At 47.6% G+C, this 123,257-nt stretch overlaps 1 protein-coding gene and 1 pseudogene across 5 annotated transcripts; both read left to right on the top strand.

Moving 5' to 3' along the window:
* The first annotated feature begins 37,256 nt into the window (after nt 1–37,256).
* LOC115308201 (la-related protein 1B) lies at nt 37,257–123,004 on the top strand. 5 transcript variants are annotated; one of them, XM_042289859.1, is made up of 19 exons: nt 37,257–37,829; nt 71,547–71,626; nt 78,844–78,903; nt 86,551–86,631; nt 90,772–90,955; nt 92,122–92,184; nt 93,850–93,996; nt 97,442–97,656; nt 101,155–101,244; nt 104,763–104,943; nt 107,843–108,021; nt 108,138–108,247; nt 110,512–110,752; nt 111,933–112,318; nt 113,387–113,571; nt 113,936–114,080; nt 115,733–115,842; nt 116,152–116,282; nt 119,559–123,004. In XM_042289859.1, exons 1-19 carry the CDS (start codon nt 37,334–37,336, stop codon nt 119,688–119,690), a joined length of 3,216 nt encoding a protein of 1,071 aa, XP_042145793.1. In that variant the 5' UTR covers nt 37,257–37,333; the 3' UTR covers nt 119,691–123,004. The 5 variants fall into 5 exon arrangements, with proteins under 5 accessions (XP_042145793.1, XP_042145791.1, XP_042145795.1 ...); XM_042289857.1 differs by having other exon boundaries at nt 78,841–78,903; XM_042289858.1 differs by having other exon boundaries at nt 37,258–37,829; nt 78,841–78,903; nt 111,936–112,318.
* LOC115326079 lies at nt 121,588–123,004 on the top strand (annotated as a pseudogene).
* Nucleotides 123,005–123,257: the final 253 nt, after the last annotated feature.

Below are 123,257 nucleotides of genomic sequence, written 5' to 3'. Positions count from 1 at the left end.
TGGGTCGCCCCTCGTATTGCTTAAATGCTTGCTCAATGATCTGTTTACCTCTTGCATCTAACTTAAACTTACATTGGTGTATTTCTTTTTGGCATAGCTTTGTTCCTGTTTATTATTTGTTTGCCCTCTCCTTTTTGGGCTTTAAATGGCCTGTAGTATCCTCTAAAACAAAAATTTCAACTTATTTCTTAAGATCTGACGACAATGATGATTGGAGGCCGTATGGCACAAGAGCCACGGTGTCCATACTGCACCAAACAACTCAATTTATGGCAATCAATTTAACTAGCATTTCATGGTGAAATAAAAGTACAAAGGCCGAAGAGACACGAACAAGACTCTTCGCAAAATTAGAGGACTAAAGCACAAATGAAAAACATAAAAATAAAAAATAATGCAAAAAAGAAAAGATGTTTTTCAAAAACATCTTTGAAAAAGATGTTTTTGCATAAAGTTAATGGCATTAGAACTAACAAACAGATGTTCACTCAATACAAGTGCAGGGTTAAAAAAAAAAAATTTGGTAAATAACTTGGTCAATACTTCAGCACTGCCTGAGTGTTGTTTCTTTGTGTGGATCTGTTTTAATGGTGTGTCGTCCGTTGTGTGCCGTGAAGTATTAGCTGGTAATTAAGGAAGTCTTTTTAGAATGCTCCTTCCCCAGTCCAGAAGACTTCATATGTTGTTGAACAAATACTTCTTTACAGAACAGAGCATACGCTCGTTGCATTTTCTACGCACCTACTTTCTCATAAAGCTCCTGATAAAGCCAATCGCTGAAATCTATGGAGGCTACGAGGCTGCAAACATGTTTAGGCCTAAAACTTCAGTGTGTGCTGGGACGCCGAGCACGACGTTTCACATGGTTACGTCATGCTCAATGCCACGGTGCAGACGGTCTGCTTTTAGGTCTAGTGATATTTTCAGCCTCGTCATTAGCTGTGCTCTCCCCGTTGAATGCAGTGATCAGCCCTCCCGAGCGCTTTGCGGGAAAACAGACAGACCGTAAGTGTCGGAACTTCTGCCGAGAGTCCGAGAAAAGGGAGTGCAAGCTTTTGTTTCGCGACTTCCATTCGCACTTTTGAACGACCACGGGGGACGCCGTTTTACTCAATCAGAGCACCGCCCTCGTCTGCCACCTTGTTAAGCCGAAAAGCAGACAATAATTCTCAAGAAATATACAAACAACACAACATGGAAAAAAAAAAGACTGACAATCATTGGCGCTGATGTCTGTCAGTTTTCTTTTACTCTGTCCGTGTCGTTGCACTGTTGTACTTTTAACAATGAAAGAACTCGCCGAATTCTCAACACAAGGATTCCCAGATCACCACCGTCCCAAACCTACACAAAGGCAAGTTGCGATGCTGGTCAAGATAATGTTGCACGCAAAGAGGACACATGCTTTTGCTTTGAAGTTGAAGTGGAGTCTGTTAAGCCTGCAATTCCACGCAGGCCCAACAGACTCCTGCGTGGAATTGCAGCATCTGACAATTACTGTGGCACTAGAAACGTCCCTTTTCATGCCCCTAGTAACTATCTGTTTTTGGATAATGAGCACAAGCTTACCGTGTTAGAAATTGTCAGGATTTTATTATACAGGCACGCAACATTTTCAATTACAATTGCATTTTGCATCACGGTCAACATGTATGTCAAATAGAGAAAAGCAGACAAGTTTATTCTGTCGAAACGCCTGCTACGAAGGGCCCTAAAAGTAGTTCACCCGAAGCGTGCGAGGTCACAACCATGTAGCTGGAAAGCGTGAACAATGTCAGAGCGCACAACTTGAAATTAAGACACACGCTAGGCAGCACAGCATGCCACCCAACTCAAACTGATCAGGTATTCACCCACCCATTCATCCAGTGGAAATTAAGAAACAGCCCGAACAGAAGATCGCTGGACTCACCTGCGTGACGGACAACGCCGCCGTCGACAAGTTTCGGCCAGTAGCGTGGAAGGACACGAGACGCGAAGCACGCAGGCATTTAAGTAAAGACGCCATCATGGGTAGAGGGTCGTTGCAGACGTTATGGAAAGAGGGAGAGAAGGAAGAAGAAAAAAACGGCGTCTTCACAAGATCTGGAGGGACCAAGACGAAGAAAAAAAACAAAAGCAAGCGTTGTTGGGGCTTGCCAAGGATGAGGCATTGTCTACTCACTACAAAAAGTATGTCCTCTCACAAGACTTGTGACCAACAGATGAAAATCTGTGCTGAAGGATATCAGGTTCGTGTGTTGGGGCACTTTTAATTTAAAAATAGACAGCCCAATGTCTGACCCTAACCAAAATTCACGGCACAGACAGCCCCCGCCAGCAACGCCACTATACCCCGTGCAGCCGTAAGCTGACAGTGCTGTGGGAGCTAAGCACACGTAAGACCAATCAGCCGCCTCCCTTCCTTCACCTGACCCCGCCCTCTGCCCGTGAATACGGACAGGAGTGTGATTATGCGGCAAGAGACAGACGTATGACTAGTCCAACACACTGCACTCTCAGTTTAGGGAAGAACAGAGTATGGATCCTCTCAGCAGGCAAACCTTCACAGATGCTTGCTTGTATGAACTGAATCCCCCCCTCAACAACAACGCTCATCAACAGCAGAAAGCCTTCACACAACACCCGTTTTAGGGTGGTGTCAGCCTTTGTAAGGGCATGTGCCACCTCCAGCTAAGCTCCCAGCTAAATAGCACTGTTGCCGACATTCATAGCTATAGACACTTTAAACACGTGCCAGATTGAGCCGCCACTGCTAACCTTCTTGTATTACCGAGATGCCGGGCCACTAAGGAGGGCGTTGACAAGCCTCTAGAAAGGCATATGCTGGGGAGAAGGAAGCAGTAGCACCTAAAGTGGCAACAACCTGTCCTGCTGCGGCAACGATGAACTGAAGCAAACGGAGCAAGAGGAAACAAAAACTGTAGGTTGGTTATGGCGGCGCCCGTGCACAGCTGCGCGAAAGTGTCTATAGGTACCTGAGGCAGCCTGTACATTACAGCTTTTTTTTTCCTTTGGCCCCCTTTATCGTAATTGATAGAAATAAAGTTATCACAATTATTATCATTATTAGTATTATCCTTATTTTGATTCTCAAAGTGTCGCTTGCATCATAGAAATGAGAGACCCCCAGCAATAATAGCAACTACTTTCCACTGCTCGCTGCTTGTGTCCTTGCAAGAACGGACGGCGGCACGTCTGCTTTCGCAACTCAATAAAGAAGGAAGCACGATGGGGTAAACTTTCAGCACCAGTCGCATATTGCAAATAGACGCTACTACACGCTGGATGCATTTCAGCTAAGTACAGAAATGGCAGTCTGCCATGTTGGCCATTCATTGGGAAGTATAGGAGACAAATGAGAAGACGCCATTGGCCAAAAGCATGCTGGACGTGTTCTAGGGCGTCTTCACAAATTCAATAGTGGCCAACCAGAAGCCGGAAATAATACTTTGGCGGTGGTCACAAAAAATTTAATTAATAAGCGCGTCGGAGTAACTCTCGGTGACTGAAAATGGGGTGCACGTGATGTTTGAATCGCAGTCATCCAAGATCAGGGTGCAACAGTGCAACTAGCGGAACGATCGACATAATCTGTACGCGAGACACTGAGGGCCATGAATCTATCGTCTGAGCGGTCACACTCAGTCCGAGTGAAACAGAGTTCGAGCAGCGCATTCGTTTCTTAAGTCTTTCTGCACAATCATGATCGAAACAACACGTGCACCCTGTTTTCAACCATCAAGGGTTACTACATTTAACTCTTACGCACTTATTGAAACCAAATGCCTATGATTAAAACTGTTTCTCGCTACCACTGCTAGGGAATTCTTTTCGGCTTCTGGTTTGTCAAGGGAGCATGTCAAGCCCTCTTTCTGCGTCTGGTGCACACACTGGCTCTGCCCGCGCCTCCCATTGACCAGACTCTCCCTATACACGGCTCTAGTCCAGGCGGCCTCTGGTATCGCAGTGCAGTCGGTCCGCCAAACACGACAGCCGCTGTAGCCTCTCACAGCTTAAAGGGGCACTCCGGCCGTTTTTTTAGCTACCCAAACAAACAGTATTTTCTGACTACCCGGACTTCAGTCTTAACAGTAGGCTATTTATTTTCTCGGAATTCAAAATAACAATTCAGAAAACCGTAAATGAAGATGATGCTGAAACCGACATTCAAATTTCTGCACGCTCTCCAGTGGTGTGACGTCACAAATGGTACAAATTTTCAGGTCAAGCAGGTAGTCTGAAACAGAGTATGTCGAGTTTTTTACGTGCTTCTCAGCGAATCAGCTATCAAGCATTCTTTTCCCACCATAAAACGTCTTGTAATCAGTTGGGAATATGGCTTACTGCAACTTTGTACCATTTCTGTCGTCACACTTCAATGTTGCCAGTAGGGGCTCCCGGTTTGAGAAACACTATGGAAACGAAATTAGAAAATTCAATAACTTTGCAAAATGTTTTTCATTTCACATGATACTTGGGGAACTGGTACAGCCGTGTCTATTGGTGCGTTGAAACAATTTTGAGGCAAATCCGAGGCCATGAAAAAATCACCTATGTGTTTAAGAAACGCGGGACATGGCGGGCCCCGAGCATCTTAATACTGCTTCGCAGCCAATGGGATTGTGACACTAGCCTATAAGAGCACCGAGTAATGAATCATGGAGCTAAGAACATGGACATGAGCCCCGCCCAGCGTTTTTTTAGCTGTCAGGGACGTCACGACGCTAAAGAAGAGTTTGGGCATGTACGAAGGCTGCCTAATCACTGGTGGATTGAAGCGCCACTTTTTTTGCTTGCTGCAGCTGCCCTTGGGGTTGCTTTTGCCAAGAAATGCAGCAGTGTAAAAATAAGGTGGCACTTCGATCGGATGGTAACCAGATCACTGCCGGTGACAAACATTTTGGGAGGGAGGGGGTTGCATCTTGTTGGCAGTTTTGTCAATCGACTTGATCTAGCAGGGTTTTTACTAGCAGAAGCCAAACTTCACAGTGTGCTGCAAACACTATGCAAGGAGGCAGTAAGGCAGTAAGAACTTGAAAGGGACCTAGCTTCGGCAAGACATACCAGAATGATTCAGATAACACATACCGTAGCTCTGCAGGAGACAAACTTTCGTTATTGTTGCCGCTCATTTACTGATACTAATTATGCGTGATTCGTGTCAATTTCCCCTGTAGTGGGGTCAAGAGCCTGTCAAGCCGTCTAACGCAGCATTTTCTCACTCCCCAACTTTATTTTGTGACCGGATTATAAAGCTTTTTTACTATTACTATTATGCAGTTTATGAAACACTGTGCGTGTGATGTAAGCAAAGCCGATCGTATCCCTTAGCCTAACTGAGAACCAGTACTAGACCTCAGGTTATTATGATGTCCATATTTTGTGTCAAAGCAACTAAGCTCTGGCATTCATGCCCGCTAACCTAAACTCCGAACGACCAAAAACAAAAGAGGTATAAGAAAAAACAACTAACGTGAATGAAAGGGAGAGCAGAAAAAACGGGGTATTAGGGGAGAGAGGAACATTACCAGCCCATTCATTCACTGGCCTTTACCTAGCACCCCGGCGTTGCTCGCGAACGAACCACCGGAAGACTACTTGTGACCAACATATCCCCAGAGAGACATATTTTACACCTTAAGGACAAACCCGTACTCTGACAAGTCGGGATGGTGCCAGAAACCGCGTGTGATGCAAACTTGACTTGGACCACGTCACGCGGACGAGGGCAACAGTACGCCGGCTTACCTTTTCTTTCGGGGCTTTCTCGGCTTTGAGCTTACGGACGACGTCGCCCTGCTGTTTGATCAACTCGGCAACGTTTTCTTTGGCGACAGTAGCCATCGTTTCAATCGAACATATGCGACTCGCAGCAGAAACGTGCAAATTAGCGTGTCTGGCGCGCCGACACCGATGAACCAGTTTTGGACTTGGAGGCCACGGAGGCTGACATTAACGGGGTTGCCCGGCGCGTTCCGCGAATTGCGTCAATAAAAGTGGGTGGGAGTGGCAAATGACCAACGATGCAAATGACGGACTCCCTGTTTTCTGCTGAAAATATTTGAAGAAATAAACAATATGTATAATGCCTGGGCAATATTGTGCCGCGGTTACAATTATGGGTTAATTATACCGGTGAATTGACTGATCAAAATTTATTTAAAAAATAAAAAAAAAACGTATTCGGGCCACTTCCGGCCGCCATGATAGGGATCCGAGAACACTTTCGGTTCTGGTTTTGTTTGCAGTAGGGAGGCTCTAGTGAGGGTGGGCGCAACTCAAAACCTGGAGAGCGTTTGCAATTTAATGGCGGCGCCCACTGATCTCAATGACAATTGCTGGATCGCACTTGCCGCTCCCGCAAGTGAAGCCACCGGGCCTCACTCGCTTGGGATACGATTTGCCGTTTTTGCTAGCCTTTGCTGCGGTTTTCCAGCGTGCTGACGACACGTTTTCTACTCGTTCGTCGTCATTCGCCGAAGAAGTTTTTTGAAGACTCTGTGTATTGTTGAGACTTGCCGTTGTGAACACGTGGAAAAGTTTACGAAAGTGCAGTGTCGCAGGAAAAAGGCACAACGCGTCGAAAGGAAGGGCTGGCGGCGTGTTCAAAGCATCCTTGGCACGCCGAAGTGCCGTGTCTCTGTGCCTTCGCGCGCTTGGATACCGACCAAGAACCGACGCCGTGTGAATGTGTTTAGCGAGTGCAATGTGCGTGAAGCCGTATCAAAAGGTATGACTCGTCGAAAACGTGTCGCCGGTGTCGCGGCGTGATCAAAGCTTCCTTGGCACGCCGAGTGATGCATCTTTGTGCCTTCGCACGCTTGGATACCGGTCAAGAATTGACGCCGCGCCAAAGTTCTGAACGTGTGTCGCGCGTAGAAGCCTTTAGATCATTTATATATATTGGCCACGGAGTTCTGGATCGTCCAGCTGTTCCGGTGAGTTGCTATCAATAAAATGGGGAGATCTGTACGTATTAACCATGGCTATGTCCCAAATCTACTCTAATAGATTCCGTGGGAGCACGAATAGGGCAACGTTGTGGAGCCAGGGGGGTTTTCGAAAGCAAAAGTACAAGACGGCGAGAATGAAAATTTTTGAAGCGCGGCCGATATGGTCGTGTGCAATCTGTTGACCAATTACAATTAGGCGAGCCGCGCTCAAACGTCAAGTGCAATTAAGTAGGTTGATAATAAGCCAGCACTGATCAGTGATGAGGAGCTGTTGTGCACGGTATTGTGTAAATCGTCTAAGGACGAAAAAAAGACGTACCTTCTCCCCATCTTCCGTCGCTAGTGGACGCTGGATTAAGCTCGTTCCTAAACCGCGAGAGGAAAAGACGCTGATCCAGAGGCACGAACAGCTTCACGCACATTGCACTCGCTGAACACATACACACGGCGTCGGTTCTTGGTCGGTATCCAAGCGTGCGAAGGCACAGAGACACGGCACTTCGGCGTGCCAAGGAAGCTTTGAACACGCCGCCAGCCCTTCCTTTCGACGCGTTGTGCCTTTTTCCTGCGACACTGCACTTTCGTAAAATTTTCCACGTGTTCACAACGGCAAGTCTCAACAATACACAGAGTCTTCAAAAAACTTCTTCGGCGAATGACGACGAACGAGTAGAAAACGTGTCGTCAGCACGCTGGAAAACCGCAGCAAAGGCTAGCAAAAACGGCAAATCGTATCCCAAGCGAGTGAAGCCCGGTGGCTTCACTGGCGCTGCAGCGAACAAGCGGGGAAGCGCGATCAGTGGCGGCGCCCGAGGGACAGGATTCGAGAAAGGATATGCGCCAGTGTTGCCTGCACGAGAGCAAGCGCCCGCTCTGTTGCAACTCTGTTGCTCCATGCGCCTTTCCTCCTCTCGCCTCCCATTGCAAGCAACGAGCGCCTTGGCGCAGCCTCTTTCGCTTCCTTCTCGCTCCGAGAATTGCAAACGTCGAGCGGAGAAAGCAGGGTTGCCAGACAAGCAGCAACGTCCAAGATGGCGGAATTTACCATTTTTCGCGTTAAAAAAATACTTAACCTATCGCAACAAAACTGGTGGCTATGGAAAAGTAATCATTTATACTTTGCGTATAATATTCAAGCACCTTAATGGGCTTTTAAGACCTGAGTTAGGAAAGAAAACGACCCTTTGCCCCATAGACTCCCAGCAAAATTTAGCAATTAAATGGCGTCCATGTCGCGTGATCGCCGATCTAGCAGTTGCACCCACCCTCACTTGAGCCTCCCTAGTTTGCAGTCAACATCACAGCGATGTTTCGCGTGTTCCGCAAATAAATCAGTCTTCTGTTATGTTTCCGCGTCCACTGGCTTGTTGAAGTGCTGTAATGCATTGCAATTGACTGGGCAACTTTTGTGTGGCAGATATCCGCGAAATAAAAGGTGCAGCGAGCCCTGGCCGTCAAGCGCGAATGATCGCAAATCAAAGATGCACACATCCGACTCTTTCGGACGGCGAAGATTCCTGATCGAACAAATCAGACTTGAGTTGTTATGCAAAAACAGATCGATTGAAACATGAAGTAATATTCGCCAAATGTATATATATGTATATATACCGGGTGTTCATTTTTAATTCGAACAGATTTATTTTAAAAAATCCGTAAAAGATGCACTGATACGGTTTGTGCAGGTGAGTTATGCGGCCAGGGGGACATATTATAGGGGGCTAATCGTAACGATCAGTTGGACAATTCATTAAAAATCGTTAATTAACTTTTTAATTAATGAAAATAGACATATGGTTCCAATTAGAAACTTGCACAGCGTCACCAAATCAGTCATTTTCATAAAGACTTTGAGCGCGTGAGAAGCGTAGTAGTGCACTAAAGTTACGACTCGTGGAGCAGGTACAAAGCTGGGGCTAGATAAGAGACGGAAAAATCGTGCGGGGCGCCTTACCGCAACCGCTAACTTTGTACCTGCTCCACGAGTGGTAACTTTAGTGCACTACTACGCTTCCAACGCGCTCAAAGTCTTTCTGAAAATGACTGATTCGGTGCTTTTCGATGACTCTGAGCAAGTTTCTAATTGGAACCATATGTCTATTTTCATTAATTAAAAAGTTAATTATCGAATTTTAGTTAATTAGCCAACTGATCGTTACGATTAGCCCCCTATAATATGTCCCCCTGGCTGTATAACTCACCTCCACAAGCAGCATAAGTGTAACTTTCATGCTTTTTTTTTTAATAAATCTGTTCGAATTAAAAATAATAAACGCTAGAGGCTCAGCTGGCGCTAGTGTCTACGGGACTTCAGGTTGCAAATTGAAGCAGACAGCAAGCCGTCTATTTTTACAGTCATAATATGTATTCCTATGGGAGAGCGTACGTGATATTTTTCTTTTCGCCAGGGAATAATAGCAATCAGCGTAGTTTCTTTACTCGTAACGGGTACTATATAGCTTTATTCACATTATAAAAGTTAAAACTGAGCGATGTTTAAGTTAGCAAAAATTAAGGCCCTGGTCTATGTTGTACAGCATGATATGTCAATACAAGCTATCAATTCAAGCAAAAAAACATCAAAGACGCTTACGATTCTCTGTAACGACGGATTGGAGCGCAGCTCTTGAGGAAGAGGAGGTGGGGTACGGGGGGAAGGGTATGCGCATCCTCCTTCCCCGCTAAATTTAGCGGAAATATTGGCAATGTTAGATCCGCTGACGTCATACGTCACGTGACGTCCCGTGTTTCCCATAATGGCACATGTGGCGTCACGACGGTAACGTTCTGACGTTACCCTCGTGAGCCTCACGGGGATAACCCACCCAAGGGTTACCCTCTCGGGGGTAACCCTCACGGGGGCTACCCCCGTGATGGTTTATCTCGGGAGGGTTACCCCCGTGAGGGTAATCCTCGTGAGTGTAACCCTCGTGAGGGTTACCCCCGTGAGGGTAACCCCCGTGAGGATTACCCACGGGAGCGTAACCCCCGTGAGGATTACCCCGTAAAGGTTACCCACGTGGGCGTAAATCCCGTAAGGGTTACCCCCGTAAAGGTTACCCTCAGGGGGGTGAGGGTTACCCTCGTTAGGATAACCCTCGTGAGGGTTACCCCCGTAAGGGTTGCCCTCTCCCCCGTGAAGGTAACCCTCATGAGGGTTACCTTCACGAGGGTTACCCTCGTGGGAGTAACCCTCACGAGGGTTAGCCTCCTCACTCCCATGAGAATAATGTGACCCCCGTGAGGGTAACCCTCGTGAGGAACCCTCACGGGGGTTAATCTCACGATGGTAACCCTTACGAGGGTCATCCTCACAAGGGTAACCCCCGTGAGGGTTACTCTCGTGAGGATAACTAGGGGTGTCGCGAACCTTTGTCGAACCAGATTTTTTAGTCGAACTTTCGGGGTTCGACTGGGTCGAACCGGTTCGACGAACCTTCGAACGTTTCATCAGATTCGACCGGTTCGACTTTGTGGACAGTGGGGCCAGACCTTGATACAAGCATGCCTAGGTTTGGAATTTTTTTTTTTTATGCAAAGGGTTATTTTATATTGTGAACAGCTGCAATTAAAAGAAACTCATTCTAATCAATGAAGAAGTTAATAACTTAATTTTTAGTATTGTATTCACTGAAATAGCCAATCAGCGCTGCACTTAATTTATCTCTTAGCCATTATCATCCAATCCGAAGCCAACTGGCCAGCCTGTCGCGCATGCGCACACGAGTCGAACCTCAATAGAAGGTACGTCGAACTTTCAACTCAAATTTCGAAAAAGTCGAACCTGGTCGAACTCGAACCGCGGCCGGTTCACGACACCCCTAAGGATAACCCTCCTGAGGGTTTCCCTCGTAAGGGCTCCCTCATGCGGATAAACCTCGTGAGTGTTTCCCTCGTAAGGGTAATCCTCGTGAAAAGAAAAATTAAAAAGTGTGTATATTCAAGCCATAATAGCATTCAGATGATGGAAACACAGTTTCTTACTAATGCACGGTTTGTTACTAATCCAGTATGTGTTCTTCGTTCCATAACTACATGCTTCGTTCTTGTTGTCTGTCTTAATTGTTTAATTTGGCATATATTAGCATCATTTTGGTGTTTTGACAAACTTATTCACTCTGCGTGATGCGGTTTGTAACGCCAACACGTTTTCCACAAATTAAAAAAAACGCTTTAACTAACGCATATTTTTGTACATCCGATTGTAAAGCGTCCCATACGTTTTTATTCTGTCACAACACTAAGCAGAATTTGCTCTTATAATCGAGCGCGAAGAGAAAACCATGGAGAATAGAAGGCTAGGAGAGGGCATGACGTCGGCCGCGTAGCCTCCACAAGCCATGCTCCCTTGACGCCTCGCCTCTTACTCATTTTCCCCCTTACTCTCCTCACTTACCACGCCAACGTGACCACATCCCGTGACCGTAGCTAGCCATCGTCTTGCTATGGTGTACTAGAATACACCACAGTCTAGACTTCGATCTCATAGAACCTACCGGACGGGGCGCGCGCAAGCCTGCAAGGAGTCCTTCTACAATCAACCATCCATCTCACACGTGACATGTCACGCACACCAATCGCCAGTCAGATCTGCGGTCACGCTGGGCACAAAATCGTTTAAACTTTTTATGACTAGGCTTCACCAATATTGCAACGTGCCTCCTCCTAGTACTTCTAACCTCCTTGGAGAAAACACATTTGTGTTTTCCTTACCGGAAGTCAAATCTAGACCGCTTGCTGTCTGCTTCAAAATGCAACAGCACACTAGCGCCAGCTGAACCTCTAGCGTTTATTGTAATAACTCCATCATATATATAAAGGGTGTCACAAAAAAAAATTACAATTTTTTTTATTGCAAAAATAAACTATACTTTGTTTCAGCTTCGGTCCAGACGCAGCCGATGCTCCAAGCGCGAGCATGTGGCCCAGAACAGTGCTTGCACTGCACGAGCGCGCGTGCTTGGCAGGGATGCTGAAAGCCCGGAGCTCGCGCTTGTAGCTTTGGCTGCGTCTGGACCGAAGCTGAAACGCGCCGAACGTTCATTCTTTGCCCAAAGGTAGCGCTAGAGGTCACAACCAGATGCCAAAGTATCAATGTATCAGTATGGTGCCTGGAACGCGTCACGCGCGTCACCGACTGGTGTGTTTACCGCCTCCAAAAAAAGTGGTCCCTCGATTTCCGCTTAATGACGTCAAAGAAGTCTCATGCTGTCGCCGATTGCAATCCTGGCGGCGTCTCAACAGTTGTGCTGTGTACGCAGACGCCTGTTCTGCTGTAGGTCGCTCTCCACTGTGACAGTCCAGGGAAGTTAAAGCAGCCGGAAGTTGGGACGCCTGGGACGCCGTGACGACAGCAACACTCGCGTTCGCTCGTGCTTTTCGCCAGCATTTCTACGGCCAACCGCCAGGATCGCGACAGGCACTTTTGGTATATGGGCGGGATAGGACGCTAAACACACTAGTCGAAGACGCGCTCTAGGCACCGTAGTATCAGCCCGATCCGAACCTCCACAGGATACCTCATTCAAAAGTTATAAGTGATTTTCTGAAATTTCCAATGGGAAAATGGCAGCTGACGGAGTTTTCGAACACAGGTGGCTCTATGCCACCAGAAACCGAAAACGGGCAAAAATGGGCTCCATTTTCGCAGCAAAAAAACGGGGTTTCTTTTTTATCCAAATCGTTTATATATATACCCCAAGTCACTAGGCTCCACTAGTGCCACTAAATAAGCTACGCTTCAGAGTAACGACACTTGGCCATATTGTGGCTTAAGGTCATGGTTGCCTGTTATCTGAAGCTTTATCTGAAATTACAGAAAACGCTTTTCCGCCCTCAACAAATGATTAAACAGTTTGCTACAGAGAGAATCAATATCACATTAGCTTCCTAACACCGAATCTAATGCTGAGGAAGTCACACTTTTGAATCATGACGATCGGCAGTTGCGTCTGCTCTGCACAAGCCCCAAAATGGCGGCGCCCATAGCAATGTCGGGGAACGGAGTGCCGATACTCTAAGCGCAGCTTAGGGTGCCTTCATGTGCGCTTTGCTTAGGGTGGAGACATCTGGCCATTTTGTCTCACACTTTTATTTTTATTTTTTGTTAGGAAGCGCGTGAAAGAACGTGTCCCTGCACGCGCTCGTGGCGCTGACTGTGCTACGGCGACATTTTGTTTTCGTCGATTTCTTTGTATTTTACTCGTGAGCGCGTGCTGTCGGCATCGGGTACTACAAAGGGTGGCATCACCCTAAACAGAAGGACATTGAGGCACCCTAGCACAGCTCATTTAGTGGCTCTAGGCTCCACCTAAAATGGACCGTAAAAATCGACGCCTGGACGTAGCAATCTAAACTTTTCGTCAAAGGTGTATTTCATAGGTTTTTTTTTTTTTCTTGTAAAATTACAAAAAGTAGCTCTCTTTGCGTAAAAAAAGAAAAAAAAAAATAGGGCCAAGAAACTTGCCAGGGTCTACGGCGGGCGGCGGCGCAGACGACCCAGTCGAGTAGCAGGGTGCGTTTGGCGTTCGTATTGATAGATGGCGCTACCTCCTTATCGCGACCAGAGCTCTGATCGCGACGGCTCGCGATGAACATAATCTTTTTGAAATTTACCTTTGGCTAAAAAAATAATGCGAACCATAAAAGCAAAACTTAAAGTTAAAAAAAAAAAAAACGTTTCTGCATAACGACGGCGCTTTTGCTGCCAACGGATTTCGCCTGCGTGTCGTCTGATTTCTTTCGCTGGTCGGCTACACGCACTGATCTCTGGCTACACGGCTACACCTTCGGACTCTGCTCCCAAAGCCATCTGTCAAATCGAACGACAAATACAGCCCACCCCGCCTTTCGACTTGGTCGTCTGCGTCGCCTTCCGCCGTTGACCCAGGCGACTTTTTTCGCCTTATTTTTAACAGAAACGGAGCTACGCTTTGTGATTTTACAAGAAAAAAACCGACCTGTGAAATACACCTTTGACGAAAAGTTTAGATTGCTACGTGGAGGCTTTGATTTTAACGGCCCATTTTAGATCGAGCCTGGTGACTTTGGGGTGTTTCACGAGAGGTAGACAAATTCAATATAGCGAAAACTACGCATCGCACACAAAAAAAAAAGTTTGGGTTGTTTTGGTTCTAGGCCACTGGCCTATTTAGGAAAATTATGAAAGTTGGAATGATTAAGTTGTTAATTATTTTCACGTAATTAAAATTTTTAAATATTGAGTTTAAGTGCATGGTTTCAATTAGAATCTCGCTGAGCATCATCGAAAAACACTAAATCAACGAATTGCAGAACGATAGAAGGCACGCGCGGTATTTTAAGGCTTTCTGAAAAATCGCACATCTTTGACAGTTTTTGTAAGTTTCGGTTTGCAATCGGAGCGCTTCTCGGTCTTCTCGGCCCCGAAGGCACCGCGCCCCGTGGAGAAATAGTGCAACCTGCCCCTGCTGCGCTGTCCTCGCGCAACGCAGCAGAACTCCAGCGGCGCCACCTCGCGGGCGCCCTCCTGTGACGTAGCTGGTAGGATGCGGGCAGATGACACGCTATGCCGAAGCACGGAGTGTATGTTACTTCGCATCTATGCCAATTAAAAGCGGTTTATTTATTAAAGAAACGCATATAACGCTTTTGTGAGTGATCTTTCTAATGAATAACAGCGTCTCCAAGTTGCATTTTATATTAGAAACACTTTAAAATATTCAAAAACAGGCCTGGAGCTTCACAGTACAGTTTGCGTGGGGCTATTCACAGCCTCTCTGATTCTTGTTTTTTTGTTTTTGTTTTTCGGATCTGTGGAGGCTGCCGTAGAAAAAGGTTTTGCAGTCACCAGAGCAAATGACGTGCCGTCTTCTTAGCTGTGCAGGCGCCCACAGGTGTGTTGCAACACTTGTTTTAGCTACATTGAGCTTGCCAATACCGACGCTTCTATCCAAGTGTGACTCGACAGTTGCTACCGAGCAAATGCTTGTCAGCTTCTGACGCTTAGCTCCTCCCGAATCGAATACGTGGCCAAGAAGTTTGTCACATCGCGACTTCTGCTCGAAAAGTAAGGCATAAATTTTCATAGATTCTTAGATTGTCGGCCATGGCCGGGCAAATTCAAGCGATTGATTAATTTGTTCTATCCTATTTTTACTAATAATTGTTCACAAATTTAAAATCGATCACTGAGGAACGCATCACGCATTATGCGCATTTGGGTCCGCAAAAATTAAACACAAACGGCAGTAATTCACGTCAGATGTATTCTTCATTTCTTGTGACGCTGAAGTGTCGCCGACTTACTAGATTTAAGTCTATTCGGTACGAGCCAAATAACAAAAGTGTTCCATGTTATTTTCCGGCGAAGAGACAATATACACGCGCGTTTTCTCATTGGAAAACCACTGGAGCACCCCAAAAGTAGACTGGTTGCTGCCAGAGTTTGGTTAGTGAGTCGGTGGGTGTGGCGACGAAGGCGCCGGACAGGAGAAAAGTGAAGGAAAGGAAGGAGAGCGCCGAAGGAGCGAGAGAGAAAGTAGGAGCAAAGAGGAGACGAACGCCATTTTGACGCAACGCTGTCGGCACGGAACACTGGTGAGGCTACGCGTCGTCTACTACGGGCTTATTTCTGTTTCGCCTGAATCAAAGTTTGCGAGAAATAGCGCTATATCATTTTCTTGCCAGAGTCTGCTAAATAAAAAGAAAGAACCGAAATTAGGATGTCGATTCCATGCATTCCACCGGGCGAATGAATGAAAATGGCGGCCCTCCCCGCCCAGCTGGGAGCAGCCGAGAGTTCACGCGCACGCGCTCACGCCTCTCGCTCTGCGCCGCGGGCTGATTGGCTCACCCGGAAGTAGGGTGACCACCCGTCCCGCGACTCGCGGGACTGTCCCGCATTGATGGCTCGAGTCCCGCGTCCCGCAAGAAATTTTCGAATCTTCAAAATGTCCCGCATTTCATACTGTCGTAAAATTCACTCTGCAGCTCATGGCGCTGCCGAACAACGGGGCACGGGAAAGCGCGGAGGTCACTGGTAATCGTGTGAATCGCATGGGTACGCCATTTTCTATCCAAGCACTGCGGGAAGCGACCGTTGTTCTTGCAGTAGAACCGACGCGCTTGCTCTGTTGCGCCTCTCCCCTTGGTGGCAAAATATTGTAAGAAAAATTGCTCGCCAAAATTTTAAATATAAGATACTGTAATTAGTTTCATATCGCTGTGTCACAGCAAAAGGTTTGCCGTGGATTTATTTTTTTATTTTTTCGTGAAGAGAGCCACACAAGGGAAAAAGCCTGCAACTCATAAGGGTCAAAAAAGAACATAGTGTTAAAAATTAGTGTACACTCTAAAAAAAGCCCGTGCGTCTACTTTCACGCACAACACTCGGTGGGCCAATCACCGTGAGTTACGGAGGCAGCTCAGCGAATGACGATGTTGAAACATGTTTAGACCAAAGAAAACGCAGTCTGAGCTAGTTGTGACATTACGTATTGCAAGCGCGACGTTTTGCATTACTTAATAGACAGTTTTAGTATAGCGTTGCTGGATCTTACGTACGCAATACGCAATAGTATAGCGTACGCTAAAAATGACCTGCTCGGACCGAATTTAGTTGTGCGTTACGTTTTCGAGTGAACACCGCGCATGATCTTGGTTAAATTTGCTAGAGCCGTAGAATTCCGCGTGCTTATAGCGCAACCATGCTCCTGGAAAGAAGTATTGAAAAAAAAAGAAGTGTCCAATCATTTTATTTCAGATTAAACCAAGCCACAGCTGCCTCGTCAAGCGCGCTTTTCTGCGGGGTACCGAGGCTACGAGTACGAGTGCGTAGCCAAATTCGATCACTGAGCCTCCGTCACTCGTCTCGTGGAAACGGCACCTTTTATCAATGCTATCGCGGAATGAAATTCCGCGATAGCACTGACCGATTCCCTCTAGACTAGATGGCGCAAGCTACCGCCCATTGTGTGCGTAGAGACGATGCGGTTGCCACGGAGACGCGCCTGCTTAAAGTGGGGCAGTTCGTCGGGGCCCGCTGGACCAGCGTTGGTCTGCGCTGGACTGTAAACACCATCGTTCGGGCGCTTTTCGGCGCAACGTAGCGGCCGACGAACGTCGGTCTGCGCCGGCGCGCGTCGCGTTCGTCGACGTTGGAGTATAAACAGCCCTTTTTAGCGTTGAGCAGATCGCAGCGTCGACGCACATTCCGAGCGGCGAACATTTTCACTGTGCACTCCTTTAGCTACACGGCGATCTGATTCGACCGCGGTAGGTCCCAGAAAGAATCGCCGAGCTGAACACCACGCAATTTCACGGAACACAGAAGTTCGAAAACACCACGTCGCCCTTGCTGCGCCAGTCGAGGCAACCGCCATCTTGAAACTGGCGCTCTCGTTGGGCCAGAGATCTCTCGAGAGCATCCCGCAAGGCCCGCTAGCCCGCAACGCAAAATCCCCAGCGTTGCGTGCGTACGCAATACGCAAGCCTTTTTATTGCGTTTTGCGCATGCGCACTCACGACCCGCAATTTCCTTGCGTACGCAAAGCTATAGCGTACGGTCCACTAAAACTGTCTAATGTCAAAACTCATACTGCGTTTTTCAGTCTAAACATATGTTTCGGTGTCGTCATTCGCTGAGATGCCTCCGCGGTGATTGTGGCTGGACCTTTTGCAGAAACATCGGTTCGAGAGTAAATGGTTCCAGTACCCTCTCTCTCTTCCTTCTGGCCGAGCAGAGAGGGAAGATGGCTTCGTTGTGTCGACTTCGGGGCGGGAGATTACGCACGATGGGGACAAAGGCGAGTTCGGGCAGCTCGGGGGAGCCGTATCTAGGTCACAGCGCTCAATGGGTGAACAGGATGTAGCTGACGTTTTGGGAGTGGAACGGGTGGGAGAGGCCTTGCGCGCACGTTGTTTTCTCGCCACTTAGCCTCGACCCCAGCCGCGTATCTAGGTGGCAGCACATATTCGCCAAGAGGAAAGTAGACGCACGGGCTTTTTTTAGGGTATAGGCTTCTTGCATTGACGTCACATCGCACACTTTTGAACACCAAGTAAGAGGAGGAGAGGGAAGCTGCTTTTGTAAGAATTTTGAGTGACGGGTTAATCTTCTATAATCTTCTGGGGGGAGAATAGCGACGCCTGTACAAATCCGGGAGACACAAAGGAGGATCCTGATAAGAGGGGAGCCCCTTCTTCCCCTCTTCTTTGGAGGGCAACGGAAGTGACGTCCTGTGCAAGGAGCCTATAGACCTTTTCTGCTAGTGCGCCGCCATCTTGAATTGACGTCACTTCCAGTATGGGCGAAAACATTGTTTTGCGTTTGCCACGCCAATAGAAGGCATTTAGGATATAAGCGTAACCGTCACACTTTCTCCTTTTGCCTCCCCTTTATTTTTTTTACTATTTGCAGGTTGAAACGTTGGATTATTTTTAAATCGCCCATACCGGATACGCCTTTTAGGTGACTGGGGACGAGAGTACACAGGACCGTTTTACTGAAAGAGGGCGAGAGAGAAAAGGGGAAAGGGCTACCGGCGCGTTCCCCCTTTCTGATTGTGTAGAAAGAGTGAAAGTCCCGGATGAGAGGCTTCGCCAGTGTTGGGTGTCTGCTGTGCCCGAACTTCGGTCGCGCTTTCTTTTCGGTTTTAAACTCGCAAACTTAGTTAGAGCCAGAGGCTTCGATGGCAACAGTCCCCCGGTCATCGGGACACCATTGCTCGGTCATAGGGTGCACGAATAAAAACAAAGCATAGAATACTGTCCGAGGACATATGTAGCTTGCAAGGAATCCGGCAAGGCGAGAGCGGCTGCTATGTCTTTGAGCTCCATCGCTTTCCACATGACCCCTGTCTCCGGCGGCAGTGGATTGCGTCCGTTAACCGAAAAGGCGTTTCCTCAACGCCATTAGCGAGTTTTCGTAGATCGTTTTCGCCGTCCCGCAAGTCCCTCCGCAACCCCACAGCGGGAACTCCACAGTCAAGGCTATCGGCGCGCAGGCGCAGTGGCAACTTCTTCGTTGCGGAAAGCTTAGCGGAGGGGGCAACGCGGTCTACGAAAACTCCCTATTCTCTCGACTTCGCTCGGAACATTCCGTGAATGGAGCGCGCACCAAACGCTGTACCGCCGATGAACATGGGGCACGCTCGCAATGTGCGTGCGAGTTTTCTCATGATACTGATGTTTCAGCTCGTAAAATTTTGTAACTGAATTTATATTAATAGTGATAATTTGCAGTGGTGACTGACTCGATTTTATCATCTACAACACTTAGTTGAAGGCTCATTTCCGCCCCCGGGTGAGGCTGGAAATTGTTGAAAACGTATTTCTATTGCTTTTTTTTTTGTCTTTTTTTTTAATCGCGATCTTCTGCGCGATACCAGGGAGCCGGCAAAAGCGTCCTTGGAGTGCCGCTGGTGGGTTGTTTCCGTTGACTAAGGCGCTTTGAGGCGCTTGATAGTCGCTGCAGGGAACGTCTCGTGTGTTGCGATCTGCGTTTTCGAGCCCAGTGTGCACGTTTCTTTGTTTGAGTCATGGCAACCGCCAGTGTGGCGACGGGGGGAACAGCGGCAGCGAACGTGCCAGCTATAGAAATTGGAGGTGAGTACCCAAAAAATTGCATCAAATAGTAAGATAATTCGTGGCTGCTTCGAGGCTTTCTGCGTTTCGATAAAAGTACATCTGGAGCGTCTTCGTCGTTCATTCGCAAGGAAATATAAGAACAGGGACACGAAGATAAAAACAGCAGAGCAAGACGTTATGTAGCAGCTCCGGGTGTTTACAAAGTTAAATGAGTTTCCCGTTTCGTGTATAACTTGTTGATTACAACTAAAAGCGGCTACGTTGAAATAGGCCCATTGCAAGCAAAAATGCATAAATGGTTCATCATTTCCAGTCATGCGGAAAGCAATGGAGCTTAAAAACATTCCAGCCGTACTTGCCTTGCCGGATTCCAGGCAAGCTACATAGGTCCTCGGACAGTATTCGACGCTTTCTGCCGTTATTCGTGCACCCTATCACCCAGCAATGTTGTCCCGATGACCGGGGGACTGTCGCCATCGAAGACCATGACTCTAATTAAGTTTGGGAGTTTGAAACGTAGAAAAAAGCGCGAACGAAGTTGGTGCACCGCAGATGCCCAACACCGGCTAGGCCTCTCATCCGGGACTTCCACTCTTTCTACACAATCAGAAAGGAGGAAAGCGCCGGTAGCCCTTTCCCCTTTTCTCTCTCGCTCTCAAAATGGCGCTACTCACGATAAAACGGTCTATAGACCTTTTTCACAAGGGCGCCGCCATCTTGAATTGTCGTCACTTCCAGTATGGGCGAAAACATTGTTTTGCCGTCACCACGCTAATTGAAATCATTTAGGACAAAAACGTAACCGTCACACAATCTTGTATTGCCTCCCCTCTATTTTTTTACTATTTGCAGGTTGAAACGTTCTGATATTTTTTCGTCGCCCATACAGGATATGCCTACTTGGCGGTCGGGGGCGAGAGTAAGCGGAAAAGGTCTATTCGCGTCTCCAGCTCGACGCTCGCCCTCCCGCGGCGGAAACGGGAAGCGCCCTAGTGAGGGTCCCCCGATTCTCCTGCTCAGCGGGCACGGCGGAACTGCGCGCGATCATGGCTCGCGAAATGTCATTTCCGAATGCAAACAACAGTATTCACTGTTCAAACGTAGTGCTGCAGCCGGTATGGGATTGTACCTTACCAAAGAGTTTTAGTATTGCACATATAAGCAAACGCAAGCGGTGTGCGTCTGCGTTAGAGTTGCGTGCCCGACGTTGTGCGTGCGCCTCATCGCCATGCGCTATCCAAGACCGCGATTTTGGGCACCGCGCACGCTCAGTGTGGAACGCGCAAAGCTTACGCAAACGCACAGCGCTTGCGTTCGATCGTATATGTAATATTAAAACTCCCTAATGTTTCACCGAAACGTGCTGCAGTGAACGCGTGCAAGCAGGTAGGCGTTCCTTCGAACTGGAAGGGCTGAGATTGGCAAAATGACGGAGCGTAAAAATGAAAGTAACTAAATGTTATAAATAAACTAATATTTAATTCTTTTTGTTTTTTTACTTTTGGGCATTTGGTTTGGAAGAATATTGGCGGCGATTTTGGTCGTTTCGCCGATTGTCCAAGCCGTGACTTTGATAGCAGAATATACTTTACCCCCAATTAATGTAATTTTACAAAATTTCACACATTAGCTCGTTTTCATTGATTTTAGAGTAATTTTATTTTATTACTTGGTTATTAAAAAATGCTGCGATTGGCACCAGTGATGATAATTAGCACACAGTTGATTGCCATATCTGTTCGCGCGTTTGAAATTAAATCATAAACAACAAATTATATTAGAGCTTAAAATACGTATTAAAATATCTTAATATTAATATTATATATTATTAATACAAATTGCGGCAACGTATGCCCCCAATTAACGCCAAGATCACAGAAATACGCAATTTAACCACAATAGTCTTTCCAGAAAAGTATAATTTAGTGCATATGAAAAACTCTGACATCGTTATCAAGATAGACAAACTGTCAAACACTGGATGTGGCATAAAGTCCTATGCGGCACGTGTTGCTATAAAACACACACACACACACACTTCAGTTGTCTGACTCGGATTCCGTCTCTGGGTTGTTGCAGTGAGAACAGCATTTATTAATTTATACTTTTAGTGGACATATTGTAAAAATTTGAATTATTTTCTTATTCTTGTGCTGGAAATAATGGCAAACTAATTAATCATCTAAATACCCAAAAACCCATTAAATGGCCCGCAGTTCATTATTTTTCATGATAATTATCTGAGCGACAAAATGCATCGAGGACACGCAAATATCATCACTGATTCTCTGAATAATTACAACAATGACAAATATCAGCCTGGATCTTAAGTTATGAAAGAATCCGAAATCAAAACCTATATCGAGAAATTAAATCCAAAATAAAGGTTAGTTTCGGTTTCGCTCCAGAATTAAAACGCGCATCCTAGCGCAAATATTGCGCTAAACTTCATTCTTGTTTTCAGGGTAAAGAGCTGACCTGCGCTCATAACACCCTAGCTTCCTCGTATTACCAGAAATAATTTGTGTCGCTCAGTGAAGCCAGCACACTAGACAGGCTCAACAGCGGCACGCATCTCCGACCCTCACTATAACCGCCATTTTGGAAAATGAGTGGCGCCACCTATAGTTAGTTGGAGTCGCGAATACACCAACTCAACTCTCCTACGTCACGCCGCGGTGGTGGCGCGCCGGACGCACTTCCGGTCTGGGGCGGTGGGCAGAAGTCGCCGTGCGAGACATGCATTCCTGTGTTCGTTTGGAAGAAACGAGACAAAAAACCTGCCTTCTCGTCAAAATGCTGCGATGGGGGCTTTACCAAGAGAGTCTGGAAAGGTTTGAAGATCAGTTTTCATGTGTTTCTGCCCCCTCCGTTCGTCCGAGAACGTGGATAGCAGCCGTGAAAAGAGCAAACCAGAAGCTGTCGAACTACGATTGCGTGTGCGGGCCACAATTTGTGGTCACCAGATGTATTTGCTTTGTTCCAACATGGACGAGAGAAAACCCCCAAGTTGTCCGGAACACCCACGGATTCAGTGCGTCTTCAAATTCACACGGCCGCCTGATCGTTCGAACTTTCGTCTGCTCTTTCAAAATTGTCTGCTTTTTGTCGTCTGCTCGTTCAAACAAAAGCGGCCCGTAGACCAAACTTTGACCCGGTGATTGCAATAAGAAGTAATTGCAGGCCTCAAAATACTTAAGTAGGCTTGGTGTAAACAGTAGATACAAGATGTTAATTATTGGTACCGGTGGCCATCACCTACTTGTTACGCTTGGTCTGTTTCCGCTTCCGATTTTCAGTATTGACGTCGATCATCGCCGCTACCTTTTACACTTTTGCGGCACGAGCGACGTCGCGACGGAAAATAGCTACAAGAATCTCATCATGGTTTTGGCGTCCATTCTGCAGCGTTCATGCGAATGAATCCCCGCATTACGGAAAGTTCAGCGGCGTAACGAGCCTTGATAATTTCGCTCAGGCGATTGAAGTGGTAAGACATTGCGATGAGGACGTAGAATCGACAACCACAACGCGAAAAAGAGTATGCAGACTCACACAGACGCCGACAACGTGACATTCGAATGGTTTGTTGACGCGGGACGCGGTGCTTCTTGCCCGTACTCCATTGCGCGTGCGTTCGAACTGTCGTCTGCTCTTTCAAATTTGGCTGCTTTTTGTCGTCAGTTCGTTCAAACAACAGCGGCCCGTAAACCAAACGTGGGCCCGGTACTTGCGATAAGAACTAAGTGCAGGCCTCAAAACACTTTTGAAGGTTGGTTGGGGTAAGTCGGCTAAGTGTAAACAGATACAAGAAGATGTGGATCATTGTTACCAGTGGCCATCACCGACTTGTAATGCCCGATTCTACTTGCGGTTTTCAGTATCGATGTCCACCATCTCAGCTACGGTCCACGCTTTTGCAGTCCGAGCGACGTCGCGACTGTAAATAGCGAGCAGAATCTCGACGTGGGAGTCAGGCTTTAGCGCTCATTCTGCGGCGTCCACGTGAAATGAATCGCCGCACGTCGCATTATTCACGCAGAGTTTTGCCTCGATAGTTTTGCTGAAGCCGCTCAAGTAGTCAGACATTGTTAGGAGGACGTAGAATCAACAATTCCAACGCGAAAAAGAGCACGGGGACTCCCACCGACGCCTACAACAACGCAATTCAATGGTTTGTTTATGGGCGACGGCGGGCTTCTTGCCCACCATCCACCGCGCATGCGCGGCGCCGGTGGCGTCCGCTAGGGGCGCTCCGGTTTGTTTGTAAACATGAGTTGGTGTATAGCACCACGTTGGGAAAAAGTAAGCGTTGACAGGAAACAATAGCCAGAAAAAGATTTACGCTTTCTTATTTCCACTTGATGCATTGAGTTCCGCTTCAGTTCATTTTTATGTTTTCAATTTCGACACATTTAATAACACATTTGGAATAAAAAAAAGTATATCACTGGGAGTAAAAAATAGTTGAGCTGAATAGACTACTTCCATAAAGCCCTGCATGCAACACGGCGCGCATTGCACTCTGGGAACTAGTTGGCCAGGGAGGAGAGTGCCATGTTTTCGGTTTCGATCGACACGACGACAAGAGGTTACACACCGAGCATGGACTATTAACGGCCGTTATCTCATGTTTTCTGGCCCCGAGAGCGTCATTGGTGGTCTCTAAACTAACCTAGATGGTCAGACCTCGAAGCTTTAGAACAAGCCCGAGACGTATAGCTTGTCTTAAGACATGCTTGTTGTATTTTTATACTTAGCCATTCTGTTAGCATTTCGAGGTATGTGGACGATCCAGTGCTGGGAGTGCTGGGAGTGGGAGCTCGGGAATCTTGCTTGTGTACGAATCAACAAGCTGTAGACACCAATAAGTATGCATACATCGAGCTCGCGCCTTTACATTAGTGATGTTGATCAGGAAGTTTGTTTCGTGCGTCCATAGACGAAATATAACTTTTTGCAATTATCGATTTTCTTAATACGCCTGTGTACGCGTGGTAAAACTCGGAGGTGCCATTGAATTATAACACACTTCTTATCTATTATCTGTACTGACCCGCAGCATTGCACGAAGCGAAGCTTTCCCCACCCATTTGCATTTTACTAATATTCAACGTCGCGTATGCGCGTAAAGTTATCCTGCAATCGTATAGGCACATTCGCGCATACAAACCGTTTTAAGAAAGCAAAAGTTGAGCACTTGTGTGAAAAATGTCGCATTATTCGCCAGAAGTACGCCGGACGGGCATGAACCCCTATGCGGTGCGCCAAACAAACGAAATTATTCAAAGTGCATTTGACGGTTGCTAATGTCCATAATATGTGTTATGTGTTTGCTTTCTTCCTGCCTGAGTATGCCGAGATAATTTCAGACACACCGTTCAGGCACAGATCTTCGGCGTCAGTAAAAGCTCGTCCAAAAAGGCTTAGCGAGGAGTAGGGGACGCTTGTTAAGGCCTCCGTCGTAGCTAGCCGAGGCTCAGCGTTTGCGAAAACTTAATCTTCTATCAGCATAAAACATGACTGGGGGATATGCGATGACACGAGGACGACATCATAGTAACTTTGGTGCAATAGTGAGGTCGAATTTATTGCGTGTCCTTAAAAGTTCATGCGTCAACGCTGGGCTCAACTTTGAAACTCCTGTGAGGATGCGGCTTGCTTTTCGCCCAATGAAGTAACAAGAAGCGGACGTTTGGCAAACAAAATACGTGTAATGCTCCAGGTGACCGAATTTCACTTGTAGTTCACTGGTACTAGACGGGATTATTGAAATTGGACTCAAAGATGAGGTGACTAAGCCACGTCTTACTACGTTTGCATACGCACTCATAATATCCGGTGTTTCGGGAACCAAGGAAAGTGCCCCGGCCTTCGTTTTGTATCGCTCGAGAATGAGTGTATTGTACATTCGGAAAAAAAGTCAGATAATCGAAAACGCAAGCAGCACGTTCGGTCGCGGCGTGATAGCATGAGATGAATCTGCTCAGTCGAAACCGAAACTGAGTGGCCAACTAGTTCCCAGAGTGCACTGCGTGGTATTTCGCCGCATTGGGGCGCGTCGGTTTTGGAAACAGTCCATTGCTGAGCATGCAATGCAATTAGAAGGTGTATAGACAGCACAGGATAATAAATGTGCAAAAAGTAAGGGCGCAAACGAGCTGGTGTACATTGCACATGGTTGAAAAAACCCCGAGACTGCGGGTAAACGACACAACACTAAAAAGTCTCTATAGAGACTTTTTAGTGTTGTGTCGTTTACCCGCAGTCTCGGGGTTTTTTCAACCATAATAAATGTGCTAACAGAGCCTCGGTTCGTGGCGTGCGTGTTGATAAATTTCCTCAAACAACCCCCCCACCCCCCCCCCCCCCCCCCCCCCCCCCTGCCCCGCTATCCCGCATTTCACTTGCAGGAAGGTGGTCACTCTACTCGGGAGGGGACGTGTTACACAGCGGCGAGAATAAATAGGGAATTGTAGTAGACCGTTTCCGCAGCCCGCTAAGCACCCGGATAGCGCTCCGTAATCCGCCACAAGAACTTGAACTACGCGGAGAAGGCTGGCGGCGCGCATGCGCAGCTGCGGCGTTTTCTTCGGGGATAACGTAGCGGAGGAGAAAAACGATCTACTACAACTCCCCAATATCTATCTATCTATCTATCTATCTATCTATCTATCTATAGCGTTATGTTACCTATCCTTTTAATCATACAGATAAAAGGGGGGGGGGGGGAAGGGGGTGAGATTGCGCAGCGTACAAGCTGCGCTGGAATCGTGATATGGATGGATGAGGTACGCCACGTGACGTCACAGTGTCAAATGATGTCATTGGGTCACGTGGCGTCAGAGTATTACGGTGTCACGCTGCGTCACGTGACGCCAATCTCACGTGCGTCCCTTAACCCTTTGATGCCCAAAACTTTATACTTGAAATTCTGGAGATCTAGAAATCCTGAGGTGGTTTTACAGCACACGTATACAGAACAACAGGAATGTTGGTCTCAGAAAAGATAACTCTTTTCGTTCTTGTGTTTTCGAAATTTCGATTGTGAGCAACATTGGGCATTTGCAGAATTGTTTGGCGTTCAATGGCTGAAAGCAGTTACGACCTCGGAGAAGGCTTAGGTGCACTTCGCATTTTACACAGTAGACACACCTGTAACTGGACTTGCAATATTGGCGCCTGTTTCCCTCCTCATAGTTTCGAGACTAGTGGTGCACGCCATCATACCTCACATTCCCTGTCAGCTTTGGCTCAAAATGACAAGTGATCTGTTTTGAAGAGTCAGTTGGATTCTTCACTGCTAAGCACAGATAATCTCGCCCTTGCGACAGAGGGCGCTAAATTTCTTGAAACGGACAGAATAAAATCATTCTTGAGTCTACCCAATATTGCTCCTGAGCAAAATTGGCTATCAACGTGGTAACATCATGGTGTCACACCATAACAGGCATGTAGCCAGCGTCTGAATTGTGTTGTCGCCAGTCTTTCCTCAGTGTTCCGTCGTTTTGGCGCTTTTAGGGTGTAATGAAATGACGGAACTAGGCCAGCCATTTTGTCTAAGGGACACCCACAATCCCTGTTTACAATGGCTCATGAACGCCACCAACGGGCGGCTCTGACCCCACGCGGCGCGGCGCTACCGGCTGTCGGCGCTGCGAAGTCGCTCATATTTCAACTGGTCAGAAAACTTATTTCATCCGTGGTTGCAGCTGGAAGGTAATGTCGAAGAGCTGGGTGGATAATGAACATATATAAAAACCAGCGCTTTACCACCGGAACACCTGTATATATATAAGCAATTTCGAGGCGCTGTTATTCATTAGAAATATAACTCACATATCGCCATACACGTTTCTCTAATATATAAACCGTTTCTAAAAGGGCATAGATGCGAACTCACATAGCCACTCCGTGATATTACATAGCGCGTCGTCTGCTCGCACCCTGCCCGCTCCGTCACGGGAGAACGCCCGCGAGGTGGCGCCACCAAAACTTCTCGTCGCCAATTTTTCTTCTTTTATTGGTATGCATTGTTTTCGGGAGTAATCTTGGTGCATCTGTTATTATCGGAAATGGCGCGAATATTGGATGAAGTCAATTGACTTCAGAGTTGACAAAGCACCATTTTGTGATACAAATAACATTAAAGTCGGGAGTTGTACCGTCCTCGGAAAGAAGTACATACTCAGGGAGTGTACTTGAAGTAAAGTACCACTAGTCTAAATCTGCTTGAAATAGTACATTAAGGAAAATGTACCTAAAGTACTTCCCACCACTGTTTGAAGTACATTGTTGGGAAGTTGACGCAAACCATTCCATACCAATGCAGCTTGATTTTTGTGTGTGTGTGCGTGTGTGTGAAAAAGTTTTATATTTTCTTTTTCATGATTTGCTTGACATTAGTTTCTTTGCCATTTGTTTTTCCTTTCGCCTACTGATTTTCTTGCCGTGTGACATTGCGTACTGAGGAACAAAGTGAAAGATAGGAAGTAGGCAACAGTCCCATTTGCGCAAAGCACTTTTTTTTTTTTTTACTAATTATCAGCCTGCTATAAATATTTGGTGCTTGATGATGATTTGATTTAAATATAAAACGAATGCACATAAAAACATCAGATGGTAGGCATACAGTGAATATAAAAAAAAATATCTTGGGGAACATTTGTGCGGGACAGGTTTGGTCTAAATCATCATCCAAAAGCCGGTGTGATTTAAATCAGGTGTCTGCACTTTGTGACTGAGGGGCCACATTACGTATCTGTCGCAGTTTCGAGGGCCGGCAGAAACTAGTAATTATTAACGAGAGAAAAAAAAAACAACTAAAAGAACAATAGCAACAACTAAATAAATAAAAAAAAAACGTAGAGAAACATTTAAACGAAGACCAGCCTAAGGTGGATAATATATATATATATATATATATATATATATATATATATATAATGGGATTGAGTGAAGATTGACAAGTGCAGCCGTAGTAATATTGAGAACGAAGAGGGGAGAAGGTGATCATTGAATTTATTGCATTAAAGTTAGGGAAAGGGAAAGGGAAAGAGAGCTGGCGAAAAATTGGGCCAGGAGCGGGGATTGAACCCGCAACCTTCGCCTGACCGGGGCGACGCCTTAACCGATTGGACCATCCTGGCCACTGGTTTCGGCGGACTCAATTTCTGACCAGCTCTCTGTGTGCTATTTAGTTTCGAATTCGCTTAACTGGGTAGACGACAACCGTTGCTGATTTAAGGCCCGCGCTATTTCCGACATGCGGCAGTGACGTGGCACGTCATCTCAGCTTGCAAATGTCGGAAAGGGCCCGTCTTCCAGGATATCTAGGGAACCACTCCTCCCCATAGGGACAGGCTGCACCGTATATATAATGGGATTGAGTGAAGATTGACAAGTGCAGCCGTAGTAATATTGAGAACGAAGAGGGGAGAAGGTGATCATTGAATTTATTGCATTAAAGTTAGGGAAAGGGAAAGGGAAAGAGAGCTGGCGAAAAATTGGGCCAGGAGCGGGGATTGAACCCGCAACCTTCGCCTGACCGGGGCGACGCCTTAACCGATTGGACCATCCTGGCCACTGGTTTCGGCGGACTCAATTTCTGACCAGCTCTCTGTGTGCTATTTAGTTTCGAATTCGCTTAACTGGGTAGACGACAACCGTTGCTGATTTAAGGCCCGCGCTATTTCCGACATGCGGCAGTGACGTGGCACGTCATCTCAGCTTGCAAATGTCGGAAAGGGCCCGTCTTCCAGGATATCTAGGGAACCACTCCTCCCCATAGGGACAGGCTGCACCGTATATATAATGGGATTGAGTGAAGATTGACAAGTGCAGCCGTAGTAATATTGAGAACGAAGAGGGGAGAAGGTGATCATTGAATTTATTGCATTAAAGTTAGGGAAAGGGAAAGGGAAAGAGAGCTGGCGAAAAATTGGGCCAGGAGCGGGGATTGAACCCGCAACCTTCGCCTGACCGGGGCGACGCCTTAACCGATTGGACCATCCTGGCCACTGGTTTCGGCGGACTCAATTTCTGACCAGCTCTCTGTGTGCTATTTAGTTTCGAATTCGCTTAACTGGGTAGACGACAACCGTTGCTGATTTAAGGCCCGCGCTATTTCCGACATGCGGCAGTGACGTGGCACGTCATCTCAGCTTGCAAATGTCGGAAAGGGCCCGTCTTCCAGGATATCTAGGGAACCACTCCTCCCCATAGGGACAGGCTGCACCGTATATATAATGGGATTGAGTGAAGATTGACAAGTGCAGCCGTAGTAATATTGAGAACGAAGAGGGGAGAAGGTGATCATTGAATTTATTGCATTAAAGTTAGGGAAAGGGAAAGGGAAAGAGAGCTGGCGAAAAATTGGGCCAGGAGCGGGGATTGAACCCGCAACCTTCGCCTGACCGGGGCGACGCCTTAACCGATTGGACCATCCTGGCCACTGGTTTCGGCGGACTCAATTTCTGACCAGCTCTCTGTGTGCTATTTAGTTTCGAATTCGCTTAACTGGGTAGACGACAACCGTTGCTGATTTAAGGCCCGCGCTATTTCCGACATGCGGCAGTGACGTGGCACGTCATCTCAGCTTGCAAATGTCGGAAAGGGCCCGTCTTCCAGGATATCTAGGGAACCACTCCTCCCCATAGGGACAGGCTGCACCGTATATATAATGGGATTGAGTGAAGATTGACAAGTGCAGCCGTAGTAATATTGAGAACGAAGAGGGGAGAAGGTGATCATTGAATTTATTGCATTAAAGTTAGGGAAAGGGAAAGGGAAAGAGACATTTGCAAGCTGAGATGACGTGCCACGTCACTGCCGCATGTCGGAAATAGCGCGGGCCTTAAATCAGCAACGGTTGTCGTCTACCCAGTTAAGCGAATTCGAAACTAAATAGCACACAGAGAGCTGGTCAGAAATTGAGTCCGCCGAAACCAGTGGCCAGGATGGTCCAATCGGTTAAGGCGTCGCCCCGGTCAGGCGAAGGTTGCGGGTTCAATCCCCGCTCCTGGCCCAATTTTTCGCCAGCTCTCTTTCCCTTTCCCTTTCCCTAACTTTAATGCAATAAATTCAATGATCACCTTCTCCCCTCTTCGTTCTCAATATTACTACGGCTGCACTTGTCAATCTTCACTCAATCCCATTATATATACGGTGCAGCCTGTCCCTATGGGGAGGAGTGGTTCCCTAGATATCCTGGAAGACGGGCCCTTTCCGACATTTGCAAGCTGAGATGACGTGCCACGTCACTGCCGCATGTCGGAAATAGCGCGGGCCTTAAATCAGCAACGGTTGTCGTCTACCCAGTTAAGCGAATTCGAAACTAAATAGCACACAGAGAGCTGGTCAGAAATTGAGTCCGCCGAAACCAGTGGCCAGGATGGTCCAATCGGTTAAGGCGTCGCCCCGGTCAGGCGAAGGTTGCGGGTTCAATCCCCGCTCCTGGCCCAATTTTTCGCCAGCTCTCTTTCCCTTTCCCTTTCCCTAACTTTAATGCAATAAATTCAATGATCACCTTCTCCCCTCTTCGTTCTCAATATTACTACGGCTGCACTTGTCAATCTTCACTCAATCCCATTATATATACGGTGCAGCCTGTCCCTATGGGGAGGAGTGGTTCCCTAGATATCCTGGAAGACGGGCCCTTTCCGACATTTGCAAGCTGAGATGACGTGCCACGTCACTGCCGCATGTCGGAAATAGCGCGGGCCTTAAATCAGCAACGGTTGTCGTCTACCCAGTTAAGCGAATTCGAAACTAAATAGCACACAGAGAGCTGGTCAGAAATTGAGTCCGCCGAAACCAGTGGCCAGGATGGTCCAATCGGTTAAGGCGTCGCCCCGGTCAGGCGAAGGTTGCGGGTTCAATCCCCGCTCCTGGCCCAATTTTTCGCCAGCTCTCTTTCCCTTTCCCTTTCCCTAACTTTAATGCAATAAATTCAATGATCACCTTCTCCCCTCTTCGTTCTCAATATTACTACGGCTGCACTTGTCAATCTTCACTCAATCCCATTATATATACGGTGCAGCCTGTCCCTATGGGGAGGAGTGGTTCCCTAGATATCCTGGAAGACGGGCCCTTTCCGACATTTGCAAGCTGAGATGACGTGCCACGTCACTGCCGCATGTCGGAAATAGCGCGGGCCTTAAATCAGCAACGGTTGTCGTCTACCCAGTTAAGCGAATTCGAAACTAAATAGCACACAGAGAGCTGGTCAGAAATTGAGTCCGCCGAAACCAGTGGCCAGGATGGTCCAATCGGTTAAGGCGTCGCCCCGGTCAGGCGAAGGTTGCGGGTTCAATCCCCGCTCCTGGCCCAATTTTTCGCCAGCTCTCTTTCCCTTTCCCTTTCCCTAACTTTAATGCAATAAATTCAATGATCACCTTCTCCCCTCTTCGTTCTCAATATTACTACGGCTGCACTTGTCAATCTTCACTCAATCCCATTATATATACGGTGCAGCCTGTCCCTATGGGGAGGAGTGGTTCCCTAGATATCCTGGAAGACGGGCCCTTTCCGACATTTGCAAGCTGAGATGACGTGCCACGTCACTGCCGCATGTCGGAAATAGCGCGGGCCTTAAATCAGCAACGGTTGTCGTCTACCCAGTTAAGCGAATTCGAAACTAAATAGCACACAGAGAGCTGGTCAGAAATTGAGTCCGCCGAAACCAGTGGCCAGGATGGTCCAATCGGTTAAGGCGTCGCCCCGGTCAGGCGAAGGTTGCGGGTTCAATCCCCGCTCCTGGCCCAATTTTTCGCCAGCTCTCTTTCCCTTTCCCTTTCCCTAACTTTAATGCAATAAATTCAATGATCACCTTCTCCCCTCTTCGTTCTCAATATTACTACGGCTGCACTTGTCAATCTTCACTCAATCCCATTATATATACGGTGCAGCCTGTCCCTATGGGGAGGAGTGGTTCCCTAGATATCCTGGAAGACGGGCCCTTTCCGACATTTGCAAGCTGAGATGACGTGCCACGTCACTGCCGCATGTCGGAAATAGCGCGGGCCTTAAATCAGCAACGGTTGTCGTCTACCCAGTTAAGCGAATTCGAAACTAAATAGCACACAGAGAGCTGGTCAGAAATTGAGTCCGCCGAAACCAGTGGCCAGGATGGTCCAATCGGTTAAGGCGTCGCCCCGGTCAGGCGAAGGTTGCGGGTTCAATCCCCGCTCCTGGCCCAATTTTTCGCCAGCTCTCTTTCCCTTTCCCTTTCCCTAACTTTAATGCAATAAATTCAATGATCACCTTCTCCCCTCTTCGTTCTCAATATTACTACGGCTGCACTTGTCAATCTTCACTCAATCCCATTATATATACGGTGCAGCCTGTCCCTATGGGGAGGAGTGGTTCCCTAGATATCCTGGAAGACGGGCCCTTTCCGACATTTGCAAGCTGAGATGACGTGCCACGTCACTGCCGCATGTCGGAAATAGCGCGGGCCTTAAATCAGCAACGGTTGTCGTCTACCCAGTTAAGCGAATTCGAAACTAAATAGCACACAGAGAGCTGGTCAGAAATTGAGTCCGCCGAAACCAGTGGCCAGGATGGTCCAATCGGTTAAGGCGTCGCCCCGGTCAGGCGAAGGTTGCGGGTTCAATCCCCGCTCCTGGCCCAATTTTTCGCCAGCTCTCTTTCCCTTTCCCTTTCCCTAACTTTAATGCAATAAATTCAATGATCACCTTCTCCCCTCTTCGTTCTCAATATTACTACGGCTGCACTTGTCAATCTTCACTCAATCCCATTATATATACGGTGCAGCCTGTCCCTATGGGGAGGAGTGGTTCCCTAGATATCCTGGAAGACGGGCCCTTTCCGACATTTGCAAGCTGAGATGACGTGCCACGTCACTGCCGCATGTCGGAAATAGCGCGGGCCTTAAATCAGCAACGGTTGTCGTCTACCCAGTTAAGCGAATTCGAAACTAAATAGCACACAGAGAGCTGGTCAGAAATTGAGTCCGCCGAAACCAGTGGCCAGGATGGTCCAATCGGTTAAGGCGTCGCCCCGGTCAGGCGAAGGTTGCGGGTTCAATCCCCGCTCCTGGCCCAATTTTTCGCCAGCTCTCTTTCCCTTTCCCTTTCCCTAACTTTAATGCAATAAATTCAATGATCACCTTCTCCCCTCTTCGTTCTCAATATTACTACGGCTGCACTTGTCAATCTTCACTCAATCCCATTATATATACGGTGCAGCCTGTCCCTATGGGGAGGAGTGGTTCCCTAGATATCCTGGAAGACGGGCCCTTTCCGACATTTGCAAGCTGAGATGACGTGCCACGTCACTGCCGCATGTCGGAAATAGCGCGGGCCTTAAATCAGCAACGGTTGTCGTCTACCCAGTTAAGCGAATTCGAAACTAAATAGCACACAGAGAGCTGGTCAGAAATTGAGTCCGCCGAAACCAGTGGCCAGGATGGTCCAATCGGTTAAGGCGTCGCCCCGGTCAGGCGAAGGTTGCGGGTTCAATCCCCGCTCCTGGCCCAATTTTTCGCCAGCTCTCTTTCCCTTTCCCTTTCCCTAACTTTAATGCAATAAATTCAATGATCACCTTCTCCCCTCTTCGTTCTCAATATTACTACGGCTGCACTTGTCAATCTTCACTCAATCCCATTATATATACGGTGCAGCCTGTCCCTATGGGGAGGAGTGGTTCCCTAGATATCCTGGAAGACGGGCCCTTTCCGACATTTGCAAGCTGAGATGACGTGCCACGTCACTGCCGCATGTCGGAAATAGCGCGGGCCTTAAATCAGCAACGGTTGTCGTCTACCCAGTTAAGCGAATTCGAAACTAAATAGCACACAGAGAGCTGGTCAGAAATTGAGTCCGCCGAAACCAGTGGCCAGGATGGTCCAATCGGTTAAGGCGTCGCCCCGGTCAGGCGAAGGTTGCGGGTTCAATCCCCGCTCCTGGCCCAATTTTTCGCCAGCTCTCTTTCCCTTTCCCTTTCCCTAACTTTAATGCAATAAATTCAATGATCACCTTCTCCCCTCTTCGTTCTCAATATTACTACGGCTGCACTTGTCAATCTTCACTCAATCCCATTATATATACGGTGCAGCCTGTCCCTATGGGGAGGAGTGGTTCCCTAGATATCCTGGAAGACGGGCCCTTTCCGACATTTGCAAGCTGAGATGACGTGCCACGTCACTGCCGCATGTCGGAAATAGCGCGGGCCTTAAATCAGCAACGGTTGTCGTCTACCCAGTTAAGCGAATTCGAAACTAAATAGCACACAGAGAGCTGGTCAGAAATTGAGTCCGCCGAAACCAGTGGCCAGGATGGTCCAATCGGTTAAGGCGTCGCCCCGGTCAGGCGAAGGTTGCGGGTTCAATCCCCGCTCCTGGCCCAATTTTTCGCCAGCTCTCTTTCCCTTTCCCTTTCCCTAACTTTAATGCAATAAATTCAATGATCACCTTCTCCCCTCTTCGTTCTCTATATATATATATATATATATATATATATATATACTGTATATTTCACCTTGAAATTCAATATTTCTGTTGAATTATATTATTTATTTATTGACACGACAGTTGTGGCCAAGGAAATTCCCGAGGCATAAATCCAAGCGCATGGGAATTTAGCACATTTGTGCAATGTAAAGGACTAAGAAGAATGATAACCCTGATAATATGCAGTAGTTGTGACCGAGGACACTAATAACAATGCATATAATAATGCAAACGAATTTTTTTTTTTTATTTTTTTTTTAACATAGTTAAGCAAACATGAGGCAGGAAACCAAGGATTGTGATGCTGGTGATTACAATGTCCAATGAATAATATGAGGTTATGATGCAACTTGTCTAGTTGTTTCTTGTATCTTTGTTTGCGCACTTGAAGCGCGTCGCGGCAGGGCTGTAGCAACGGGCCGCGGGCCTGGTTTCATTGGTGGTAGGATTGCCGCCAGCTGATCGAAAGACTTGTGCGGGCCAGATTTGGCCCGCGGGCCGGGATTTGGAGACCGCTGATTTGGATCATTATTTGAATTATCTAGATTTTCATTCTCCACCATGGTTATGAGAGTTTATCCATGCTTCGCATCACAACCGAAGAAATGAGGTTAGGTACCCAACCAATCCCAGCAGGAGCATATTTTTTTTTTTTTTTTTTACTAGAATGGAAAGTTGGGCGAGTTGGTATGAATCCATTTTTAAGGACACTATTCTCCCATTCTTTCTTGTGCAAGGGGGGTCCGCCCATGTCAAATTGCCGTCCGAGAAGGGGGGAGGGAGAAGGGTCGACTTTTTTTTTTGGGGGGGGGGCCGCCGCACCCCTTGGATCTGCCACTGGAATAAGAACTGGAGTACCGTATGTGGTTGAGGGAAGCAAATAAGCGAATGTCCTCTGACAGCGCCTTATATTATCGTTATTATTATTGTGTGTGTGCGTGTGTGCATGTTGGGGGGGGGGGGGGGGGGGGGGGGGGGGTGATAAACATCAGAAACTGTCGTAGCTGGAAAGTGTGACCTTCACTTCTTCCAGTCGACAACCGTCGCTGGCCACTTGGCACGAGGAGCAGGAGCGGCGAGCTCCAGTCTCACAATCACAACTCGCGTTGCGACATATAGCACTTGAAATTTATTTTCTCCCCACCACGTCCGTTCACCGCTCGACGAGCCGCTGTGTCATGCCCCGGGTGCGGAACACGCGCGCTACTCTTTCGCCATGGCTACTCTCGATCCCTGAACGTGTTTCTTCCCGGGCATATCCAAGTCGCGGCGGCACTGGAAACGAAAGCGGCGGCATCCCACCGCCAGCGCAGTCTGTCGCGAAAGCTCCGTCCGCGTTGGTTGCAAGAGTTGCAAGCGACCGAAAGCTCCAAGAAGCCGACGCCGTCCGCCGCATCACGTCACGGCGGCGCGACGTGCGACCGCGACGTCACCAACGTCACGACGTGGAAGGGTGTTTACCTGTTTACAGGCAATACCACCTAGAAGACAAGGCCTGCGTATGACGTTTCGTTAGTAGATCCCCGACCCGCCCCAAGCGGCAAACAGCCCGAAGCTTGACGAGAGTAGGGGCCGCGTCGCAACTGCGTCGCATTCACTTGCGGCCGCAGCTGTGTGGGTGTCTGCTGAGCGCGAGCTGATAGCGAGCTTCCAGTGCATTTGCGACGTGCACGCGAACGCTCCCTCGGCCAGGAGCGCGAGCTAGCACGCGCTCCTGGCTTTGAGACGCGCATTTCTAGCGCGCGCGCTCGTTCTGCCGAAGAACGTTTCGAAGCAGCTACCCGAGGTATAAACAGCGCCCTCGAAAATGGCGTCCAGTGTCAGCATCCAGCGTCCAACGAAAAGCTTTTCAGCCCTTCGCGCAGCAGTAAGGCAATTTCGCTCATGCATTTGACGCTCCACGTGAACGTCTAACTTCATCGTATGCTATTTGCAAGAGACACTCGGCGTGAGCATCTGTTTCATTATCTGTTACACAAACCACTGAAGCAGGCGATGGAGCAGACGATGTAGCAGACGATGTTGCTCATCCGGGCTAGCTAGGGGGCGCTGAGGGGATCTACTAGTGATGACGTTTAGAGGAGGAAACGCGCAGGCCTTGTGTTCTAGGTGGTATTGTTACAGGGTACGAAAACTGCTCCTCTTTCCCTCTCTTCTCCTCCGCGCTGAGAAAGAGAGAACAGAAAAAAAAAAAAAAAAAAGAGGAGATTCGAAAAAGAGAGAGGAGGAAAAAAAAAAATAACGCATTGAACGCGAGCAACGCCAGACGCCAGCAAAACGCTCTTTGAGAAAAAAGCGCCGCGGGTGTTGGTTTGGGAAAGCGTGCGTGTTTGCCGTCATGGCGGCGACGGTGGCTACTAACCACGCGGATCGTCAGCAGCACAACGTGTCCGACCTCAAGGCATCGAAAGAAAGCGCCGGCTCGTACGCGCAGGCCCTAGCGAACCCGAGGGCCGCCGAACCGACGCCGAACACCAACGGAGTGTGCGGCGCCAGCGACTCGGGGCAGGACGGCGAGGCGGCCGCGTCCAACGACGAGCTAGGCCTAAACCGCAATATGGTTCACGGCGGTCCGTCGGCCTCGACAAACGCCACAGTGCCCGCCCGCGACTCGACCCCAGTGAGTGCCGAGACGACGTCGTCGTCGAACGGCATCGGAGCCGCGGACCCGGCGGCGCACGGTGCCAGGCCCGCCCGAGCCAAGGATTTCGGTGACTCCGCGCTGCCCAAAGTGAACCCGTGGACTGTGAACAGAAACGCGGCGCATGTGATCAGCGGCAAAGCCTCGACGGAACCCGTGGATTTTGGTGGCACCGTCAAGCCGACGAGGCGAGGTGAGTGCTCACGCGTGCCCCGACGGGCCTTTGGGGTGCCGTGCACCAGCTTGCGCGAGTCGTCCGTTCACGTGCAAAGCGAACGCGTGGCAAAAGTGCTGCGCTAGCGATCCTACCCGTGGCTGGTCCGCCGTATCGAGCTCTCGTGGTTTGTCTTCTTTTTTGCTTTGTTCTTTTCTTGTCCGCGTGTTTTTAGGGGGGTTTGGTCGTCTAGTGGTTTTGCGCGAACGACGTTTTTGTTTCGAGAAGTCGGAGCAGACACCGTTTGAGCGTTGCCCCTATTGCACGGTGTGCGCTACATATGTTTGGGCTTGGGACTCTCCGATTAGCCCCTCTGGCTCGTGTGCTTTCTCTTTTCGTAGTTGCGTGGCGATGACATGTCTCCGATGGCAAGCGATCTATCCTTAACCCGCGGATCCGTGGACTTCGAGGTATTTGGTAATCGTTTCACCAGAAATCGAGAGTTCGTGCGCCCCGAGGAGGGCAGCCGAACCAAACGTCGAAACTTATCTAAAAAAAGAAAAGACAAAGTTTTTCCGGTATTTCCAAAAGTGTTGCCTGCCCCTTTTTGTTTCACGGACGTCGCTAACAGGCCGCTGGATCGCTTTCCAACAACTGTCATCCGATAGACATACATATGTTTTGTAGCAGGATTACACCTGACGAAATGGCACATCTCATATGCGTTCCTCACGCATCTTCAAAATAACAAAAACGAGACTGTGATTGGCTGATATGGTTGTTCCCGTTTTGAGCCATTGCCGTTTAACAAAAAAAAAAAAAAAAAAATCAGAATTTAACAAGTTTATTCCCCCCCCCCCCCCCCCCCCCCCCCCCCCCCCCCCCCCACAGACACACACATTCTCTGAAGTTGTGGTTGACTTTCTGCTTCCAGTTCCTGATAACCCCGAATAAAACAACAACGCTATTTTCTGTGCACTTCCGCAGATTTTATTCATCACTTTAGAGTGCACACAAAAGATACCAGCTAAGCAGTTGCACTCCACTAATCGAATTCTGCGTCCAGTGGGGACGGGCCACCACATGCAAACTGACTGCCAGCTATCTAAACGTTGGTGAAACTTTGTGAAACTAATTTGACTAGCTACATCTCTTGCATACAGTAAGAATATACGTCACACCTGTGGTTAGTGTTACACAAGTGCGTTGCGACAGTTCTTCGTCTGGAAAGAACCACTCGCCAATGATCGGCTCTCGAGCAGTGCAACAGATAGTAATGCCAAGCACAGTTTTGGCACGTGAAGGTGCGGACACGTCACTTGGATACACCGAACTATGTGTTTTACTCTAGGCTGACACGTCGGTTGGATACGCCAAGCTACTTGGGCTGTAGGGCCATTTTCGCTCTCGTTTGTAGTCAGGGTTCGAAATTGTTGACCGAAGCTCATTCATAACTGTTGCCTCGAAACACATTTTGTGGTTGAATGCAACGCTTACGACGTTATGAAAGCACAATCAAACATATGGGGAGGTAGCGGTCTAATTCGGAAGTGCACACAACGGTTTGGTCGCAGCTGCGGCTCGTTTTGTCGAGCGTGGCCGTCTGCTGGGACAAAGGTGTAGATTCGAGGCTGCAAACAGCGCCTTGACTCTTTTAGCTCGCTAGACTCGGCGTCGCCTATCCTGTGCCACGTTGTCGAGGTTAGCGTACCTTCTGCAGTGGTCCAACTCTGTCAGAGCTAGTTGTGCACATGCTTGCGAACGAGACGCAAGACGAAGCCGCATGCTTTTGCAGTGGTGCGGGGCTGGAGCACACCGTGGAAGTCATGCTAGCCTCGACAGTCCGACGAAAAATAGTCTATACCGAGCGTGGAACACCGAGAAAGCAAAAGCACCGGGCCACGTCACGTATAGTGGAAGTCCCATTTGCTCGCGGTCTGTGCTTTGCGCGGGTGAAGGCGGCCTTTTGGAGAAGGATCTAAAGGTCACTTCGCAGCTTGTTGCACCCGATTTGTTTTGCACGTCTTTTGCCCCCGTGCAAAGCTGCCTAGAAAGACGGCGAAAGGTTGGTCGGAGCATTCCGTCCTTGAAGAATGAGGCACGAAGATGGAGGTTCAGAAGGATTGCACGGTTCTATGTTGGACATAGAATGGCTTGTTTGTACAACGAGATTCCTCAATTGTACAACGTTGGATTCAAAATTTAATTATGTCGCAGGAGGCTGGTTGGCCCCGACGGGCCACTGGTGTGTCCGCCGTAGAAAGGGAATTTTGTCGGTGCAGTACTGCAGTGATCGAAGTGCCGCGCCATTTGTGCCATCAACGAAAGTACGCTACCTCTTGTGTCAAAGCCCCTTTCTTGTTTAAATTTGTGCCATACCAATGCCAACGTCAGCTTCACCAAAGAAAAAAATATATACATATATATATACTATTATTGATTGATCTTAATATTCAGAAAAGTAGAAGAAAAACAATAATGGAAGAGATGTATATTTAAAGGCTTACCGTATAGTGTGTCCCGTCTTAGGTGATGGCAGCTACTGTAATAAGACTTACCCCGGGGTCTTTCACTTCTGGTGATATCACTCGATTATCGTGTCCGCCATATGGCGTAGCTACAGTGTACCGTGGCTCTTTCGCCGCTCACGTTAACCTTCACGGCTTCACACCAGCGCACGTGCGCGTTGAGCTTCACCGCTTTGCATCTGAGTCCTAGGAGAAGCGGTTCACATGGGGAAGGAAAGGGCTGGGGGGGGGGGGGGGGGGGGGGGGGGGGTGATTGATTCGGAAACTACGCTGAGTACTATTACAGGTCGGCCTTCTTTGGTCTTGTCTTTGGGGTGACCTCTAATTTTAAAAGGATGTGCCAAGAAAAGGGACAAAATGGAGGTCTCTGTTTGAATAAATACGGTAGTCAAGGCAGTTCTCGTGCAGCAGTCAGTCGAAAGGGCAGCGAACATCGACTCAACTCGGGTTCGAACGCCGCTAAAGCGCACTGCCACTTTTAAGTCACAAATGTAGATTTTCATATTATTTGCGGGTTGTTTTTGTAGTTTATTATATTAGAATGTTCGGCCTTCAGAAATCTTGCCAGGACATATTTTTATCTATAGACAATCTTTGCCAACATTTTGCGGGAATTTACGAGCTAAATTAACTACCGAGTGTAAAAGTGGGGAGGAGATAGGGGCTTTATCTCAACTTAAGTGTTGCTCTATGCCTCATTTTTCAACTATTTTTCTTTTAATACTTGGAAGACTATTTAAAAAAAAAAAGTTTAAATACCTTACAGTATGGAGCTTACTCTTACCTCAGCCTTATTTCTTAAAAAGATGGCCGTGTGATTCTTTCGCATATATTCTTGCTACAAAATATAATAAGGGATATTCTTCAGTATCAGATAGGAACGCTCAATCATTTTCAAGTGACGTGCTTACAGACGTTGGCATCTGCTCCAAACCAATATATTACTTGCTGCAAAACCCGTTACAAAAGGTACAATACCATTTCCATCACTGAGTATTGCCGCCAGCCTGGGGTCTTCCGCTTGTATCATGCAGTGTAGACGCACGACCGTGCCGGCACGGTGCTCGTCCAGATCGAAATGTGCGGGAGTGGAGATTGAACCTAGGGTGCGCGAGTGTTGCACTGTGAGCTTTTGCTCCATGGATCCCAAGGTGCTGTGCGCTAACACCATCAACCATCGATACCCCCAACAACTTTAGAATTGCAGCGGGAGTGCAAACGTCTTGTCGACTGGATCCGCATCTCCTGCAGAGTCGTCTTGAAACAATGGATTTTCGTGGTTCCTTGGATACTCGAAGGAGGAACCTCGCCGTGCCTTCGAAGCATTCCTTTCGGGAAGATGTGTGGAAGCTCCGACTGTGCCGTTTCATGTTCTCTGAAAGTGTACGTTATGATTGCGTCACACGCATTCTTCGTACCTAGGAGATCTTTTTGCTAGATCCCAGGCAGGACAAGAAAACGAGTCCTTCCGAACAAATATGCGACGGGACATGCGTGCAAACCGAAGGGGAAAAAAAGAAGTCGCAAGGATTCTGTCGCCCAGATAACGATGAGCATTTTGCATCGCAAGTATGCTACCGCAGGACTGCCGTTTGGAGCGGGGAGCGGAGCCAGGTGGCAGCCTGCCAAATGCAAACCAGCGTCGCGCTCGACAGAATGACCTAAAAGCCAAGGCGGCACCTTTCGGATGATTCGCTTACTCGATACGGGTAATCCTGTAAGGCATTGTGTTTCTGAACCGCCCTGACGGAACGTCGGCAAGCCGACTGCGGTAGTGCTTTTGGACGCTCTCTGTTTGGGGTCCATGCCGTTTCCTAATAATAATGGACCGGACCACGTGTCTTTATTTGGTTCCAGCATGTGCACGAGAAGTGTCCAATCCACGAAGGCGAGAGTGAACCTTCTCCGAACATTTTAACATCGTTTGCAGGATCAAGGTACCTGAAATAGTGTTTTTCAATTAGCCTACCGTGGGCTAGGTAGGGTAGGGATGTCTGGATTTGTAAGGTCAGCAGATTGCTGAGCATGTCTCTGGACTTTTGGGTGAGATGCGGAGTCTCTGTTCTTGTTCCCACCACAGAAGGTGCAGCAACGGATAGTTTCTAAAATTCATTAAGATCATCTGGCGGGATACCTGGTTGTACATATTGAGGTGTTAAAGTGCAAAATCACGACGAAGGAAATACAAAGGGGAAGGTGGCAATACTCCCGAAAGAGAATGAGTTGCAAATGTTATCGAAACACAAAAGAGAAAGAGAAGAAAGATTCCTCAAAAGTGTATGTTAGACATAAAGTAAACCCCATTTACATCATTAAAGAGGAAATTACTAAGGCTACTTAGTTTCTAGTAATGCATTACTGAAAATAAATAAATAAATAATGTAAATATTTGAAAAAGAAAAAAAAAGGCATGGAAATGTGTAAAACAGAAATGCTGATAAAAATAAAGGTGATGTTTGTAAAGAGTAAGAGCTATCAATCAATGGCTCAATCAAAATTCTTTTTTTTTTCTCCATTCGGAGAGGGAAAACAGAAAAAAAGCGACAGAACAGTTGCTTGACATGTCTCCATCTCCCCTCAGCAGCAGCAGAGACAAAGCACAAAACACAGTTAACACACAACAGGAAACAGCATATCTAATTATTCATTTAAAAAAAGGAAAGCAATGAAAATGACCACACGTCATGCACTTACACTAACGTTGGAGGCTCAGCAAAAAATGAAAGCAAATAATTGTTGATCATAGACAAAATATCTATGTTTAATTCCTTCAAACAAATTACGGGGAAGGATACTTCGCAGCATCCGATTTCCATGATTAGTACTGGAGTGCGGCACTAACCACGTATCTGTGCTGCGTGTATCATAAATCGTTTTTCTAATTGTAAGCTGGGAAACGATAAGTGGGTGTCTTTGTGATGAAAAGACTCTTTATAGGTGATGCAAGCTTTATAGTTATAGTAGTTCGGAATCTCTACAGCATGGAAATTTTTACACAGTGGCTTTGTATATGAGCATTGTATGCAAGTATGGCAGATAATATGCACAAATTTTTTTTGCAGAATTGGTATCTGCTTGAGATTTTTGGACGCGGTGTTCCACCCAAACTAAAAAGTCATAGCAGCCCAGAGCTCTTCAAAACGTGAGACTGAGGTATTAAAGCCCTTGTGTCGTGTCAGTTTACATCATAACGCTTTTTTCTGTCTTCCTTGTCGTTTTGCACTTTAACATCTCAAAACTCTGAAATTCAGTCTGGCCTCCTTGATTACTATAATTATCAAATTCCAAAGAGGAGGTTAGTAGATAAGGGGAAAAGGTCAAGACTAGTGTGATATTACATGAAATGGGTGGATGACACGGTGTAATGAGAGACGGAATTTGGAGCAAAATTTAAAGAAGAGGGGTGCAAATTTTTCTAGGCTAGGTGGCATAGTCAATCACTCAATACACCTAGGACTAACTGATATGGATGATTCACAGTGGGCAGGTAGGCAAAGTGCATAGGTGTTTGAACACTCAAAGTTTGAGTGTTCAAACACTCAAACTTCGAGTGTTTGAACACTCAAAGGGCGGGCGACTTGGGGACCGGGAGTTCTGGAAAATTTGATAACTGACCTGCGACGGTCTTGAGGAGGGGAAAAAGGGTTAGAAAAACTGCAAATATTCTTATTTATTTATTTCCGAGCTATAGCTGGCGATTAAACAAACTTCGACATGCTGTGTTGAGATTGCGGTACTGCACGTGCAATTAGAAAATCAACCAGTTTCAGAATTATTCCGCCGGCACAAAATTTTGTGATACTTGGTGTAGTCGTTACCTATGGGGTTAATTATTCCTGGGACAAATGTTTCGTGATAATTTTCAAATTGGCGAAATTAGGTTTTGAGGCATTTAGGTCTTTATCAAAACAAAGTTGTTTACCGAATACTCCGTTCCATGTAACTTCGCAGACGGCAAAGGCGACCCAGTACGAGCTGTCAGAGCCAGCGTGTCCCTCCAGGCTGATTGCCGCATTCCTGCGGCTTCCATGGCCATCGTGTATAAGAAAACTCTGCAACCTAAAGGCAAAAGTAATTTAGGTAATCTAAAAAAAAGAAAATCTTTATTAAAGGGCAACTCCGGTTCATACTTCCGATTTTGGAATTATGACTGTTTTTAGTGCAGTCAGCATCCCTGAATTGCAAGGTGTAATTTTTTTCTTGTTATTGTGCATAGTTTTAAAGATATTGACACCTCAAAGTTTTGTTTACGGCGCGGCCAACAAAACCGAAACTTGCCACTCGAGGCCCCAGCAACACTGGAAATCAGCCGCTATGTGAACAAGACGTCGGGATCGTTCTCATTCAACGAATATGCTGGCCGAGTGGCACCTACCTCTCTTGCGCTAGCCGTCTAAAGATAGGAGGTAAGCTGATTTTGTTTTAATTCTGTACATGTGGTAGTTATCCAGCATATGTAGCATGAGTTAGTGCGTATACCCAAAAGCTAGGGACTGGAAAACTCGTGAACTTGTTCGGTGCCGTACTCGGCGGCCGCCGCCGTGCGTGTGGTCTTCCGTACTCGTCGCTAGGCCTAAATTGTCATCGGGGCTCCGTGGATGAAAGCGGCGTTGCTCTACGCCACTGACGTACAGTACTGGGGGCCTTCTCGCTTTCACGCTGCGGGTCAGTCCCAGACACGGAGTTTTGAAGCTCTCCGACGTGGGCAGCAGTGCCCGAGCACATGTGTGCTGGGCTGTACACGTCTGTTTTTTCGTTCTTTTTTCCTCGGGCGCATAAAAAACGAAATCCAAATTCCACTCGTTGAACAGCGTTCACCCACACCTTTTCCAATTTCCGGTCCGTTGGAAACTTGTTAAAAAGCACCTCCGGATTTGCAGCGGGTTGTTCGAGCAGCCCACAGCGCTACAAGGTGTACTCGGCATCTTTCGAGGAACAGCTGGGCAGTCTTGGGCGCACCGAGTTGTTCGTTAAAACGAGTCTTGAAGTCCTCACAAGCAAATAGACAAAATGCTATACCGAAGCTACACAAGCTACAGATAAAAGCAACGGCTAAACACGCCAATCACAAGCCGAAGTAGCAGTGGTAGCGGCTCAAAGAAGCGCACTCCGCGCAACGCCCGGACCGGAGGAAAAAAAGAGAACGATACTGACGTCACGGCCCAATGTTGCTTTAGCGATCGGCAACCCGCTGGCCGCCCCCTAAGGAGCAGCGGCTCGCGGCGGGTCACATTTTTATTATTGGCATTAGTTGAGAATGCGGCATCCCACAGACGTAATATTTTGGCTGGAGTCGTATTTTGTGTCACTACAGCGATACCAGTAATTTATTTCGTTTTGAATTTTGGCCGGAGTTGCCCTTTAATGCAGTGATGTGATTGCTGCGCCAAACTGTGCCAAGGGGCTAACCCTGATACATCCTGCTACATTTTGCCAAAATATAAGGGATCTGCGCAAAGCCTGCGCCAAAGGACCAATTTCGGTTGCCTTTCAAAACCGAAACAAACCTGAGTACCTTAATTGAGCAAGCGTGAGCTAGGTGGCGCAATCGGCCGCCCGACACAAAGTACCCTGCGTGAATCGTCCATCCGGTCTTGCATGGTTTTTCTCTTCATCTCTTGTTTCGCGCTCTCGTCGTCTTGTAGGTTTTGTCTTGCGTCGTTTTAAAATTTTTTTTCAATGATAGATGCAAGCGTTCGCGGACGCTCCGGCGCTAGCACGCCGGGTACCAGTCATGCTGTGAAACTAAACGTTTTTGCGCGGCGGAAGTTACTTTGCGGGCTGAAACACTCGCTCCTCAAAGAAATGGCCATGGGAAAACTGTATTTGGTTCCTGCCTACCAGTACCAGTCACCGTGGTCGCATGACGTCAGGTGTTGCCGTCCCCACGTCGCTGCAAATATGGTGCTTTCTAAATTGAAACGTAAGGACCACCGCAAGGTCATCAACATTCTTGTTCTTGTTTAAATCATACGCTACTACAAAAATTCCTTTTTAATTCAAAGACTGCTGTGCCGAAGTATTGATTACCTAGGTTTCTCTCGGTAGGCCTTCTTTTGAAAGGGACCCGGGTACATGAAAAATCTGCCTCAAAAGAAGGTTGGTCAAGAGAAGTGAGCTATAGCAAAGAAGGTAATGTCTGCACGCTGAACCCACACCGCGCGCTTGTTTGTCTCTAGTTCGGTCGTTGCACAAAGTGCTTCAAGAACTTTTTGACCCTTGCCAGGCTGGCAGGCGAGGTACAAGCTAAACACACAGAAAAAAAAAATGTCAGGGTCAACCTTATGCTGTGATATTTACTACTAAGCTGGTCATTTTCAAATTAATTTTAATATGTGTAGTTTGGTTCATATTTATCTATAGCGGGTTTATATATGTGTATAATTTAACTGAAGCATTGCAAAATGTGTCATGTCATTGGCATTTTAGTTACATGTTGAAAGACTTCCCTGGTGGTCTAACTTGACCATAATTGGTTTATTGCGGCGAGCAAAGTGCCCTTATTTGTCCAGCAGTTAAAACTAATATTTTTTTATTTTTCTAAGAATATCTGCTTCAATAGCCACTTTTGCTGCTCCAAAACAATGTTTTGGCTGCCCCAAAGGCAACTTTTGCTGCTCCAAAACACTGTTTTGGCTGCTACGAAAGGTGCTCCAAAATGGCTTAGGCCAATCACACCACTGTTAATGCAATTATCCGAAAGTTATTAAAATAATTGACCTAAATACCCAGAGGGAAGGACGAGAAAATGTTTGCCGAGGGGCCCTGCGGAGCTTCTACACCGCATCATGGGGACGTCGCCGTTGAGGGTCGGATCTGGGGTGAAGCAGACGATGTCACTGGGCCGTGTCCCAACGTCGTGGTCGCCACCATCGTGCGTGTCAGTCGTTGCCAGCTCTTTTCGCGAAAGTCTCCTCCCAGTTAGCAATGCCTGGTGCCCATTCTCCCGGCCACCTTCCCATCTCTGGGAGGCGGGGTCCATGGACAAACGCCGCCACCGTCGTCGTTATTGTCTTCCATTTAAGTCCCAAGTACTGAGTGCGGGCACTCGGACAGGCAAAGGTGCCGTCTTCGCCGCGACCCAGTGGGGCCGAGGAGGCCCCGCAAGTTCAAACTCAATTAAGTTGTTGTCGTCGCCCGTTTTTATTTTTTTTTTTTGTATTGTTTTGTTTTTTTTTTGTTGACCAGGTGCCTTGGGAGTCGAGGAAGACGACGGCGGCGGCGTTCATCCCTAAACTGTTTTTGGGGGGAAAGGAGAGGGGAGCAGATAACTAATTAGAAACAGCTAGCTGCAGGGAAACAAACTCGAGTCCACATGTTAGAAAAAGGAGAAAGGTGCGGCGAGGGAGCCGACAATGGCATTCTTCGACGCGCTGCCACAACCACGCCACGACCTTCAGCTTGCAGCCTTTAATCGTCGTCGTCCCTTTCCTCCGCTACATTGTCCAGACGAAGTTCTGTATAGGGACGCCGTCACCGTGAAACCGGGGAGCGCAAATCAAAGTCGGCGAAAGCCTTTTTTGCCTTCCCCAAACAGGTCGTGTCGTGGCGTGCCCCTGGGGCCGGCGTCGAGACAAAAGGATCTCCCCCATTTGGGAAAGCAGCGTAGGATAGAAGAGAAGACCTGAGAGACATTTGCTGCTTTGTGAACGGATGTATGCCCCGTTTCAGCTTACGACGGGCCGCGGCGGACCCTACGAGCCATCCCAGCGTCGTGCGAGTGTCACGTGACCTTCAACAGTGACGCACGAGGAACAAAGTCACGAGATACTTTCACTGTGCTGGATATGCTGGAATGGCTCGTAGAGTCAGCAAAATGAAACGGGGTTCAGCTGCAAAAAAGGCGAGAGTAAACACAAAAAAAAGACAGAAGGTGGCCCTGGCCCCTCCCTCACCCCCCTGCAATTTTATTGATTTTTTTTTATTTATTTCCCCCAGTCTTTTCTTTTGTGCCCTTTGGCCGTGGCCATGTATAGTATAGCCCTGTTTTTAACTGCTGTTTTTTTATAGCAATGATGTTGTGAGGTTATCGCACTTTTTCCCCCTTTTCTTCAAACTTGAATGACGAAGGCGTTAGCATTTTCGTCCCAACATTTTTGAAAATGTGCCCCTGGAGGCATTGTCAGGCATTGTGCTGCACGTTGCTCATTTTCAGAAGTGAGAGAGAGAAAGAAATATTGTTTTCTTCGTCCCTCTTTTTTCTTTTCCCTGTAAGTCATTTTTGTTGCCGGTGGCACGGTGGCATACTGTCGCCGTGTCACCTCCCCATCAAGACACACACATGCATGCCTGCACATTGCACACCCTCGAAGGAATGCGCAATCTGTACAAGCGAGTGCATGCATCCACAATATGGATGACAAGGTTCGCTTTAGGGCTGCTTTCCCAAAACAATTTCTCGGAGACCATTGCGAAAATTGGCGGTATTTTTTTACATACCGTATTTTTGGATGCATAAGGCACACCTTTTTTTTTTTTTTTAAATTTTCGGCGCTGTGTTTTATACACAGTTTCGTCTTATATACTAATTTTTACTTCGAAACTTGCGAAAGGGGGGGGGGGGGGGGGGGGCGGTGCGTCTTATATATAACTATGCGTTTCATGCGTAAGACACACTTTTTTTGCACAATTTTCGGCGATGCGTCTTATACACCAGAAAATACGGTAGTTTTTTTCGGTTGTACACAGCAGGTGGGGGCAATTTCGAACCTTGCAGGTCTTTTGTTAGAAATTTGAACCCGTCGCAACGTTTCCCTTTCTTTTCAACTTTGGCAGGTGGTTTTGTTCAATGTTGTTTGCCGTTTTAATTTTTCATTCCTTTTCAGTATGTGGGTTGGGTCGCAAAAACAAAACAAAGACAACTGTCGGGTGATAATGCAAATAACGCACGCCGTTCACCCTTGTCGGTGGCAGGCAGCTGATAAAACCCGTTCGCTCTGCTGACGTCTAACTCCTGGCTACCTCAGTTGGTAGAGCTCTCTAAAAATGGAGAGGTCCCTGGTTCGATACCAGGACCAGGCGGATTTTTTCGGTCGCGCTCCAGTCATCTGTTTTGGCGATTCCCGCACCTGGCAATAGCTCTCTCTGTCCCCTCAATGGATTTCAACAATTGAAATCTACATCAATTATGTACGTGCTGGTGCGGTCGAACACAGTATTTCTGCCTGCTTGTTTTGTATAGTTTTTTTTTTTTTGTTATTGCCTGGGGGGCAAGTGAAGAAGGAATACATGCAAGCTGTAGATGACTCCCGATGAAATATAAGAGTGGAGATGAGAGGTGACTTTCATCAGAAGATATTCGAAACCTAGAACTTTAAAACACAACTTCTCCCTAAACAATGTTTTAAATTATTAAATAAAAGAAAAATACTTGGCAATTTCACCGCACCTGCTTATTGTCCCCGCAACACTTATTAAAATAACATTTGAAAAACCTCACCCACTCATTTCAGATTAGCAGGTCTCAAATGCTTATCCATTACATCATTGGTTCTCAACCATTAATGTTTTGTGGACCCCTTGTGGGTCGGCGGAAATGATGGAGGACCCGGTTCGTGGTAAAGGGAGGGGAAAGGTATATGTTAAATATAATAATGATTTAATAATTGGATATAATTAAGGGGTAGTGTGAAGACTTCTCTTGTTGACATACACACTAGAAAACGCGCCCAAAAACTGAAACATTTCTTCTCGATCTGAAAAAAAGACAACTTTTATTTATTATAATGCAATTAAATGCAAAGGGGCAAGCGAGCTGGACAAGAATGATGAAAATAATCCCTGGAGAACTTTTATTGCCAGGCTTTACTGATGAGGCACGGCTTTGCGGACCCCTAAAATGCCTTCGTGGACCCACAAATGCCTTTGCAGACCCCATTTGAGAACCACTCCATTAGATACACATTTATTGAATAAAAATGAAGCTCATGAAATATACTGGGGGAATCTGAGGTGGCAAAGACGTTTCAAACAAATGTTGGTGTAGGTAGGTACAGAGGCATAATAAGGTGGTGCCTTTGTTCAGTTAAAGCAGTGGTCTCAAACTCATTTGGGTGTGGGGGCCAGATAGCGCACACCGGGAAGGTCGAGGGCCAACATAAGAGGGGGGGGGGGGAGGGGGCGGTCGAAAGATTTGAAAGAGAAGAGACCTCATACTCTATGCTTCTTGTAAACTCACAGTTTTGCCAGTCACACCTTTAGGTTTGATTTGTTTATTTGACTATACTTTCGACCGTGACCTGATGTGATAAAGGAATTAAAATGACACCGCCCTGTCGACGTTCTGCCGTTTTTAATAGAACAAGAGAGCAAGTACACCGTCGTTCCCGTTGCTCAAGTCAGTCAGGAATTAATCAACCTTAACATTACTCTAAAAAGAAATTTTGGCAGTTATTGCTTTCCTGGAGATTTTCATTACAACACTCTGAGTATGCACTTGTCTTTTAATGACTATTTTTTTTTTAGGCAAGAATTTTGGGTTTGTAGCTTTATTTATGGCAGTTGCTCCTGCTGATCGGGAGTTTGCGCAGCTGAGATTCATCCTTCAATGAATAGCTTGCGCTTGCAGCCTAAAGCGGAATTGTTGTACGTTACAAAAACCTGGGAGGCAAGGAATAAAGCGAAACAAAGGGCGAATTCAACTTCAACTTCAGCTTTATTGTTTCTCTCCAGGGGAGAGGCGGAGGAAGAAAAAAAGCAGACTGTTGTCGCTTGACAGAGCTTCTCCTCCCCACCAGCAACGAGAGAAACTATTTTACATACTAGTGACCCGTAGAACAAGGTTTACATAGGTTTACACACAACATTAAAAAAAAATCTGACATACATTACAAACATTTTTTGCAGGTCGGAGGTCCCATCAAGAATAGGCACAAATAACACTAGAGAAACAATGAACGAATATCCTTTCTGCTCAAACTCATCAAGTACGTGCCCAGTCTATCTGTACTATTTATAACATTAGGCAACGAATACTGTAACATCTGTAGGCTGTAGGCTGTAGCCTCTTCTCGAGCGAGTCGTTTACCATGTGTCAACACAACGGCCTGCATGTGCAGGCACTCTCCCCTTCATATTGGTGATTGATAGAAAAACAAGTTGATTTTGCCTTACAGACGTTTGATATGTTAGAAGAAGTTTATAATTATAAGGCTCTGTAATTGGAACTATATGAAGGTTTTTGAAAAGTTGTAATGTGTGAGCGTTGAGCTCCGCATTGCACATAATTCGAATTATCCTCTTCTGGAGAACATGCAAGTGATGCATATTTGTAGCCGTTGTGCTACCCCAAACAAGGAAACAGTAATTATAGCAAGAGTAAAAGAGGGAGTTATGAAGTTATGAACACAGATAAGTCTAAACTATTAGAATACGTTAAAAGAGCAGAGCTACTTTTCGATCGAAAAGCAATGGACAAGATGAGACCACTATGGCAAATGCCAATTCTAGTGCTCGAGGCATGGGAACCGGGACTCGTAGCCGGTTGGGCCGGCGGGCCACTTCCAAGCGTGCGGCCCGTGGGCCGCGTGTTTGAGACCCTTGAGTTAAAGTATAGAAATATGATTTGTTCACTTAGTAAAGGAGCATGGGAACAAAATAACTTTTTCTATACTTCGATCGCATGCAAACAACAAATGATTTTTGGGTCACTTCCGCGTTTATTTTGACAAACTGAGGAGGATATCTAAGTAAATTTTGCTTATTTTCTATTACACATTTTTTGCATTCTTTATAAGTGCCACAGTGGCATAATATTCCAATTGATTATTTTGCAAAAGAAGGCTCAGCGTGGATTCATTAATAGGAAAAAAAAAGACAATCGTCTGTTTTTTGTTTTGCTTTTTACTTGAGGGAGTTTGTATTTTTATTCAATGAATTCACTCTGCTGAACCTTATTTTTACTGCAATTCTGGTATCTTTTCTTCTTTTTTTTTTTTTGCACTTGGGACCAGTTGTTGGAACCCTTGTTTTTTTACACCCGCCTTAAGTGTTACAGAACAAAGTACTACAAATCTATGCTGCTAGCCATAATGAGATATACACCAACTTATGTTTACAAACAAACCAGAGCGCCCCTAGCGGACGCCACCGGCGCCGCACATGCGCGATGCGGGTGTGGGCAAGAAGCTCGCCGTCGCCCATAAACAAACCATTGACATGCGACGTTATCGGCGTCTGTGTGAGTCCCCCTGTCCTATTTCGCGCTGGACTTGTTGAATTTACGTCTTCCTGGGCAATGTCTGACTACTTGAGCGGCGTCAGCGAAATTAACGCTGCTCGTTGCTTACAAAACTTTGCGTGAATAATGTGACATGCGGCAATTCATACTGCGTGGACGCCTCAGAATGTACGCTAAAGTCTGATTTGCATGATGAGATTTTGCTCGCAATTTTTGGTCGCGACGTCGCTCAAGCTGCAAAAGCGTGAGCCGCAGCTGAGATGGTCGACGTTGACACTGAAAATCTCAAGCAGAATCGGACCAGGTGATTCAGGCATAACAAGTTGGTGATGGCCACTGGCAACAATGATTAACACATCCTTGTATCTACTGTTTACATCCAGCCTCTTGCCAACCTTCAAACTTAAGTCTTTTGAGGCCTGCGCTTACTTCTTATTGCAAGTACCAGGCCCACGTTTGGTCTATGGGCTGGTGTCGTCTAAAAGAGCAGACGACAAGCAGAAACGTTTGAAAGAGCAGATGACAGTTTGAACGATCAGGCGGCCGTTTGAACTTGAAGACACACTGAACCTAGTCCGCAGGGGGTCCGTATAACTTGACAGTTTTGCGGCGTTCATGTTGGAACATAACAAATAAATCTGATGACCACAGGTATCCGTGAATTCAACCCAAAGTGCTTCCCGCCCAAGCAATCGTGGTCCGGCGGCGTTTGGTTTTCCCTTTTCACGGCACATATCCATGTTTTCGGACAAACCGAGCACATGAAAAGTGACCTTCAAACCTTTCTCGGCCCTTTTGGTACAGCCCCAGTCGCAGCGTTTCAATGAGAAGGCAGGTTTTTCTCAGGTTCCTTTCAAAACAATGCTGGAATACACGTCTCACATAGGGCCTTCCGCCCACAGGCTCGGACCAGAAGTGCGCCCGACGTGCCACCACCGCGCCGTGACGTAACAGAGATGAGTTCGTGGATAGCATGTTCTCAGAAATGTCGAACACTCCGATGATGATAGCGAGTGAAGTGAGCAGACTGAATTTCGGAAAGGTTCCAATCCATCAGGCAGAAATATATTTATTTTCTCTCAGTCACCAACTTTCAACGTCAAATAAAAAAATCAAAAGAAGAGTTTTTTTTCGGGGGAGGGGTTTGAATTCCAAAACCATTAACATTAAAATCGTTAACCGAACCGTCACCATTAAACGTTGCATGTTTTGAGCTAAACAGCCATCTTTATAAATATGAACGACCCAGCGGAGCCGGGAGGTACACAGCATGGTATCGCATAACGGTGAATGAAAATGAGTAATTTTTTATTTGTAGTTTCAAACAATCGATACTGCAATCTTGCATGCACCTCTCTTGTAGAAAAATATTTCACGACTTCAAGTGTGGAAATTGAGCACCTTAGATTTCCCCGATGAGGTCCGCCCTCGCTGGTTAGGAGGAGCTTGTCCTGGTCAGTGGAGGCACCGACAGCATTGTTCCAAAAATATATTAATAACATAAATAGGGTCCATATATACTCCGTACGCAAGATTTACGCCGTTTCACGTTTACCGAGACTAACTTGCGAATTCCTCGGGCTGTGGGACCGAGGTCTCGGTTGAATGTCAAAGGGTCTCCGGCTGGTCAAAATGAATCCTCAGTTCTCGTCTGGGGCGTGCCAGGATGGCCTTCGTTGGTTTGGCCCAAGAAAACTCCCATATTTGACTTTTCTTTCACACACCATTCGGTGAGACCTTGGTAAAAACGAAAACCTGTTGTGCTCTCGTAACATTTCCGTTTTACCGAGACGTGCGATTGTACCTGTCGTTCCGTAGGGCACCGATTTGACGTCTGATCGGTGCTTTATGGAACACGTCGGACCAGACGCAAAACGCTTCGTTCCACGGTAAATCGGGAAACAGCGAAAGCTACGATGGAATGGAAAGTTAGCTAATTGGTACATTGCTACGAAAGTAAAACCGTCGGAGAACGGGACAAGGGCGAGTCACATGGCAACACGTCGTCGGAGTGCCCCCCTCCTGCGGAGGGCTGTCGCAGTTGCAGGCTTCACTTTGTAGCGTTTGTTCTTCGTCAAGCTATGCTGAGACAGACTATTATCGCTAACATTGCATCGTGCACATCTGTGTGTGGGAGGAAAGTTCTGCCGGTCTAATCTCGCGTATTGCACCGATAACAATCGTGGGACAGAGACCACCCCCTTCTTTTTTCCTTTCCCCATGTGTGCGTGGAACACTTTCCTTCACGCTTTTCTTTTTTCCCAAGATAAATGTGAACTGGGACACTTTTCTGTTCTTTTTACGCGCAAAATGCTAAATATATATATATATATATATGTATATATATTTTTATATTGTGGTTAATATTTGTTTTTACTGCATTGTCTGGTTAACACTGACCTCGTTAACATGGATATCCCGCCATGTGGACAGTATTCGGGGTCAAACCGGGCACACGTTTTTGTTTCGTTGGCACCTCTCTCTCGCAGACAACTCGCATTATGGGCGCTCTTTTCGGGAGAGTGTCTACTTTATTGAGATATCGCTTTACTCCGCGATTCTATTTTCGGCAAACATAAAGGTGAATTGGGAATTTTTTTCCTCTATTGTAGATAATGTCTGCTTATTACTATGCGGTTGTACGATACAACTGAGTAACAGCCTTTTTCTTAATGTTACCATTTTTTCATGGAATATTTGAGAGCAATTAGGAGGTCATTTTGTCCCTCCTCCCCTTGCACTCTCCGAGCAGACTCTACGTCTACGCCCCGGTCATATTTAGGCTCCCAGAGCGGTGCCTTCGGTTAGTTTCACCGGCTGCGAACAGTGTAATGCCACACAAAGCAAAAGTAGTAATCGAGCGTTCTGCTGTGGAATGACGTCTGTGAAGAGAGAAAGCATTGGAATGACGTAGGTGCGACCGGTCTTTGTGCTTCTCACAATGGACTCTTCATGTTTGAGGTAGGCCGTGCAGGTCAATCTCCAGCTGTTCTTAAATCTGCGGACACGTGTTTATGGAGTGGGGGGCTTGCTTTCTTGTGGTTCTTCTGACAAGAAACAAAAATGCTGTAAGCAGTTCCTTTTTGCGAGGAAGGAAGTTTCGCAAAATCGGCAACTTGGAAAATCTTTGCAAAAAAATATGACTTCCACAAATGTATAACTGCATGGTTGTGAATACGAGCATATCCACGACCTCTCTATCCCGTCTCCCGCTCTCCCAGGAGTGTCCTGCCATTTCTTCCAGCAAACAAAAAAGCGTTTGTGACGCGGAGAGGTTCTTCCGTCTGCCGTGACAGATACGGGGCGGGGAGTGTGATGCACATGGGTGAAACTACGAAAGCCGAAGCCATAATGAAAGCGTTGGAACTCCGAAATCAAGGCGTTTTTACCTCTCCCCGGCGTTTACCTGCGCTCGTGTGAATCGTCTCATTTCTCGGTCGTTTTATAGAGTAATTTTAACGGATGCTGGATCTTCTCGGGAATTACGGAACGTGCATTGCCAAAAAATTGCTGCGGGGCGTGTTGTAAATCAATTATGACAAGAAACCCAGACCTTCGATATCACAATATGCCGTCCAATGAAAATCTTTGGGATGTCTGGTTATCACGGCAAGGCACCAGCAAACGGAGCCAGTTGCACCCAAGATCCAGGGCCGTTGTGGGATCACTGTAGACGACTACGTAAACATTGACAGCACAGCAAGCATGATACGATGTGCAAATACCAGCACCATATTTCTTTTTTTTTTTTTGAGGGGGACAACATTTTTGAAATTATAAATATGGACAATTTATTAGGAATAAAATAAAACCTAGGGGGGGGGGGGGGGGTTAAATTCAGGTTGAAGGGAATAAACACTGCGATAATCAGGCTTTTTCACTGTAGGCTCATACCATTCATGAATACTATAAAATGTGAAATGTCTCGGTATAATGGTAGATGGAAAGCTATTAATGATTGTAGGCATAACTTTTGAGCTTAGAAACACATTACGCTCTTCTGTACTCTGTCTGATTTATACCTCTGCTTTGTGCATGCTTTAATCGCAGTTTCTTGGTATGGAGGAACAGCAATGTTTCCCGTATTCATCTCTGAATTGCAGAAAAAGGTCATTCATCTTGTTGAGCAATCGAGGTATGACAACCACACAACCCCGTTATTTTAAAAATTAGGTATAATTAAAATAACAATTTTCTACAATTATAAATTTAATCTAGCGTGCAAAAAAAAAGACTTCGAACAATGGAGGTAGTAATTTGCTTCCACTTACCTCTGTGCAATTTAAAAGGGGCTTCGTATGCCATTTTCTGTCTCAGTGTGTGGACGGTCTCGTGCTTAAGGACGAACTGTGGTAATATCAGATGCTTAAACTTACCTTCCCTAAGGTCTTAAGTTAGTTTCCATAACTTAGGGACAGAGGGGCCATGCCAGGCATAGCAATACTTGGAAGTGACGCAGAACCGCCAGGGACGCTTGCCTCTTAAGTAGTGCCGCCGGTCGACATTGGAATCTGTGGTCACTGTTTCTGACCAGCCCCGCCACAATCGCTTCTCCGCATCCGGCAGCTTCCTCGGCGACTTGTTTGTTAGGGACCCCCGGCCCCGCAGTCCTTGGGCAGAATCTGTCACTCCACCCCCAAAGACGGACCAGAAATTCACGCTTCCGGTTTGCGCCCTCCACGAAGATCGAAGACGCCGCAGCAAGCGCATTCCCGACGTCCCACACCTCCATTGGCGAACGCGGCCAGACCAGAGGCATTCTCGTCTCGTCACGGCGTTTATCGGTGCTCGTGCGGGCAACCAAATGTCTCCGTCGTTTTTTGGTGGCATTTGAACTGTCGGAGTTTTCATCCGTGTTGCGAGGCACTCGACGTTTCAAAATTGTCGCGTGCCGCGCTGCAAGTTTAGTGCGGCGAGAAACCCCAATCTGCGATACCACGAGCCGCCGTCCGAAGAGAGCCTTCGGGACGCCCAATCGCGGTACATCTCGCTGCGAGACGGCGACAACGGGGGGTGCGGCCAACAGTGGTACCGACAATTTCTGTCAGAACCATCTTTGGTTGCAACCAATGCCTTTGAAGAAGCGTACCACACTTGTTCTTTCTTTACGCTAATTAATCCTGCATTAATTTTAGAAAGTGTACAGGAGCACGTCTGGTACGCCTCTGGATTGAGACCGGCCGATTGAAAAGAAATATAAATATCAACCGGCAGGCAACGAAGTACGGTGGTGCGGTCGTTTAGCGGGTAGAGCCAAGCGGGCGAGCGACTCTTTTTCGCCGATGAGCGCCACGGTGACATCTGTGGCACAAAGATCTATCGCCTTTACCGAATGGGAAGAGGCGAGCCACTCGCGCGGGAGCGAAGTGGTTCAAGCAGTCCTGGCACATCATATCAAGTCACAAAATATTTTGCACCTACGAAATATTCTCGACACAGACTTTCCGAAACTTGCGAAATAAAGCCGCATCGCACACACATCACGGCGCCGAATTGGCACTAGGAACGGTGCCGATGCGTTGCTGCCTCGAACTTAACTCAGCGCCGATGCAGCGGTGCATCGGCTTTGTATCACTAATATAGCGTGAAGTCAAACGCTGCATCAGTAAGGTCAGTGCTGTTTCCAGCGCTGATGTAATCCCATGCACGTATTGTGCCTGCGAAGATAAAGTCGTTAACGGTAAAGATTACAGTTCCTGGTATTTTTACTCCACATTTGCGAACCCCGACACTGGAAAATCCCGTCTTTTATCAACCAACTCGCTTACGCAGTGATCTCTTCTCTCATTATATATACTTTGTTTCATTTTAAGTGCAACCGCAGCCGACAAAAAAATCCCACGTGGTAAATGCGCCGTAATCTTGCGCTTTTTTCTGCGCGTGATTGGTTTAGATAGGAATGCCCAACCCACAAAAAAAAAAGAGAGCATTGTGAGGATGCATCTTTGGCACCGCTTAATTGTCTCCGTCGGATTGTGGAGTCGTCTGCAGTCAGGAAGTGAAACGGAGTTCATTTAGTGACCGCAAAATGTGCTTCACGTTCGTAAAATGTCAAACATGTATTTTTTTTTCTTTCTTTTACATGCTTATAACGAGGCTATTCCTCTTTTCCCCCCTCCACTCGTAACAAAAATGAAAAAAAAAAAACAATATAAATTCTCGTCCACTTCCAGGACAGACAATCAGTGAGTCGCGTCCCTTGTCCAGACAAAACACAACGATATCCTTTGTCAGTAGATAATATGCTTAGTAGTGTCCGGCAAAGTGGATTATCGACGGGGGCTGTAGCCTTACAATTATCGAGATTGAATAAGAAAACGGAGAAAGAAAAACAACCCCTGTAGCCACAAGTGACCCGGGAACTACATACAGTGCATATTGGCTTCAGTGACACCCTGTCAATATTTTTGTGTGCAAGAAAACACATTCTTTTGGTTTTTCATTTGCATCCCTGCTGCCAGCTTTTTTTTTTTTATTAACGGTTGCTTTACTTGCTTTGACGCTTGCATTGGTTTAGTCGCTTTTATTTTGAAAGGGTCTGTTTTTTGATCCTTGTAACGAGGGGTCCGTGTCCTTTCATCGAGGCGCGTTTGGGGGTGTTTCATGGGCGCTCGTTCCATCGACAGGTGCTCCTGCAACGATTTGTGAATCCCATTTTTTTTTTTTTACCGAATGCGTAATCAGATCTGCTAGCCACTAAAGAAAAAGGCTGGCGCCATATTTGCTGAGGTGTGTTTACCCAAGCCTTTGGCACTGCCCCAATAAACCTGGCGAGCTGTCGCAACGTTTGGTGTGAAAAAAGCAGAATTGTGTTCGACACAAAACGTCGCGAGGTGTGTCGATGAAACAGATGCAGGAAGCATTTCGACGAAAATACCGTCGACGAAACGATGAATGTTGACGACAGGATATGTTATTGTAATGTCGTTGTGGTTTTGTTATGATTTAGCCGTCGGCATGGTAACTTTTCGGCAGTGACTCGGCAGGTGGTGCTGCGGGTGCATTCGCACATCGGCTGCTTTGGTGTCTTACGTTTGTCTCCCGTTGTAATCTGTACGTAAATTCGCTGGGAGAGCTGTTATAAAACATGGCCTTTCTTCTCACTGTTGGAATCTTGAAGCCGCCTTGTGTTCTGGCTTTTAGACTTTTTGTGGAAAGTGCCTTATGTTTGCAAGACTCGAGGCAAAGGAGCAAGTTCATGTGAGGCCTGTTACGACCTCGCCGACATAAGTTCCACATTGTGTAGTAAGCGGAGCCGGCATTTGGCAGTCGGCATAAAGATTGATGGGGTGACAACAGCAGCTTTGTGTTTCGGCTCGTAACGGCATTTTTTAAAAATTTTGTTTAGATGCTTGTGAAAACGTGTTGAAGTGCTTTGTTCTTTATTAATGTTGAAGTTTGTTCTGTCTTGTTTGTCACATAAGCATATAGACATTTTTGTTGTTGTTGAGACAAGATTAGAAAGACTTCCATTCAAGCGAAATTGTTGCTCTTCATTCTTTGCTCAACTGCGGTGTGTGGTTTAAGATCATGCCGCAAAAGGCAAGCTTTCTGACTTGGAATGGGTCTGAACCAACTGTATGGGATAGTGCTCCAACCAGATTCCACAATCTGTTTCTTTCTTGAAGGGAAAGGTGAAAAGACAAAAGTTGATTTTGAGGATGGCAGCTGTGTTCAATGAGTTCGGAGCATTCTTTTCCTTTTTTTTTGTGCAGTTGTTCTGCAATACTCTTCTGCCACTACGCGTCCCATTTTTTCTCCCTTCTTCATTTTTTGTAGTGCAACTTGCGTGGTCGGAAGTTACCTTTGCTGGAGACGGGACTGAACTGCAGAGGCACACGCTTACGTATGGCTCTGACCATAGGAACGATTTGTTCAAGTTTCCATAGCGCTTCGGAGTTTTGTTTTTTTAGAAAGTGCACACGGCACACTAGAATTTATTTATTTAGAAATAGCCTGCAGTGCCGAAACATTATTGCAGATACAGCGGAGTATTAATTTAAAAAAATGAAAACGTTTGTGACATTTAGTCTGGGGACAAATCAATAAAGGCTGTTACTTAAACACCGAATCCAGTTGACCACAAGCACGCTCAAAATCAGAATCGCTTCCCGAAAGAAGTGATCCCATGTTAGGACTTATGACGGCAGACCCAGGCAGTGTATACCGCTCGGAGATTGTGCGATGAAAAAAAATGTATTTCTTGTAGTTGGTGGTACAAAATATTTCTTGGATCTACACAACCCAAACACATAGCTTGGTAGTTCAAAATAGCAATTTTTGTTAGTTCCAATTCTCATTGTTTCATATTGTGTGATGGATGAATGGATTGGTACAAGACCGAAGGGGATGCAGAATGCAGAACCTCGTAAAGGGCCTGTAGAATTTTGGAGAACTGAACACCGAGAACGTTAAACTTGAGTGGCTTCGCTTGAAAAGAAATGTGGTGGAGGCCTTGCGTTCTCGTTTCAAACATGCCAAAAGCGATATTGATCAGTCGGTTATCATACAAATATCCTACGGGGGAACGGCTTGCACTTTGACACAATGGCCTTGTTGCGATTGATGGTGTGCGGCCCCTCTATTTTAGGCCGAAATGTGTAAGCGATCTAAGCGCAGTCCGGCGAAGGCTGTGAAAGCCACACAGCCGAGGGGTTTGAAAGCGCATCTGCCGTCGACACATTGTGTAATATGGGGCAGCTGGAAGTTTTGTGATCAAAACAGGAAATGATGGACGGCTGTGCGAAGTGCTGGCCCGGAGCCACGCCGCGTGATTGAGAGCTGGGGGGGGTGAAAGGGCGTGTTGTTTGAGGAGGAGGACGGCAGGATTTTGGCTCGTGAAGTTACTTCCCCTGGCACTGTTTGGATTTGAATGACGCTAATTTTGCAACATGCTCCGAGGTTTCGGCTGAGGTTTCGACGAAATTTTGGTAATAGCTGATTTGCCCCAAAATCGGTTCAACACATTAATAGACACATCGAAACCAATAACTCCAATTGCAAGTTTCTTTTTTTTACAGAGTTGTTGAATTTTTAGTTTTGGTCTGAAAGGTGGAGAGGCTCTACTGGCAGCACTTTAAATCAATCAATCATTAATTTTTTCAAGTCAAATCCAGTACAGATAGACCTGGATGGTTTGTGTGACATCAAGTGTCGTAATAGAGAGGTTTAGCAAAACTAAAGAAAGAGAAAGGAACACTAAAAATACCATGCTTTTTTATATTGCCTGCTCGATGTGCAAGTAACATACCTAAGAACTCGGGGAGAGGAGAAGGTGAGAGTGCATGGGAGTGTGAGAACCGCGAGCTCTGACTGGAACAATTAGCGGATAGTCCTAAAGCTAGTTGCCTTTGTCTTCACTAGACTCGTCAAACATGTTCCAACGCTAAAGCCAAACGCCGGACGCCGGCATTCGACGTCTTAATGCATTCAACAAAGGCAGCTAGCAGCCCCTAACCATTCGAACCAGAGCTTGGCGTTGCGACCTCTGCGCGCACTTTGCCTCCCTCTCTTCCTCAGTTTCTCGGTGCGTACCGCAGCTTGCGGGAAAATGTAAGTGTTTGTTTTGGCACAACTTTCTTTCACCCCTGTCTCAACAGCTATATTGGATTTAGAGATAATCAATAGCAATGCTTGAGGGTATAAAGCCAGAGTATTGCGAAAACATGGGACGTGGGCCACAATGTTTGCGCTCTTTGCTCTGTGATCCTTTCTTAACGGCTCATGCCACAACCTGATTGGATGCGGTGCAATAATGAGATCCGCGGGCCTCGCGACGCCCCGCGTTTCTTAAAGGGGCACTAAAGTGCTTTTCGATATCTGCGTTTTATGGCCATAACTCATTCTTCTACGAGCTCTATGCATCCTAAATAAAAACAGTATTACATTGATGAGTGTCAGATTTGCATATCTGCCAATATTTGTGCATTGAACAAGCAATAATGGCAAACAGTTCCACTATTCAATTGTATTAGTAAAATTAACAAAAACAAAAAAAAACATCAGTAATAACTATTTTCTATCGACCATAATGGGGATGTAATACTGGGTGCGCTTCAAGATTTACCTGCTGTAAATTGGTGTACCATTGTTGATGCGTTTTTGGGCACTTTTACGTCTCGCGTTCTCACGCCGGAAAAGATACTAAACAGTGCAGAAAAAGACTGAACTCGGATCGAAGCGGGGACAATCTGAACCCTTTGGGTGCCACGCCCGAGCATACTCGTTCCTGCGTGGTTCCAGTTTCGGTTTGCGTCCTGCGCCTCCCAACCGGGCTGTCGTTCGTTTGACACTTAGCGGCACGCACGAGGCAGACGAAAACGGTGCCTTGTTTTGTCGTGTCACTTGTGGTGTCCTACCCTGTGGTGTCACATCATTTTTGGTACGCCCCTCCGTCGCTACAGAATGGCAGACCTATGTCGTTCAACCTCGCACTTCACGGCAAACGCCGAGACCTTGAAATCACCGATGAACTCGGCATTCGACGACCGCGAAAAGAAGGAGGTTACAATTCCGAACAAACAAAGGCCGAGCGAGGCTGCCCGAAAGGGTGACCTCAGGGCAGGCACGTATCCAGGGGGGAGGGGGAGAAGCATAAAGCCTGCCCCCCCCCCCCCCACCGTAATCTTCCATTTTGCTGGGGCCTCTTCTTCCTCGTACAGCATTTTGTCATGGGTGGCCCCACACCCTTCCCTGAATCAAAATCCTGGCTACGTGCCTGCCTCGGGGTACGAGGTCGAGGTGCCGCCGCGTAGCACCGTGTCTCAAAAAATATGATACGAGAAATGGTTCATGGGTTGGTGACATGTAGACATCAATTAACCTTTTGCACCAAAGATAGTGCATCTTTTATAAATAATAAATATTCTCGATAAAGTATGCTAAACTGTTACTGAGACCAAAATTGGCATTCCACAACCGGGAAAAAAAGAAAACCGGCAGTCAAAGAGTTTAGTTTAGTTCATTATTTGTTGCATTGAGTCGCATTGACAACCAACTGGTTGAAGGGGTTCACTGTTCCGCGAGTTGGCGGTTTCAACTCCTGCCCGTTTCGGCCTGGACGAGCGTCATACCGACGCGCGGTTGTGTATCGCTATTGCTGCGTGATGCAGGTCAAAGACCCCAGGCACGGGCTGGATTTCTCACCTACAGCTAAGACACCAGGCATTCATCGAGGCTGACTAATGACTAACTTCCGACTCTATAAACATACATATACTATTAGTCGGCAGTTCGTGGCAGGTGGACTAGAGTGGGGGATTATTTTTGTTGTATCTTGCTTTTCAAAGTGAGCAGACAGAAAGGACCCGCATGGTGTTGTCAGTTTTATGTGCTGTGTCCAGCTCGGGTTTGGGAACGCGTATGTAGGAGGCTGTTGTTTCCGGCAGTAGTTAAACAGCGTGCAGCTGTCTTTGTTGGCTCACGGCGGATAGAACCAGCGCACGAGGTCCGCAGGCTCTTTTCGGATGTGTATTAACGTCTTATTTCGCGAATAATTATTTGAATCTTGATTCATTAATTCGTGTGTAAGTGGGTTTGTCCGACTTTCTGTTCGTCTTGATTTTTTATACGCCCGTTTTTCACACTGTTGTTACTGGCTTAGGGTAGGAGTGAAACGTGCGCATACAGATGCTGCACAGAGATACAAAAAAGAGATGACGGAAAGAACAGACGACGACGACGACTGGTTTTCTACCCGTCGTTGATTCTCAACCACTAGTCATAGATGGGCCGTAGGTTTTCCGGCTTTTATTTATAAGGGAAATCTGCCAATGTTTTTTCGTGTTTATTTATTTTGCCAATATCAGCTTGCTTCGGTGATCTGTTCCGGATAGACGCTATAAATAGAAGGGAAATCTTCCGAAAACTAAGTTTTTCTTGGTTTTTTAAGAAAATAAATTAAGAAATAAATGAAGAGCAAAAATACCCAGAAATTGGTGTTTCTTTTTTGAGCCGACTTTGTATTTGTGACAACGGAGGATATTTATTAGCATTTTTCGGTTTTATCGATTTTTTTTTTCAGCACAGACGGATAATTATTAGGGTTTTTCGGTTAAAACCGTGAACTCTTCAACCTAATTATCAGGCTGTCTAGCGACCGGGAAAACCGGGAATTGTCAGGGAAATTTTAATTACTTGGACAAATCAGGGAATTGTCAGGGATATTGTCAAAAAGCGAGCCCAGTAAGGGAAAACGAGCCGAAAACGCCATCAAGTGCTGTGAGCAAACGCTTGAGAACTTGGGGGCAGAAAAATAGGCAATAAATCCTTCTTAGAGCAGAGCGTCGGCTCTGCTCACCCAATGTAGAGTGTGCTGCTTGTGCAAAGGGAACAGCCGACAAATCCAGTTCAAGCTTTGGATTGGATTGAGGGCGCGACACTAGGCGAGATCTAGTTAGAGCTACTAGATTTAGTAACAAATGGGAAAACCGCACACCCCAATCCAATCCAAGCCTTAAGCCGAATGTATCCGAAAATGTGCATCTGGCAGCCACGCTGCCATTTGGTTATTGACGTGTGTGGTTGAGCGTCGAGTTTTCATCGTGTTTCCGGAAGTGGCCTCTTAGTGACGATGTCGGGGGCAAGAAAGTGCTCGTTTCTTCGTGATGGATGAACCCGAATATTTCGGAATGTGGAAGTTGAATTAAACCCGTGCGAAATGATCCTCACAGTGCTCAATGCCTTGTATTGTAATGGTCTTATATACTTAACTGGCTCTATAGTGGTCAGGGAATTTCAACTGAAATTGTCAGGGAAAACCTGGAAAAGTCAGGGAATTTCAAAATATTAATTTGCTAGACACCCTGATTATAAAAAAAGGTTGTTTTTTTGGTGCTTTTTTTTTTGGTCTTGCAGTGCGCTTGTATTGGAGGATGGTGAATGTGCATGGAGGGATTACATTGGTGTTGTTGGGTTTCTCTTTGTCTTGTTTGCATGGAGAGAAAAGTTGAATATCGGTGGTTTTATTTTGATAATGCGACATGCGGGAATAGTTCGAGGAAGAATTCAGTCAATTCCCGACGCCCCCAAGACAGTGTTTGACACTAAATACATTAGCGCCTGTCCATGTTGTCTATGGTTTTTACTTTCCCTCATCTCTTTTGCGCTTTTTAACTTTTTACACTTGTAGCTCTGTAGAGACACATTCAACACACATCCACCGACTGCATATGTGAAAATCGGTTTGGTGATCCTTTACGAATGGACGCTAGGGGCAGTTGAAGGAGAGGTGCATCGCACGAGGCTTCAGCTGAAGCACCCGCACTATTCGTTAGCCGCTAGAGCACAATTCACGAGGCGACATAAATTTGTTCCCATAGCTGGCAGCATTCTAGATTAGGTAGTCAACATCGACTCTCAGTGTGCAGTCAGTGTTTGGTCCTGCCAAATTGAACCTGGTATGTATCACATTATTTAGTGTGCACATGCTGAATCTTATGCATTTGTAGCAGAAGAGACAATTTAGTCACCTTATGTGTTAGGGGTCTCAAACTGATTTGAGTGGGTGGGCGGGCAGACAGCTTAGCCCCAAAAGGTTGAGGGCCAATGTAAAGAGGGGGGGGGGGGGGAGATTTTATAGAAAAGGGCCTTCGTGCCCTCTGCATTTTGAAACTCGCAGTTTTGACAGGGACATCCTTTAGCTTTGACTTCTTTATAGGACTTCTTGAGGCCCTTACTTGGGATGACCGTAATCCTCAGGCTAGAAAACTGGACACTGAGGGCGGGGTGCAGGGGTGCGACGCAAAGGAAAAATTGTGCTACTAGTCGTTTGAACTTGGAAACATTATTCTGGAGTCGGGCCGGATGACTTTCGTCACCAGTTTTACCCACTGTTTCATTGTTGCCTAAGATGTCAAATTCAGTAGTACTACATGAAAAGTCAGGCAAATTTATCGGCAGATGTAACGAGGAAAAGAGCTCAAAATTGTGCTGTATGGGAAGTAACATTTCCAAAGCATGTTTAATTTTATAAAATTATGTCCCAGGAATAAGCATTATTTCGGTTTTATTCCATTTGCTTAGTACCGATTTTTGCAACTGCTTGTTCCCGCAAAAACGGGACGTGAGGGGATTTTGAGGCAAAGCGACAGGACGACATAAATGAACCTCTAAAACGGGACTGTCCCGCCTAAAACAGGAAGTCTGGTCACCCTACTTGATGCGATGACAAGAATTAAACTGACACCACCCTGCCAATCTGATAACATTTTTTTAGTAGAACAAGAGAGAAAGCGCACTGTTGTTAGCGTCGCTCAATTCACTACTCATTTAATTAAACTCAACATGTCTAAAAAAAAGAAGCTCCTCATGCAACACTTTTTGCTTTTCTAACAATTTTAATAGCAGCAGACTAAGAGACTTGCTTATATTTCAATAGTGATATTTTCTGAGGCCAGAATCCTGAGCCCGTATCCTTACCTTTGGCAGTTTTTCTTGCCGTGCGAGCGAGTTCGTGCAGCCGACGTTCGCCCTTGAGCGAGGAGCTCGCGCTCACGGCCCATAGTCAGGGAGTTGTCATAGAGGTGAACAACATGACGTAAAGCTGGGGAGCAAAAATTAAAACGAAACACGAGGCAAATGAGATGTGAACACGCTACAAGCGTAAAGTAATAGGCGACATGAGATCATCGTGGCACACACCATTTGTGGCGCCTGAGACATGGGAACGGGGTCTCGCAGCCGCCTGGCGCTTGTGGGCTGTGTGTCTAAGACCCTTGCTGTGTATCTATCGGACTCGATTGTAAGTGCGCTATTTTTTACAGCGGAGTTGTTAAGGGCTAGGTTCCCCAGGATCGTGTCCGGTATGTCGACAGAAACCTACCTGGACAGCTACTGCCATCTATAAGCGACGGCAGCAAGCGCACAATCAGTATGGTTTCCGCCGTCGCTCATAGATCGCGCCAACCTTTCCAGCTATAATAGAAGAATGAATAGTTGGGCGCGTTGGTGGGAATTCATCGTAGGAAACAGCGCGAAAAACAGACGACGACAAAGAAGAAGCACACAGTGTATCAATACAGCTTGGCTGGTTTTCCTTCTTCACAAGAGTGGAAAGGCTGAACGTTTTATTTTTTTTAAATTTTTGTTCTGGCACATAGTGATAACAGCTTGTTAGATAAGAAATTCTGGTTATCTGATATTTTTCAGATATATATCTGCTTTAATGAAGGGACAAAAAGTTTGTACTTTTTTCTGGCGACCGCCGTGAAAGCTTGCGAGCACAGATTTCTCGCAAGTGGGCTGCCAAGATCGAAAGGAAAATCGACATGATGGGTCCGGCGAACCGATGCTGCGGACAAATTATCTTTCTCGGATTGTCGGCGAAGAGACGTCTGTTGGCCCGGATTCTGCGAGCTGGGGAGAGGTGGGAGTAGGTTGCAGCCAGCTCTTTGTTCCTGGATCTTAAACAGTGCCTGTCTGCTGCGGTTCAACACTTTTTTGGATATATTTTGCACACCTTACAAGTTCTGTTCTTCCCCAGATTGGTTGCTATTGGTCATATTGCCCAGGTTTGGGCTCTGCTGCTAGAGAAAAGCTACAGCAGAAGCACGGCCTTCAGCGCATGCTCGAAGCCTTCCGACGTGATTTGATCGTGGGTACTCAAGAGGCGCCAAGGTTTTATCGAAGGAAGAAAGGTTGCGTTGGGGGCCCGTTCTTTGCCTGTCACCGGCTATAAAAGGCGATTCACACACTCGTGTTGAGTCTGACCAAGCACAAGGGCTGCTGTGGCAACGGCTGAGCAGCCGTTGCCATGGCAACTTTTGCACATGGTCGGACACGATGCAAGTGTGTGAATCGGCCTTAACACCGCCCCAACTTCGCTTGTTACTGTTTGTCGCATGCACATTCCTGGTGCAGCAGTGATCATGTAAGTGAGCTGCCTGTCGTCGAGAATGTTTTGGAGTTTGGGCTTAACTGAAAATAGGGATAAGCTATTGTAACATCCGGAGAGTAGCCCACCGAAAATCGAGAGTAAATCGGGTGAAAATAAGGCTTGGGCTAACTTCCAAAACGCAGTCAAGAAAAACTGTAAAAAAGAAAAATGCTATTTGAAGGTAATGCGTTTCTGCCAAACTCATTATCGTGGAGAGGGGCAGCAATGCCAAGACGACTACTTCCCAGTCAGCAACGTTTGACTATATCCCGCCACAGCTAACTAGCCACATTTATGCCGAGCATTTGTCAAGGGATGGGCTAACTTTCGGTGTTTGAAATAAATTTGGGAACGGGGGGGGGCAGGGCAGGGGCAGGGGCAGGGGCAGGCAGGCAGGCAGGCTGGGGCAGGGGGCAGGCAGGCAGGCATCTGTCGGGATATTACGGTAAGTATAAAAAAAAAACCTCCCTCCACTTTTCAAAAAAAAAAAAAAAAGTTTTTTTTAAGGATTATTTTATTAAAATTTTGGTTCTAATAAAAACAACTGTTAGAGTGCTTACAGTAGCTGTAGCAACTGTCAGCTTAAGAAATGCAGGGTGTAGCCTGTTATGCTTTCCCTGGTATTCTTTTTTCTGCATTCTTATTGGCTAATGCTGCAGTGACATAGCCAGGGACGATAAGGTGCTCGGGACTCGCCACGCCGTGCGTTTCTTAAGTTGTCGGCGACCGTAGTGGACACTGACTGGACTCTCGCATTTTAGACGGACGGTTATGCCCGAGTCCCACTAGAGTGACAAACAAGAAACAACCAACACCACCCAGACAAGCCTCAAACCAGATTCTTTTGTGGTTCAGCAGGCTTTGTAGAGTAAAGGAGGCTATGTTCAAACATGTGCATCGTGCACGCGAGGGTATCTTTCACGATCGCCTAAGACTAAATGCCCGCCAAAGGTACCGTCGCGAACGTGCTGCATGTTTTGGAGGCTCGTCGGTGTCTGCTGTTTTTGTGTGCTTGTCGCCCTAGTGGTACTTGGGCATTAGAGTTGACATTGACGTTTTGGTGCTTTGTGGCGAGAAAAGCTACGGAATGATTACGGTGTAAAGAAAGGAAGGTAAAAGAGTTTGACCCTGCTATCACCGTCTTTTTTTTATTATTTCGCTAGGACTCCCTTTTATCATGCGCTTCCCGTTCCCTAAACATTTTCTGCAAAGGCTCGACCTTGTCTTCGTGCTGAGGGAGGCGTCGTTGCTGCAAAACCATTTGGGATGCTCTCCGCGCATTTTCATTTGCAATAAAAAAATAAAAAAACAGTTTCCGAGATTTTGTTGCGGAAAGTAACTTGACGCATGGCACCTGCATTTGCCGTGTCTGTTGCTGCAACCATTAACTTCCTGTTCGGTATTGGCAGTAGTGTGTGGGCTGGGACACGTTGGTTTTGGAGCACGGCTAACTGTAGTCGTCGAGAGGACGAGTGCGGCAGGGTGTCTCCTCCTTCCATTGTCTGGCCCTCCAGCATGCGCCTGTCGCCTTCCGTCATACTTGGCTGCGCACGCACCCTAGAAAGTCGTGGGATGCCAAAGCATTCTTGAAGGTGGGAAGCTGATGCCGTAGGTGGGTCAACCGAAAGACTTTACAACTGTTCTAGTCCTGGCCGCGACTACACGAGCGACTTCGTCTGTTCCTTTCATCGGGGTCCTCCAGTGACGTCATGGTGCCGAGCTCCAATTGGGGTTCGGCGTCTTCCGCTAGTCGTTGTAACGACTGCCTCGCCTTTTTGTTGCTGTCAGAAATCTGTCGGCTCTTTGCAATTGAGGATTCGGGTCTGCGAGAAAGGGGAGTCGAAATAGTTTGAAAGGTGCATTTGTTCGTTTGACACGAAGGTATGTATGGGGAGCTTACGTATTATGTATTGGGCCTTCTGAACTGCAACCTAGGATAGGTCGTTTACCCTGTGAGGAAGGTGCCCTCTGCTGGGGTGGGGCTTGCCATGCGGGCGACGAAATTCTCTCTCCTCGCTCATAAGTGGAGAGGCACGCTTTGGCAACTCCTCCTGGATTAGACATAATGGTTTTAGTGGAAATCCCCAAGGTGGAGAAGATTTATTCGAATATAAACTGACTTTCACCCGAAATAGAGTAGAACTTGCGCCCTCTATGCGACTGGTGGCCACCGAAAAAATCCGCCTGGTCCGGGATTCGATCTGGGGACGTCTCCAAGACTAGAGGATTGCTCGACCAGTTGAGCTAGCCAGGAGCTGGCAGTCAATAGAGCAAACAGATGTTAACAGTTGCCACCAGTCTCGATCATAGCCACCGCATAGGTGAGGTCAGATGTAAATGGCTAGATGTGATTGATTGGTGGCAGCCATTATTTTTTGTTTCTTCATGGGCTGCCTGTTTCTGGTTAGCTCGGTTGGTAGAGGGCTCTGCTAGTCTCGGAGAGGTTCAAGACTGATTCCCGGACCGAAGGGTGTTATTGCTCTTCATTCCGGACCGAAGGGTGTTATTGCTCTTCATTCCGGACCGAAGGGTGTTATTGCTCTTCATTCCAGGTGGAATTCAATTTAATATTGCACCTGCAGGATAGCAAGGCCGTAATGCTGGAATTTTCAGTGCACCTGAGGCCAGCATGGGGTATAGATTGGACGCAAGTGTTTCTCCAGCTTTTGGCCGAGAAACGTGTCCACTTTGTGTCCTGTGCTGCCCCGTGGTAGACAATGTGAAAAATACAGTGCTACGGCTTTGTGTTTAGGAGCTGTCGGCTTTGGTTGACTTGCTGGCCGTGTAGCCTGTTGCAACAGAAATCTGCTAGAGACTCGGTCACGAGTTCCCGAGAGGGTCGGTATAGTGACGTCGCCCATTACCGACACACCGGTTTCTCTAGGGTCGCGAGTAGACGCCCTCAAAAACAAAGCTTGCCTAATGATTGGTGCACCCTCACCTCACGGATTGGGCGCTTCGACCAGGGCGCTCTTTCTCGTGGCCAAAGTGTCGTCCCCAGTCATTACTCTCGCTGCAGAATATCGTCAATCGCGACAACAGGAGTGCTTGTCCCGTCACACTCTCTGTCTCTTTGCCTGAATTGTGGCGGTACGTGGAGTCTATGTCCGCAGACTGTTGTCTACTCGAGAGTTGGAAGCAGGTGGTGAAAACCTGTCCGTTTTCGTGCCTTGCAGAAGCTGCGGTGACGGCAGCAGCGGCGGCGACCACCAGGAGGCAGCAGCCGGCGACGTCAGAGAAGAGAAGCTCGACACGGGTGAGTCCGCCGAACCCCAGTGCCGAGTTCGACGGAACGCAACCCCGCCTCCGTTGGCCACAAGGTTTCTTCGTCATGCGTGCTAGTCAGCTGCCTAAAGCACGGCTCACACGTTCGAGTTTCAGCGCGATTGACTGCGGCATGACGACTCGACGCCACTTACACGTTGTTTCCAGCTGCTGTGAGGAGCGAGGAGGCGGTGAGAGGTTCGATCGTTCGTGGGCGTCTCCGCCGCTTTCCTTCTCGCTACAGACAACGCAACGCATGTGCCCTTGCAACCTATTTCCCCAAAAGGCGTCCGTCAATAGAGTGCAGACAATCTCCGTGGTTCAAGCTGCTCCCTCTCTTAAATCTAGGCCCTCTACTCACGAGAAAACAGACTGTTGCCACCTGTCGGGTAGTCCTCGAACCCTCTCTGTGGGCTCGAGATAATCCCAACGTTGTCATAGGTGGCCTTTTCTCGGAGAGCGCTTAGATCCGATCTTGCAGATACTGCAAAACCTTTAGTATCGTTATTGTACCCAGGTCGGAAGCGCTTATGGGTCTACCGATAGATGGTGTGTTCTCTTATTGTAACGCAGCCGATCATGCTCGGGCGTGAACGTTCATCCTTTACCCCTCGTTGGCTTGGGCGAGCCCAGCAACCACTGCAGCTGCGAGATCGCGAGGTTGAAGTCTCAGATTGTGTCGATCTATGATCTGGTGCCCACGTCCGTGTGGTCTAATCGGCTGCCAATCTCACACAGTCCGCTTTGACGCACCGCTTCGGAAGGGTAGCCCTTGTCGTCGTCCGTATGATAATGTATTGTTTAGAGCACCACTGTTGTTACAGTAACAATATTTTGTGGGCCTTCAGTTCTTTAAAAGCGTCGGCGTGTCCCCGAAAATTCTCCACGTTCTTAGCTGCAACACTTTTTTTTTTTTTTTTTTCGAATCTTGCTTTGGGTTTGCACGATAGACGGCCAGTTTTGACGGTGCCCAGGACCTCGCTTACCGATGTAGTTTGTCGCCCATGGTTAGCACTAGGCTGGGGGGGATGCACATACACCGAATAATGTTTTGAGGCTATGCACGCTCGGAACACTAACTGGAGCACAGTAACCAGACAATACACACGCGAGAAGATTGCTAGACTGGTGTGTAACGTCTCCTGAATGTAAACTTTCTGTCTGGTTAGGAAATAAATAGACTGACTGAAAAAATTTAAACTCTAACCAAGATAGAGTTTAAATTTTTCAGTCAGTCTGTAACGTCCTCTGTTTGCCGGTTCTGTGTCTTGTTAGTCTCACTCTCTTTTGATCTGAAATTTGCGTGAACTTTTCCGGTTTTCTCTGTCAGGTTCAGGATTTTACACAATCCAGATGATCTTTTTTAAGATGTTCGGACAAACTCGCAGAGTTTCTGAAACTCTACAAGTTTAACCCTTTTCAAAACTCAGTCTGGTCGCTTCTATAACTATAATCACTAGGTGTGTGTCATCTGTATATGCTAATGGCTGCCTTTTGAGGTGATACCATGGTGTCGCATGAATCCCTGGAATGCTCGGTTTCAGCATGATCCAGACGTCCCATGACAAAACAATGTGTCGGATATTGTCAAAAGATTTCCTCAAGTAAGCAACTCGTACGAGGGACAGTTCTTTTTTTCTTTTTTTTTTTACCCTATTGAAATTGAAACAAATAGAGAATGAACTGTACAGTGAGGGACACCTTAAGTTTCGCACGTCTGCCGTTGCCGAAGATCTACTAGATTTTAACTGCTATTAGCATACACAAATTCAGTCTGATACTTGAACCACTAGATGGCACTGAACTTCTAAAAGGGTCTATTGTCTACAAATCTTTGCTGCGGCTTGTTTTTTTTTTTTTTTTTTTAATGTCTATATTGGATTGCAGACAGCTCTTTAGTGACAGCAACAGAAATTCCGAGAGGGGAGTGGCAAGTCATGTGGGCTGCTCACCCCTTGCCTCTCCAACAGGTGGAAGTTTGTGTGCTTACAAAGTTGCAAACATAAAAGACCAAGCACCTTCTCATGTCAAAGAAACTGAAAACAGCTGTCAGCTGTTGGTGCTCTCGGTCATGAGAAAAATAGCGCGGTCAAATTGACTGCGCAGGTTTTTGATTCCGAGGCCTCTTCTTGTCTGCAACGGGTACATTTCCTCGGTCCCCGACTCGGCTAGTTCGCGTGCGCCAACACCTGCCAAACCGAAAGACTGCGTTTCGTGCGCAGTTGTTATTGGCCGAACAAACGGTCGCCCAACGTTACCGTGTTGGAAGGAACGTGCGGGTTGGGAGGAACGTGTGGGGTCGGTGATGGCGTCGGCTTTGTTAACGACGAATACCGCGTAAGACGTGCACGGGCAAGAACGCGAAGATGCGACTGGCGCTAGTGTCGTCTCCATGTCTTGTGCCCTTGCTTCTGGTTTCTGCTTGTTAGCTTAGTTTCCAAGCATTTCAGTTCTAGTGAGGTTTACAGTCACCTGGCAGTGCTGTGGGGCCACGATTTTAGGGATGAAATGAGGAAATTCCGGAATTTAAGAATGCTTTGAAGTTTCCCAGCTGTCTTCTTTCTTTATTTTCTTTCTGTTTTGTGAGTGTTGGGTTTGAAGAATAGTGCAACTTATACAATTTGGCAAAAAACAACAACAACAATGAAAAAACAATTTGTGGTCAATGTGGAAAGCAAGCTGACGATTTAAGTTCTTTATGATTTTGGAGAACTGTTTTGAGGGCTTTTTGCATACTTTTTCTCAACATGGAGTGAGCAGTGCAATCTGTGAACATTATTGTGGAGAGGTGAGCACCATTCTTTTTGTTTATGGCAATGCTGAGTGAGTCCATCCTACACAAACTTATCACCGAGGACGTGCGCCGATCTCCGTATTCCTTTTGCCGACCGCTTTGCAGGGAAGAAGATTTATGCAGTCGATATGAAGTTCATCCGTGACATACTCTATTTAAAAAAAACAAAAAAAAAACAAAAAAAAAAAAATCTATTTTTTGTTGCATTAAGTTTGACAGTTCTTTGCGCACTTTCCGCCACTCAGATTGGAGGAGTCTTTCGTGACGGTAACTTTCCCGGTAATAGTTGCGCTGGGGTGGCCATCGATCTCTTGGCGCTTTCATTCGAAACAAGCCCGGTCCCGCTTTTCCAAGTGTTGCCGTCATACAGTTGTGCGTGTGCTGTCGGGACGCTTGTGTTATGAGCAAACTCTCGACAGCTGGTGTGCACGCAACCGGCAACTTTTTTTTATTAAACTTTCTCTGCTTCTTGCGCGAGTTACGGCATCGGGCAAAACGGGCGCGACGACGGCTTCATCAATTGCTTCCCGGTATTTCCGACGTATAGTCTGAGACGTTTGGAAGGCTCACTTGGCCTTGCATTTTGGAGGTGTTTCAGGGTCCGAGGGTACTCGGTGTCTCGCCCACCCGCAATAACTGACTGGCCTTTTTAAATGTGATTTGCTTCCTGAACAAACTACTGGGTGATTCAAGGAGCAGCCAGGCTCTTTAAATCGACCAGAAAATTCGGTTTCTTAACCTATCGCGTTCCGATTTTGTGTAGCGTTTTTCACGGATGGTGCATTTTTTTGGTAAAATTTGCAAAGAGTGAACTTACATGAGGAAAAAGTAAAGAAAGAAAAAGGCTTAGCTCCTATGGAAATGCAGCAAAGCCACAGGTCTTCAAACAATGCGGCGCCGCTTCGCACGGGAGACAAGAGATGTCACAAGCGTTCGCGACGCCAACTGTCGCCAACGAACAAGCATGCAGCGCCGAGAGCCAGCGTCTTTAGCAGACAATTGTTTCGACTCAAAAGCGGCGCGCGTTCTGCAGGCGGTGATGGTCGCAGAAACAAAAACAGGCACGGTAACAAGGAACTGCAAAGCAGACGACATCAGTACCCCGAAAAAACAGTCGAAATATCCCGACAAACCAGTTTTTTTAATCGATTATTTCTTCATTCAATGTGTTTTATTAGTAAGGACGACAAAATAATGCATTGGCAACTAATATCAGAAAAGCTCGCGCTGCTTTTGAGTGGAAACGATCGTCTGCTAAAGACGCTGGCTCTCAGCGCCTAACGCTCGTTCATTGGTGGCAGTTGGCGTCGCGACCGCTTGCGTCATCTCTTGTTTCCCGTGCGAAGCGGCGCCGTATTGTTTGAAGACCGGTGGCTTCGCTGCACTTCCATAGAAGTTAAGCCTTTTTCTTTCTTTAAGTTTTCCTCAGGTAAGTTCGCTCTTTGCAAATGATAACACAAAAAAATGCATTACCTGTGGGCAACGCTGCACAGAATCGGAATGCGATAGGTTAAGAAACCGAATTTTGCAATCGATTTAAAGAGCCTGGCCGTTTCTTGAATCACCCAGTAGAGTGCGGTGAGGATAGTTGCGTTAGACGGACAAAAAGGGAAGGGGGGATTTTTGCTTTCTCCTCTTCTCGCAAAGTGCTTTTGTGGAAAACCGCCTGGCACGTTTAACATTTGCGTGATTCCAGGTCAGTTGTGCAATGATGGTTTGAATAAACTTTTTTGTGCGTAAAAAAGATTTGTAAGACGTAAGCCATATTCACTGTAGGGACATTCAGCTATGTGTAAAGGACATAGCTTGGCTTTACACGGAGTTGTAAAATTTGCAACCTGGAGGTGTAGAAATTGACAAGTTTTGCGCGGTTCTTACCAGCGCCGTTATTTTCACACTGAAGCATCCGCGTCGCAATGCAACCTTTATGCTTATCTTACAAAAATGTGCCGAGTTTGCACTCAAATATTAAAAAAAGACAAAAATTTAGTATTTTGTAGGAAAAATAAAACTAGGAAACGCCTTGGAGACATTTTCAAAAACTATTTTCCAATTAATTCTTTTTGGAACAGTTAGCAGAATGTACCAAAATATGTTTTGCTAGATGATATCTATGAATGTGTAGAAAGTATCCTCCCACCCTTAATTGTCCTTACAATGTTGATCTGGAAATGCAGCTGATTTTTCGAAGTCTGGTAAAGTTTGGGATCATTGTTTAAAAGAAATTGGTCCTTTATTTCTTTTTAACTCTCCGGAACAGTGTTTCGTGACGTGAGTTCATCTATGACGGCCAAACATTGAATAACAGATTATTTTCATAGGAGAAAAGTGACGTGTTTTGCGAACCCCGACATAGAGAAGATAATCGGCTTGCCTGCAGTCTCTCACTTCTGACGAGTCTTAACCTAAAATAAGGTGACCTACATTCAATGTAGGTGTTGTCGAGCTTGTTTTCCCTCAAATTAAAAAATTATTTTCTGGGAGTTCTCTTTTTTTTTTGCTGATTGAGTTTTAGTTGGTATCTATATTGGGTGTCGGACAAAAGCAATTTGTGTTTATTGAAACTTAAAGAAAACAGGCCACAAGCATGGGATTTCCAAACTCCAAGGAATGTGCACGTCTCCCAAACAGCTAAAAAATGTGAAAAAAAAAAAAAAATGAAAAAAAAAAAAAAAATGCATATAATTTTTTTCTTTTTGTAATTTTTTTGGTTTTCCCTATTTTGTATAAAACCGACCGTGGGGGGTTACTTGGTTATCCCTGTATACCGAAAACACAAAGCGCCGATTATAGGGGCTTTGCTGTGCACTGTCGCTCTCAACGGGGAACTATCGAAGCGAGAGAGTCTCGATAGCTCGAAAGGGGGGACCCATCTATCACATGCAGTGGAAAGTGGTGACACCGTCACTCACGGGGTTTTTTATCTTTGTGTGACCACACACAAAGGTAAGACCACATGCGCACATGTCTGCCTCTTTACACACACACTATCTGTGTGGTTAGTCATCAGTACCGGGGTGGGCTCTTTATCTGCGGCTTAGTAGAAAGCGATTTCTAGCTCCGCTTGCCGCCGCCGCCGTGGGCGCAAGGGGCTGGGAGGGGACAGCTGTGTCTCTTCTCATCACGGGGAAATACCACTTCCTTTTCTTTTTTCTTTAAAAGACGTAGACTGAAATTGAGGTCCAGCGTACAGGTGCAGCAAATGCAGTGTCTGAAAAGGGCAGAGTCCGAGGTTCGGAAATACAAAAAAAGCCAACACAACCAAAGCAAACAGTGCCTTTTTAAAAAAAAAAAAAACTTTTATGCAATGTGTGTTTTTGCTTCTTAAAGTTTCCTGTAGTGCACTTCCTGTAGCACGCTCTCATAACGGGAAAGTGGTGTATGAAAATTCACCAATATGAAAAAAGTACATCAGGAAGTATGCAACATTCTGAGCCTGCCAGCACAGCCGGAGCGAGCTGTGCCTTCTTTTTTAACGCAGAGCACACGCTCTGCGTGTGCTCTACGTTAAAAAGTAGAAGTTTGGCTCATTGGAGTTTCCTGTAACGCACTTCCCGCAATTCACTCTTGCAACGGGGGAGACTGTTGAACATAAAAAGCATGGAAGTACCTGGCCTTGAACCCGCCAGCGTGTCTGGAGCGAACGGTTCCTTTTTTAACGCAGAATGTGTTTGGCCCTTTGCCGTTTCCTGTAAAGCTCTTCCTGTAGCAAACTCCCGTAATACTCGCCCGTAACGGAAGAGGGTTGCACAAAAATTCATTGGTATGAATAAAACCACCCTAGGAAGCGTCTGGAAGCGCCCGGTTCCAGACCCACCTGCGCGGCTGGAGCAAACGGTGCCTTTTTCCGTGCGGAATGTGCGTGGTGTATGGCTGGCTCCTAGCAGTTTCCTGTAACGCATTCCTGTAACAGAAGGCCGACATGCAGAACATTTAGTATGTAGCACGATGCGTGGCACGTTTGACTTCGGCGCAGTTTGTATAGGTTATAGGAAAAAGTATTTGGTGAGAAGTTCAATTACTGCCACTCAAACACTGTTTAATGTGATCACTTGATCTCTGTTGTTTGGGATACGTGAGAAAAACTACTACACAAGCAATTGTTAGTTTCCCAATGTGACGTGAGTTGTCGTGTCATGTTGTATGTATTTACAGAATAGATAGGATTTGACCCGCACAGTTTTTTTTTTTTATTATGTCAGGACTCGAAAAACGGCTAATTGATTTCTACTAACCCGCCCACTTCAGCTTTGGGAGAATAGCTCGCAGTTACGAGGGAGTCTTAGCAGATCATGATGTCATAAAATGTCCTTGGTAAGATAATCTCACTCTACCACTTCAAAACCTGTTTCAAAAAGTGGATTAAAGTGCTTGAAAACGATTTGCTCACCTCACACCTTCTCTGTCTCCAGCAGGGCCAGTCGGACGTGAATGACTGGCCCACCCTGGGGGAGGTGCACACTACTGGTTCACAGGTGAGTGCCATTCCAAACATTCTTTCTGGGGCCGATAGAGATAGACTGTGTTATTGCGAAAGAGGAATGTTGGCATCGTATGTAATCTTCTGCAAGAAGAATGCGGCTTACTGGGAGGGTGGCTGCTTGCTGTCTCTCACCGACACTGGGGGGCATTTACCCCTTGCTTGGTTTTGAGCTAACACAAAAAAAACAAAAAAACCTTAAATGTTCATAGGGAAAAAAAATTCTCTTCTCCTGAGGTTTCCCTAGAGAAACATTATCTTCCCTAGAGCAAAAGTTGCATTAGAGATATTCTTAGTAGCAGCATTCTTCCCTAGGGAGAAATTTCTTCGCATTTCCCTAGACAAACAACATTCTTCCTTGGGATAAATTCCTTCTTAGGGTTTCCCTAGAAAAACAGAATACTTCCCCAGGAGATTTTTTCCTGAATATTCTCCTAGAAAAACACCAACTTTTTCTAGTTTTTTTAAAATATATATATATAAAATTTTTTTTTACAAAAAGGACGAGGAGTGGTAAGAGAAGGCTGGACTAGTCGGAAATTTCTGTTCATGACCCATTTGTTTGGTTGAGGAGGTATGCAGTTCACTGAGTGTCATATAAGCGATGCACATTAGTATGTGATTGACAAAAATATTTTTTGTTGTGTCAGGTGCTAGAGTTTGTTATCTATACTAATTTTGCCTGAGGACCCGCTGTTAAAAGTGTCTGATTTTTCGTGGAGTATTACTAATTTCCCCCTTTTAGGCTGTGAATCAAGATTCCTTTATGAGCGTTTAAGATTTATTTCTTTGTTATTTAACCAAGACCTGAATGTCTGAAACACAAAAGGCATAGGTAATTAGTTATTTTTTAGTTCTGATGACCAAATCTCTTAAGAATCTACTTTGCACAAGCTATGAACTATGCACGGAACTTTTTTTTGGGGGGGAGGGGGGTGTCTGAGTATAGACATTATCAGTGATGTGATTGCTGCGCCAATTGCGCCAAACTGCGCCAAGAAGCTCACCCTGCTACATCCTGCTACATTTTGCCAAAATATGGGTGATCTGCGCCAAGCCTGCGCCAGAAGACAAATATTTATCGTCTTTCAAAACCGAAACTAAACTGAGTACCGTAATTGAGTATGCATGAGCTAGGTAGCGCAAGCGGCCGCCCAGCAAAAAGTACTCTGTATCAATCGTCCATCCGGTCTTGCATAGTTTTTCCCGCCACCTCTCGTTTCACGCTCTCGTCGTTCATGTGTCTCGTCTCGCGCCGTTAAAAAAAAAAAAAAAAAATTAACGATAGACGCGTGCGTGTGTTGACGCTTCAGTGCTTCAGTCGTTGTACAAAGCGCTCCAAGTACTTTTTGACCCTGACTCGCGATGTCTTGTTTTGACCTGACTCGCTCAAGTTCTTTTTTTCTGTGTGTTTAGCTTGTACATCGCCTGCCGGCCTGGCAAGCACGTGCCAGTGGACAGTTTTTTGTCGTATGCTGGACAATTACATTTTGCATACAATTTTGGGAATCAGTTGGCGACGGAGCGGAGTGGCATGGTGTCTCTTTCGATCGAACAGCCATCTCGGCTCGCGCGACGAAGCACGTGCAAATGCAAGCCTGCCGGAGTTGCCCTCATGTGCATGCGAACATGACTGCACGACAGAAGCACCAGCCTGGACGCTTGCAACCCATTGTTTTACGTTTGCTTACTTTTGACGAAAATCTGGCACGTCGGGAACCAGTAAAACGGTGGCAAGCGGTTTTTTGGAATTGTTTGGCAACGCCCACAGCACTGTTCACTTGTGAGATGTCTCAATGTCTCTTTGGAGACATTGAAAGTGGGAATTCATTACTAGCCAAAGGCAAAACGAGGCTTGCAGCAGCCTCGTAGAAAGTTTCGAAAGGCAAAAAGAAAAGCACCCGCTAGTCTTAATGGACGTTTGTCTTGTGTACAATTTCGCATTGCACTGCAGTAGTTACGTGTTTCATCAGTCGGAGACAGCTTCCATTTATTATAATATATGACTACGGTAATGAACCTAACGCTGTGATATTTATTAATAAGCTGGTCATTTTCAAATAAATTTTAATATGCACGTGCAGTTTGGTTCTTATTTATCTATAACGGTACATATATATCTATAATTTAACGGAAGCATTGCAAAATGTGTCATGTCATTGACATTTCAGTTTCATGTTGAAAGACTCCCAGGTGGTCTAACTTGACCATAATTTGTTTATTGCGGCGAGCGAAGTGTCTTTCGTTCGTCCAGCACTTAAAACAAATATTTATTTTTCTAAGAATATCTCCTCCAAAAACCACTTTTGCTGCTCCAAAACACTGTTCTGGCTGCTCCAAAGGCCACTTTTGCTGCTCCAAAACACCGTTTTGGCTGCTCCGAAAGGTGCTCCAAAACGACTTAGGCCAATCACATCACTGCATTATAAACTTGTGGCAGTTGGGGGTGTAGTGGCAAACCCTAAAAAGAGGTGGTAGCTCACCAGCGACTACAGGCGTTTATTTTCACATAACCAGGGGCGGTCCAGCTGCGCCGATTGCGCCATTGTGATAAATTCTCCTTTACCTGCGCCTTGCTGCGCCTAAACACACAAATAGCGCCAAACTGCGCCAAAAAGGGCTAGTCGGTCCGTGAGCGAATCCTTTTTTGGAAGAATGGCGTTTTCGACTGGCAACCCGGTGGGAGTTTTATTTTCTAGGCTAGGTGGCGCAAGCTGCCGCCCGATATAAAGGGTAGAGCCGTTACCATAGCCATCACAATCCAATTCAGGTTTCCGGCCCAGTGGCATTATTGCGCATTATTGTTTTGTTGCGACCGTTTTGATATGCGGCGTTGTGGCTGTTCATTTCTGCATCGCCACTACTAAGTCCTCTTGAAGATGAGCCAACGTGAGTACTTTTTTTTTTCTGCATGCGCGTTTTAAGTTACAGACCCCATAGTAGAAATTTGCTCGGACGCTCGTTCACCGGCAGACCAGCGGCATCAGTACCGAACGTGGTACTCTTTTCGATCGCGTGGTCGTTGCTTGATTTCCTTGTTGCGAATTGTTGCGTGTTCCTTTTCATGTCAAATGCCGTAAACGATTGGTCACCCCTTGGTTGTCATACTGCCGCACTGCATGCGAACTCATAATAGAGCTTACAAACATGTTTAATAAATCGCTATAGTTTCGGATTCTCGGACGCCTTGAGTATATTTATCTCGATCAAGAAAAACAGGTTGCGGCAAGTGAAGACCTACCTGCAGAGGTATGATGGAGATGCCACAAAGGTGCCCCTGTCACCAGACCTTCTGCGAAGCGTCAAAAGAGCAAGAGCCCGGTATGAGGAAAGAATTGGAAGTAGAGAGGCCGACGTGAAGAGAAAAAAGCCTGACAGCGCACAAGTTGATGCTGACAACTCGCATGACAAGCGCTTAAAGAAGCAGTTGGAGGAAAGGGTGATCTCGTGCCCTGCGTTGCTGAAGAGGGCGGAAGAGACCATTGGTGCAGGACTGAAGTGCCAAAGCTTGGAAAAAGTAGAAGGTGGCCAAACTATTTTAGCTGAAGCCAATGCTGCTTTGTCGCGCACTCTTTGCGAGCTGGACGAACTGAAAAAGAAATGCAAAAAGCATTGAGTCAATATTTTTTTTTCACCTGTGATATATAGCCTACAGTCAAAAGGCAGGAAGTATTAAGCAATATTTTAGTTTTCATCTGTGATATTTTGTTACATAGTTAAGCTTTAGCTGCAAGAATGTTCTGTCATAAATAAAATAGTTTTCTTATGGTGAGTTCTTTTCTTTGTAAATTACTATATGAAATTCAGATGTTCGTGACACACACAGACATATATATATATATGGGGGGTGAGGTAAGATTGACAATGGCAGCCGTAATATATATATATAATAATAAAGACATGGCACAGAACTGCTCTATATTCATGCTGCTCCAAAATGTTTAGTTTTCCTGATACCAAGGTGCTCCAAAACGAACTTTTCCCTGCTCCAAAAGGGGAGTTTATGTGCTACGAATTGCTCCAAAATTGGGCTTTTCTTGCTCCAAAAATTGCTCCAAAACCTAAAATAGCTGGACCACCACTGCATAACGCGAACGTGGGAGAGTGGAGGTTACGAAAGGCCGCCCAAATCCCAACTTCATTGAAGGCTCCCAAACGAAGTTTGTGTCGCTACCTCTTGTCACCGCCGCTTTATTTTCGCAACAATTGCGAGCCGCACTCGTGATCAGCGTCGTTCCCCGACGCTGCACAACAACAGCTTGCGTCTCGAGCAGGAAACAGATTAAGTTTCTGTCGTTGTAAACATGACCAAGCTATCAGTACAAGCAAAGCAATAAACAATGAAATAATACAACCATGTGTCAAACGCCCCCCTCCAAAAAAATTTGTTTTTTCTTTGTGTGCAACGGTACAACTTGTTCTGTAGAGTCTGACAAAGTGAAAACGGCAGCAGGCGTCCCTCATGCCTTCCGCCATGCTTTGGCTGGGCGTTGTCGTTCATGGCTCCTCCCTGTTGTACCCACCTCGCCGGCGACTATAGAGTCTGTTTGCTTTAGCTTCTGCCGCCGAGTTCCAGTAGTGTGGAGAAAAACAAAGTCGTGAGAACAGCCCACATGGTCGCAAGTTGTTTCACTCTCTGTAACCATCTTCTTCTTTCGCTCTCCCTTAATTTGTATATTCATGTTGTTTCGGGGTTCGTGAAAATTGCATTTTACCGGTTGTGTTATTCTTATCGATCAAGATGTTCACCAGGCAACTGAACGGAACAGGAAAGTTCTAAAATTAACAACATAAGCAGCACTTCCATGAAACAAGCTCAAGGACTCAAATTCACACATGAGTTACCTACTAATAGCAAGCTTCAATTTTTGGATCTACAACTGTCCTTTGAAGAATCACACACTTGTTGGACTTACGCACCACGGTCCAAAACAAAGACTCCTACCTTTTGATTCTGCCCACTCTAAGATCATCAAAAGAGGAATAGTGCTGAGTTGCTTTAAAGCGGCCCTGCACAAGTCCTGTGAACGCACGGCTAAGTGTAGTTTCGAAGCACAAGTGCAAAGGCTGCAGGATTCTGGATACACCAATTCATTACTGTTTGATGTCGCAGAATGTCTGACAACTCCCAAGGGAAGAGGAAAACGAAATTGCGAGAAGAAAACGCGGCTGGCAGTGATATCCTACTTCCACAGCGTATCCCACAACTTCAGACGGATAGCCTCAAAGTATGAAGTACCAGTGGTACTATCAGCTCCAAACAAACTCAAAAAATTGCGTCCTAAGATTAATTCGCAAAACGAAAATAACAACAAATGCACCTTCAAGCATACGCACAAGTACGTCGTCTGCAACATCAACGTAGTGTACGAAATTCCATTCACATGTGGGAAAGTCTACGTCGGACAATCTGGACGCTGTGTGATCGTGAGACTTCGAGAGCATCACCTTTCTCTAAAATCATCACCATCGGGACATCTCGCCATACATGTCCGCGACTGCCACTGCACACCCATATTCCAACAGACTAAGATCCTCAAGCATTACCATAAAAAAAGATCCAGAGAACTTTATGAAGCGTAAACCATATTGTCTCTCGGGGGAGCTTGCATAAGCACACCATCGATAGCGCTGTCTGAGAAAGAGATGAGATACCTCTAACTTTTTTCTTAACGCGGGTCGCTTTAATGGTTTCTAACTTTATCTTTGACCTGCTGATTTTGTTTATACTTCTGGATTTTTATTACATTTTTTTCGCTAGTGTCAAGGGGTGAGGTCCGATTTAGTTTAAAATTTTTTAATGCATCTATAAACTATAACGATAGTTTTTCTTCTTCTTTTTTAACTTCACATGGCTAATTCTTTTATATCGTCCTCGGGGAATGCATTAAACTTCCGGTTGGAGTAAGCGCTCTGTCCTGTCCCCTCTTCTTTTCCTTGGTGTTTGCGCTTTTGAATTTTTATACTATGTGTAGCCAACTAGCCCAACATTTAATTTTGATTCTAAAATAAACTTTCTCTAGAAAAAAAAGAAAATATATGTATTAATAATTTTAGCGTATTATTTACGTTGTGAGACATTGAGTCTGAGAAAATTTTTAACGTGCTTTTAATTCGGGGTCAACGTCTCGAAATAGCAACGTGTTTTAGAATCACATGATACGAAAAATGTGCCTCAAAGTGTAATTAGTGTATTTTTTTTTTAGGGGTTAGTTTATAAAAAATGTGAAATTCTGTATTGTCATTGCGTGTGACCGAGGGAAACGGAACGGAGGCTGCCCTAAGCGGCCGATTCTGGGCCCGAAGTTTGCTTGCCAGACCAAGATTGCTTTGTGAGCCGGAAGTATTTAGCTCAACAGTTGCTCTCTCGTAGGTTGTGTTTTTGCAAGTGTCCGGGCAGGCTTGAGCTCTTCATCAGAGTCCTTTTAAAGATAGCCACTTAGCATAGTTAAGTCGTAGCATAGTTGGGGCAGCTCGGTCATTCAGTACTGTGCTGGCTGTATAAAGAGATCCTACTTGCTCCACATAAAAAATTCATAGCGCCATATTTTTTAGTTGCCGTCCCCTCTACTTCCTCGAGTACAAGCTGTTGTCTGCACGAAAAGGAAACAACTATTCGGAGCGTGCGACACCTATTGGGGCCATGCCGCTCCGCCTCGGCAGCCGGCAGGCTGCGCCACCGGCGACCACGTTGAAGCGCCGACCGCTCCGTCCTTTCCTAATGTGCCCGCAACATGTCCGCGGCTTCGGCAGCTTCCCGTGGCCCCGTTTCTCGACCTAGCTTCGGACTAAAGATTTGGCACCTTGACGTTCTAAACCTAGCCACATCCAGGGCTGGTCGGGATTTGTTTTCGGTTGTTCGACCCGCACGAGTTGCTCGGAGCTCGGGTCCGATTGCGCGTCCCAGTCCCGTCCCAGTCCCGCAGCGGGGAGCGAGCGGCAACGCGGGGGCAGTGTGCGGCCTTGGTTTTTGTTTATCTGCGCAGGAAGGCTCCCCCGCGAAGCGTCCGTGTGTTCGGCGGTTCTGAAATTGCTATGGGGCGACGTTTGCCGGTGCCAGTAATCAATAAAATCCACACAATGAGTAATTTTCGTTTCTCTCAGTATCGGATCGCTCCTCGCTCGCTGGCGACACACGAAGGGGATCGGCGTTCTCGATTTCTGGGTCCTGCATAAAAAATGTTAGCGCCGACCGTGCCCCCAAGCGTTTTGTATACCGTTGCGCTCGGGTGAGCTGACATTAATTACGGTGCAATCCACTTATGACGATATCCCATATAACGATGTCCCGCTCATACCGCTCAGTTTCTAGTCCCAATACAAAGATAATCGGTTATAACGACGGAATTTTCAAGTTTGCACCGTATAAACTAGGGTTGGCTGCTACACTGGATGTCTGGGCCAGACTGTGACGCCGCTGCTTCGTTGCACGCTCGGAAGTTAAAACGCTCGCTCAGTCGTGTGTGCCGTCTAGATCTTGCCTTACCATCGAGTCAATAGCTGAAATCACGCTTCAGTTCCGTGAGACGACTTTGCGACGGAGAGGGATAGCGGCAGTGCGACGTAGAGTGGGTGGTGTTATGCCATTGGGGTGCTTGGTGCCGGCAGCGGGTGTTACAGCGGGGGTGGTGGTGTCTTGCAGGCTGCGAAGACGGCGACGGTGGAGGGCCACGCTCCCTCGAGCAGCCACCTGGTGCAACATAACTCTGCTGCCTCTCCACCGGTGAGTGCCTGGGTATAGTTTTAGGCAGAATGATTGTACAGGGTGTTTCACATAACTTGCGCCGAGAGTTTAGAAAAAAGCTGGTGCGTGGTCTGCACGTCGAACCCACGGAGTGTTGTTCGTGGACCTATTGGCCCTGAGCGGGACCTATTGGATGTCTGCGATCGCTCGACCCTGACGTAGGAGGGAGATCACGTGATAAGGCCAGCTATTCCGCCTTGCTTCTGTCGGGGTCTTCGGAAACCGTTCGCTTGGTACTTTCCCTTTTTTTTTCTTGTGAGTTTGAAGTCATACATGCATAGATCGGCTTCGACAGCTGTCAAGCTCAGGAAGTAATGGTAAAGTACTGTTTGGTGCCGTAATGCCGCAGTTACACGACCGACCCAAACATCAGCTTCCACATCTACCTCGAGGAGAAGCAGCTGCGCACGGAGTGGCTTGTGAAATTGACAATGGGCAAATTAAACCCCAAGAGATCAACAGTGTGTAGCAAACACTTTCGAGATGAAGCTTCATGTATGCGGTTGGAGTGAAGATATTCGGTAAACGCTCAGAAGTTATTTTAGTGAACTTCCACAAAAGTTTGTGTGTGTGTGGGGGGGGGGGGTGCTTTTTTTCGCACACACGTCAGAGATAGTTGTTATCTCTCATTTTGCTCGAAAGCAACAGGCACGGAAAGTTTATGTAGAGAGCGATCATCCGGGCACTGCATGATTCATCCATTCAGTGTTATCTTCAGCTTGTGCAGGTCCGAAGTGAGTGCCGACGTTTGGAGGACGAATCCAATGAACATGTAGCAATCCTTATCCAGCTTCTTGATGCTGCAGGAGAACACATGTCCCGCTTCAAGAACTCTTTCGCCCTCGAGCAACAGCTGGGATGTTTCGTGGGCCTTGTCCACGAACGCATTGATGCTGCTTACAGGCAGCACAACTGAAAAAGGATACACAGTTGTAACAGGGTGCCCGGTCAAAGAGAAGTTAAAGAAATTTGCTTACCTTTAACGTTAGGTCGCACTTCGTCAGCATTTATCGCGGAGCGCGAGACAGCCGCCGAAAACGACAACAAGTTGGTTGCAGCTAGCGGTTCCCTGCTTGCCTGCAACCGGCTCCCCAGAGGCATTTGTACGGTAGCCGACTTAGGAACTTGGTGGGGTCGAGCAGTGAAACGAAAAATTGGGTTAAAAGAAGCCTTAAACACTTGTAGAATTAAGGAAAGAGAGGATTGAGACACTTCACTCTTGACGCAGAGTACAGGAAACAGTCACGTGATCCCCCATCCTACGTCACGACGATAGGCCCGTCAGGTGACGCCACGCCATGTTCTTGGGGCTAATTGGGGGAGTCGAGGTGTTTCTCGTGACGGGCCAAGCTGACTAGTTAGTGCGGATTAATCAGATTGCTTTCTACGCATCGATTTGTGCACAAACCTTCCATTACGAGAGGTTTAGGGAGCGTTGACAAACGTCCAGTCGTTTTGTTCCCCATCGAGGTGTCCTTCGTGTACTTAAAAAGTTTCACAAACTTCAAGGAAACGGTGCGAGAGTTTTTAAGAAAATTCCACGTGACTAATGGCACTAATGTCGCGGTTCGTTGGCAGGTGGCCACAGTAGGTCCTTTAAAATCTTGTGCATTTTCTTTAAAGCTGGAAACAAAAGTAGACACACAAAGGATACTTCGATGCACACGACACAATGGGTTGTTTTCAACACACTCTACAACTCTTTTATCAGAGGGTTTGTGCACAAATTAATTGTTAAAAAGTTGGCTAATTAATTTATTTTAATTACCGAGTTTGGCATATTTTGCATCATGCAGTAAAAATGTTGATGTCGCCTGTTAGAGGAGTCCCTTGGGCAGGCGCATAGTGTTTGAGTTAATTAAGCGTTTGGGTATGTTGAAGTAATTACTTCCTTAAATAGTACATTGCTGAGGTTCTGGTTTCCAACTGGCTTCTTCCCAGGCCCAACGGGTAGTAAGAAACGCTGGGTGGCACATTTTAGTGCCACCCAGTGTGTGAATAGGCTTACATTTTAGGGCCAATGTGAGATGTGACCCAGTGGGAAAAGACTTGGTCTTTTCACATTTAGTGGCTGCATCTTCCAGCCAACAGGCAATAAAATGCTAAAACCACGGCAGTTTGTTCAAATTTGGTGTGTCTTTGGGAGGTATTGAAGAGCCGCAAGCACCTTAAATCTCTAAAGGCTCTCATCTTGTCGACTTTAACAATGTTTAAGAAGTTTGCAATTGAAATCATACCTTTATCTTTGCTAACTAAAATTTTAGATAATAAAATTAATTGGCCGCTTAAATGTGCCTATGCATCTCCCTATGTGTGGGCCCTCTGTTTGTGGAAAATATGTGATCAACCTTTTTCCGTACAACACATATTTCGGGGAAGGGGGGGGGGGGGGGAATTTTGGTTCGTGTTTTGTGAAACACCCTGTACTCTTTACTAGCTATGAAATAAAATTGTCCTCTAGTGTAGCGCAGTCAAGTGGCCTTAAACATGGGAATGGACTTCTGTGGCATCATACCTTGGTACTTATCTTGGCACCTAGAGAAAGGCTGCAGTATTGCATCGCTGGTAGTGAAGGAGGCCTCGAGAGTAGACTGCTAAATAGGCAGATAACAAGCTAAAAGAAACCGGGAAGCTATCAGATAAGGGAGGAATTGTTCCAGATGTCTCTTGTGGTTGCCACCTCTTTTATCAGCACATTAGGCATTTCCACGAACAGTCTTCCCTACGGCAAAGGGGTATTACCCATTTAATATACAGGGTGTTTTTTTTGTTGTTGTGTTACAGATTAAAAAAAATGAGACGTTTACAAATCTCTGTAATGCCAAATTAAAGCACAGCTCTTGAGGAGGAGGAGGAGGGGAGGGTACAGAGGGGAGGGTTACTTTAGACGTCACGGGGGTAAAAATGGGCCGCTAAATTTAGCGGAAAATTCTTTTTTGCTAAATTCATTGGGAATTTTTTTTACTAAATTTAGCAAAAAAATTTCCCTTCTAAATTCAGCGGAAAAATTTCCCCAGGTTGAGCGGCGCCCTGTGTGATGTCACAGGACGTCCCGTGGGACGTCACAAGGGTAAAATGTTTTAACTAAGTGTAGCTAGAAAATTTTCCCGCTGAGTTTAGCGGAAAAATTTTCCCACTAGATGTAGTGGAATAATTTCCCGCCAAATTTAGCGGGGAAATTTTGCCCTCACGATGTCACATGCAACGTCATTATGGGAAACGTCCCATAATGCAACGCGAGGTTAAGGCGACGGCGTCGCCGCTCGATCCGGAAACGGGCGCCTAAGAGCTGCACTCTGAAAAGCTATGAAAGCTGCCTAATGCTGCCTGTGGAAGTGAGTCACATGGCCAGGGGGTACATAATATATAAAGCTAACAGTCACAGTATGTTGGATAATTAACTAAATTTTGTTATATTTTTATTTAGCGAAAATAAGCTGAGGTTATGCCATCATCGGGCCTTCAAGGGTAAAATCGATGAATTGGAACGCGGTTCCAATTAGTAAATCGCCGAGCGTCGCCAAAAACGACTATACCAGTCGATCCTAGGGAGATTTGGAGCATGTGGGAAGTGCAACAGTACACAGAAGTTTGTGCTCGTGCAACAGACTCGAGCCCGACAATGTTAGAAGCTACCATTTCTGACGGATGGTGCGTAGATTTAGTCGTGCAGATACTGCAAAACCTTCCGTCTGTGGTCGGCGTCAGTTTAAGAACCCGGTAAACGTTCCGCCTCGAGCTTTCTGCCTTCGACGACACTTCGTCGAACGCGCAGCCGCAGTTTGGTGGAGGGCTGGAGGCAGAGCACCTACCAGGTCCTTAACCTGTTGCCGACCGCAGTTGCGGGCAGGTCGGAATCTAGGGCCGAATGGTGTACAGCGTCGGCATTTCTCCCTTCGCGAACGCTTGCGAACGAGCCCAATCCGCTCTTTTACGGCTTCAGTCAGCTGTCGCGAGAAACGGCCGAATCGGCGCATAAAACGGCCTGGCCAGTGTGAAAAACGGCCGGGCTGGCAGCGGATTGGGAATGGCTGACGGATGTCGCTCGCGAGTCTGTCGGCGGCGCCGGTTGAACGTCTGCAGAGTATGGAGCTGCGGGTCTGGACATTCCCCCTGCAGGAGGCATTGAGCCCCGGGTCACAAGCGTGCCCCGCTGGCCAGCAGCAGGGCTGCAGCTCCAGCAAGGACGAGGAAGAGGAGGAGGAGGAAGATGAGGACTCGTGCAAGGAGAACCGGGACGGCGCCCCCGGCAGCACGACAGACTCCTCGGCCAGGACCACCCCTAGGTCGTCCCACAAGAGGGGTGAGGAAATTACAAGACTATTGAATTAAATGCTGATCATCATTAAAGAAACACCGCAAGGAAAAAAAGATTTTTTTAGAGGGCATAAATAAAACACAAAATGTTTAAAACAATTATCTCGCAAAAAAAAAAATCTAATAAAAAAAACAATTTGCTCAATATTTGCCTTGTTAGACACAATTTTGGTTGAGGTCACAGCCCGCTCTAACCCCCCCCCCCACAAACTGGTGGCCCCGCCCATCACTACTGGTCTTGCTTGGCTGCTTGACTGGACAGGCTAACGAACGTACTGTCTCTCTTTCGCGTCATCCGGTGCGTCTAGTCCGGAAGTCTAACGCGCCTGCTAGTTGGTGAGTAGACGAGCAACGGCCTCCGGCTTCGCCTGCCATTTCACTGCCATCTATCGTCGTCTCCAATGCCGTGAGACGCGGCCGCAAAAGCTGCGCGTCGGCGTCCGTTTTTGCCTTTGTCTGTCCGCTATTCTGCCCCTGCATAAAGACTTTTGTAACCGTCGCGAAAAGCTACCATGAAAACGGCGTTCTAGGGTTCTATCCGCCTTTTGCGGGGGGAAAAGACGATTAACGCGCCAGCGTCGTGGTCGGTCGCCGATGTTTCCTTGCACGGAAAGAACTGCCCTGCCCCTGCGACCCCAGCCGCCTCATAGCAGCAGGAACACTAGAACTATGCGGCTGGGAACAGACCAGTATCTGCCGAATTTGGTATTCATCAAACATAAACGACATGTGGCTTTGCATCAGTCGCCTTTGAAATTGATTTTTTTCTCCTCAAACTTTATCGGATTGGAACAGCGTACCTCCCAGTGTTGCTAATCTTGATTCTCTTGACAGCTTCCTGTGTCAGGTGGCTGACTCTTAGCAATTTAGCAACCCCGTTATTTCACTTATTTGTAAAAGTTATATTTTATTGTGTGTAACGCTCTCCTACTATACTGCTGTATTGGGGTAGTAGTATTTTCGGATAACCGAAATAAATAATTTGCTCGGCCCGTGTCAATTGGGCCTAGCAACCGGTGCGTCCCGACGCATCTCCGGCTCTCACCATGTCCACCATTTCGAAGACCGGTGGCGCCAGCTGTAGGCGGTTAGAGTTGTAAACTGTTCCTGTTGGGAGCTCGCTCAGTTACCCCGTGTTCCTCTGTTCTGCAGGAAGCAAGCAGAAGTGGCTCCCCCTGGACATTGAACCTGTGAAGCATGAGCGACGGAAACCAGGTGGGGACCTTGCAGATGTCGGCCGAATCTTTGGCTTTCTCGAGTTGTTTCTGATAGAGGGAGGGGTGACTTTCTTAAATTGACAGTGCCCTTGGGTGGGCGATCGTCGCCATGCAGTGGCTCGTTGCCGTCGCTGCGGCATGTTGTCACTGTGTAGCATGTCACTTCTCCATAGTATGTTGTCACACTACTGTGGCACGCTTTCACATTGCAGTCGCACATTGTCACACTGCCGTCGCATGTAGATCTATTGATACTGGGAGAGTTTGGCGGTCTTTCAAAAGATGCCGACAGTTTAGCAACCACAGCTGGGAGTCTGGCAATCGGGAAAGGGTATGTTCCCTCTGTGAGTAGCTCTCGATAAGATAGCACGGCACATTCTCGTCGTCAGCTTGGCGTGGCGGGCTGCAAATGTCACCCGTCGGCCAGACACTCGGTATGAATGTCGTCACACTACTGTGACATATGTAACTAAAGTGGCATGCTGTGACATGATGTCAAACTGCTTTGCCACACTGTTGTGTTGCACCACATACAATGTCGTGGCACTCTGCTGTGTTGTGCCATTCCATTTTCGTGCTGTATTCGTGTCTTTTCTCCTCTCCGGCGTACGCCTTGCTAAAGTGGAAGGGGTGGAGACCATTGTGGGAGGGGCTTGTGCCGCTTCTCTTCACCCTCTGACACTCAGGTTTTTTTTTTTTTTCCAAAAGATGTAGTATAATAGGAGTTACACAAGCTTGATCATGCTGGCAAAGACTGGTGAGCACAGAATGGTGTTACGGGCCTTCCGGTGAAGAAGGGAAGGGCATAGCGCACGACCACTCCCTCGTGCGCCGTGTCAAAAAGACTGCTTTTGAGTGATGCGAACACCGGCCCTGGATAGCTCGGTCGGCAGAGGACTCGGCTCACAATCTTGAGGTGGCAATTTCAAATCCTGCCGGTGGACTGAAGTCCTTTTTTTGGTTCCCCATGGGCAAAACGCTCTTTGGTGTTCTTACTGCCAGACGTTACAGAAATTAATGGAAATCAGCCAGTAAAACATATTTTGTGTTAAAAGGATGAATGTAGATTTTTTTAAAAACTTTATTTATTGATAGCACATACGCTCCTTGCAAGCTGTTCATGTTAGTTGCTTCAAATGGAAATATTAAAAGTGAAAAATGGTCGCTTCTCTTCCATTCGGTTTTATTTTGGCACATCTGCTTCTGCAACGTTCCGGCAATTTCAGATTCCGAACCAGAGGTACCTCCGTCGGATGGTAAACTCATCCTCTGAATTCAATGCCGAGAAGCATTAAAAGTCTGAACTGGAATAGCAGCGGCTCTCCGATTGCCATTATGGCCAGAGCAGGTTACGTGAAGTGACCATTTCATGCACATCGTGCGCTCGGAGCGACTGACTTAACGACTGCAATAGCACCGGCGAGGCGAAACACTACACAAATATAAGGTTTTTAGTTTGCAAATGACATAACAGATAGCAACACCTCATGTGGTTTCACATTGTTGCGGAAACTTTGAGATGTAACCGGCCCCGTACACGTACGGCAGCGACGTGACGACCTTCAAAGGGTCAACCCACGAATGGGTATGTTGCGTCATCGTCCCTTTTGTGTCTCCGGCAGCTCGTGACGTGCGTTCTGGTGCGCGTGCCCGTCTGTTGCAGGCCGCAGCGGGGCGGGAGAGCCCGGTCCCGGCGGGGAGCGCAGGGGCCGCAGCTACCGGGGGGGCCGCAGCGGCAGGGGAGGGGCTCGCCTGGGGGGACGTCCCTGGCCCTCCAGGGGCTCTGGCTCGCCGCTGGTCCCAGCCAAGGGTGAGTGGGCGGTCTCTCTCCCTCCTCCGGTTCGTTCGGCCGCCTCGATGGCTCCTTGGTAAAGCCAGTCGACGAGTTCGAATCCCGGCCCCAGTCGACGGGTTCAAATCCCGGCCCCGGTCGACGGCCTCCAATCCTGGCCGAGGCGCCCGGGTTTGACGGAGGCTCGTTGTGGAGAATGCATCGACGTGCGACCGAGATTTCTGTTGCGCGTCAAGACAAACTTACAGTAGAATACCGTGCATCCGCCCAATCCACACTAAGCGCCCATACCCAAATTTGTAAGATCTGAGAAAATATGCACAGTACATTGATATGTAAAATTGATAACCGGGCAAGCGCCCATCCCCCATTTTTTCGCGATTATCTCTGAGTGGGCGCTTGCCCGGTATTTTACGGTAGGTGGAATCCAATGAGGTATAAATTAAAGGGTAACTGCAAAAAAAGAAAAGCGGTTTTTTAAACAGCCTAATTGGGACAAGCATGTCACAACACAAATCTTCCGCGAAAAAACAAATTTTTTTAGCAATATTTACGCCACAGGACGTAATTAAGTCGGAGTCACAACCTCTCCACATTTGAAACTCCCGCTCTTTCGACGCGCGCAAAGTGGCTGGAATACGTCACTCCGTGACGTATAATACCAACTTTGTGGCGCGCGATTTAAAACAGACGAAATAGCCGCAAACTAAAATCAGTCCCGCGCAATAAATATTGCTGTAAAAATTTTTGTTTTTGTTAGAAAAATTGTTTTGTGACATGCTTGTCACAATTAGGCTGTTTAAAAATACTTTTTTTTCTTTGCAGTTACCCTTTAAAGCTCGAGGATGATTTATAAGTTTCTCGTTACATATTTTAATGTTCAAGTTTCAAGATTATTTATAGTGGGAAATATCAAAGGCATCGAGCGAAACTCTGATGCCATATTTAACGTATTTAAAGCCCTTATTATCTGCCTCACTCGTACAGCTACCAGAGAAAGAAAAAGAAAATAAGAATCGATATGTGCATGTGGCTTCCATAAAATAGGAAAGTGTGTGAATAGTCCAACCTAAAATATTAGCAAAAAAGAAAAACGTGCACTGACTTATTTTATAAAATTACTTTGGGGCACAATAAAAAGTGTCTGTCGATCTTTAAAAAAAACGCTGCAGTAATCCCTCGTTATAAAGAAGTAAATGGGATGGCAAAAAAGTTTGACATACTATCGAGACCAGTTATAACGAAGTCGGTATAACGAAGTAGCGGCTACAGCGAAGCGATTATGATTTCCCATTCCTCTCTGCACTTTTTCGATGCATTTCTGTCCGTTTTTAACAAAAAAAATTGAGCAGCTCTCGCGGATATTTGAGCGAGAGTCGCTTTCTTTATTTTTTCCTCAGGTCAGTTTGCTCTTCGCAAATTTTATAGAAAAAATGCACCATGTGTAGGCAACGCTGCACAAAATCGTAGCGCGATAGGTCAAGAAACCGAATTTTGCGGTCGATTTAAAGAGCCTGACCACTACTTGGGACGCCCGGTATATTGACGAAAGGCGAGCTCAAGCGCAAACCCGGTGTTTTGCGCACTTCTTTGTGTTCCGTGTTGGAGTCACTTGTCCGTTTGGTCGCTCTTGCACGAAAGTCGAACTTCGCTCAAGCACCGTTTCAGTGAATCGTCGCCGCTCACCGATGGAGAGTCCCGGCACCGCCGGCACGTGGACGGAGAAGGCGAAGGCAGTCTTCTTGAAACAAAAGCGTGCCATCCTCGATGAAGTGTCCAGAAACATGAAAAATGCCGTCCACCGCCGGCGTCCTTCACGACGGCCGTTGCAGCTGTCAACGTACCTAGTTTATAGGAGCTTTTATCAATCAGAGTTTCTCGCAGCGAGATGCGGCTCTGATCTAGCAGAGAGTGCGTGCAGTGAAACCTGGATCGCTTTCTGTATGCACAATGAACATGTGCCCGTGACGGCCGGTTTTATCTTTTGTTCTTGCATGTTACTTTTATGAGTTTAGATATAATGAAGAAGCGGATATAGCAAAGTGATTTCCGATTTCTGTTGACTTCGTTATAACCGGTCTCCGCGGTAAGTGGTAATTTGATAAAGTGAGAGAGCCAAAAAAACAGCGACATAGCCTTGTAGGTTGAACACTGCAGAACACCCTGACCGTATATCTAAACAAACCTTGATTATAAACAGCTGGGGGCAGCTTTACCAAGTAAAAGTAAATAAATAAATAAAAAGGTTCGCCGATAATTTCACCGGGCATGAGTTCTCCTCGAACTGCTCGAGGCATTGCAAGAACGCAGTCGTTGCCAGTGCACTCCTTCTGAAGCAGCCTTAGAATGTTACGCGTCTCCGCAGTCGGCGTTTCCCGAGATGCCCCTCGGACGTCGCTTTGTGTTTACCCCGACTCCACGCAAAGTCCACGATCGAAGCATTTGTGGCAGTAGCAACAATGGGAACGTCCGCATCGACAAGCACGAAGGAATCAAAGTTATCCTCGACAGCTTTGCCGACATGCTTGCGCACACTCCTGCAGAGATTGTTGCAGCTCTGGGAATCGCGCACCGGCTTGGCAAGCATGCTGGCGAGAGAAAATCTGACGTGTGAAAAGCAGTGGGTGATCTTTCGCGTTCGGGTCGCGGGCATGCTTTGTCTTGCACAAGAAACTTCTCGAACCCGTCCAGTGTGCCTTGGTTGTTCTGCAAAATGATGGACAGTGTTGAACAGCCGACAGCAAAATTTCGAACTCTTGGCGATTTTGGACTTGGGCCGGCCACTTTTCTCAACCTCTCTGATGTAAGCGACTTTCGGTAAACATTCCCCCTTTCCGGTGCGATGGACGAGTACGCCCTGCTCGCACAGGCACGTGTGTCGGGGGCTTCTGACGAAATGATCTCCTCCGGGCTCCATTGCTCTCTTGACCCGATTCTGACAGTTGGGCAGCATCGGTTCAAAGGCGCCGTGAGTAGCGTCGGAACATGGACGCTGCTCCCGCTGCTCCTTGGCCGTGTCAGCGCATCTGCATCGGAAGTGGCGCTCTGCGCACTCTGCCCTCCGTCGCCGGTTTGCTCCGTTTTCTTGTTTGCCGTTTGCCTTGATGGAGAAGGGGAGGGAACGCGAGGGTGTCTGTGCGCCTCCGTGTAGGCTTCCGTGCTTTCGCCACCTCGGCCATCGTAACGAGAGTGGTCGGCCGCCGATACACTTCGAATACTCCGGTTCAAAATCCGTGCACTTCGGTGGGGATCATGTTGAACTTCAATAAAAGCGATAATTCGAAGGAAAAAAAAAAGCGATTTCCTTATAACGAGAGATTACTGTATTTCAAAATGTGTTTATTTTTAGTATTTTTTTTCCCTCAAGGAGCCGTGTCTCTCCTCAAGTGCATCTCACTTCGCGGAGCTGTGTTCGTCCCGTAAACGATGTGTCGTGGCAAAGTGGCGCTCCCACACGGTGCAGGGTCGGGCGAGGAGGCGGACCGGAAGGGCGCCGGCGCCGCGGAGGGCGGCAGCAGCAGCCGCGGCCGCTTCACGAGCCCGTTCCTGGGCACGTACTACTTCAACCACAGCTTCATGAGGGTGGACGAGGCCACCCTCAGGGAGTATGTCCGCAAGCAGGTGGAATACTACTTCTCGGAGGAGAACCTGCAGCGGGACTTCTTCCTCAGGCGAAAGGTGCGTCCACCGCCCCCCAGGGGGCACAAAGACGGGAGCAGGAGGCGGCAAGTCGGAAGCGCCGACGTTGGCGGTCGCGATGGGAGGAACGATAAAGAAAGCGACAGATAAGCGGAAAAGGAAAACGGATCATAGATGAAAACAGGTAGCGGTGACAGCGCAGACCCTTGTGGAACAACGACTTTTATCCATGCGCGCAGACTCCTAAAATTTCCGACTGACACGATCTGCAAATGATAATAACAATAATAATAACAAAATTGCCAGCGATGTTTACCTTCAAAATCCTAAAAGTAATAATAGAGCTTTAAATTTTAAGTTTTCTTGATAAATTTGGCGGGGAAACTATAGGTCTGTTCGATTCAGCTAGAAAGTTCTGAACCACTTCTGTTCGAGTTCAAAGGAGTGCAGGAGTCGCGCAGCGGTGACGCAGAACCAGTGCAGCCGCCCGCGTTAGGACTGGTGCCACTGGCGCTGCGATCGGCTTTTGGAGCAGAGGCGCAGGGTGTCGTCTGCACCTGTTGGCTCTTGTTTCTCCACGCCAGGTCGTATGCTACGTTTAATTATTTGGGGTTTGATGACACCATTCGAGTTTCCTTAGATTTAAAGTGACCAAATCTTTTCTGCAAATATTTCTTTATTCCAGTGTGCTAAAAAAACGTTTTCTGCTCGAATGGACTACTTCCAAAACCGACGCGCCCCATCCCGGCGAAATACCGCGCAATGCACTCTGGGAACTAGTTGGCCACTCAGTTTCGGTTTCGACTGAGCAGCTTCATGCTATCACGCCGCGACCGAACGCGCTGCTTGCGTTTTCGGTTATCTGACTTTTCACGAACGTACAATACACTCATTCTCGAGCGATACAAAACAAAGACCGGGGCACTTTCCTTGGTTCCCGAAACACCGGATATTGTGAGTGCGTATGCGAACATAGTAAGTCGTGGCTTTGTCACCTCACCCCACGAGTGCATGTTTGAGCTCAATTTCAATAATCCCGTCTAGTACCAGTGAACTACAACTGAAATTTGGTTACCTTGAGCCCTACACGTATTTTGTTTGCCAAACGTCCGTTTCTTGTTACTTCATTGGGCGGAAAGCAAGCCGCATCCTCACAGGGTGTCAAAGTTGAGCCCAGCGTTTACGCATAAACATTTTGAGGAAACGCAATAAATTGGACCTCACTACTGCACAAAATTACTATGATGTCTTCCTCGTGTCATCATATATCTCCCACTAAAATTTTATGCTGATAGAAGATTAACTTTTCGCAAACGCTGAGATCGGCTAGCTACGACGGAGGCCCTAACAAGCGTCCCCTACTCCTCGCTAAGCCTTTTTGCACGAGTTTTTACTGACGCTCAAGATCTGTGCCTCAACGGTGTGTCTGAAATTATCTCGGCATACTCAGGCAGAAAGAAAACAAACACATAACAAATATTATGGTCATTAGCAACCGTCAAACGCGCTTTGAATTCGTTCGAGCACTTGTGTGAAGAATGTCGCACCGTGCGCCGGACGGGCGTGAACCCCTGTGCGGTGCGCATAGGGGTTCATGCCCGTCCGGCGCACTTCCGGCGAACGGTGCGACATTCTTCACACAAGTGCTTGACTTTTGCTTTCTTAAAACGGTCTGTTTGTGCGAATTCGTTTATATGATTGCAGGATAACTCTATGCGCATACGCGATGTTGAATATTAGTGGAAAGCAAGCGGGTGGGGACTTCACTTCGTGCAGTGCTGCGAATCAGTAAGAGATGAGAAGTGTGTTAAATTGAGCTTTTCAGTGGCGCCTCCAAGGTTTACCTCGCATACAGTAATTGCAAAACGTAATATTTCGTCTACAGACGCACAAAGCAAACAAACTTCCTGATCAACAACACTAATGTAAAGGCGCGAGCTCGATGTATGCATACTTATTGGTTGCTACAGCTTGTTGATTCGTACACAAGCAAGATCCCCGAGCTTCGCAGCGTCGAGATTCCCAGCACTGGCTCGTCCACATACCTCGATTGGAACGCTAACAGGAAGGCTCAAGTACAAAAATGCAACAAGCATGTGTTAAGACAAGCTATACGTCTCAGGCTTGTGCTAAAGCTTCGAGGTCTGGCAATTTAGGTTAGTTTAGAGACCACAAATGACGCTCTTGGGACCAGAAAACAATCTCTTGTTGACGTGTCGATCGAAACCGAAACCATGCCGCCCTCCTCCCTGGCCAAATAGTTCCCAGAGTGCAACGCGCGCCGTGTTGCATGCAGGGCTTTATGGAAGTAGTCTATTGTGATTGTCTGCATTTTTATCTGCCATCCGCTTTCTATCGTTTCCACGAGCGTTCGTGTCCTTCCCATTAATTTAGCAGCAGTAGATTCATTCCAAGTCTCTCGAGTTTTGCTTTTCGACGTTAAGTTCGTGGCATCAGGATGATTTTGCGTCGGGAGTTACTGGCGGCAGCAATCGGTCGGTTGTGGTCATTTCAAAGACGAAGGTCCGGCAAGAACGTTTTAGCCAAAAAACAGTTATCGACCGTCACTTCAGCATCAAGTTAAAACGTTTGCCACTGCGTGAACTACATTAAAAACCCCAAGTTAGCAGTCGTGCTGCGCTGGCTAAATTTCTCGTCCACAGCAGAGGCAGCAGACACCCATCGGGGCTGGCTGACTCGCAGTCTATACAAACACAGAGCAGAATTATTACATTTGCGTTTGATGGATTACGGCGAAACCACTTGTCACCTATTTAGATATGGGAACGCGCCAGTAACGACGTGATCGTGAGCACACACACGGGCACGATGCAAGACGCTCGCGGCATGCGACGCCCTAAACGTTTGAAAAGCACCAATGTAAAGCACAAACGGTTGTGCCACGTTGAAACTGTATCACGCCGCCGCCGCTCGTGCAGACGGGTCTTGGGCCCGTGGGTTAAACATTGCGACACGTGACTAGTGCAGCACGACCGAGAATAACACCTCACACAAAGAACTAATAATCAGCTTGGAAACTGCGGAGAGACCGACACCGGTTTCTGGCGCCACGTTTGCTGGACGATTGCACAGCCGCACGTAGGCAATCACGACCGGCACGTAATGAGCGCAGACGGGAACCGGACGCTTTGGGACTATAATCTGGACACTTGGCGAAAAAAATCGGCGAGGAATTTGGCGGCCATAATTGGCTGGTGCCACACTTGACACGACGGTCGAATTTCTCATCGACTTGCAAGCTTCGAAATTTCTTAAATTGTTTTGTGTGTCATTCCTTTTCCGTGGGCTGATAATAATTTTGGCGGTGTTATGAGCGACTAGCTGTGCTTCAAAACCTCCGTTTTCTACGGACTACACTGTAGTTGTCCTAACGGCTGCTCGAAAACCGTGGCTCTTCGAACAATGAGAGGCAAACTTTTCTGGGAGAGGGGGTTTGCACGGGGAAGTAGCGTCCATGAGCAACACCGAGCTGATCGAGCGATGTATGTGTCGACTTTCTTCCGCACCATTCTGCAGATGGATGCCCAGGGTTACCTGCCGGTGAGCCTGATTGCGTCGTTCCATCGCATCCAAGCACTCACACAGGACGTCGGCCTGGTCATTCAGGTGGGTCGCCGACGGCCGGTCGCACGGGCCGTCGATTGATTGTCTCGGTCTGTTCGGGGAGTGGCCGTTCGGGCATGCCAGTGCGGCGAACGCATGCAGATGGGCTGTTTAGGAAACATCATGATCTAGCACCCCGAGATTAGGAAGTTGGTCTGTTCTCGTAGTCTTGGCGGAGATTATCTTCGCGGGTGCTTGGCGGCGGATGCTCGTCGTCGGAAGCGCGTCTAGTGTTGTAGGTATTTCGCCTGCCAAGCGGCGTCTGCTCAAGTCTTTGCGACGTCATGTTCCATTTTCTTGCTCTTTCCTTGTTTTGGTGTGGTCGAGCAGACTTTGCTGTTCTTGAGGTTTTGTGTTGTGTTGTCTGTTTTTTTCCTCGTTCTAGTCCACGGTGTAAGATACACTGTTTAGGTGAGGACACGGCGGGGCTGAACGCGCGTGAGGAATCAGATAGTGTTCGTTCGACGGGCATCTGAAAGGCTGCATTATTCCGCGGCCAACCGTGCCCGCGGCTGACAGTGTTGCCGGCGGCCAAACGGCGAAGCTGTGTGAGAATGAAAAAAATTATCTCGTTGCCATGACACCCCGGTACACCGTGGTCCTTCTGCACGTGCGACAACCTCGTTGGAGCTCTGCACGTGTGGTACATGAGGCGGCACGAGCCGTCTTGTACGTGCCCACGGGTCGACGAGTCACCTGCCGGTGCCGCTTGAAACCATAGTAAGAGAGAGTGAAGAGCGAACTTTTTCGGGCACGTCGCGAGGAGCGCGCTGTCGTCACCTGAAGAGTATTATCTTACACCGTGTTCTAGTCTCGTGGTTTTAAGCCAGGACGACTTTCTACGCTCTGCAATAGAGCAGCACCGTTGTACACACTTTGTCGGGTCTAGAGAACACCTTTTTAAAGCCGACGTCGTGCGGCAAAGGCCCCTATAACGAAGACAATCTGGCTCAATTCGAGTGAAGGTTTGTTGTCGCTTTTCTTGATTGGAGGTCGTACGCTACTCAATATGTTGCCATCACAAGTTAGTTTAAGTTACTACAAGAAAATAAGAAGGAAGCTTCAAAAGAGATAATAGATGGAGTGTGTTCAAATATTGATGGGCAATTATGAAAGTTTTAGAGAAAGGACTTGCATTTCTAAATTAATGAGAAGACTGCAATAATGTCTAAGCAGATATTTTGATATATTCTTAAGCTGCATTCTAAGGCACAGATTTTAATATATTTTGTGACATTTTGAGTCAAGTTTTTTTTTAGATAAATAATTTGTGAAAGTGTCTCAAACTTTTTTTTTGTTTATGCGTTGCATATTCTTTTTCATGGAAATATATAATTGTAATTTTTTATAAATTGTTCGCAAAGTAAATTTAAAAAACTAACGCGTGCCTGCTTCGGTGTGGCATTGGCGGCTCTGTAAATTACCGCAGTGAAATCTTGGCAATGTCTACGCCTCGATCTTCTCAGTTTTGTATCTCTGGGAAAGATTTAGCTACAGCGTTCACATATCGCTGAATGTTCCTCCGGAGAACATGGCTTTCATTTATATTGCATAGATATAAGAAATATGACCCGGACAGTCATTGTACGATCTGACGGGGGAACACCCAGATTCATTTTGTGTTAACCTGGAACAGAGCCCCGCAGAGCTGAGCTCTAGGCTGCCGCTTTTTTCGGAGCTGCGCCCTTCATTTCGCTTCCTCGACGAGTCGCTACAGAGACATTTTCCAAGTGTTTGGGTTGCACCGACGTTCCCTAGAGGTTGAGGAAACTTTCCCTAAAGGTAGAGAAAATGCTCCCTAGGTGTTCCCTAGAAGTTGAAAGCATGTTTTATTCTTTCTCCGTGAGGAAATTCGTTCCCGCGTCCTATTTCCTCCGTGGTAAGCCCCGACAGACGCCGGATTTTGGTGCTGCAGTGAAAATTGAGACCAAAAACACAGTTTTCCGTAAAAAAAAAGGGAAAGAAAAGAAAAAAAAAAAAATTGCTGAATAAGCAAAACCAAATCCAGAAGAAAAAGAAAACCCAAATTTAAAGGAAAAGAAACCCTGAAAATGGAGAATCCTAGGTGTGAAGTGCTGATGTGGTGAAGCATTTTCTTGGGAAAATATTGCAGTCGTATTTGGATCTGTAGATGAAACGGTCACCCGCAGATATTGTGTTTTATGAGGAGCACTGCAGACGCCAACTGCAGTGTCGACCTTCGAGGCATGCGACCCTGTGCCAACATTATTCCTTTTCACTCGGCGTTCTCTCTTGTTGTTCTTGTTTTTGATGGCGAAACCCTCTCGAAACATCTCGGAGTCCTCCCTCCTGCTTCTTCCGTAACACGTAATGTGTTTTATCACCCGATTTTCGCGGAGTTCTGTAGCGGCCGGCTGTAACGCAAAATGAACTCTGAAAAGTGTTATTCCTTACGGAACCATGTAAAGACTTGGGTCCCTCTGTAATGAGGTGGCAAACTGGGCCAGTTGGTTGACGTTATACATGATGGGGAAAGCAGCTCAGAAGACGCAGACTGCAGAGAACAAACTCGACAGGACAATGCAGCATTGTCACGCCGTGTTTGTTCTTCTTCGTGGTCCGCGTTTTCTGAGCTGTTTTCCCCATGAAACTTAGGTTCCCCGGCAGGATCTGAACTCACCACGTCGAGATGGTGAGACAGGTGCTTTGACGACTGAGCGATCTGGGGCTGGTGTTAGGATCACTCAAAAGCGAAGTCTTTGGCGCGTCACACGAGAGAATGGTCGCGTGCTTCGCGTTTTTTTCTGTTGTGCTGCGCCATATCGCGACGTGTGCCAAAAATAAGAGCGAATCTTCGGTAGGCAGTGCCATTCGGGCTCTTCTTCCCTGGAAGGCCTGTTGCACTTTCTGCACTTACCGGTCTTTGTCAGCGTGATCAAGCTTCTGTAATTTTTCCCCTTCTTTTCTTTTCTTGTTGTTTTCTTTCGTCGTGTGGCTGGCAGAGCTTGTGCCATGGTGTTTGGCAGCCTGCCACGATTCATTCGCTTTTTTCGAGGCTGAATCGCAGGTGGCTTCACTAAGAATGTGATGGTGCGCTTAGGGACCTCGGAGACGGGGAACCTGGGGACAGAGGCGCCGACACGGTGAAACCTTTTCCGCGGCAAAACTGACCTCATTGCAGAGTTGCTCTATCAGTACTGCCTAGAAGACTAGGCCTGCGCAAGACGCGCCATCGGCGATGCCAACGGGAATCTGCTATAGTTTGTTTCAACTCAAAAAGGTGGGCGAGGGAAAGGAAGGGGGGGGGGGGGGAGGAAGCAGTGAAGCGTTAAAGAGAGGAGGAGGTTTCCCCCTCTCTTCTCTAACGTTCCATCTGCTTCTCCCTCCCTGGCCTTCCTTTCCCTCGCCCTCCTTCTTGAGCTGAAACAAACTATAGTGACAACATTTTGGAGGAGGGGCGCAAGCCTCGCCTTCTAGAAAGTGTTGTCTCTGCCATGTGTAAGCCATGCCTCAAACAGCTCCTCACAAGTCCATTGGGGGGGTGTGCCGCTTTTCCTCAGGCGGTGAAGGAGAGCAGCGCTCTGGAGCTGTGCGGGGAGGTGAAGGTGCGCACGGTGCGGGACCCCCTTCGCTGGCCTCTGCTGCAGGAGCCCCCCGCCTTGCACCCGGACGTGCCGGCCTTCGTGCCTGGACAGCCTTACCTGCCCCTGCACCCGGGCGGCTCCCCGGGCGACGGCTCCGGTAGGCCCACCCGCAACTGCCAGTTCTCTCCTCGTCTCCCTTTGGGGAATGGGGTGACTCCGAGCTCCTGTGAAATGTTAACGGTTGCCGATACAGTCTAAGCTCCTTACAACAGACTTGGTTACAACAGACATTTGGACATAACATACCGATTTGTGAAGTTTGGTTGGTTTTCCTCTACATACCATTGATTCAACTTCATATCCGTATATAACATACCCCTTTTACAACAGACCGAAATCTTGGTCAAAATCAAGGTCTGTTATAACGAGCTTAGACTATGCCCCAAAATTGGCTTGACGCATCAGTAGACACATCTGAATTATTAGCAACCCAGATTACAGGTTGCAATAATCGTTTAGAGCGCAGCTCTTAGGCGCCGTTTCCTGCTTGAGCGGTGTCGCCGTCGAGTAACCCCACAATGCATAATGGGACGTTTCCCATAATGACGTCACGAAGGTCGCTTAAGAAAGTCACGACCTTCACGTGACCTTCACGAGTGACATCACAAGGGACAGAGGGGAGAAGGAAGGGAGGATAATGAGGAGGAGGGCCATACCCTCCTCTTTGTACCCTCCCCTCCTCCTCCTCAAGAGCTGCACTCTAATTCGGCATTACGGGGAATTGTAAACGTCTCATTTTTTTCGCAAAGTTATTATAGTTTTACTATTGGGCCGCGTTTATTACTTGCTTTTGATAAAATATTGCCGTTGCATCCCCAAAGGTCGCCCGCCCCACGTTATTCAGCATTTACCTTTTCATTTTGGTTGTGCATTTTATGAGATTTTACAGTAAAAGTAAAAAAAAATGCAAAATATACATTTCGTACCTTAGTCTTCTAGAAGCAACTCCTGCGAGTTTGAAAAGTTTCCGAGCAAACCTTCTCGTTCTGCAGAAAAAAAAATTTTTGCCCCCGTGATGACCGTACCATTCCCCGAAGCGCCGACCAAAGCGTTCCGCGCTATTGTTTAGCGTTATGCCGAGGTTGGGACCAGGCAGCCTCTATGAAGGAAACTCCGCTTGTTTTGCTGCTGAAGGGTTTCTTACATTATCTCTAAGACGACTTGAAGGTGAAAGCCAAAGTGCCGATCCTGGTGATAGCAAACCTCCGCAGACAGCACGCCCTCTAACGGCGCACTTTTGGCGCCGGCAATCTTGCGGCATGTCGCATGCCCGCTCTTCACCGCTGCCTGAGCGAGAGTGTCCTCCTCTCCCGCTGGGTTTGCGCCAAGTGCGTGCCTCCGCCGTTTCTGGCACAAGTAACGCCATCTTGTGGTCCAGTGGCAAACCGGGGTTTTGGTACCTTTCGTGTTGCCGATGTGTTTTCACACCTTTCATGTCGCCGACGTGTTTTGTAGTGTGAGCTACAGTGGCCGAGGTTGAGCAGTTTCGCGTGGCTCGCATAATAAGCCGTGCTCCGTGTTGCGCATGCGCGAGGAGCAGTGACGTCGCACGGCGCGCAGCTGGCGCGTCCGAGCCGCCGCACCCGCCTCGCCGGTCTGCGCATTCCAGAGGAGTGACGTCATAGCCGCGGCAGACGCACTGGCGCCGCCGCGTGCCCAGCTGTGCGCCTCCGTTGCGCAGTAGCCATGTCTTGACGCTGCACCGGAGCCGCTTGATAGCATCTCTCATTTTGTGCGCATAAGCTCTCGCTACGTATATGGGTCCTGGCATAGCCGAGCTAAGCCACCGCAATTTTTTCTTTTTCGTACCTTTCATGTTGTCGACATGTGTCCGCTCAAGGACTTCTGAAGGTTGACTGAATGATGAGACATGTGAGGCTCCCTTAATGAAAGTCATCTTCTGACCTACTGCTGCCACTATCATCCATGAAATTGATCGCATATGCACCAGAACGAGTCAGAGAATGTTTTTGAGGAGGGTCGGCGTGCAACGAGGACCCCATGCTCGATGCGATCACTCACAATGTTAGAACTTCAAAGTCGCACGAAAACCTTCCACCCCCACCCCCACCTTACGTAAAAAAAAAAAAGACAGAAACCGAAACTAAGAGTAGTGCTCCTCAGAAATATTCTGGAGTGTGTGAGGTGTCTAAAAACGGTGCTGAAAGCTTTGAAATGGGAGTTATAAAATCCATTGATCAAACCTATTGATTTTAATAAATGCAATTAAAAAAATTGACAAAGAAAAAGTAATCTTGAGAAATTTTATATTCACATGTACAAACATCTCGAGAGTATTCCCAAAAGATTCATTTGTTTACTCTGCATAGTCATTTTTTTTATAAATTATTTTTGGTCCGCCGATGCTAATAAAAAGGCAGAGGTTTGAACATTTTGAATGCCTTTTTCCCCGTTCCACTTCTTGGCATAAATTGCACGTTAGGAAAAGTATCATTTGGTAAAGGGACAAAGGAAAAGCTCACTCTTTGTTTTTCTAACTGGAATTTATTAAACAATGCAACTGTGGCTTCTATTGTTTTTTGTCTCCTGTTTTTTTTTAAAAGGTATAAAGGTTTTGCCAACAACACAAAAGGGCGAAAATTTATTTAATTTTTCAGCACGACGTTAGCATCAAATAAATTACTTTTTGGAAATTTTGTTCTCACAGATGCTCTCTCCAGGCATTCTGCCGCGTACCTAGTGAAGAAACATGTTGGCTATTGCATTAGTTTTCTAACGATAGTTTTCCTAAACAATATCGGTGTGTTCTTGATAAAAACGACTAGGATTTATTTCACAACTCATGCACACAGATGAAACTTTTCACCGCATTCTGCCTTGCAACTGCCATCATACACCGTAAATTTAATTGACATTAGGCCAGATGTTCCAAAATTGACCCTTTTGGGTAGCGTCCTTCCTTAACGGCTCAATGGCAGCCTGCCTCCTGAGCGTCCGGCGGCACGTTGAACCGCGCATTGCGATCGTTGTTGCAGAGATGTCCGGCGCTTCCCGGCGGCTGTGCGAAGATGGGGATGCGGGGGACGAGGCGGACAACGAACAGGAGGCGGAGGCTCCCCGGGCCCCCTCGCAGGGCAAGCCCCGCGAGCCCGGCCACGACGGCTGGAAGGAGGTGCGCCGCAGAAACAGGGCCACGGTCCGGGCCGCCAACAGGGTGAGTGCCCCCCCCTCCCCAGCATCCTGCGACGTCCATGCGCCGAAAGCGGTCCACAGGCTGGGACGCGGGAGACGCGCGGGTCGTCGTAGCCTGAGCGCCTTGTTTTGCCGCAGACGCAGCCTCCCCAGGAGGCCTTGGACCCGGACCGGGAGGAACTGGAGTTCCAGTTTGACGAGGAGCTGGAACGGGCGCCCGACGGCCGCAAGAACACCTTCACCGACTGGTAGGCACAAACGACGGTCCGATGCGGGTGTCCCGGCTCGCGGCCGTAGCACGCTTTGTAATGCCCGAGTTTCACTAGAGCTATGAACGAACGGACGACGATGACAGGCCTCGAAGCAAAGTCTTTTGCGATTTGACAGGCTTTGTATAATAAAGGAGGCTGTGCTCAGACACGAGCATCATGCGCGCGAGGGTAACTTTGTGCAGGCTTACAATCACTCGCGCTAACTTCACGAAGGGCCACCTCTGTGGCTCTGAGCCGATGATCCGGCTCACAGTTTGACCTCTATGGACGAAAAAGTATAGACGTGTGCGTGCCTTCTGCTCATGACGTATTTTTCGCGTCGTAATTTTGGAGGCGTGCCACCCTGCAGTGGCACCTCGGCCTTGCCCTCCAAGGCCACTCTTTCAAGCGTTCCGCTCTGCCTCTGTTAGTTTGGAACTAACTTGTGTTTTCACGGTCATCAAATGCCGAGTTTATTAATAATTTCTAGATCTTCTTGTTCGTCACAATGTGCGAGGGTGAACAACATAGATTTGTTATTCCGTAACAAAAAAGAAAAAGTTGCGTAAAAAAAAATTATGCTTTCAAAAAGTGACGTTACAGAATAAAGCATTGTTTTTATCACTCTCTCGTACATGCCACTACAAGTAAAGAGAGAATGACTGCCCAGTTGGCCGGGGCTAGTGGGAGCAGACTGAAACTGGAACCACTTAGGAATGCGCCGAGTCAAAGGAATAAAACACGCTGGGCGTGACTTTTTAAAAAAAACTAAATTTTTGCTAGACGCTGCGTTGGTCCACTTCCGTCTTATGTATTTTTATGCTCAAAGGCTGTGTTTTTCTGCTCGTTCAAGTTTACTTGAATTGTTTTGCATCGTGATTGCACAAGCTAGAGATGTCCACAACAAGGAAAAGCGTCGGCTGGTGCGTCGGCTGGTGCTTTATTTTTGCGCGTACCTGTCTTTGTTCAAACTTAAGCGAGAGGGCAATTGCAAAAGTGACTCGTCGCAGCCAAAATGGCCCCAGCACATGTCGGCGGGCAGCTGCAAAGAGGAAAAAGGCTGGAGTTAGCTTACCGTAAAATTCAGTGTCGACAGCCACCCAGGACGAAAAGATAAATGGTGAAAAACATGGGGTGCGCTCTCCTTGGGGATGTGACGAGAAAACTTCAAATTTTAGCAGTGAACACGGGCACCCGCTAAAAACCATGTGACTCAGGAACCAACGCCGCAGATTACGGACGCAGCAAATATGCGCCGGTTGCGCACACCCCACATTTGCAAACGGAGACTCACGGGAACAAACATACTGCAGGTCCCAGACGCAGTAGATTCAAGTTTCGTGATGCAATAAACCCGCGGGAACCCGCTACAAACTCGCATGCCACGGGAACGGATGGCGCAGATTGCAGACGCAGCAGACTCGCGTTTCAGGACGTAACATACGGCGCATGCGCAGGTCGAATTCAAAAACGAGGAAACCCGCTACGACTTCGCTTGTTGCACATATTGTCGCCACAATCTCGCAGTTGGTGCAATTCCCGTTGGGCATTGTGCGATGTCTGACAGGCATTGGAGTGGGTGATGTTTCGGAATTTTTATGTTACGAATATCGAGCCAGAAAGACGGCACGGGCGACGGCATTGGCCGTCTTTCGGGTAAGGGCGTTTTTACGAGATCTCACGGTGGTTTTAAGCGTCCCAACGTATGTCCCAGTCCTTGGGTTCCGTCGTCGGCGATGCCGGCAAAGAATGGCCTACGTGTGTACAAATGGGGAAAATGGCGTGAAGTGTCGCCACCGGTTTAACGCCCGGGCCACAGAGTGTTCATGGATGCGAGACCTTCCAGTTATCAACATGCTGCCGGGTATGCCGTAAGATTGCTCATTCCGTTCTTTTGGCTAGATACATTAAGGCTAAGAATTCCAAAACAATGCCCACCTCCGATATGCGACGTCCGACGAAAATCGGTCGACCACGCCGTCCGCAACATCGGTTCTTGCAACACGGGGGTACGTCGTAGCAGGTTCCCACGCATTTATCGCACCATAGAAGGCGCATCTGCCGCACCCGTGGCACAGGAGTTTGTAGCTAGCATTTGCAGGTCTATTGGACTGCCTTACGCAGCCAAAGCACAATGGTAGGCACGGGCATGTGCTGGAGAATGAGAATGCCCTGCCGTTCTCATTATCTGGCGACCATAATGCATCCGTAGGCGACGTCGAGTGCAAGGACCCGGTCGAAGGCTTCCGTCCTGCCCGCAGGTCCGACGACTCGGACTACGAGTTCAGTGACACGGAGGTGAACAAGATCCTGATTGTGACCCAGACGCCCCCTGCCCCGGCCCCGGCCCAGGTGGGGGCGGGGGCGGGCCTGCGCAAGCACGAGGGCTACGACCGCACGGGGGACTGGACTACCCGGGTCAAGATGACCCAGGAGCTGGCCCAGATCATCAACGACGGGCTCTACTACTACGAGGACGACCTCTGGAACAGGATAGACAGGGTGAGCGAGGGCGCTCTCTCTTTCTCTCTTGGCCCCCCCGTCTAGGGCGTGAGTTCTGAGGCGGGTTCCCACCTGGGATGCGCAGCATCTTGGGCCAAAAATATTTTTTGTCTTTTTCTGGAAATTTAGGGCCTTTAAAATGCCCAAAGAAGCCATGGTAGAGCAAAGCTTGACTTCTTTCGCCAGAGTCTGGGTGTCTTGGCACTAATTTGTTAAAAAAGTGCCAAAGTTTCACTGCTGGTAGTTTCATCTGGCGTCTTTGGGCCTAAATCGCCGGACAGGTGCCGGAGTTAGGCTTCACTCCTGGTCGTTTGGTTTTCATTTGGAAACTTTGGACCCAAACTGCCAAACAAGTGCCGGACTTGGGCTTCGCTGCCTGTCCTTTGGTTCATACGTGACATCCTCGGTTCGAGTCTGGCACTTTGGCAATTATGTGGCGACCGAGAGGAAAGCCATAGAAGCACCAAAGGAAAGTTCTCTGGCACAAACTGCCACGTCGGAGCAGAACCGTACTAGGCCCAAATTAGGCCCCTAGGATTGTTGAACCCGTGTCAAGTTAAGCGTCTCTCCGGCGTGCCCCACGGGCAGGATCCCAGGGTTTCCCCAGAGTACCCGTACGTGCTCCCCAATCTCCCACATTTCCCTGGTTGTCCGTTCCCCAACCATAGCTTTCTCCAGTCTTAAGCGCTCTTTCACCGGGCCTAAGGCGCTCACTGATGCCTAACCTTGACTCAAACATGTGCCTCGTTGCATAAACAAGGTCTGCAAGCTTCTGCAGTGCCATATTAGATTGGTGCCAAGACAGGAAGGGGTTTCTCGGCTGCCACTGAAAGCATATAAGGGTTCCTCGGCATTAAAGAGTTTGAGAGCTCCCTACCCAGAGTCCCAGTTCACTCTTTCTAGTGCAAGTTGAAAGGTGGCAGCACCAGCATGCTCGTGGCCCTCAAATGCTTCCGGCATCGAGCTAGACGGCAGATTTTGCAATGCATGTGAGATAGAGTACCTTTGGGTAATGATGGCTCGCAGCACTGTTGGACGTGATTTTTTCTTGCGGCAAAAGGAGGACGCGTAGAGAAATAAGGAAATGTGCGCGGACCGGGAGCGTGCGTCAGCTATAGCAACTGGGACCCGTCGTAAACATGGTTCCGGCCTGCCTTCTGTTTCCCATTGGGTCTCCCAGCAGCAGGAGCAGCTGTACCGCACGGTGGAGGTGGTGAGCCAAGAGGAGTTTGCCCACCGGCGGGGCACGGACGTGGGCGGGGCCAAGGAGCAGGCCCCTCCCCCTCCCCCACCCCCGTGCATGCCTCTGGAGGAGGAGGACGGGGTGGAGCCGGACACGCCCCGCAGCACGGTGTCGGGCAGCGGGCGTACGCCCCGGTCGCGTAAGGACAACCGTGTGGCGCCCCGCTTCTACCCCGTGGTCAAGGAGGGCAGCCGGCCCCTGGACCAGCAGACGCCCCGCAAGCAGAAGACGCGCCACAGCAGCAACCCGCCCGTGGAGCACCACGTGGGATGGGTGCTGGACATCCGGGAACACCAGCCCCGCTCGCGCACCACCTCCCTCAGGTGGGTCTCCGACGGCACAGAAGACAAGACCTTGTCTAAAGATAGTTTTTCTATGACCAGCATTACAGGACCAGTGTACAAGACATGCTTAATCTGCAGACTGCCTCTTGTACGACGTAGTAGCTTCAGGAATTTTGTGTTTTGCAACATGTAGCCTCGATGACGTCGCATGATATCAGGTTGTCACTTGAAATTACGACGTCATATGACACTCTTTTGTCAGGTGACGCTGTAATGTGACATTGTGATGTCACCATGTCTGTCATGCGGCATCACGACTTTGTGCGACATTGTAGTGTAATGCGATGGCGACGGCTCTGTATGCTCTCACAAAGCCCTCACAATGTGTCCTTTGGTGGCCTCCTTACTGTGCTCACAAGAGGAGGAGCTCAGGGAGGCCCTCTGAATGCCACGCATTTAGAATGCCTTTGGGAAACGACAGGGCCAACTGTTAAGTTTTTAATGCATCTTAATTGAATGGAAGTTGGTAGCTGTCAGGTCAGCATAGCTGTACTGGGCTCTTACCAGCAAGCTAGCATCCTGCCGAATTTAGCGGGACACCACTACAGGTCACGGTGTTGGTGCTACTATGGGTTACAGGACTATGTGACGTGCGTCGGGTTACGTAAATCACGATGCAAGGTAGTGGTGATGTGGGGCTTGATGGTGTCAATCTTATTAGATCTAGTAATGAAGCTATGGCTCTTGACACGTCTGTTCGTGACACCTGTGCTCGTGATGCATGTTCTCGTGACAATAGCTTCACGACACTCGTGCTCATGACATGCTGTCGTCAACGCCTGTCTTCACGGCACATGGGCTCATGATGCATGTTCTCACGACATGCATGCCATGACGCCTGTGCTGGTGACACGGGTGTTTGTGACGTGTGTGCTCATTACACATGTGCTCATAACACATACACTCATGAGACATGTGCTCATGACAGATTTGCTCATGACACAAGTTCTTGTGACATCTGCGTTTGTGACACCTGTGCTCACGATGCATGTTAACCCGGGCTCGTGACACGTTCACCCCTGATGGTGCGGCCGTCTTCTTGCGCAGCGAGATGGGCACAACACCGACGGAGCTGACGTGGGGCGGCGGCATGCCATCCCTGCAAGGTGCGGGCGCCTACGGCAGTACCCCGCACTCGCTGCCTAGCTTCGAGCACCCGAGCCACGCACTGCTCAAGGAGAACGGCTTCACCCAGCTGGTGTACCACAAGTACCGCTCGCGCTGCCTCAAGGGTAAGTGGCTGGTGGGCCAAGGGTTGGTGTGGGAGCTTAAACTGCGAATGTAGTGACGCACAGAGGCCTAGGTACACATTATCTGAGGGTTCAAACTGATCCTCATTTGGGGCCTGAGAGGTTGCCATGGTGAACCGTTTATTAGTCAGGCTTATTTGATCTCTACACACGTTGAAAGCGGTAGGAGTGGGTAAAAGTCTCATATGGTTGGCATAGCAGCATATGGATACCGTGCAATCCACTTAAAACGATCATTGTTGCATCTGGACTAGAAACTGATTGTTTCCAGTCTTTAAACTCTTGCTGTTGATAACAAAACAAGGGAGTGATGTGTGTGTGTCACGATTTTGCTCCCTTCCCCCAGAGCGCAAGCGCCTGGGCGTGGGGCAGTCGCAGGAGATGAACACCCTGTTCCGCTTCTGGTCCTTCTTCCTGCGGGAGCACTTCAACCGCAAGATGTACGACGAGTTCCGCAGGCTGGCCAACGAGGACGCCCGCGCCGGCTACAGGTGGGGCACCCGGCCCTCCTTTCTCTCTCTCCCTCTCGCCGCAGTGTCGAAGCAGCCCCGCTGCAGAAGCTGGTGGTGCGCCAGGGCCAATTTGCCGCTGAATGCGGGTATACCTTCCGGCGGTTAAAACTGATGCAAGAGAGATTTTTACCTCACGCGACCGGCTCCGTTGGGAGAAAGTACCTAGCGTTCCTGCCGGTTCTGCTCAACAGACGTAAGCCTTGCCCGTTGTCTGCCTCGATTCTCGCCTAACGCGACCTTCCCCAGGGGTTACTTGACACACCGCTCCTAAGGACGCTGTTAATATCGCCTACATTTCGGGCCTGCTCTCCCTTCTTTCTGCACGCAAAATCGGACTCCCTAGTGAGGACCGAGTTATGGCGGCCATTAGTCTGGAGCACCACATACCTTTAATTTCTTGTCCCCACAGAGCCGGTTGAGGGACGTCGAAATCTTTCTTGCAGCCATTTTAACCGCCAGGAAAGATCGCATGTGCGAAGAGGTTCGTTTCGTCCCTTTGCGAAGACGACGAGCAAAGGCTGCAGTCTCCAAAAACAGGACTTTTGCAGTCTCGGCATTTTGATCCCGACCGAGGCGCCCGAAGTGGACCCTTTTGGAGCGATAGTATAACTCGAATACTTTGAAAAGTAAAAGTGTGAAGTGAATCGATTCGAGCAGCAAGCTCTATTCGCAAAGTATTCGAAGTTTCGATTATTCGTACACCCTACAAAGTTGGCAAAGTGGTTGTGGCGCAAACATGACTGGAGCCATCGCTGCTATAGGTTTGATGAAAGACTACGATTTGGAAAGGCACGTGCATCGTCGTGTGAGCGCAAACTGGATTCGGATATGGACTTACTGCTGACCTTGGCCATCGGTGATACCTGTTACAGTGGTTGCCGCGATGGATCTAGCCGCTGGTGTTAGTTTCCCTCTCGATTTTCCAATTCATCAGTTTTCCAGTATTCCTTTTGTTATTTATTTCTGCCCATTTTCACTGGTAAAAGTGGGACTTGCTCCGTCGGCCGAAAAATAAGCTGTGTTCTTATTTGATAGCTTCTTTGCGGCATTCTTTCTCGGCCGAACTTAAACTGCAGGGAAAGAGATTGCACGAGGTCAGTGCGGCTGCGCGACGTGATCTTCGACTCTGCATTGTCGCTTGCCGACCTGCCACCGCTTGCATACCTTCGTTTACATTCTCGTGGTTGCAGTCGTCCGCGACGTGATCTCGGACTGTGTCGTGGCTTGCCGACCCGCCTCCGCTTGTATACTTTAGTTTACATTCTTTAACTTCACCTCTTGAATGCTGTTTTACCGAATAACCTTTTATTTTATCATCCGGTTTTTCATCGGTCACACGTGTGACGTTTTTCTTATTGCATCAAACATTTAGGTAATTATGTTCATTGGAAGGAAAAAGGTTACAGTTGTGTTTTGGAATATCCTCGTTTAATTTGCATCAGATCGAACGAAATTGTATTAAAAAATGTTCTATTTGATTCGTAACCTTTACTATTCGATTCGGTTCGAAATATTTTGATATTAGCGCGACCTCACTAGTGAGGTTTTGCCCTGGCAACACCTTTGGCGACTGGACGCTCTCCTCCTGTGGCCTGGTGTTCTGATCGGAGGGACGGACCTCGTTGCTGCAGGTATGGCCTGGAGTGCCTGTTCCGGTTCTACAGCTATGGCCTGGAGAAGCACTTCCGGCTAGAGCTGTACCAGGACTTCCAGAGGGAGACCATCAAGGACTGCGAACAAGGCGAGTGCCGTTTGTGGGCCAGCGGGTTCCGGCTGCCTCGTTTGTGGGCCGACAGGCGGTCGAAGCGGGTGCGAGAGATAGTTTAAGGTCATGCGACTTTTGTGGGAACGAGAGACTAAGGGTGCCTACGCTTTTCTTTAAGTCCGACCGCAGCCGACGCCCCGCTTCGACTAAGTAAATCGAGCGACGCCAAAAGTGCATTGTCACGACACTCATTGTCTTTGTGCGTCTGCCATCGTCGACCGAACCAATTGTGCTTACTTGAACGTGTTTTTGACGGATATGCCGGGGGCCGTGCGTGCCGTGCAGGACAGCTGTACGGCCTGGAGAAGTTCTGGGCGTTCCGCAAGTATTACCGGCTGAGCCACCAGTGCCCGGTGGACCCTGCCCTGGAGGCCAAGCTCCAGCCGTACCGGAGCATCGACGACTTCAGGATAGACGTGAGTCAAAGATCCTGCGCGCCCTCCAGGGAGAGCAGTCTAGGTTGCTTAATTTAAAGGAGCTGTGCAGCGATTGCAGTGCTTTGCCTAAATAATTTGGATGTTGGTGTCTCGACCTTTCTGAAGTAGAGAACAAAAAAGCGCTTGGGCCTGCATGTCCTAGTTTTTATTTTAAAAACTGACAAGGATTGAGGTTTTCGGCACCTCTCAACTCCTTCACCATCCTCCGAGTCACGTGCGCTGCAACGTGAATGGGGGACGCGCGGGGTTCCGGTGAAGCTCCCTCTCTAGAGCCATCAGTCAGCAGCAAGAACTCACCCGCTTGCGACCACGTGACCACTTGCTTGCGCAGCGTGATCAACATGGCGAAAGGAGGAAACTCTTGTCGGGGTCCGGCCATCCCCGTCCGGCCTCTGGCGGCTGTTTGCGGTAGCATACAGAGCTGACGGTTTTGTTGACCTCGAATGGATGGCACCACAAACTTTGCATAATAAATATTTTATCGATGATACCATATTTTTGACATATTTATATGTATGTTGGAACAAGATTTATAGAAAAATTACCTTTTATCGAGCAGGTATTTCGACTCGCAGGCACGAACGAGCAGCCACATGGCCCGGAGCCGTATATGTCCCGCCAATGTTTATTGTAGCCCTGCGCTGGGGTTGGCAAAGCGCGTACGCTTGCCGAGTTCCGCGCACCGTTCAGGTTTGGCCGGTGGCATCGTCGCGGCGATCGGGTACGAGCCGCCGCCGGAACGCGTGTCGAGGCATTGGTTGTCACGAGCCCAAATAGAATGCTTGCATCTACCGTAGGAGCCACATTTAAATATCTACGCAGCGGGCATCGCGATGCTGGGAGACGAAACTCTAGGAATTGCATTGTTGACGACGCTAACGATGCAATCCTCACGGGTTGGTCGTCGAGTTTTGCGAAGGCGAGACCGAAAGAAAACGTCTGCTTTTTGTCCTCGAAATTATGCGGCGACAAAGAAGCTTCTCGTTCAGTGATGTCGCGTGCGAGTACGCTCGGGTCCTAGTAGTGTCGGGAAGCTTGTGTAAAGTGGGAAACATACCCAGTTATGGAAGTGCTGCACCAATTGCGCCAAGGAAGCCATCCTGCTACATGTAGCGCCAAATTGTCATTTTGCCGAAGAATTGCGCCACGCCTGCTCCGAGATAAGATGTAGCAATAAAAAATAAAAATGGAAGTCTTATCAGAACCCGTGGCGGTACCGCGGTATTTTACGCGCCGCAACTGTTATGCAAACTGAAACTGCGAGGGCGCATTATCACCATCATCTTTGAAAGTAACGTTAGCAAGATCTCAGACCGAAGCCGCAGAGGCTAAGCGAAGAACCATCCCACTGAGCAGCCTATTTAAAAAAAAAAAGATGAAAAGGCCGAACTTGTGGATGTTTTCGATGTTGGCCCGCCCTGTTCCTGTGAGCTAGCTGCCAGCGAAGTCAAAGCTAGCGCGAACCCAATGCTCTGTGCATTCCTGACTCGCGCGTGGGCTCATGCAGTGTGGGCACCGTTATGGGCTCCATGCGCACGCTTGTAGCTTCGGCTGCGCTCGCGCCGAAGCTGAAACGAAGTATAGGAAGTATTCACTGGACACCATATTTGTGAGTGCTGTTTAGAGCGCATGCTCAAAACGAGCTCACATCAATAGGCTGCTAAGACTGGCACTTTCGATGGTGCGGAATGCACGTTGCAAAAGAACTGTGGAAGCTCGCCATCAGCACGCGCTCAGAATGCGCGCACACAGATATGGCCGCCAGTGAATACTCCCTATAGTTGAGTTGAACCAAACTCTGGATGTAGTGCTGGTAAAGCCTCACCGTCCTTTTCGGAGCACAAAGCACTGCGCGACTCGCGCGACTGCGGTGTCTGCTCCGTGGGTGTCGCTTCTCTGCAGCGCGTCGGTGCATGCCAAGGAGCGCACTCAACGCGTTAACTCGCCGTGATCCGATCGTGACTTCGCCAGCAACATCGCCAGCAACATCGAAAATGAATCTGAATTTTTGAAGCGACAATCAGATACCGCAATATTTGAAGCTGCTGCCCGAAAGACAACTCTAATCTGAACTAAACATTCGACAACAGTGAGGGTCGTTAGATGCTGCTGCTGATACCTTAAAAGAAGTGCAGGCTGACAAAACTAAATATCCTGTACCATCAGAACTCAGTGTGACATATTTAATTGTATTTTTTTTATCTGATGAGCAGATAAACTTCATTTAAAAAAAAATGTTTTTTTGTGTGTTTACTTTGTTGGATTTTATATACTGTAAACGACTTAATTTTTGCGAGGACCTAATTTTCGCGAATTTCGCGAATTGCCCTCAATTCACGAAAAATAGGTCCCACGAACAATTCCGGTAAAATGTTAGCACATTGGAATCAATATCGAGATCCCACGGCCTTCGCGAAAATTGGGACCCGCGAATTATTCAAAGACTTCAGCTCTGACCTAAATCGCGAAATATTGAGCCCGCGAAAAATAAGTCGTTTACAGTACTCTGTCTTAAAAAGGCGACAGGCGCTGTGTTCTAATAATAGAGGAGGGCTTTATATAGAAATGCAGCATTATTTCATTTTCAAGTGATATGCCAACATATGCCGGACCCTGCTCCAAAAGGGCCACTACCTGCTCCAAAACAACATTTTGCCTGCTACAAGGCCTGCTCCAAAAGGTCAAATGCCACTTCCATCACTGCATTCCTACGCAATCTCATTGTAAGAATGCTAAGCAATCTGTCGTTTGTGGTGGCTATTTGGTGTTCGGAATGAACACTCGTCCCTGGTTCGAATGTTTGCGTTGGTTGCATTCGGAGCGACTTAAGTCTGGTTCATTCAGACAGTTGCATCCGTTTCCAATTACGCCTGGTTCACACAGTTGCGTTAGTTGCATTCTGAATGACTCGTTCAGAGGAATGGGTGCCCGGTTTAGACAATTGTGTTGGTCGCGTTCAGGGTGACCTATCCCCGCCATTGGTTGCATTTAGGGTGAACGAAAGATTACAGCAACGCCAGAGTCTCCGTGGCAGTTGCCGTATGCAGAGGGACGGGCAGTGCAAGTATTTCTTGTCAAAGCAAGAATGAGTCGGGATCATGCCGGCATGCCTGTCGTTTCGGTTGCCGACACACCGGCTCCTCCTACGTAATTTGTCACCACTTCCGGACCACGCCCGATGTGCGGGTGGCGCAGCGTACTAGACACGCTGGTCGACACGTTCCAGGCACCATAGCTTGCCGTGCGTCCCCGCAGGTGGCTGACCTGGCCGAACAAGAGCGCCAGGAAGCGGAGCGCCACCAGAGGCCCCGCCACGGGTCGGAGTGCCAGCCAAGTGGGGCGCCCCACCGGAACCGTAACCGCAGCGCGCCCGGAGTGCGACAGTGACGCCGCTGCCCGCCATCCCGCCGCCGTTTTGTGCGCTCTGCCAAGGGGAACGTCCGTTCGCCGCTGCGTTCCCGCCGTTCCGGTGACGTTCGTCGGAGCCGTCCCCGACGTCTTGTGACCCGGCGGCCCCCGCCGTCAGACAATGTGCGTCACATTTTGCTCGGGGAGTCTCCCGTCTCTCCACCCGCACAACGAGACGACAGAGAGAGCGTGCGTCCCCGAAACTGACAAATCTAAATCCCCCCCCCCTTTTTTTTTTTTCGTCTTTTTTCCCCCCTTTTTTTTAGGTCGTGGTGCGTGATGTTTAGCTCGATTTTGTTTCTGAGCACGAGGCCACCTCACAAGCCGACCTGTGACCCCGAGGTTAGGGTTACGGTTTGCTCGGGCCACCCATGGATGCAAAGTTCTCGGTAGACACGAGACCTCAGCGTGTGGGCGACGACTCACCGCTGCGGTTTGGGTGGGGCCGGGACGATGAAATGGACGGTGGGCTCGGGGTTTAAGGTCGAATTTTTAAGCGGCTGCCGTGCCGACTTCTGGGTGGCTTCGAAGTTGCCATTGTACGGTTCGTCCTCTCGACGTCGGCACAGCACGCCAAGCACCGAGGCTCGCTCTCGGTACGGAGCCACCACTGCTGCCCTCGGAGCGCACCGGCGTTGCCCTAGCGCTGTCTGCAAAGTGCACCGGTGTTGCCCTGGTGCCACCTGTAGAGTGTACTGGTGTTGTCCTAGTGCTCCCCCAGAGTGCACTGGTGGTGCCCTAGTGGTCTCCTCAGAGTGCACTAATGTTGCCCTAGTGCTGCCTTTAAAGCATCCTGGTGCTGCCCTAGTGTTGCTTGCCGAGGACACTTGCGTTGCCCTAGTGCTGTCTGCAGAATGTACCGGTGCCCCGAGGGTGTGGGGTGGCCGGGCTGTGATGAGCAGGGCCCAGAGAGGCCATGTTTGGGGGGTTTGCTTTGGTGAGCAACTTGTTTTGTTGTTTTAAAACCTTACTTTCTCTTCGTCGTTTTGTGGTTCTTACCATTTCTTTCGGCTTTATGTCCTCGGCTGTCGACGCATTTGGCACCGGGTGCAGATGCACCGACGGTTCCGGTTTTTCTTTGGGGAGTTGGAGCCTTGCGCTTTGTCGTGCGTCCGTAGGGTTTACCGTTTTCTTTGGAATCCTCCATATAATTTTTTTCTCCTTTCGTTCTTGCTTTGGAAGCTTGACGTTGTACAATGCTGTATTATCGTAGCCCATGGTGGTGTTGTGGGCTTCTTTCTGTGTCACTTTTGTTTTTTTGTTTTTCAGTTTATTTGTTCGCTTTGCAACCGCACCTTTTTTAAGCGTTGCATCGCAGTCCTTCTTCCGGCGTTTGACTCATCTGGTGTTTTTATTTTTGGTGGTAACTTTGGTCTGAGTGAATCTGACGATACGCCGCTGCAACAGCGAGCCTCGACATCGCTTCTGCCAGACGCCACCGCACAGACGACGACATTTTTTAATGTAACGGTAGATCGAACACACACATATATATATATATAATAATGATAATAATAATAATAATAAAGGAATTTTGAATGGATTGTGAATTTTTTTTAAATCTCGGGGTGTTTGTAAATCGACGGATTGCACTAAATACCCGTTGTTTTTCTATTAGCCTAAAGGCTCGTTGGGTGTCTGATTTAGCTCTGTGTGTGACAGGGTGTGAGGTGCGTTGGGTCGGAAGCAATATACCCGTTGCCATCTTCTCTGCCACGCATTCCGACGCACGTTTTTTGTTACCTGTCGACTTGCACCTGCTTGATGTGAGTGTTTTGGGGCAACTGGTGATACCTTGGCTTTCTTTCCTGTCCGTCGCAACTTTTGAGCGAAATGCAGCGTCGTTGACTTTCTGCTGGAAGTGTGTTCGCGAAGCATGGAAGAGAGGAGGGAGTGTGCCACCGACAGAAACGCACCCGACCGCGTCCGGAAACTGCCACAGTCACATCCCCGCGAAGGAAAGGCTCTTTGCCACAGACGTGTGTCCGACGTTCCGCAGGACCTCCGGTGCACACGTCCGCGGGAGATCCTGCGCAGACATCTGTGGGACGTCGTCGCGCAACGTCTGCGAAACGTCCCGCACAAACGTTTTTGCGACATCGGGGCGAAGCGTCCGCAGGACCGCACGTCCTTTCGTGGGGAATCATACCCGGGTTCGCGCCCACATTGCGCGTGCGGACGGAACCTCGGTGCACTTCGGATCGGACCAGGTCGGGTGCGTCTGCGTGTTCGATGGATTTGGGGCCGCGTTCAACGTCAGACAACGTGCGACTCGCAAAGCGTGGCCTGAAAGGCGTTGTGTGTGTGTGCTTGGTTTTTAGTCCCGTATGTCGTCCTAGCCAACCAGAGATCATGTGTATGAAGCTGCGAACTAGTGAAACATGAGAGCAATGATGCAATTGAGCTGGTGCCTTCAATCTTTTGCATTAATTGACCCCTATGTAGAATACTGCACTAAAGACTTTAAAATCACTCCAAAACCTAGTTGTCTGTGTGGTTCTTCGTGCGACACCAGCATGACACGAACGGATCGGTGTCGGTCGAGCGTGGCAGTACAAAATGGTCTGATGTTGATCCTTCCGTAAAATATTGAGCGTCTGCCTATTCCACGATCTACATGATTATCTTCAAACTTTGAGTGCGCACTTGCTCAGGATTTTATTGTAAACAGATGTCCCGTTATCGTGGCAATCTACACACCGAGCAGCAGATGTAAAACTGGTGGGGTGCCACTTGCCAAATGAGGAAAGCTGCAGAAACGGTTGTCTATATCCAGGATGATATCTTATTTAACATTCATGGCGTGTAAGGAATGAAAACTGTTTAGCCAACAGGGTTCAATCTATGATCGGTGAACGCTCATGGATTACTCCCCACTTCAAGCCGTTGTCAAACCCTAAGTAAGGTGGGAAGTTTGAACTTTTCAATTTGGCAGGCAAGTGCTTTGAAATTCAATGCTGAAGTTCCAGCTCAAAATCTCGCCAGAATCCGCTGGGAACCACTTAAGATGCAGATGCAAGACTGGTAAAGCAAAAACGTGGATGACAGGGAGCTGAAAAAAAGTCTAGGCTCGTTAAAGTTGGCTACATTTTGGGCCTAAAAAAAATTACCCATGTGCTCCAGATCTCTGAAATTGATTCGTTTAGTGGTTTTGAATGGTGCCCATCAAGTTTCTATTTGAATTGTGCTATTTTCACTAATTAGTAGAACATTTAGTATATAAATTTAGTTAAAAGCCTAATTATCCCATATGCCATGTTCCCCGATAAATAAAGCTCCTTGGCAGTGACCGACCCAGTGCCTAGTTTTTCTGTGTGATGCATAGTTTTTGCATAAAAAATTTGGTCGATGTTTGGTGAACATTGCTATTATAAATTTTCGAGGTATGAAATCGTCGCAAGGAACTGTAGGACAAGAGTAGTGTTGCCGAATCGTGGGAAATTTTCAACCTTCTGTGGTAAGCCCGACGCCAAGGGGTAAAAATAAACTTGATTTGAACGCATGTAAAATATGCATTTTTAAAACCAAATATATATCTCCTATTTA

Source organism: Ixodes scapularis, unplaced genomic scaffold (genome assembly GCF_016920785.2).
Source record: "Ixodes scapularis isolate PalLabHiFi unplaced genomic scaffold, ASM1692078v2 PGA_scaffold13__105_contigs__length_92229423, whole genome shotgun sequence".
Taxonomy (NCBI): domain Eukaryota; kingdom Metazoa; phylum Arthropoda; class Arachnida; order Ixodida; family Ixodidae; genus Ixodes; species Ixodes scapularis.
The sequence above is the reverse complement of the archived record's forward strand: the minus strand, read 5'-3'. Positions and strand labels throughout refer to the sequence as shown.

Coding starts and splice junctions, on each gene's coding strand:
- LOC115308201 (XM_042289857.1), top strand. CDS start 37,334: ATGGCGGCGACGGTGGCTACTAACCACGCGGATCGTCAGCAGCACAAC. Junction 86,632..90,771: donor ACTCTGCTGCCTCTCCACCG/GTGAGTGCCTGG, acceptor TTCCCCCTGCAG/GAGGCATTGAGCCCCGGGTC. Junction 114,081..115,732: donor GACGCCCGCGCCGGCTACAG/GTGGGGCACCCG, acceptor TCGTTGCTGCAG/GTATGGCCTGGAGTGCCTGT.